Here is a 144,179-nt window from a genome sequence, read left to right as displayed (position 1 = left end):
CCAAGCATTTCTCAGAATCTACCTAGGAGCAGAATTACTAGGTATGCCCACTTAGGTAATGCCAACTTATTTTCTAAAGCAGTTGTACCAGTCTGTGCTCCCATCAATATATCAGAGTCCCCAGTGTGCCTCTATACTAAACATCGTGAGACTTTTAAATTTGTGCTGACTTGGTGGGTGTAAATACTATCTCACTGTGGTTGTAATTTTCATCTCACTGATTGTTAGGAAAGTTAAACATCTGTTTATACTTCTTCTGTAGAATTCCTGTTTGTTTCCTGTACCTATTTTTCTATTGGCAATTTGTGTTTTCCTTAGACAGCTGTATATTCTGGATGCTAACCTGTAATCAGTTATATGTGTGCAAATATCTTCTCCCAGTTTGTGACCCGCATTTTCAATCTCTTTATGGAATTTTTTGATAAACATAAGTTCTTAATTTCAGTGGAGTAAAGCATTTCCATCTTTTCCATTATAGCATGATTTTTTAGTAAAAACTCCTGTTGCATCTTTAATTAGAAAGCTATTTCTTTTCCTGCAGCCTGTGTACCATCAAGGCTAAGGCATGAGGCTTAGTGTCCCAGCGAAAAAAAGGGCAAGTCCCACTTAGAGTAGAGAAGGAAAGCAGAAGACATGACATAAGGGAGGGTTCCCCAGACAGAATGAGGAACCTGAAGTCCTTCCAGCAGTGATGATAATAGAGAGATTTGAAAAGAAGGAGGTAACGAGAAGACTATACCTGCATCTCTCAGAGACTCAGCGCTGCCTCCTCCCTGGACTCACACTGGCCATAGTATCATAGCACAGAGTAAGGGGGGAGCTGAAAGTCAATGGGACATGTGCCACTTCTTCCACAGGACTGTGGGAGAAAGCCGTTTCACAGGGTAGCCCATAGCCACGATGGGGCAGAAAGAGTCCTGACCTCTCCTTGCTCCCTTGTAGCATGAAAAGAATTCACATGATACAGTGGGCTCTCCAGTGGCTGACACAGAAGCTAATTGACCACTGAGAGCCAGCAGGACTGCCATAGTATTGGCATGGCTGGTGTCAAAGTGGTCCATAGCAGAGACCACAGAATAGACACTCCAGGCCAGTATGGGATGGAGAACATGGAAGAGAATCAGAGTATCTGCAGAGCCAGCTGGGGCCAATGTGAAGCTCAGTCGGCAAAAAGAAATCTACCAGTTTCTGATAAAGCTGAGATTAACCGTAAGTTATGGCAGCTGCAGACTTCAGCATCCTGCAGATGCCAGCAGGATGCCTGGTGACAAGGTGGAATGATGCGCAATTCTGAGGAGGCCAGTGCAGATGCAGACAACAGCGCGGGACCATCGCGTGAAATACTTGTTTTCCCCAATGGCCATGGAAACATGTATTCCCTTCACCTGACACAGTTTTGGAAAGGGAAGAGAGGAAAGCTGTGAAAGAAGAGAAACAGCTCTGATAAGGGAATTGATTCCTGAATTTGACTGACTAAAGACCAAACCAGCCAGGCACAGGTTGAAGAGTTACGTTTCATTAGCAAGTTTAAAGAACGCCCCCCCCCCCCCCCCCCGCCACCATGCACACAGCCATCAGCAGGATAGGGCCTTGAGACTGAGATGGGGGCAGTTAGGGAAAACAGTAGAAAGCTACTTTTCTTTTCTACACATTTGAAAGCTACAATGTACAATTCTACTCTGCTTCAGTGATGATGATGACGATGATGATGATGATGGTCCTTATTGTATATGGGGAAGCCAGATATGCAAAAAAAGATTACAGTACAATCTGAACACAGTAATAGAGCTATGTACCATATACAGAGTCCATGAGAGAAGGGGGAAATAAGCTACATATATCAGTTTTCTATTATTATGCAATAATATTACCACAAACTAAGCAGGTTAAAACACATGTTTATTATCTCACAGGTTCTGTAGGTCAGGAGTCAGGGCATGGCTTAATGGGTCCTCTGTAAGGCTTCAATCAAGGTATCAGCCAGGGATATATCCTCATCCTGTGGCTCAGCTGGGGAAGGATCTGTGTCTAAGCTTAATGTGGTTGTTGGCAGCATGCTACTCCTTGTTGGATATTGGACTGAGGGCCTCGGTTTCTCATTGACTGTCAGCCAGAGGCAATCCTCAGTTCCTCACCACACACATCTACCCAGCATGGCCACTTAACTTCCTCAAAGCCAGCAAGGGAGAGACTCTCCCAGCAAGACAGACGTCACAGTCTGAGGTAACGTGATCATGCAAGTGACTTCCCGTCACCTTTGCCGTATCCTACTTGGCTAATAAAGTCACAGGTGCTTCCTACACTCAAGGGGAAAGAATTTCAGAAGGGCATAACTACCAGGAGACAGGATCATGGGAACTACCTTAGAGTCTGTCTTCTGTCTGCTATAATACACGGCAGGTGGGTGGGAGAGATCATGCCAGACTTGTAACCTCTCAGAGGAGACACAGTCTGAGTTGGCTTTTGAAAAGGGTTAAGGGCCCAGAAATTGCTTGGCAGCCCCAGAACCCGGCAGTGTCTAGCACCAGAGGAGGCAACAGTAAATGTTTGTGAATGAATATTGACATCGGGAGAAAAGTCTAGTCACCCTGGTAAGAAAGAAAATAGTCTTCTACGTAGAACAAAAACAAGAAAAATAATTGTCAACTTTCATCTCAATAGCAGTAAATAACATGAAAGACTTTCCAAAGGTATTAAAACAGGAGAGGCCACTGCATTAATGTCTCAGCAAGCCTCACCAGGAAAGTGCAGTAAACACCAAGGGCACTAAAAGGACGGGAGATGATCTAATGCAGGAAGCTCCTCCAATACTATATTTATACAAATGATAAATAGATTTCAAGAAAGGAGAAACCAACTAACGTTGATGACTAGGGAAATAAATAATATTGGAACTTCCCACTGCAGTAGCATCTTTCATCTGGGATCCTAAAAAGCTTTAAGAGTAATTAAATTTGGGTGCTACATAAAAGTAGCTCCATTTTTTAAAACAAAAATACGGATTTTTATGCCCTTAATCAGAAGTAGCACATAACACTCTCACAGATAACAATGCAACCTGGTTGTTAATTTATTTTGAAGAATGTTTTATAATTGTTTCTAAATTCTAAATCCATAATTAGCTGAGTCTAAAGAAATGCTGGGTGTAGCCACATTTTTTTTTCTGTATGTCCAAAAATAGGTGTCAGTTTTAGCCCAGGTGGAGTGTGGAGGAATTGATGGTTAAAAATAATACAGATGGAAAACTGCCGTGGATGACAGGAAGCAACCAAGCTGGTCAAGAGGAGACAGAGAAAGGACTTGAGCAAAGCTATGTAGAAGGAGTAGAGGTTTGCCAAGGGGTGAACCCAAGTCGGTCTGTGACTCTACGTGTAGGACACAGATTTTGGAAGAATTTCAGGCATGACAGTGGCTCATGGCAGCAGGGCTGATGGATAAGAAAAAAGGGAGGCCCCTAGCCTTACACATAGTAGCTGCTCAGTAAATATATTGGAATGAATGAACTTCCATTTAATACTGATTAAAATACACTGACCTCTCACCCTAACCACCTCCAGATCTAACTTGTGAGGTGATGCCTTTGTGCTCAGAAGAGCTGCCACACTGCTAAATACTTTTGGATATATTGTGCTGTTCTTTCTGGAGACCAGATATACCCAAACTTCAGCACAATTTCAGTTGTTAAAATGGGATCAAGACCATACTTTACGGAAATAGCTGAGTCTGGGTCACAGCCATTAGTATCCTGCTTTGAAATGATCTCAAGCCTCTTTCAGGTGTGCCTTTTCTGTATGCACAGTTTTATAAGCTCTCCAAGTGCAGAAATTGTGTCTGTCGGTGTAATCGTTGCTCACACACACTACCTGCCTGGTAAGGATCTCTGCCCACACTGGGCAAACACTGTCAATTAACAGAGCGTCTCATTTCAACACAGTTAGGTACAAAGCACTCCATTCCAAGAAACCCCTTTAAACAATAGCTGCTAGGTTAGGTCATCAGACTCAAGGCATACCTTTACCTGCTTCCTCAGTCCATGTGAGTCACAGGGTTCATTTCCCCATGCCTAGAATCAACAGATTCAATCACTTTTTTCCAGAAAGAATATATTTATATTTATATATATATTTATACACTAAAATTGGTTAGCAATTTGGAAGCTGAAGCTAAAGATTGCAAGGAGGGGATTTTCTTTGTTAAAAATAACCCTATAGGCAGCTTTCTCTATCGAGGTAAGCTGTCCATTCCTATGAGTTCTTTGCTCCTTCCTCTACAAGAATCCATTTACCCTGGTTCCATTACAGAAGGTTACTGTGGTTTTTCCAGGAAACTGCTGCCTGACGAGAGAGGTGAATGTGTACAAAATTAAGGACCATTTGTACAGAAACAGACATGAGTAAGAGTCTATTAGCCATATTACTATCTTTATGATACCTGGGCTTTCCCAATAACAGTTAAGTCTTGCCAGACTAGCTTTACTTTGTGTTGGCAGAGCATACACCATAATATATAGTTCTTCTTGTCTTGGCAGTGAGGCTGGCACTCTCCTGGCAGAATCAACTCTAAAGGAAATGGGCAAGAGACAATCAGCCCATTCAAGTGCATTAGCAGTGTCGTCCAGTGGGGATTTTTCAATTTTTAAATTGATACAAACTTTAAAACCACCCTGTTTTAAGTAGGGGAAGATTTATTTTCCAAAAGAAGATGTTATATTTACCAATGTATTTCTGACATGTTTTCAAACAAGATGTATTGCCAGGTCGTTGGGGAGAAGATGGTCAGAAAAAAACAGGGAGAGAGGCATCTCCCTTTCAAAAGGATATAAATGCACATTATAATTGATTGGCTTCGTTCAGTCAGCAGTTTAATTTGTGGGGCTTAAGCACTTACATAAACTTACATTATTGCTGTGCTGTTGTCCCCCTGGCTCCACACATTTTGTTTATGACAACAGTGTGTCTTTGTGAGTGAATTAAAATAGTGGAATTTCTAGCAGCAAACCTTATACCCTTCAAAATCCAAAACCAGAAAATCCTTGAAGAACCACCTATAAAAAGCAAAAAGCCTCTTTGCTAACACAAAGTTCAATATTTGCCTGGGTTGGAAAAATCCTACTTGGAGAGAAAAAAAAAGGAGGAGGTGGGTATTTCTGGTTCCATGAGGCTGTAGAATTTCAGGTAAACTTAGAAGGTACTTGTAGACTATTCTGAATTCTAGAGAGAGTAGAAGAGCCCCCTGCTGGCTGAAGAAGGAAGAGCAGTGAAGCAGTGAATGGGCCAATGGCAGTCATTTTGAGACACCCCAGCTTCCCCTATTTCATTCATGTAGCAAGTATATTTTGAGCCTTGCTATGTGCCAGGCACTGTTCTAGATTCTGGGCATAATACGTTAAACAAGACAGACAAAGTCTTTGCCTTCTTAGAGCCCTTACAATGTAAAAGAAGAGACAAAATAAATAAATATGCAATACAATGTCAAGTAGGAATCAATACTATCAGAAGAGCTGTGAATTACAACAGAGCAGGGGAAGGATGTAGAGAGTGATGGGAGGAGGATGCTATTTCAGACAGAAGACCGAACATCTGAACTGAATGAAGTGAGGCAAGCAGTGGGAGGAAAATCTATGGGAGAAGCGTTCCAGGCAAGGTGCAGAGCAAGCATGTGGGCTCCAAGGAGGGCTGCAGTGGGCATGCTAGCGGCACAGCCAGACGGCCACGTGGCTAGAGCGAGGGAGGCGGAGCGGGTTAGGCGATGAGGCCAAGAGTTGACAGCCGAATGATACTGAACCTTGCATGGTAGGAATTTTGGATTTCAAAGGAATCCACTGCAGAATTCTGAACAGAGACTTAAGTAATCCACTTCCCACTTTAAATAGGTCATATTGTGTGCAACACGCAGAATTAACTGCACGTGTGAGGTCTGAGCAGTCTATTACAAGGCTATTGATGCCTGGTGTTTCAAACAGTTCAGTCAGTGAGTTTTACCAGATTCCTGCTATTTACAGTGAGGTTCAAGGAATAAGATATGATCTCTGCCCTCAGAGAGCTTTCAACCAACTTGGGAAGTAAGAGAGACACACCCTAAATTTACAAGAGTTAGGAGGCAGTGAGTGATTGCTAAGCGGCATAGACAAGAATGATGATGATGATGATACCCCAGCAGCCAAGCCCTAGCTTGAGGCAGTTTAACCTAATGGTTAAGAGCACATGCTCTAGAGCCAGGCTGCTGGGGCTCTTAGCTCTGGTGCTACTTACTAGCTGTGTGACCTCTGGGCATGTTACTAACCTCTGTGTTCTTCAGTTTTCTCCTCTGTAGAATGGATCTAATAATAGTACCTATTCAGTAGGATTCTTATGAGAAGTAAATCGTTTAATGTTACATACAAAATACTTAGATCACTGCCAGGCACTTTATAAATACTATATAAGTGGAAGAAATGTTTCCAAAGTTACACTTTTATTATCTGTCTTTATTGCTGCAGTAGTCCAGCTGTTATGTGATAATGACTTGAACAAATATCAATTGTGTCCATGGAATTAAAAGAGCAGCTATTTCCGACCAATGAACTTACAAGGATTGGTGATAATAAGATTGTAAATGAGCTATATGAGGGGGTCCAATCTGAATGTGAGATCTCAAGTATAATGATTAGGCAAACAGTAAAATGGAGAGAAAACGAGGACCCAGGAAGGGGTCTTGGCCTGAGAGCCAGGCACGTTTGATTGGAGGCATGCTGACTTGAACCGGACAGGCAGTGAGGGCTGTCAGGCTGGAGTTCAGAGAAGCAAGAAGGGCATCCAGGTGGATTTGGAGGCCCTTCCTGATGACTAACCTTGAAGCCATGAAGATGACTGACGTAACCAAGAGAAGGGGCTGGAAGAAGAGCTCTGAAAAGGACTCTCAGGAGAGTTGAGCATAGTTATGAATTAGGAAAGAGGCTGGTGGAGGAGAGGGAAGAACTGGAAGGTTAGGAAAGGAAGCAAATTATCGAGAAAGACGGTCAAATGCAAGATAAAGGATGACCAAAGAGGCCTTTGGATGAGGTGACGATGAAGGCATTGGTGGAGTCATGGAAGTTTCCAAAGTGCAGAGTCATCCTGAAGGCCTCTGCTGAGTGTCAGTCAGGGATGCTGCACCGCCCGGACTTCCCCGTCAGGACCCAAAGTATTATTCCCCAGGAAAAGATGCCAGCTGCCAGCTGCATCACTGAGGAAAGCCATCTTGTCCAAGATTGTGCCCCTTCCTGGGGCAGCTGGCATCGATGACTGGTTGACCTGGGGGTGTGAAGACCCACTCCCTTCACACAAATAGGGACAACTCAGAAGAGTCACCCCAGCTTCAGAGCTCGCTGTGGAATCAGCTGCAGCCGCCGCTGTGACTGCATCTCCTCCGGCCTCTCCCGCTTGCCGTCCCACTGCCCTCCCTTCCGCACACGGTCTCGTTGCTAGAGCTCCCCAGTGACCCCCCCCCCCCAGGCTCATCTCCGTCTCACAGTCTGCGTCCCTGGGAACCAGCTGCTGTGCTCTGTCATGAAAGTCAGCAAAAATAAAAGTAACATCAGGGAAGAGCTGAAGCCACGGAGACTAATGTATCAGTAATATTTAACAGGAATGAAAATAGTTTCTTCTAAATAGAAATTCTGAAATTTAAAGGAGTTACATCTGAGGAAAGTTAGTAAAGATGGGCTTTTCTTCAGAACCCCAAACCCATCAGACTTGCAAAAATGAGATGGTACCGTTTGCCTTTGGTGAGAATAGAGTGTTGGATTTTGTAACCCGATTGATGGCGCCATCACCCGTACAACTTTACAATCTCTTTTTATCTCCGCACTCTTGTCACTTTGCTGCCATCTGGAGAGAGGATTAATTTCATTTGTCCCCCAAGGAGATTAATGTATCCCATTGGATTCCAGCACACAGAAGGATACCACTCTTTAGCCCATCAGCACTAATCTGGCTTCAGCAGCTGCTAAAAAACTTCCCTGCCCTTCATCCACCATCAGGAACTCAGTGATCTTTGAAAGTCACCCTCATTTTCCTCACAGCTGGGGGACACGGGTGGGGTGCAAAAGCCCTTCCTGCTGCTCCCAAGAAGAAAGAACCTGTGAGGATCCTGAGACATGGTCAGTGTGACGCCTTGCCAAGTTCCCTCTCATACCAGGCTGTCTTGCTAGGTTTCCCGGGGCTGAGATCTCTCCACAGGCTCAGTGTGTCTTCCCATAAGCAATTGTGGGGAGGCCTGGGGCATTACTCTTCTTATGTAAGAGAATGTTCCTTCACACAACGGTTACACTATCCAACCTCTCAGAGGCTGGGATGGAGCCCGTTTGCTCAGCACTGTACCCCTGAGAACCCAGTGAGATGCCTAAACACACAGTAGGTATCGACTATTGAATGAATGACTGAAAAACTTGTGCAAGGTGGATTCCTAATAAAGTAGACAAAATAACTGGCAAATATGGATTCTAAAGACAGCTTGATTGCATGTACATCCTGACTAAATTGGACCCCCTTCCTATCTCCTCCTTATTTTATATCAGTCCCAACAGCTCCCTCAGCGACCGAGTGGCCCTTGGTAAATGCTTAATAAAGGCGTTTTGGACTGAGGTGAATGACAGTGAAACCTTATTAGTGGGGTCCTAAATGCCTAGGCTCTTACAGAAAGGCATATTTACTGGTGCCAGTACCTCAGAAGAAGGGGAATTATTCAGCACGGAGAATATGACGGTTACAGGAAGAGAAAGACAGGGACATTTTCTAATAATGAGAAGAAAGGAATTAAAGGGTAAGATTTTAAGAAACACAAGCAGTGTTCCACTTTAATGGAATAGTCTTTCTAAAGCTTCAAGACTTGGCCTGAGGAACCTCCATGAATTTGCTATCCCAATTAATTTCACAAAGTGAAAATAATACATGTTAGCGTTTCTCACCATTCTGAGGACTTTGCATGTGTTCTCATTTAATCTTCTCCATAACCCCATGCATTAGGTTTACTAGTATTAACATGTCCATTTTTCAGATGAGGAACTAGGTCTGGAGAAGTTAGGTAACTTGCCCAAGGTGACACAGCTGTCACCTTGTAGCTGTAAGCTCAGATACTTGAACTTAGACTGTTTAGCTCTGCGGTCCATGCTCTTGACCTCTGCACTATACCGTCTCTTGGAAGGACAAAAGTTCCACCTTCTTTTTCATATTCAACCCACAGATATGTCCAGTATTATCTGGTTTTTACACTCTTTAGAGAGGATGCTCTTGGACAAAACCATATGACATGTTTTTAAGTGCGATTGGTGTCTAAGACTGCACCTCAGCATTGAGGTTCTAAGGAACAGTATTGTTAACATGGTGGGTGTTTAAAACAAAACAAAGCAAAAAGAAGACAAAACAAAGTGGACCATATTTGAGGGCAAATTTTTCGTCTGTTTTGTTCATAGATGAACCCCACAAGCCTAGAATAGTGCCTGGCACATGGCAGACACTCAGAAATATTTGTTGAACTTATGTTTGAACCAAGATGAGATATACAGCATCTCCTATACAGGGACCGTATAAACTTTGTGACATGATTAAGATCCAGCCTTCAGGCCATGGTTTCTTAGAAGAATCCAAATTGCTAACTCTCACTTCCTATTTGCCTTTTTATAATTATTCTGTGAGATGATCAAGGCACTTTTATGATGGTTAAGGAATGTCTCCAAAGTCACACAAGTTGCTAAAGGAAGAAATAAGTAGATTAGAACAGAGATCTCAATTGGCCTGGCAGTGATTTACTTGTAATTGATGTTTTCTTAGCCTCCTGAGCCCCAGTTTGAGTTGTTTTGTTAATCACCTGATGAGTTTTCATTTGTACATTGAGGCAGGACTGTCTCATGGTTAAGAGGCATGGGCTGAGTGATACAACTTAGGTATGTTTCTTCATGCCTCTGAGCCTTAGTTTCTTCATGTGGAGAAAGTAGGTACTGTGGCACTTGCCTCTGTCAGTCAGGTTCCGGTCAGGAGGGGAACCTCTTCAGACACTTCAGTGAGAGGGCACATAAAAGGAGAACTGATTACCTGGGTGATGGAAGGGCTGGGAAGTCAAATAAGAGGGAGAGGTAACCCAGAGATCAGCTACATCAGGAAGCCACTACCACCCCAGGCTGGTGTCAGAGCAGAAGCCAGGGCTAGTGGGAGCTGGATCCATGCAGGAGACGCAGCCGCTCCCAGAGCCAGCACCTGCGCCAGAGCCGACAAAGGAGAAATTCCCTCGTGGCTTCCCCTTTCCTGCTCATCGGCCTTTACGGTTGCCTCTTGTTGGCTGAACCCAGCTGGAAGCCAGGGAGCCTGAGAAATGTGACACAGAGAAAAGCAGGAAAAGGGCAGATAGGCTGGCAACCAGCTCAGGGCCTCATGGAGCTGCTGTGAGATCTAAGTGAGATAAATGTGAGGTGTGTAGCACTGTGCCTGGTGGTAGTGCTTACTGCAAGTTATCATTGTTATTATATATTATGAGCCCTGGACCAGACATGGGTAATAAAAAAGCACAGAGTCTGCTGCCAACAGCAAGCAGTCTAGCAAGTAGCCCAGTTTTACACCATGACGCTTTCTGTGGATCCCGGAGTGAAATCTTCAAGTGGGCGTTATCCCACCATATTGGTTCGAGTGACCCACATCTGGGCATGAATTAGCCCCTCAGGCATCAATGATTACACAGAAAAGCAAGCCCATATTGGCCTATAAATGTTTCACTTTCCTAGAATAAACAATCATTAAAAAATACAAAATATTCTTATGTGAGACACAAAATGATCTGTCAATAAAAATAGGCATCAGCTCAATCATCTTCCCTGAAGAAAGAATAAGTCACTGAGTGTATTGTGCTGGAACTTGGAAAACATTAGCTTGTTTCACAAAGGTGTAGAAACCACTCTGAAAACACCAATGCCAAGTACTGTTAATATTCACTGTTAGTAGAAAGATAAGGCTGAGATTGAGACAGTGACCTGACCATGGCAGTGGGGCCCAACTCCTCCCAGGAAGCATCCGATAATCTCCGCCTTCTCGTCCTGTCTCCATCTACTCGGGGACATGTAGAAAATAGGCTGTGGGATGAACTGATCTACAAAACAGAAGCAGACTCACAGACATAGAAAACAAACTTTTGGTTACCAGTGGGGGAAAGGTGGGAAGGGATAAATTGGGAGTTTGAGATTAGCAGATACTAGCTACTATATATAAAATAGATAAACAACAAGTTTCTACTGGACAGCACAGGGAACTCCATTCAATATCTTGTAGTAACCTGTAATGAAAAAGAATATGAAAGCGAGTGTATGTATGTACATGTATGACTGAAGTACTATGCTGTACACCAGAAATTGACACAAGAGTGTGAACTGACTATACTTCAATTTAAAAAAGAAAAGAAAAGAAAAGAAAATAGGCCATGGGAGAGAGTCATACCCTCTGTGTCTAATGTATTGATGCCATCTTAAATGCCAGGCAACCTGGAGCATTTTAATTAGGTGGGAAGGCACCAGAAGACATAATCTGTATCTTTCATACAATGACTAAAAGTAATAACTGAGAGCTCTAAACTCATCTTTAAAAGAACATGAATGAAAATAATATTTTATACAGAGAAATAAAGGGAAAGATGGAGTGAGGGTCCCAAAGTTACAGGTAAAATTGAGCTGGATTAATAACCTCTTTCCTGTACGAAGTGAGCTGGCTTGACAACTCAATGACACAGAAGTCACCGTGGGTTTAAGACAATGGAATGGCTTTGCCATTCTCAATACTAATCAAAAACCTTTCAAAAAGGAGAGTTCCTGAGCACAACAAATTTCGTTCTGATATTACTTCCTGGTTCTGTTTTTTTTTGTTGTTGTTTTTTGGGGTTTTTTTGGTCCCAGTATAAATGGTATCACCATTCCCATTAGTTAGGCATGAGGTACTGCCAACGCATAATTACAGTTGCCCCCCACCCCCGAGCAGCATTCTGTTACATTGAGCTGTAATCTTCAAATTGTAATGGCATTATTTGCTTTATTTAGGCTTGGGTGATACAGGATGGATGCCCTTCTAGAAAAGCATGTGCATTTAAGATGGCAGAGCAAGAGTGATTTATATGGGGAAAAACTCCTTAGTCTGTCAAAGACCTGGCAGAATCTTTCTGGGAAAACTAACTGCAGCCATTTCCTTCCAGTGCTTGTAGTTGAACTATCAGCATCTCTGCCAGCTATCATAAGATACAATCTGCCAACCGTGAGAGGGGAGGAAACCAGATTCCAAATTCTCAACATTTGTACATGCCTGATAATGCTAAGTTTCTTGTGAGCCAATTATTCAGATTTGAACGTCCCCTTGACAAACATTCACCATTTTCCCCTGATCGCTACAATATCACACAACCTTTCTGAACCATTTAAGATGCATGCAAAAATAATTTTTATCTCACAGCCATGCTGATATAGCTGCTGTGAGTGTCATATTGTGATGCCCTTGAGTTCTCATAAAGAGTAGAGATACAGGCTGCTAATCCGATGGGGAAAGGTGAAAGGGTCTGCCCGCAACATGGGAGATGTTTTGCCCGAGTTCAGAAAGTTGTCACTGAATGTTCTCCCTACTCTCCTTGCTGTGGTTCTTTCTCCCCTAAGCTCACACCCTCGTCCCCCTTCCATTAGTCTGAGAACCACATTGGACTCACTGTTCATCCACCAGAGTTGGCAGCACCAATGTTAAGGAAAGGGGTGCAGCGTGGAGCATGTCTCCCTAGGAGACCCAGGGCCATCAGAACATCCCCGGGTTCTTCCTGGGTGGGGCCCAAGTCAATCCTTTTGGGTCACTGAGACCAGTAGTTATTGATAGGGATGATTTTTTCCCCCAGGGGACATTTGACAATGTCTGGAGACATTTTTGATCATCACAACTGGGGGTAATGCATGCTGCTGGCGTCTAGTGAGGAGAGACCAGGGATGCTGTTAAACATCCTACTGTGCACAGAACAGACCCCCACGACAAAGACTTGCCTGACCCAAAATGTCAATGGTGCCAAGGCTGAGAAACCCTGACCTAGATCTTAAGGTATGCAAATAGAGTTCAGGCAAGTATCTCTCCCTTCCCATTGGCACAAGCCCCTCACAGAAGCTGCACCCCACGCAGGAGCTCTGTTTAGGCCCAGCATTTGCCTGATTCAGCAGATCACACTTTAATAATGTAATTCAATTCTTTCTCATTTTTTTAATGTTATTTGGGCCCTTTAATATAATTTGGCAAGCTATTATAGTTGTTACAGCTGCTAGTTTTGCCCTCAATACTGATTTCACTTATGACCTCAGCCAGAATAAGATTTAAAGTTTGAGATGATGTAAGTGAATAAGGATTATTAGATTTATTCGTATAGCAATTTAAATAAGAAACTGCCTGGCTTAGAATAAGTGGTAAATGAAAAATGCTAGTGATTTATAGACCTGTCCATTTTAAAGATTTATATGATGTGTGGGATGATTAAGTAAGAGACAGGCCTGATTATATGAAATATGTAATTTTTGTAAATGCAATATTGGAAGCAAGCTGCTAAACAGTGCTGCATAGCAACTCTCGGCTAAGCAATTTTTATTACACGATTATCGTAAACTGGGATGCAGAGTCATGTGCGATTTACACATGAAGTCTTTGCTCTAATTCTTTATAGCTGGATAGGAGCTTGTTCATAGGAAATGCATCTAACTTCAGCCCCAAAACATCAGCCACATCAGGACCCCAAAAGGCAAGGCAGGCTGGTGATTTCAGGCCTGACTCAGTGACTGCCGGGCCGGAGCAATTCTCTTTTGTAAGGGACTCGGCCACTCTGTTCAGGTAGCAGCAGCCCAGCTTATGACATGGGTATTATCCATTTGTCATATTTTAGTGACACTCTGGTGAAAATACTCTTGACTCTGAAGGACTGCAGTTAGAAAGAGAAATGCAAGAGACTGTCATGTACTTTCCTTTCTCCATTATGACTCCCTATTCTTACCACTGTAGCACCCGGAGCTTGAAAACTCAGGGGGCTCGGAGGTGATTCACCCACATCTCAGGTTACTTCCCTTTCCAGGAGCCCCAGGAGCCCATGGAGAGAGTTGAGGCCCTGTGCTTCCTGAGGGTTTGTACACAGCTCCAAATTCAGTCAGGGGGTTGCTGTGAAGGAATAAACAGTGGTTCGAGTCTTATGTCTCTGGTGTGGGGAATATGTAAGAAATATTATTAGTATTTAAATTATTTTGACAGTTGCTTGGTACAAACAGAAAACAAAATAACCAAATACCTAGAAAGACCTGGGTAGCAGGCATATTTCTTCCATAAATTGATGTTGGACCTTGAGTAAACTGTCCACCTCTGTACACGCAGGGCTACAGCTTCTTTATCCACTTCTCAGGTTGGTATGAGGTGCAAAATGGGTAACTATAAGGAAAGCCCTGTGTAAAGCAAAGGACAACCTACAAATGCACATAGAGAAAGAGGCTCAGAAGATAAAATGGAGGCCAAAGCAAAACAGGAAACACCTTCGTTCAATAAAAATCCGCGGAGGCCCTTCGAGGAACCAAGAGAAGCTACCCATGAGACGTCGGGGGAGCTCAGGCCTGAGTTAGGGTGTTATCCAAACTCTGCAGTGTTTGCACAACAGATTAAGTGCTGAGGAGGTGTATAATCCACTGGGGGAGGAGGGCGATGTGTGGTAGCAAAGTAGAAAACTTCACAGAAGAAATAACATTGAAACCAGCTCTTGCAGGATGTGGAGGAATTAGACAAACAGAAAAAGGAGACTCCTAGTCCCCCCAGATGGATGACCACATTGTAAGGAGGTGAAGAAAATGACCAACATGCCATTGATTTGCTGTCATGGACCAGGAACACATATATAGTCAAGCTTTTGGAGAAGAGTGGCACAGTGTTCTGCAGATCTAGAAATTTCCAAAGCTAGCAAAGATCAGAAACTCTTATTTAAATTCCAACCTCATATTGAAATTTAATATCCCTCATTAAATATGTGGAATTTTTAATAAGTTAGAACAACTATACTCACACCATTCTTTAATATAATGTTTGTATCATTTATTGATCAAATGTAATCCTTTTCAGCTTTTAATGTGGCCATAGATTTTTGATAACTACTAATCAGAATTCCCCAATATAGTGATTTTAGTAAGTATTTTTCTTTCATTTAAACAGTAAATGTTTTGGTCCAGAATCCTGATAAGCTGATTATTATTTCTGAAAGACTCACGTTGCCCATCTTGATTAAATGTGATGGCATAAAGAAAGACAGGATCTTATTTATGCCAAATGAATTGATTCTGCAGAATTCAAAAAATGTATCTAATCTTTTAGCTTTGGATTACTTTTAATAACCTTGGAATCTTATGCCAAGTTTCTACATGAGGAAAATAACAAAAGGAACCCAGGCTGTCAAGTGATAGCTATCCTCACTCAGAAAAGAGAAATATTTTTAGTTGCTAACTGGAGACATGGCCATGGAGCAAAAAGTATAGGTCAAGAGAGAGAAGAGCAAATTAAATAGTAAGATGCATTTGTTTGTTGGAACTTTGTCACCACTCCTTTTTCAAATCCTACTTACCCAACAAAGGTAGATTTTAGATTTATTTCCTAATTAATACATTAACAGATTCCCCAACATTCTCCTGATCAGTTTTATGAATTGATTAACAAGGCAATCATGGTTTGGGAAAGCTTTTCTAGATCATTTGATATAGATGTCATCTATAAAAAGACAGCCAACTGAGCACCTGATAGCCAGTAAAGGAAGATTCAGAAATTGCAGTCTTAGAAAGATAATGGAATGACCATGACCTCAAGTACTTTGAGCCAAATAGCAACTGTCAACTCCTGATAGCAGTATTTGACCTCAGAGGCAGGTGACAGAAACCAACCTGAAACAGCCATTTTCTCAAATCCTGTTAAGGATAGTAAACCATGTAGGGGGCAAATCACCCACCTGAGTAAGGAAGTCCCTTGTAATCAATGACCTAGAAAGAAGCACCATAATCTGGGTGGAAAGTGTCAGGTGCTAAGGGATTCTTAGAGTTCGTTGCTTTAGATCGAGTGCTTACTAGGTTTTGGCAGAGTTTTTGCTTTGGGTGGTTGAGATTATTTTGCTTTCTTTTGACTTTTCATTCTTCTCAAGGAAAATGTCAACATACATAAAGAAGATAGTATTAAATATCCCTGTCTGCTCATCATGGAGCTTCAGTGATTATCAACTCAGGGCTACTCTTGTTTCATTTATAGTCAGACATCATATCATTTCATCCATAAATTTTAAATAAATACTTAAGTGCATATTTCTAACATATTTCAGTAAACATTTCTACAAAATAAACTTAAAAAAAAAACCCATGGATCTAAAACCATTATCACCACTAAAACATTAACAATAATTCTTTAATTTCATTAAATGTCCACTCAGTGTTCATTTTTCCTAATTGTCTCCTAAATACTTTTAACAGTTTGTTCGAATTGTCCAAATAAGGTCCACATGTTGCAGGTGGTTGCCATGGCTCTTGTGTCTTTATTCTGTAGGTCCCCCCACACACTTTAATTTTCTTGGCCATTCACTTATTGAAGACATGGAGTCATTTGTCCTAGAGTTTCCCACATGCTGGGTTTTGCCCTCTGTGCCCTATTTTTTTCTGAGAAGTGGTGGTTAGATCGAGTCTGATTAGATTCAGTTTTGATTTTTTTGACAAGACCACTTTATTAGAGGTATCATGTACTTCCATCAGAATCGTCATGGTATCTGGTTGTCTTTTTCTGTGATGTTAGTGGCCACTGATGATCGATGGTCTCTGTTAATATAGGGTGTTTAGAGAAAAGCACTGAACCAAAACATTCAGAAGGTTTTGTTTAAAAAAAAAAACAACTAATAAAAATAATTTTATTCTGTGCCAGGCACTGTTTTGCAGCACGCAGGGCCTCATTAAATCACTAAGACACCCCTGTGAAGTGGTGCTGGGGAAGGATATGAACCCAGTAAGTCTTCCTCCAAAGCCCACTCTCTTGGCTACCATGGAAGCAGATCCCCTTGAGAGTCCCATGGGTTACAAAAGGAGAAAGAAGCCCTTGCACCTTAGGTAGTATAAATAACTAACAGAGGTGGAGGTGAAACCGCAGCCAAAAAATGGTTGAATCTTTAAAAATACAGTATACATTTATTCTTTTAAAGATAGATCAGAGTACCAAGTAACTATTAGCTGGCAAACACAATCATTGAAGGAGCATGTCATCTGAGAGTGAATGAGAGAGTTCAGCTGTAGTCGCAGTGTCATCTCGGCACAGGCAGAGAAAGAAGTGGAGGAGTTCTGGACAGCCTGCATTGAACAGGGCTGAAACAGCACTATGAATGTCACCAAAGTGACTAGATGCTCAGATGCGCCGTTTAAAGTCGGCTCTGCCGTTTGCACCAATCAACTTAGAGTTATGTTACCCACTCTCAGTGTGAAGGGTTGCCAAAATTAGAGTCATTTCATTAATCTCCCATGCCGGGGAGAGGTGGCTATATATCACTCCACATTACATTGACAGGAAGACAATAACATTACATTTCCACGGTGCATCAAGCAGCATTTCTCTCAATTCATTTGCGATGAGTCTCTATAAAAATGCCTTATAACTAAAATATGTCTGTCTTTTAGACTTCAACAGGACTGGCTTCAAGATAAACATTTCATTTTTTAATATATAGGAGGAAAAAATTTGGAAGCTTCACTTCAAATGACATCTCTAAACAAATAAAAAGATTAATATATATTTTTAAAGGTTTGTCTCATTCCCACGGGGGATTGGTGCCTTGTGATTAGAGGGAGGAAGAGAGGGAGAAGAGAAGGAAGGGGGTTGAGGAGGAAGGAAGGGAGGGAGGAAGAGGGAGGTAAGGGGGAAGAGAGGGAGGGCTTAACATTACAGTATTTAGGATGCTAGCTTTTATTACAGTATTTAGGAGATGTAAATTTAAGTGTCAAAAACAAAACTAGGTAACAGGATAGAAAGTGATGTTTTATCATTTCAATGTATTTTTGAAAGTAAAATGACTATGCAAATTCAAAATTCCTCCTTCCTGTATCTTCGTTTCTCACAGCTCACTTTAAATCAGCAGTGCACTTGGGAAGGATTCTAATTCGAGACCTGGATAATTTACAAGCTCTAATGGAATCCCCCAACTTCCGCAATAGCGTTTATTAACAAGAAACCGTGTCATGGTTGAGATTTCTGTAAACTATTCCTTGACACAGTATTCCTTCCGAGTTACTTTTAAAAGCAATGTAAAATCAATCATGTTTGGTAGATAAAGAAGGATCGTTTTTTAATAGAGTAAGGCATTATTAAAAAATAAGAATGGGACCTCAAAGAATGCATGTGAAATAAAATTTTCAGAGGCAAGAGAGGAGGCTTGTGTTATCACCATTTAACTGTTGTTGCTATAGCCCAGAAGTCTTTACAGCTGCTTAGATCCACAAAATTGTTTCTTGCATCTCACATAACTCATTATGTTACCAGGTGTTTCTGTAACAATTTATTAAATGTTACTGCTTGCCAAAAGTTCTGCTGCTCTCTCAGCCCCAAGAACCATTTCATGTCATAAGATTGTGAACACACAGTTCGGTAACATTAAATATCTCTTATCTGTGCGCTGAAGAAACCAGTCAGGGAGTAAAGGTCTCGCAAACAATACAAAGGACAAGAAAACAAAGCCCGCCTGGTTCAGACCCGGGCGCGAAGACCAGTCGCCGCAGACAAAGAAGGACCGCCGATCCCCAGGCGCCCGGCAGGCCCGGCGCATGCGCTGTGCTAGCGGGATCAGGTGGCGCCGGGCAGTTGAAACAGCACCGCCAGGCAGCAGCCAGCCTGTCCTGGGTACAAATGCTGATGTGCTACTCACTAGATGTGTGGTTTAGGGCAAGTGGCGTAATCTCTCTTAGCCTCAGCTGCCACCTTGTAGAGTTACTGTGAGGACTAAAGAAAGACACATGTATAGCTTCTTGGTATGTGATAGATACTCAATAAAAGGTATTCGTTATTACCACACACCTTCATAGCTCTAATCATCATCCCAGATATATAAGAGGCATCACCATACAATATTCACTATGCTTAGACCGATCGTTAGAAAAATTAATTGAAACGCAAATTTAAATAATATATATTGCTCTTGCAGACATTCTTTTAGAATTTAGGCCATCTGAAAGTGGAGTCAGTGTAAGTGGGTTGCCCGCTCTTGTGCTTTGTCTTGCCTGTGTATTCACCGCTCCCTTCCTCTGTTCGAACAAGAACAAATTAAAATCTGTGGGTGTAGTAAAAGAGCACAGGTCTTAAAAAAGCAGCATGGAGTGAATGGAGCCACCAAAATGTTTAGCAGCAAAAAAGACTATATATAGAGCTCGAAACTCAGAGCCACTCAAAGTTTCATTCTAGGCTTAACATTCTGAATTAATCAATCCATACTAAATCCATGTTTCTGAGGCAGACACAGAAGCCAAATATAATAACTTCCCACACACCATCCACTTTGAAATGTTGTTCAAATATTTATCAGTTTCAAACTCAGTGTGTCAATATAAAGACGTTATAGGTCACATCTGAAAGCCAGACTTGACCCTGGAGGGGAAAAAAGGGTCAAAAACAGATACATTCTATACATGTTTCCTTTCCAAAGCTATATGAAAATGTCAAATAATATCGCTGATCAACTATTCATTTCACCTTTTTCCTCTCCAGAAAAGGGAATTTCTGGGATTATAAAAGTCTATCTACAAACTAACCTAACCTGAAGGCAGGGGAAAAAAATCTAAAAAAATTAAAATACAAGAGTGCATTCCATTGTTTCTCCAGGTCCAAAAATACACACACACACACACACACACACACACACACACACACTCACTCTCTCTCATCTCTCTCTCTCTCTCTCTCTTTCTTAGCTAGCCCCAAAAAAAATTTTCCTGAGAAAATCCTACCTCTGTGAGGATAATGATCAGGCATTTTCCCCTATCTTGTTATTCCTTAAACATGGGCCTGCCAAATATTGTCCTTCCCCAGTTGCAGTTTCTATAAGAATACCACAGAAAAAGCTCTGGATAGCCATGGTGTCTTAGCTAGATCCAAAATAAAAAGAGTCAAATATGTGTAAGCACATCTGGCCTTCATGACTGGATTAGTGCATTCTGTTGATTCTTTCTTTCTGGTTGGCTTTATTCCTTTGATAACTATGTAAGTTTGAAAAGCCAAAGCTCTCAACTGTTCTTAGAAACGAATAGTACATATATGTAAATTTTAAAATGAAAAAAAAAAAAAAAAACCTTAACCATGGCTTTTGCTGGATCCAACAAGTTTTTATATGTCATCATTTCATTATCTTTCATTTCAAAATATTTTTCAATTTCTATTACGATTTTATTTTTGATCAAAGTGTCATTTAAATGTGTTTTCTCAATTCCCAAATATAGGGAAATTTTCTCGTTACCTTTTTGTTAATGATTACTGGCATAACTGTATTGACATGAGAAAACATATTTTGTATGATTTAAATCCTTTAAAATCTGATACAGTTTGCTCTGTGGCCCAGCATATGTTGATTTTGGTTAATGTTTCATAAGTGTTTGAAAAGACTGTATACTTTGCAACTCTGAGGTTCCATGTTCTGTGAATGGAATTAGGTCAAGTTTATTTTTAAAATAAATAATAAAAAATTTAAAAGTTTTTAATTAAATAAAAATAAAGGAGGTCAGGTATCCTGCCACCTTTGCAGGAAGGCTAACAACAAGGACCTGTATTTATGTTTGGAGAGGTTTGCATGGGGTAAAACAGAAAACATCTATGCACTGATGAATCTGGTAGGTTCTAAAACATACCTCTAATTAACACGATTAAGTGTCAGTATATATATTTGGGGAGGAGGTGGGGTCGGGGGAGGAAACAATCACAAGATGTAGGAAAGCCCAGGAAACATAAAACAGCCTGGGAAGCATGTGTCATTTTCAGAAGACTGGCATTCTGCTCCTCTGTTGTGTCCAGGGGTTCAGACAGCCTCCACTGGTACTTAAGAACCAACGGATGCAACTGAAAGAATCACAGAGCTGATGGAGCTGATGCAGCGTCTTCCCAGGGTCTGTAAAACCACAGAGGTAAGTGCCTGGAGTGGCTGTTACCTTGGGGAAATCTGACTAAGTGGGCCCAGGAAGTGAGTCACCACCTCCTGTATCAACCCTCAGTTCATCAATCACTAACTGTTAGCTCTGAATCAAGTTGGGCTCTTCAGCCTGTCTGGTAAAGAGCCCCTGATGGTTCTAACTGCACATCCCCGATAGCCCATCACTTACCCACATCCAAGCTTAGTCCGGGGGCCTTGGGAAGCCCTATGTTCTCTGGTCAAGACCAGCCTCCCCTATGGGTCTGTCCAAGTATGATTTTAAGGGTAAAATGAATCTCTCTCTTGAAAAGTTTTCTCCTCCCACCTTCAGTGCACCTCACCCATCTTCCCAGGCTAAATGCTTCAGGAAGTCTTTGAAATGTCCTGTCCAGAAGCTTCCTTTAAAATGCAAATACATTAATGCAGATTTTCAAAAAGCACTTTAGCTGTGTCAGTCTTTAAGGAGATGGAAAGCTAGGGGAGAGGGAGGAAGGAAAACCTGTCTAGGAAAAGGTGGTCTACATGGGGCACCCAAGAAAGGCTGTGGGCAACCCAGTAGAGCAGGGAACTCTGGGAGCTGAAAGAGTGGATTCCGGTGAGAAGCGTCGAAAAGGAACTGCAAGTGTGAGAATTAGAGCAGATAGGGGAGGCCATGTTTCCCCCCATCTCTATGTTTCAGACCCTGGCTAAAGTCCAGAAGGTGCTGGGATAGGTTGGGCAAGCCTCTTATAGAGATTTTCCATCCTTCCACAACTGGTCTCATTTTTAATGATCTAAACAGGGATTGATAAACTATGGCCCACAGGCCAAATCGGGCCCGATGGCTATTTTGTATCTATGAGCTAAGAATGTTTGGAGGGTTGGGTTTTTTTGTTTGTTTGTTTGTTTGTTTTTTTCATTTTTTAATGGTAGGGGATAAAATCAAAAGAAGAATAATGCTTCGGGACACATGACAATTATATGAAATTCAGATTTCACTACTCACACAAAGATTTATTGGAATACAGTCACTCTCATTTGTTTCCATATTGTCTGTGACTTTTCCATTTTCAAAGCCTAAAATATTTGCTATCTAGCCCTAAGAAAAGGTTTTTGGGTCCCTGATCTAGATTGTGGTTAAGAGCATGGATGCACTGACATTTGTTAACTTCTCAGGCAAGTCACTCAATGTCCCTATCTGAAAAATGAGGACCAATTCTTGTAGAGTGAGGGTAAGAACTAAACTAAGTGCTTAGCACAGAGTCTGGTTCATAGTAAGAGTTCAGTAAGTGTTTGCTGTTTTTGTGTGTATTAATGTGATTAGACACTGGCACACAATAGAATTCTATGCCTCCCTGTCCTCCATTCCAGGTTAGAATACCTCTCATGATTGAACAAGACTCTGGAAAGATTCAATTTGATACAGCCACCACTACCAAAAGATTTCAAGAAAGACAATTGCATAACAGGAGTTGACAATCATTTTGCACTAACCACTAACCCCTGGAAATTCAACCTTCCATTTATTTCCCACGACTTAAGTAAAAGCAAGTAAATCATCATGTAACCACTTAAACAGAAAAAAGTTAATTAAGGCCAAGAAGTGATATGACTTAAAGATAATTTGAGTACAGTTACACCAGCTCGGGCAACCTGAGCTGAAGTGACTCACTGCTTAAAGAGCTTTCTCATTATGGCAAAAGCAACCAGCTGGAAGTTAGGTACCTTGGGGTAGAAGCTTGTTGCTTCAATTCAAGAATTTCCAGTTTTTTAAGATGCTCATTAGTGTCAGCTGAGGCGTATATGAGGGATTAAGTTAGAGAACAAACATTGGAAGGAGTACTGGAGGGTAAAAAGGGAACAGAAGAATTATTGAGGGGGTGAAGTGAAGTTCAGCCCCTGATGCAGGCGGCTCGGTTACACTGCCCTTGGCCAGACACCGACCCTGTAGGAGCCACTGTGATGGAGGTGTGATGGCCTTTACTTCCCATGCTTCTAGCCTTTGGGTTAAAATAGGAGAGCATGGGACAGAATTCTGAGGAGCTGGGTCCGTTAACCATTTCATGAATTCTTACAAGAATTGTGCCAAGCCATCTGCTGAATGTTTGATGTGCATTACCATTTTTAACCCATCCAATCCATTCAGGTAGGCTTTCTTGGCTCCATTTTACAGAAGAGGAAACTGAGGATTAGGAAAATCAACCGCTTTTTAAAAGTCACACTGCTGGTAAGCAGCAGAACTGGAATTTTTTAAATTTAAACTTAATGACTTAGCAATACATGCATGTGTAACTGTAAGGTGTATAGTGAAGAAAAAGCAAGTAAGTCCTTTCTTGCCTCTGCCCATGGGGGAAGTTGCTACTGCTTAGTTTCTTTTGGATTCATCCAAAGAAATACCGTGCGCTAACAAACGTGTGCACACGCTCTTTCCCTCACAAGGGGTAGCAGAGTAAACACACTGCCCTATGGCTTGCTTCTCCTCCTTAACCCTTAATAGTATTTTTAAGAGAACTTTCTGTGACTGTATATGTAAAGCTGAGGCTTGACCCAGACTCCCTAGCACCCAAATCTGCACTGATGAGCATCTTGCCACATCGCCTTGGCACCAGTGAGGATGTAGGTAAGCAGAAGGTAAGGGTGCCAACCTCAGTGTCTGGGCTTGTAGGAGGAAATTCTCACTGAGCTTTTGCTGTTTCTAGGGCAGTGTGATGAATCCCCAAAAAAGAGCAAAACCTAGTCCTTTTGTCCGTTCATTTGGAATTAAGATGCATTTACCTGCTATCAGTCACACAAGCAGGGAGTCACCCAGCACAGACAGAAAGTATCAGTGAGGTTCAAGGGGAAAAATCTGGGGAGGTGAGAACCATTCAGAAAGAAAGGGAGGAATCCTAGGTGGGAAACGGAATGGCAGGTGGAAAGGAGTGGCTGGGGGGCAGGTTTGGAAGGCCTCAGGGAAAGTATAGCCAGGTCAAGGAGAATCAGCTTTTCAGCTGTGGTGGGACCACATGCTGTTGGTTGTGAGATGTATTGCAAGTTCTTTGTTATTAAAAGTGGAAAGATTCTCGGCTTTGTGTCTATGTGGAAAATACTAAGGTGGTTTGCAACTGCAGTGATTTTCAGAGGGTTTAAGCCATGCCCTCAGGGCAAGTGGGGAGGGTAGAAACCATTTGAGAAGCTTTTCAACTGCTCTTCCCAAGACTGAGCACCCCCACCCTGCCCCAGATATCCTGAAAATGCATCAGGGGAGAGCAGCATACTTGAAAAATAATTCCTCATCTCACTGTGAGAAGATTGTCCCCATGTCACCCTGCTTCACTAGCAGCATGGTGCGCTTCCCTGAGTGCAAGAAACTGCAGATGATTTAGGGAGATTGTGGACCCCAAAGTCATTTGTAAATAACGAAGAGGAGAATTGCAGCTGGCATCAGAGACTCTAGACCTGTCTGGATTTTGCACCTAAAGACTACCTTTTTGATGAAATAGAATAGAAACCATCAAAGGGCAGAGATGATAGATGTGTTTGTTTGCACACTGGGCATATTTATATAAGTGTAAGTATGACCCCTGAATCTCAGCATAAAATGGATTTCTTACACTGAGTTGTGGTCCAAGAAGTTTGAAATCTAGAATCTGCTACTTCCCAGAATACAGCAACCTATTACTGAGAAATCCAAGCAACTGGACCATGCCCACGGGTGCAGATCTCACATCTAAAGGAAGTTCAACCTCACTAAGAAAGCCACACATCATGAAGGCCAAGAATAGAAGAAAAAAGATGCCATGGGTGACTGAGACCACGGAGGAAGTGTGTGGGGACCCGGTGCTTCAGCACTGGTTGATGGGGAGTTGGCATCCAACAAGGCAGCATTGGTAAGTCAGGCCATCCAACAAGCCAGAGCTGAAAGCATCTGTTGCCCCTTTCAGTGACGCTGTGGTTCTCAACCAACAGGGAATGGAGCTCCCCATCCACATCTAGCTGATGTGCAGCTGTAGTTGATTTGAATTTGACACAGGTGGGCCAGCCTCCGTGGGCCTCCAGCTGTAGAGTACAGTGGAATCAGCTGGATACTTATCAAACATCCGGGTTCCTGAGTCCTACCTCCAGAAATTCTGACTCAATCAGGGAAGGGAGAGAGGGGGGTGGTAGAGTTCAAAGCCCACCCATACCTGGAAACCACTGGAAAAACAAAACCTTCCGCTTCCATGGTGGCAGCAGGGCAACTTCCATCTGTTGGCAAGCATGTGTTAAGCAAAAGTAAGGAACTAGGAGGGTGCTGGGCGCTGAGAATTTTTTAAAGGGTCTTGCATTAAGGAGCATAGAAATGAACTGTGTGTAGCATGTATGTGCATGTGTGTAATTTAATTAAGGAAAGGCAGGAAAATTGGGTAATAGGGAGAGGGAGATGACACATGGATAAAGACACACATGTCCCTTCCTCTCCCATAACATTTCTGGAGCAAGATCAGATTCCTCTATTCATCTACAATTTTTTTAAAAAGGGTAGTGATGTGAATGAAGTCAGGGAGTTCCTAGGAAGTCCTTTCTTAAGTAATAGCAGGTGGAATAACTGACAGTCACAGAACAAGCTAGTAGGTGTCAGATCAGGACAAGGAGATCACATATCCATGGCTGACATGGACAAGATCAGAGAGACGGCCACTAGCTGCCTGACTACCATGTGACTTAAACCATAGTTGCTTCTTTTGACAAATAATAAAGTAGAGAAACTGACTTACAGTAAAGGGACTAAAGGTCAGATACGGTAAATTATTTGCTCAAGGCCATATGGATGGAACCAGGTCTTGAACTCAAATCCTCTTTGATGAATATATTTGACCTACACTATTAATTCTGGGTGTGAATGGCTGGCCGGCCACACATGTAAAAATAAACAAACCTGAGACCAGCACTGACAGTACAGTGTGTACCTGGAGCATGGCAGACACTCAATAAATACTTGTCAAATAAATGACTGTCTTCTTTAAAAGATACATGATGTTAGGTCAAATGGCTGTGGAGGGCCTAAGTCTAGCACATGATGGCTTCTCGGTGAAACGTGGCTGATAATCAAACAAGCCATATTGATCCTTGTTTATGTGCCCAGAACAATAATAATAGCTGACACTTATTGAACACTTTCTAAGAGCCAGGCCCTTGCTTTACAGACATTGACTTAATCATCACAACCCTATCAAGCAGGAACTGTCATTATCACCATTTTACAGAGGAGGACAGCAGAGGCAGAGTGGTGAATTAACACAGGCCCTTACTCCACAGAACTTGTAACAAAATTTTGAGACCAGGTAAATTCCAACATATGGCTACTGGATGGGATTTCTTTATTTTTTTTTAATTTTATTTTTTTTATTAAAGTGTAGTTGATTTATAATGTTAGTTTCAGGTGTACAGCAAAGCAATTCAGTTATACAGATATATACATATATATTTTTTTCCAATTCTTTACCATTATATGTTATTACAAGAAACTGAATATAGTTCCCTGTGCTATACAACGGGTCCTTGTTGTTTATCTGTTTTATATATGGTAATGTTATCATTAATAGGATGAGGTTTGTTAATGCAAATGGAATTTAGGATTATTAGGGCAATAGGAGTTAGCTCTATAGGAAAAATCATTATAGACTGCAGACCGGGGAAGAAAAGCTCATGGTGGAGGTAGGATTTGAGCTGCATCTTAAAATACAGGCAAAATTAAGAAATGGGAGAGGGAGACATAAGGAAAAAGGGAAACAGTGTAAATGAAGGCACAGGGGTCAGGATGAAGAGGGGATGCTCAGGGGCCTTCCTGCCTGGGATGGAGACCATGAGTCCTAGGTTAGTGAGAAGTTAAGTTCAAAGAATAGCAGGTAGACTCAGGTTATAAAGGTCTTACATCCAGGCGAAGGAGCTTGACTGATTACTTAGAAGCCCATCTAGTTTCTTGAGTAGGAAATAGCCCAACAAGAACTGAACATAAAGGACATTAGCTTGGCGATAGCCTGTAAGAATGGAAGAGGGCAGCAGCTTGAATGCCCGGAGACCAGTTTGGCGGTGGCTGCATGAATCCAGGCCTGGAGGCAGTAGAAATGGAGAAACGGAGCTACATCTGTGAGACTGTCAGAAACAGTGAGTAACAGTGCTGAGCCCTCCTGTAGGCCAGGCTGTGTGCCAAGAACCTGTGAGCACGTCGTGTTGCCTTGTCATAGCAACACAGGCCGGGGGTGTCATCGACCCCCTTCTAAAGAAGAGGAAACCAAGGCTCTGACTCCCGAGCTTGTGCTCACAGCGATAGGAACAGGCTCCGGCAACAAGTGATGCCTCAGCTTCCTATCGGGAGTGGCTGCTTTGAATGGCTTCAAAGGGGTTTGAGAGCAGGGAGGCAGTTGGAGGTGATGGATCCTGTTTGGGGTTAGCTGGGTCTGAGCTGACAGTGCATTTGTGCAGGGAGTTAAAAATACTAGATGAAGTACAGAGCTCATCTCTGAGCTTGGAGGCCAGCTTAAAGATGGTGAGTGTGGCTAACTGGTAGAAAAGCCAGGTTAGACCCCAGTAAAACAGTTCCTATTCTAGAAGCTGCATGCATCAGGAGGTCTGTTGGCTGGACCAGAAATGAGCGACCCCTTCTCATAGAACTGCTACCTTCAGGGCCTTTCACTGTAGACTGCAGATTAAAAAGAGTCAGAAAACAGAGCAGACAAAAACATACCTTTTCTCAAAGAATTTTGGCTTGCTGATCCAGGTGTAGCCAAGAGAAAGTCTTACCAAATCAACGTAGCTCAGTTAACTGCATGTGTACATTTTCTTCCTTTTTATTGAACATTCTTATTCCATGATTACACAACACAGCTCTTTAAAAATGGAGACAGCATAAACTGACAGATTTGTCCCCGTGTTACAAATATTACCCCTTCAGGGGCCTTTGGAGCATCTGGAAAAGTCAGTCTGCCAACCCACCAGCAGATGTCTCTGTTTTTCCTAAATGAATAGTGCTCCCTCTGCTCTCAGCCACTACATTTCAGATCCAATTAAAGAAAACCCTTTCTCACCTTGTCCCCAGAGATCCCAACAAGCTTTCGTCTAAAAGCAAAGAATTTCTTTCCTCCTTAATTTTTAAATAAGAAATACAATGAGTTAGTGTCTATATCTCCTTAAAAAAATCAGCACCCAAGTCTCACACACCCATTTCTAGTAAACCTCTAAAACCAACCTTATGCTAAAGAACATACTATCCTCAACTTTAGTCTTTACTGTAAATCCTACTCACTGGCAAATTTTGCTACAATTGGTAAGAGTAGCTTAAGGAATGTAGACTCATCCCAAGGATGAAAATTTAAATTCTGGGCGGTCAAAGCAAAAGTTTCTGAATGGACCACTTTTTGTTAATGATTAAATAAGCCCAGCTTGAGTAAAGGTGGGACACCCTCTTTTGGAAGTCCCTATACTAAAAGAGATGCCGAAAAAGAATTCAACCTTATGATGGAAGTAATTTTTCATTTAAAATATTCCCAAAGTGTAATTCAGAGATTCTGTTACATTCTTCCTGCTGTGCCTTTTCCCCTCAAGAAATCTGAATTTTAAAATTAAATAGAATGTAATGATCAATATTTGAGATTTTTCTCCCTTAACCAATTAGGAGATTTATCCATGTGGGTCTTGGGAAATGCCTTCCCCTGTGTCAAAGCAGGCCAGTCCCGCTGGAAGTCTTTTCAGTAAGTGTGACCCTCCTGAGACAGGGAAGCCTTCTCATCTAGAACCTCTGATTGTCAAGTGCCAAATACTCAAAACCTGCCCCCTGGCAAACTGTTCCCGGCAAGATTCAGGTTTCTATGGTGACACCTTCTTACATCCTTGACCACTAAGCCAAACTCATCCATGGATTCCTACAACATCACTTAAAAACACACATCTACATAAAAAGGAGCACGTTAGGAATAGACTAACCCTAATGGAAATAAAGCCTCAAGAATCTCCAATAATTATTCAGAAGATCTCGAAATTCCACTTAAAATTCTAGTTCTGTTCAACGAGTTAACTTAAATTGAAAAGCATATTAAAATGAAAGGCGCATTAGGAATCTCAGCCCAAACATAGCTCTGTCTTTTTCCAGCAGAATCTTGGCCTGAGCCTTTCATTACTTACCTCTCCAGGATGTAGGAAAGTCATCCTTGGATGCGGCATTGATCCAATTATCCTGTGCTAAGCATGTATAAATTTCACTTTTCACAATATATCATTCTCCATTGTATTCAAAGGAGACGCGGCATCTCGCCAACCCCTCCCCGTTCTGGCTCACACTGTAGTAATGAGTGACCAGAATTTACTGCCATGTTGAATGACGGGGCCAGCTGTGCTTTAGATATTTCCTTTCACTGGAAATAACAATGAGGATGTGTCAATCAGCTGGTATGATGCCACCAATGGCATCTCACTATCACCTCCCCTTTTTTATTTTTAGCTGTTACGTGACAGGTGAATACCAACCATCCATTTCAAATGCTGTTCCCCTCATTGAAGCTTTTAGGGGAATTTATGCTGGTAAAAGGTGCTAGCAGTAGAGAAGGCAACTGTGCACACGGGAGAGTGGGTCACAGTGCCAGGACAGTCCTAAGAAGACCTGGCACCACAGAGCCTTTGATGACTCTTGGCGGGAGAGGAATGGAAGTCCTTCTAGCTCTGCAGCTGTTGCATAAAAGGATCGAGTTTCTGCAGAGGAAACTCCACTCATGGCCAAAGGGGCAAGGATGTAAAGTTGTGGTCCCGGTGGCCAGGCAGGCCCCTTAGAGCCTGACTCTGTTACCTGGAGCAGTGTGGCCCTCAACAAGGCACTTAAACACTCCGACCTCAGTTTCTCCATTTGTAAAATGGGAATAACAAAATCCATCTTGTAGATACAATGGGCATACTTTTCTGCTCACAATAAGCGGATACACTTTTTAGTAAATGTTTTAATGAAGTGTTACATATACATAGAAAAGTTGTACAAATTGTAAACTCTGAATTTTCTCAAAGCAAACACTCAGATTAAAAAAAAAAAAAAGCACCTCACTCCCTCCCAAGAATAATCAGTATCTTTTTTCCTTTTTTATTTAATTTTTTTTAATTTTTTATGCAATTTTAAAGGTTATTTTCCATTTACAGTTATTATAAAATATTGGCTGTATTTCCCATGTTGTACAGCACATCCTTGAACCTATCTTACAGCCGGTAGTCTGTACCTCCCACTCTTCCACCTTTATATTGCCCCTCCTCCACTGGGAACCATCAATTTGTTCTCTGTATCTGTGAATCTGCTGTTTTGTTTGTTTGCTTTATTCACTAGTTTATTGCTTTTTTTTAGGTTCCACATATAAGTGATATCATACAGTATTTATATTTCTTCATCTGGCTTATTTCACTTAGCATAATGCTGTCCCAAGTCCATCCATGTTGCTGCAAATGGCAAGATTTCATTCTTTTTATGGCTGAGTAGTATTCCACTGTGTGTGTGTGTGTATATATATATATATATATACACACCACATCTTTATCTATTCATTTGTTGACGGACACTTAAGTTGCCTCCATACTTTGGCAATTAAAAATAATGCTGCTGTGAACACTGGGAGTGCTTGTATCTTTTCAAGTTAGTGTTTTGGGGAGTTTTTTTGCATATATACCCAGAAATGGAATTGCTGGATCATATGGTAGTTTTAGTTTTAGCTTTTTGAGAAACGTCCATAGTGCTTTCCCCAGTGGCTGCCCCGATTTACATTCCCACCAACAGTGTACAAGGGGAATAGCCATCATCTTGCCAAAAACACCATAGACTAGTTTTGCCTGATTTTGAGCTTTTTGTAAATGGAATCATACAGGATGTATTCCTTGTATCTGGCTTTTTTCACTCAGTGTGGTGTTGCTCTGAGAACTGGCTGTGTTGCTGTGACAAGCAGCAGACTACGGCAGACTGTCCTCCCCGCTGTTGTATAATTCTCCATTGTATGCTAGACCAGTTTTTAAAATCATATTCCCTTGCAGTCTGCTTCTCCAGGCCAAGCCACATGGCTTTTTTTTTTTAAATAACAGCTTTATGAAGATATAATTCACATACCATATGATTCATCTATCTAGTGTCTACAGTTCAATGGCTTTGAGTGTATTCACAGAGTTGTGTATTTTAGAAGATTTTCATCACCTTAAAAAGAAACTCGTACCCTTTAGTGGTCTCTACCCACCTCCACCCTGGCCCTCAGCAACCACTAATTTACTTCCTGTGTGTATAGATTTGCCTTTTCTGGGCATTTCACCGAGGCTTCATACTACAGAAAACATGGCAGGAACCGCCTGGAACACAGAAGCCAGTAAGCAGCTTTGAATTTTATATGTGTCTTATTTTTATGTTCATGAAATAAAACAGTGTTCATGAAGGCCAGATACAGTTGAGAGATGAAAATTTCTATACTTTCTAAGCTCTTATTTAATGTACCAAGGATTAAAGGGGTGACAGAGGAAGGGATACAGGCAACCAATTATGTGTTCCAACCTCCCCCTTCTCTGGGCTCAACTTCCACCGGGGAGAGGAGACCCTGTAGAAGGCATTGAAGGGAAGGTGAGGCTGGCTTGGCGTCCTCCCATCTCCCTGCTAATGGACAGTCTCCCCAGGCCGCCTTCCCCATGCCTGTGTGCGTCAGAATCAATTTCCGCTACAGCAGGGTTAGCCTGGCACTTGCTTGCTCAGCTGCCCTGTTATCCTGTAGTTTAGACAGCACCCAGAGGTTCTCAGATGTCCCCAAGGTGGGGGTGGGGGATGCAGGAGGGAGCTGAGGTTCTGGCTAAGGAGCTTGGCTTTTGTGCACCATGATAGGAGTAAGGAGTCTCTGTAGTTGTGGGTCAGAGGGCAAACTCTAGAGCTGTTCCAAATGGGAGTCATAGCCAAAGTTTTAGGGGGGATCCATAATGTTCCCCAAAAGAGGCAGCGTCTACTCAGCAGAGACAGCCACCATGCCCTGAATGAGGTCAGATTTAAGCAGAATGGGGAATGGGACCATCCAAACATCACTGCACACCAGGCCATAGCCCCTTTCCCCTTCCCATGCCGTGAGGTTTCATAAGCCATGTGTCCTCCACAGAGATGGCATTTTGGAGAGTTGTTCAGGTGATGCAGAACTCCATTTTAGCCAACAGATAATATGATTTATATTTAAAAAACAAAGTTGGTTCACTTACTGAATTGGGCTAAGGCTGGACTTAAATGTAGGAGTTTTCGTACACTTGATGGAATGAGGATAATAAGATAAATCAGTCATAAAGAAATACAAATACTATGCTTTCTTAGATATATGAGTGTATCAGCATGAAATTTGCCACCTGATATCAAAGATGTTTTAGGAATTAAAGTGTTGAACATGCCTAACGCATAGGTGCTCAAGAAGAAGTAGAGATCGCTATAAGTATTATTATTTCACCATCCTCATCATTGTCACCCCTGCAATAACTCACATAACCCAAGGCAATTCTGTTCTCTTGGGCATAATTTAAAAAGCACCTCCCAGTGTAGTTTTTGAGAGTTTGTGTTTGCTCCCCTTCGAGGAGCGACTAATTTCGGCTGTGCTCATCCTACAGCCTTCCCAAAGCCCCATCCTCACCTATGACCCCTTCTTCTTCCGCCTTCCCACACCCTTTCTCTCACTTCTCAGCCCACAGCATCTTGGCTTCTCTTCACTCAGTTAAAGAAAGAAACTAGAGGGCTCCGAGAAGGGGGAGCTCTTAGAGAGAGATGTTCTTTTCGTATGCGTGCGTGCACGCATTTGTGTGTGTGTGTGTGTGATTACCAAGGCTTCCAAAACATCCGCAAGTGAAGGAAAAATGATGTTAATTTACTTTTGAGCACTGATGACAGCTGAAACCCAGAAAATCTTTACTCATCTGCAGCTAAATTGAGCTCAGTATATATATTTGCTTAAATGAGTCACTGCGCACTGGATTATCACGGCCTCTTTCCCAGTCCATCACTGAGCATCATAAATTTGTAATCATACTCCTTTTTTGCCTGAATGTTGAAGGTCACCAAATTTCTATTCCCCACCCCTCCTTCCTGCCAAATTTGCTGGGAAGCAACATTATTCACCTCGGCAGATTCAAAATCTTATCTGTTCCTTCTAACCCTCTTAAGGACACTTCCACTTCCTGTGCCCAGGGTTGCTGTTTGATTTTCCAGTCCTACCCCAATGTTGATTCTCTTTTCTACCAGTCCTATAAATTCACTCCTATTTTCCACACTACCCCAATTTGGGGTTCTGAAAATATGGTCCGTCCTTCCTTCTATTCCCATTCCAAAAGAAGCCAGAGCAATTTTCCCATCTGCCACATAGGAAAAAAAGGGCAGTGTCTGGGGCTGGATTTCCAGAACCTCATCACAGACCCCTAGTGTTCCCCAGGATGGATGTTGAAAAGCCCACTTTGTGAACCCAGCTGGTCAGAAAATCAAACCAAGAAACTAGAGTATTTAATTTACTGAACTGTAAACTGAAGCAGAATGAGTGACTTGGTCCTTTTCAGTGACCGGCGGACAGAGCCGGACTCAGCAGACAAGGCGTCATCCCTCGCTGGTGGCTCCTCTGTAAGCAGCAGAATCTGGCACCACCTCACTTTTCTTCTCTATCAAATGGAGCCAACAAGGGTGTTATGAGACATAATTGCTGTTTATAGAGAACCTCAGTATCTTAGATGAAAGGTCCTGGAGCTGGGGAAAGCTTGGCCAAGACGAGCTAACACTTTCATTAGCGGAGCCCAAGGAAGAAAAATACACCCGATGTCATGTGAGAATTACCCTGCCTGCCCGGGAAGCAAGGTTTCGCTTTTCAGATCACTTGTGTGGACTTTTTGTCCTCATTTGAATAGTGTTTACAATCATTGAATGCCTCTCCAGGTCTGAGGTTAGAGGAAGTCCTCAAACACAAAGGGAAATTCAGCTCATTAGAACCATAAGGCATTCAAATCATCCCTTCCACACAGCTGAGCCCAGAGTAAGTGCTCAGTAAATATTTACTACATGGCCCAATAAATTACTTTATTTACTCAAATCTGTCCTAACATCCATGAAACAGGCCCCGAGAACTAGGCTGACCTAACAATTTCAAATCACAGAAAGATGAAGAATCCCACGAAATTCTGAGTTATAGAAACTGTTCATGCTCCATGAAAAAAAAAGTCATACATGTAATCCTTCATGTTGAAGACTCAGCATGCAAACAGCAGGTACACGGTTCAGATTATTTGTATCATTTGAGTCTAGAGAGAGAGAAGAAGACTTGAAATAATGTGACAGATGTTTAAACAAGTGCATCAAAGGAAGACATCCTCATGAGTGCAAACCTGAGGAGTCTACCCTCTTATTCCAGTGATGACACCCATGCTCAAAGCATTTAAAAATTCCTGTTTAGAAACCAGAAATAGACTCACAGATACAGAAAACAAACTGTGGTTACCAGAGGGGCAGGAGGGTAGGGATAGATCAGGAGTTTGGGATTAACAGATACACATTACTGTATATATGAAATAGATAAACAGCAGGGACCTACTGTAAAGTGTGAAGCACAGGGAACTATACTGAGTTCCTTGTAATGAGCCGTAATGAAAAAGAACCTGAATACATATATATATATGTAGTTATGTACTGAGTAATGAAAATATATCAATAGTCCTCAATTTCAAGTCTCTCTAGTAGCTAAGTGAGTCTCTCCAAATCCACAAAGGCCTCAAGGTAAAGGATGCGGTTTAGAGGTAAAGGTGCAAGTCAGTATCAGGAGCAGGGATGTGATCTTTCAACCGTGTGACATTGGCATGAATGAAACGTTCTCATACTATAGGAAGGCTAAGCCAGCAGAGCAGAAGGGGAGAAGAGGTAGTTAAAAGACCACAAGAAATGAAAAGTCCTGGTTCCAAATTAAGTATCTGTGTTATTATTCTTAGAGTCATCATCTCTTAACATCCTTAACTCCAGTCCCTTTCACCCAGACATAATTTTTGCATCAGAATATCTACAACCTACAAGTGCCTATAAGCAACCAGGAGAAGCCAATTTTGGAAACTATGAGAGCTGAGGATTTAAATGGTGTTTTCTGGTGGTATCAGGTGGAGTGGTGCACGTAGGAAAGTCTATGATGCTGGGTTAGTATTGCCTTGTAGAGATAGGCCATTCCCCAGTGGTTGTCAAAATACATACCAAAGCTCTCTTTTTGTCTATGGCTGGTTGCACATGGAAGTTAAATGGTGCCCATTCCTCTTCCACAAGTGATAGGACCTAAATATCTCCCAGTGTGACTATCTGTCCCAGTTTGCCTGGAACTGCCCTGGTTTTAGCCCTGGAAGTCTCGCATCCCAAGAAATCCCTCAATTCCAGGCAACCTAGAGCAAGTCTTGATCATAGAATTAGGTACTCATCTGAGGCCAAAGATATATGACAGCTGCCCATGGGGAATGGAAGACGGCTCTGCTGGTATCATCCGTTAGGTCATATTGTCTGTTTGGCTGGTGCTCACCTCCAAGAACTAATCCTCCCAAGCTTTTGACCAAGAAGGTTAAGAGAAAGAAATGAAGGCAAACTCTTACCCCAACTTCAGTGTGATGCCTGGGCCATACCACACGGCCTCCCTGGGCCTCAGAGCTGTCATGTATAACTAAGGAGCTCAGTGTTCTCAAACTCCAGACGATAGTTTGATTTTCACGGGTCATGAATCCATTTGCCAGATTACAAACAGCACTTGAATTGTAAAATAGAAGGAAACAAGTAGAAAATATTAGAGGGCATTGCACGTGGTAAGGAAGTGCTGTTTGTAAATCATGTTACAATTACTTCTCTAGGTCCATGTGTTCCAGCGGCTCGATGTCAAATTTCTTGCTTGGTGTGGGTTGCAGCAAACATTTAAAGCCAACAGATTAGGTAATCTCCAGGTTTCCTGCTGGCTCTAGAATTTTGCAGTCCTTCACAAGTCATTTTTATAAATGGTTTTTCTCTCTTATTATTATAAGAGATCCTAGAATAAAAGTTACTATTGCCCTATTTACAGCACGCAGCACAGGGCCTTACAGTTAGTTCACCCTCAATAAATGTTTCTTAAATTCCAACACACCCACAAGAATACACTCCAACATGTTCGTTGGTGCCATCTTTTGGCTTCAAAAAAGCAGACGTCCCAGGGCTAGGTGATTGTTCCAGCCAGCGGGAAAACAGCCTCTTGCCTCTTGACTATCGCTGCCTTTCAGCTTGAGAGAATTCAGAGAGCTCAGTGGTTGCCACAACCATGTCGGCAGCAGCCTCTGCAAATGCAAACTTTGACACTGAGATCCGGTCCTGGTTTGAGGAATAATTTGGTTCAGTTTCTGGAGAAATGAGCACTCTAGCAAGGGAAAAGAGGAGGAGGGAAAAAAGGGAACAGAGACATTTAGAATTAAAAACAGGTACACACTAACTAGACATCAGCAATGACTCCTAGGAGCATGAAACATGGTGGGTACTGCCAGCAAACTGCTAAGGAAGAGAACAGGTGTAATTTTACGGATTGTCGCTTTGCAATAGCAGGACATAGAAAGCATGAATGTCAGCAATTTTTACGTCAGACATCACAGTTAGGGAACCCTTTTGTTTTCTATACCTCCACCCCCCCCCCAAAAAAGCTGTGCTGGAATTTTTATTTAATCAGGGCTTCAAGCAAAAATTTCAGCATCCTGAAAGAAACATGTCATTTCCTTTAAAATCACATTTCCTTCCTCAGATAATTCTGATGTTAGTTTAAAAGATGAAGATGGAGAAAGGCCCAGTCTTTAAAAAGTTAGGAAGTGATATTTCTTTCCCAAATTATAAGAATGGATCACTAATTAAAATTTAACATTTTACACTGAAGTCTAAACATAGGCTACGTCAGAAGCACGGCTGCTCCTGCGATAGGTTCATCCCCACATGAGGCGCCTGAGACCAGGGCGCCGCATCCCACACAGATGAGGGCAGTCTGTCCAGTAAGAGCAATAAAGTAATATGGAGTGCGCTGACCAGGGTTAGGGGCTGTCCAGGCAGGTGGGGAGGGACGAGGAGTGTAGACACAGTTGAGATGCACGGGCTTGGGGAGGAGGCAGATGGGCTGCGCTAGTCAGGACTCGTGGTCCTGCCCACCGCAAGGTGTGCGCACGCCCAGAATCCCAGGCCGGGTCAGGCAGCTAGATCTCAGCCGCAGCTGAGAGCTGGCCACTCCTTTTTTTCTAATGTCTGTCGTTTTTATTGAGTTCCTCAAATCTACGGATAAATTAAACAACTTCAAAATTAATCCAGCACATCTACAAAACTGGCACCTGAGTTCCTCATGGTCTGTGATGACCACATTCCCAAGAAAAGAGCCAGCTCGGCTCTCCCAGCAACACACACCTACCTCCTGCCGGACCAGGATGGTTGTCACTGAGTCATTTATCCAATCGGCTGTGGCTGCCGAAGGGACAGAGCCCTTTGGGACTGGCGTGGCTCCTTGGCCAGCAGGAGCTCAGGGCAGGCAAGTTCCCCAAACCTGAGTGAGCCCTACAGCTTCAGGAAGTTCCATCCCAGAGGAACAAAGAGACAAATACCAGCACGGGTTCTAGCGCCGGGGGCAATACAGGTAGCCAGTGAGCAAAACTGGGGCACGAGAGGGAGGCTTAATTACGGGAAAAAGGTAGCAGTGTGGGGCGCACAGTGAGGGGAGGACTGGAGACGTGGGAGAATAGTCACCTCTTGCAGAGACCCAACCCCAGAGCAAGGGGTAAGAAATCAATAAAGATCATCTGGCTGTTTAATTAACTCAGCAGTGTGTTTAACTAAACCAGGTCTGCCAAGCCTTCAAGGAAACCGTAGATCAGCCTATAAGTCAGGGTGGCAGCCCTCCCACATCCAGTTGTATAGAGAGGGTGTTTAAAATGCAGGTACCAGGCTTCAAAAGAGCCAGAAGGAGTCCTGAGCTCCGGGGTTGGGCCCCTGACTCTGTACCACCCTGTGGGCTGCACTGCTGTCGACGTGGGCCATCTTGAGCTACACAAGAAACTGTTGCGCCCTCGATTCTGATCACCAGGAACTTCAGGTTAAAGTGAATTCTTCTCCCGCTGAATAACATGAAGGCACTGACGGTCTTCATACAGAGGTATCTGGTGCGACTGGCCCACCATTCAGTGAGATGTGGTCCTCGGGTGGAGGTTATCTTGCTCCCTTGCCTGCACCCTGGACCAGTTTTCCCAGACTCAGTCTCACACACCTGCCCCAGCTGCAGGGCCGGCAGTCCCAGTTTCTGCCGTAATCCCAACGGCAGGAGCTCAGCCCCACCCTCCACCCTCTGTGGCTGATAATTAGGTCATCCTTTCCAGACCTGACATCCGGGGCCCAACCAGTCCTGCTCCGGATAGTTCCCTGAAGGTGCCCCGAGCAAGTGCCTGAAGTGAGCCCTGTGAGTCCACAGATCTCTAAGTCCCAGCATCCTACCTGCCCTCACCGTGTGGACCCAGACCACAGGAACGGCTGTTGCCTCATTTCCCTTCCAGTCTCTTTTTCTTCATTCAGACACAAATATGTATTAGGCACCCACTGTATACCAGGCACTGAGTAACCAAAATGAGAGTCCTTGGAATCTCAGGGGTCTTCAGTTCTCCAAAAGAGTATTGTTTGTGGTTGTTTTTTTCAGTTTTCTGTTTTCATTTTGATGATCATCTTTTTCTAAAGAATATTCTGCTGTATAATTTAGAGTTTGTATTTATATGTGTATACATTCTCATCAAGTGAAAGCCAAACGATACCATGTTATGATGAACAGTGAAGGAGCTAAAATAATTTGAATAATCTAAGAGGTTAGAATGCCAAGTGCTTTGGTATCCAAACCAAAAGAAACCTTGTAGTAGTCAGAACCATGTTCCCATTCCGTTCATAGATTCTATTTTGCACCTACCAGCTTGTAAAAGTTCATTTAACGTGAATGTAGAAGTAAATGACAATGAAGAACTTGACTGTTTCTTATCACAGCAATAATGCAATTAGACACTCACCTGATGCAGATTTCCAGGATATGGCAGTGCGAACCTTACTTATGAACGGACAAGATAGTTCCACAGAGTTATGAAGTGGCAGTTCATTAGAACTGGCATTTCAGGAACACTCAAGGGTAGAATTTTAATTAACTATGAGGTCTAATTATTCTGCACTAGCAAATAAGGTCAGGCTAACAGGCATTTTTTGCCTTAGCATTGGACCCAAGGGCCAAAGTAAATACAGAACTGGATCTGAGACCACATCTTCCTACTGTTAAACCCAACACAACCGATGAGTTTCAGAACAGCAGCATCATCTGTTACATTAAATGACTGTGGCTTATTTGAGCACTGTTGGTTTTGCAGATGGGTTTGTGCTGCATTCATGCATGGGCTCTCTTTTTATGATAACATAATGACTAGGACTTAAGGAGAGCTTCCTGCAGGCCAAGCATTGTGCTGAAGACTTTACATGGATTAGTGTATTTTATCCTCACAACAACTCTGAGATACGTACTGTTACCTGCAATTTAATAGTAAGTTAACTGAGGCACAGAGAGATTAACTTGCCTAAGTTTACACACCAAGTCAGTGATGGCTCTAGCATTTCAGCTCAAGTGAGTCTGTCTCCAGAAGCCTGTGTTCTTAACCATAGCACTGTACTACTCTATAATTATATCATTTTGTGCGTGTGTTTGTGTGTGTATGAGTGGGACTGGCGTGGCATGGAATATACAGTTGACTCTTGAACAATGCAGGAGTTAAAGGCGCCAACCCCCTGCAGAGTCAAAAATCTACTTATAATTTTACAGTCAGCCCTCTGCAGAGTCAACCCACCTCTGATCATGTACTGAACAGTAATAAATACTGAAGTAGGTATTTCTTGAAAAAATCCACTTAGTGGACCCATGTAGTTCAAACCTATGTTGTTCAAGGATCACCCATATATATTCCATATGTAAACAGAAATGTGGAATTATGTAAACACTGTGTGCAATAGCTCTATGTTTTTACATACTTAAGTAGTTACAATAAAACTACTATGAGTTAATCCAGTGCTCAACTTGTGAGAATTTCTTTTTTAATTGAGGTATAATTGACATATAACATATTTTTTAATTGAAGTTTAGTTGATTTACAATGCTGTGTTAGTTTCTGGTATACAGCATAGTGATTCAGGTATACATATATATATTCTTTTTCATTATACGTTATCAGAAGATATTGAATGTAGTTCCCTGTGCTATATAGTAGGACCTTGCTGTTTATCTGTTTTATATATAGTAGTCTGTATCTGCTAATCATACAATGAAATACAACTCAGCCATAGAAAAAGAATAAAATAACGCCATTTGCAGCAACATGGATGGACCCAGAGATTATCATACTAAGTGAAGTGAGTCAGAGAAAGACAAATATCATATGACATATAACATGATATTGCTTTCAGGTATACAACAGAATGATACATTATTTGTATATATTGCAAAATGATCAACGCAATGTCTAGTTAACACAGAATTTCTTTCCTGATTTAAAAAAAAAAATGGTCTGTAGTCTATTCAGGTGAAATTTCAGTTTAGTGGTTTCTGCTCATGGTAACCAGCACCCAGCCTAAATCCCAGTGGTGACTTTACAAGAGGAACGGGCTCTGTGACCCTGCTCAGCTCTGCAAGCCCTCCCGTTCTTCATTCTCCCTCTCCTCACACCGCAGCCCACACTCCTCCTGGGGAGGTTCTGCTGTGCGCAGGGCCCTGAACTCATCTCCTTCGCCCAGCTCCCAGATATTCCCAGTGCCTATCCTCCTGGGAAGGATTCTGCCATTAGGTCTGTTTTCTGCCAAAGGTTGATTATGTGACTAAGAGTTGGTTGCAAAAATATGTCCTAGAATATCACATTTTCTCAAAGCTCTGCCCTTTTCCCAGTTCAAATTTCATGCTTATAATTTTCCCTACAATATAAGGAATATCCCAGCTGCAAATTCATAAATCCTCAGTGGTGGACACTTTTTTTTCCAGCTCTGGCCATTCACTGCACTGGCCAAAGTAGGAAAGTCTCATGTATCATTTTATGCAGATCACCTTTCCCAGTGATCCAGACCAGAGGACACAGTTGGGAAGGGGAAGAGGACTGATCCCAGCTGAAGCCAGTCTCCTGCAGCAGTCAACAAAGCGGCAGCTTATCATGAGCCGAAAGGATGCTAGTGCTTTATCTACTTGTGTAGATAAAATTATACCCAAGAAAGAAGCAGAAATATGTGAACCGGGGGGGAGGGTATAGATCAAGCAGTAGAGCGCATGCTTAGTTTGCACGAGGTCCTGGGTTCAATCCCCAGTTCCTCCTCCAAATATAAATAAATAAACCCAATTATCTCCCCTTCATAAAAAAAGGAAAAAAATTTAAAACATATTAAAAAATAAAGAAATATATGACCCTTTGGGCGTTTCCTCCTTTTAGAATGTGAAGAAAGAATTTCAGGAAGGTTGGGTCTTACCTGATACACCTAGTAATTAATGAGCAGAAATCAGTGCTGTTTACCATATTAACTGAGAGAGCAAATGTGTAGGGTAATGAAAGGAGGCAAATGCGGTCTCTGACAGTGGTGACCAATTAGATTTCGAAGGGTCAAAGCTCTCTGGACATTCGGGGGAATTTTCTAAAGCTTTCCCTAAGTTGCTAAACAATCATCACCCCACAGCAAATAATTTTCCATCTGCCAAGAGAACAGAATGGAGGTGGGAATTCTGTTTGCAGAATATTTACAATAAAAGCTCTACATGACTCCTCGAGATGTAAGAGTGAGGCCTACTGAGCCGGAATAAGCACCCACCGTGGAGGGCTTAGGGGTCTGTGGAAAATTCCAGAAGCTGGAGCCCCATCATAGAACTGGGACTAGAGTGAGAGGGGAGAGGTGCCCACCTCACACGCAAAAACAAAACAAAACAACAAAAAAACACAAAAATGAAAACATCTACATGACGAACTTGACCCACAATGAGTTATGTTTAACATTGCTTATCTTTCACCTCTTAGTGACTAGCATTTAACAGGAACAAAAATTTTTTTCTTTTAAAATAACTTTAATCATTACTTTTTGTTACTCTTTTTTTTATTGAAAAAGGAGTAAATGCATGTATTTTTTAATTCTTTTGAATGTTTTTTTAATTAAAACACAAAGCAGATTATCTCCAGACATGTATTCTTTGTCAAGAAGTAGACATTTCTACTAGTTCCTTCCATGTCTTTCCAGAATTTTCCTTTGTATATACATGCATATTTATATGTGCATGTCCCTTTTTCTTGTTTACACAAATGAGGACACACACTATATTGTGCTTGCTGTTTTTACTTGACTTCAGATCACAGATTTATCCATCTTGGCATATATAATCTACTTCATTATTTTTTAAAGAGCTGCATCGTCTTGTACTATATGAAAGTGTTATAATTTATTTAACCATTTCCCTATTGAGAGACATTTTCATAGTTTCTAGATTTTTGGTTTTGTTTTGGATTATGAGTCATGTTGTCACCGTAACAGTTTTTGATAGATTTAGGGCACTCAGAAGTCTTCGATTTCCTGAGCAATCTGAATTTAACATAAAAATTGTTTTTAATAAAATAATTTATACAGATTCCAGAAAGGCATTTGATAAAAACCTAACATTTCATTTCTGAATTTTTTTAATTCTCAGTAAAGAAAAAAAGTTTTTCAGTTTTCCTATTTAATAAGGAAATATTGGAATCATTCCCATTAGAGTCGGGAAGAAGACGAAGATGCTGACTCTCCCCACTATGGTTTAGCACTGGGCTAGAATTACCAGTCACTGTAAAGCAAGGAAGTAGGGATGTTAAAACTGGAAATAAGGAGGTAGAATTATCCTTATCTGTGATGATGTATTATACAACTGGAAAAAAACAGAAGCAAAAAATCAACAGAAAAGCTATTAGAGACAAGAGCATTCAGTAAGATGACTCTCATATGCTCTCGGTGACTGGTAAACTGGCACAACCCCTCGGGACCATTTCTAATAGATACATTTATTTTCATGAAATCTTTGATCAAATAGATGGATGGCCTTTGTACAGTAAAGAAAACCTGTTGAATAGTTTTTGCTGTCATTGTTGTTGTTGCTCTTGTTGTGTTTTAATTATTTGTTTAATTGAGATATAATTGAGTATTTTCGTCTCCAGAGTTTAGAAACCATCTGACCGTGTCTCTACTCACAAGTGACTATACAGGTCAGTATCCTTCAAGTCCTGTGTCCAGGTACCAATTCACGTCACTGAACATGGTGACTCCCCCTGGCATAAAAGCCAGGACTTACCTAGCTTTCCCGAGGGTCTTCAGAGATCCAGTCAAATGGAGAAATGCTGACCAGAAAGAGCTTAGTCCAGCAGGAGGGAGGGAGAGAGCCCATCAGGTTCTGCTTGTTCAGGTTGCCTGTTCCACCCACAGTACTACCGCCAGCAACAGCACGGTTCCACTCTAAACCTCCTTCACCTCTGAGGTTCACTTCTAATATAGTGAGGGGTGCTTGGGTTATTCTAGTGGGTGGATCAATGCAAAGAAATTAGGACCTGTGGTGTTACCAACAGAAAATTCTACATTAATGTCAGTAACATTTTAACCTTAAAATGACCCAAGACTAAACTATATTGCTCAGTTCCCAAATCCTAATCCATCAAGAGGGGCTGCTGCACCTGAATCACTGGGGAGCATTTTTAAATGAAAGACTGCCCTAGCCACACCCCTAGAGATTCTGCTCCACTGGGTCTGGGGTGATACCTGGGATTCTGTATTTTTAAGATATCCCCCAAGGTAATTCTGATGAGCAGCCTTGGCAAACACAGGCATAAATTATTCAGTTACCCAAATTATTGTGAACCATATAACAGTCTAATAAATTTGGATGTGACTCTTTGGAGGAAAAAAAAGTCCCAGGAAAAATTGCTATCATAGAAGAATTAAATTAATCCTCAGGAGTGAGTTAATTAATCCCAGTAAACACATCATAGTCACTGCATTAAGTAAAAGTTTTGTCTGCCTAATCAATAATGAAATAAGCAAAGAGAGGACATGTTAAAGCCTGCAAGAGATACTATAATTCAAACACTAGCCTAGAGCTGATAAATATTTTATAGACTATCAATTTTATTTCATCCTGCTTGAGAAGTGAGTAAGGGCCCATGTTCCTATTTGGCAACATCAGGTTTTTTTAATTGAATTGGAAGCATGCAGGGTTGGTTAAACTAATGTGAGCTTCCTCCTCAATGTGTGTATTAGCAGCCTCTTAACTACAAACACCAGGTCACTTCTCTCCCCAGGGAAGGCCCTATCACGTGATCTTCCGGCTCTGGCTCTGAAGTCAGTACTTTGAGTCTCTTTTGCAGAGTAAGGGTCCTGTGAAACGTCCCTGCCCTCCAGGAAAGGCCCCGTCTGTGGAACTCTGGTGCAGGTAGGACGCGGTCCTGGTCCTTCTCAATTTCCTCCTGCAGAGAACCTTGCAAAACCTAGGGTTCTTCTCATTCATCAGCTTAACAAGAGCACAACAAAAACTGTGTACCGAAGTAGGTGACTTTAAGAGGACACATCCAATGCAGGGTGGCTGTTTTTCATGGGTTTTTTTTCCCCATCCTAAATTGAATAAGGTGTTTAGTAAAGGATAAAATCAAGCCAGCTTAGAAAGCCTGGGTTTAACAAACTTTTGGAGAGATTCTCTCATACAAACAAGGAATCTAGACTGAAAATTAGGTGTTTTCAGATCTCAAAAATTTGAGGACAGGTCGGTTCAACCTTACGTGAAAATGTACCAAAGAAACTGGAGTTGTCTAGAGAAACTGGAGAGTAAAGCCGAGATTTTTCTTCTAAGAGAAACGGCATCTTTAAAGCGTTTCCCCCGTTTCCCTGACCCACTTCACTGGGGGCTGCTTACACTGGGCATCTCATTTCGTGTCAAGATGTAGTGAGGTCCGCAGGATTTAGCTGGCATGCCACAGCCGGCCTCTAGAGGTCGCACTGCAGGAAGGACCTTGGGCTTCCTGGGAGGAAACGGGAAGGGAGTTGGGGTTCCAAGATCAAGCCCCAGGACCTCGAGGTTAAGCCGCTGAAAGCCGCTCTTTTGGAGCGACTGTCCCCAGAAAGGAGAAGACTAAGGTACAGGATATTTAAAAGCTGTGTGCTTTGAAATCTGTGTGCTTTATTTCAAGACAAAAGAGAAAGATAAGGCAGTCGTGCGGGGTATGTCCTGCCACTGCCCCCAGCCCCGCCCCTCGGAAAAGGTGATCACATTCGGTGCAGACCGTCCACTAATGGCTGAGAGCCCTGTTGCTTAAAAAAAAGAGTGTCCTTCCATTTTGGAGTGGGAAGAGAAAGGTCTCTAAGCAGCCTCTGTCTCGGAGTGGAGCCACAGGGGGGCAGTGGCACCGATAGCCACAAGCAGCCCGGGGATCCACCCATCCACCAACAACCAGGAAGTGGTTGGAACTGAGGGTTGCAACTCCTAGTCAGCACGTTTGCACATAAGAGGAGAGAGGAAACCAGCCACCAGTGGGAACTACTGAGAAGAGAGTTTCTCTACCAATCTTTATTACTATAATCTTGGCCCCAAATTGCCCCTCCTTCCGGGTGTGTGTGTGTGTGTGTGTGTGTGTGTTGAGAAAGGGATAGATATAGGTTGAATTTCTCATATTTCTGTGCTTATAATACACAGGAATACATGATTGAATAAATTGGACATAATATATGATTCTCTGAGAATTACAAGAGAACTCATATGTGAGAATTATATTAAAATTGTGTGAGAGTTCACAGTCTTGGCTCTTTATTATGCAAGAAAAATTACTTCAAGTTGATCAAGGCAAACTTTTAACTCCCTTTCGTATATGTAGGTTTTCCTGCAGTTGTTGGAAGCAAAATATTTACCCTGACCTCCAAGAGTTTAATTTTAGATGAGATGACAAAACACACCCGTGTAATAATGAAAGAGTAATGCTGTGTAAGGCAGAATGTAATCAGAGCATCGGTGATGCAGATGTGGGTGAAAGTCACAACAGTAGTCTGGAGAAAGAAAACTCCAGGGGGAGCTGAAGTTCTGCTACAGTGAAAGGTCTCGTGGAAGAAGCGGGACTTCAGTTGAGCTCTGAAAATAATGTGGTTAATGTATGTGGGAGTGGAGCCCTGGAAGTTTATCTGAGAAGTCACTGCAAAAGTACAGAGGGCAGAACAAAAGGAGGTAAGTGCAGGTCAACAAAATAAATGTCTGCCTGTCACTCTGCACAGCTGGTGACAATGCATAAGAATAGCTCCCAAGTTACCAGCTCTCTCTACTTCACCATTTAACTTCACCGCACTCACTAATCTTAATCCTCCAAATTGCCAGCCCCGGTATGAGGCACTTTCTTGTACTACCCTTTTAGATCCTCCCAAAAGCCAAAGGAGTCAAGGCCAGTTTTACAAACAGAAGAGAAGAGCTTGGAGAGGTTCCATCCACGGTTACGTGTTAGTAAGTGGCTGAGCTGGGACTCCAACTAAGTCCGGTGGCCAGCCTACGGGACCAAGCTGTATAAAGCCCTCAGATATGTGTTCTTGGCCTGCACAATGTTTAGAAAAACAGAGTGACTAGAAAGACAAGCTGGCTGCCCAACCAGCAGAATTCCTTTTCTCCTACCCTCCCTGTCTCACACATTCGTGCCACCTGACCTGCCCAGGGAATTGTGCTTGGGACCCACAGCTGACACTGAGAAGGGGAAGCAGGTGGAAAAGAAAGAGCAGTTCCTGAGACTCTTGTAAAAGAAGAATTTGCAAACAAAGACAAAGAAAGGGAAGAATTAAAGATGCTAAATATACAAGATTTTTTAAAGGGTGTCTTCCAGTGTCAGAGTCTTCTCCAGAGCTTGTTAAAAATATAGAGCCGTGGGTGCGGGGAACATCTACGGAGTCTTGGGGATGGCCAGGGAGTCTAAATTTTTTTTTTTACAGCCTGAGAAGTTTATTAGAAGTATTTTTTATTCCATTATTTAGTGTTTATAGATTGTGTCACAGATAGAGCTACCACCTGCTGATTCTATTCCCTCTTTTTTTAAATTGAAGTATAGTTTATTTACAATATTGGGGCAGTTTCAGGTGTACAGCATAGCGATTCAGGTTTTTTTCTGATTATATTCCATTATAGGTTATTACAGGTAATTGAATATGGTTTCCTGTGCTATACAGTAAACTTTATTGCTTATCTATTTTATGTATAGTAGTTTGTATCTGGTAACCCCTTACCAGATTTGTCCCTCCCACCGACCCCATTGGTGACCATAAATTTGTTTTTTATGTCTGAGTCTGTTTCTGTTTTGTATATAGATTGATTCATTTGTATTTTTTTTTAGATTCCACATATAAGTGATATCATATAGTATTTGTCTTTCTCTGTCTGACTTACTTGCATAATAATATAATATAATATTACTAAGCATAATATTCTCTAGGTCCATCCATATTACTGCAAGTCGCCATATTTCATTCTTTTTTATAGCTGAGTAATATTCCATTGTGTGTGTGTGTGTGTGTGTGTGTGTGTGTGTGTGTGTATCTTTTATTGAAGTATAGTTGATTTACAATATTGGGGTAGTTTCAGGTATACAGCAAAGTGATTTATATATATTTTTTCAGATTTTTTTCCATTATAGGTTATTATAAGATACTGGGTATAGTTCCATGTGTTACACAGTAAATCCTTTACATATAATAGTGTGTATCTGTTAATCCCATACTCCTAATTATTGCTTCCCCCAGCCTTTCCCCTTTGGTGACCATAAGTTTATTTTCTATGTCTGTAAGTCTGTTTTTGTTTTGTATATAGATTCAATTGTATTATTTTTTAGATTCCACATATAAGTGATAACAGATAATGTCTGTCTTTCTCTGACTCACTTCACTTAGTATAATATTCTCTAGGTCCATCCATGTTGTTGCAAATGCCAATATTTCATTCTTTTTTATGACTGAGTGATATTCCATTATATATATATATATATATATATATATATATATATATATATATATATATATAATGGAATATACATATATATATATATGCCATATTCTTCTTAAGCCAATTGTCTGTTGATGGGCATTTGGGTCATTTCTATGTCTTGGCTATTGTAAATAGTGCTGCTATGACCATTGGGGTGCATGTATGCTCTTTTCAAATTAGAGTTTTCATCTTCTTTGGTTATACGCCCTGGAGTGAGATTGCTGGTTCATATGGTAGCTCAACTTTTAGTTTTTCAAGAAACCTCCAAACTGTTTTCCATAGTGGCTGTACCAATTTACATTCCCACCAACAGCGTAGGAGGGTTTTCTTTTGTCTACACTCTCTCTAACATTTACTGTTTGCAGACTTTTTGATGGTAGCCATTCTGACTGGTGTGAGGTGATATCACTGTGTGGTAGCAGAGGAATTGCTGAAGTGATATGAGCAAAAAGCAATGAAGGAAATAACCAGTTCTGCTGTAATTCCCCCTTGCAGCATTCATCAAAGTCTGTGATGATATACTTGTGCGAATATTTTATAAGCATCTGTATGTGCCACTTGACCAAAAGCTACATGAAGGCAAAGACCATTTGCTTTGCTCACACTTGTATTTATAGCCTCTTACCATGTCTGGCACACAGTAGGCACTCAATTAATGTTATTGGATGAATGAAATAATAGGTTTACATTCTTTGAGTACTTTTGCTGGGTCAGGCTAAGGCTCCTGATTCACGGTTTGTTTTAATCTTCCGGACAACCTTCTGAGGTAGGTGTTCTTGTTAGCCCTGTTAAATAGACAGGGAAGTTGAGGCTCAACTGTGTCTTGAGAATTTATCAGGGTCACACAGCTAGTAAGGGGGGACACTGGGATTCAAATTTAAGTTTGTCCACCTCTAGACCTCAGCTCTCAACCATGATACCATACACCTCACTGTATGAAATTGTCAACCCCCTGTTACCCTCTTGGACACCTTCGTAGTAGAATCAGTCATTTCCTTCATTGCTTTTTTCTCATATCACTTCAGTTATTCCTCTGTGACCACATGTGTCACATTGCATCATCAGGATTTAAATATGTGTCTGTGAGCTCCATGAGTGCATGGTCTTTATTCAACCAGCCAGCCAATTCTAACCCAAGTGCAGTTATAATACTGGACAATAAGTGCCCAGTTAACACAGCCTCAGTCTCTCTCAATGCGTCATTGCCACCTCCTGGTAAAGAAAACAGATACTATTAACGTAGGTGGACAAATTAACCAAGTAAACAAATAGAGCCCAGAAGCAGACCGACCATATGTGGAAACTTGACATATGAGATAGTGGGAGAAGGATGGAGCCAGGACACCTGATTATCCACATGAAAATGAAGGAAATTAGATCCCTATCATACACCATACACAAAAATTCATTCTTTTTTATTGAAGTATAGTTAATTTACAATGTTGTGTTAATTGCTGGTGTACAGCATAGTGATTCACTTATATATATATATTATATATGTAATATATATATAACTTTTCCATTATAGGCCATTACAAGGTAATGAATATAGTTCCCTGTGCTACACAGTAGGACTTTATTGTTTTATCTATCTTATATATAGTAGTTAGTATCTGAAAATCCCAAACTCTCAATTTATCCCTCCCCACCCTCTCTTCCCCCTGGTAACCGTAAGTTTGTTTTCTATGTCTGTAAGTCTGTCTCTGTTTTATAAACAAGTTCATTTGTGTCTTTTTTTTAGATTCCACATATAATACCATATGGTATTTTTCTTTCTCTTTCTGGCTGGCTTCACTTAGTATGACAATCTCTAGTCCCATCCATGTGGCTGCAAATGGCATTATTTTATTCCTTTTCATGAGTGAGTAGTATTCTGTTGTATAAATACACCACAACTTCTTTTCCACTCATCTATCGATGAACATTTAGGTTGCTTTCGTGTCTTGGCTTTTGTAAATAGTGCTGCTGTGAATATTGGGGTGAATGTATCTTTTCGAATTAGAGCTTCCTCTGGATATATGCCCAGGAGAGGGATTGCTGGATCATAGGGTAAGTCTATTTTCAGTTCAAAACTAATTCTTAATGGAACGTTCTGAGAGTAGGCCCGGTGGTGAGAGGCCACAGGGAAACTATATACGTTTAGATCTGGGCAAACACCCACAACGTAGGCTGCCTGTGAGGTCCTGGCTAGGTTCAACCATCTAGATTGTCCCAGATTCCAGGAATGGAGGCTGGGGAAGCTAGAGAAAATGACGGCTAAGGTCCTGTCCCACTCTGTGATGATAATTGAAATGCACTCAAATGGTAGACACCCACCTACCAGTAACAGCACTCAGTTCTAGAACCACTCAGTCCACATTAATTTTGAGTTGGGTTTTCTCTCTAATTATTCCATAACCCATTCTGATCTTACAATGAACCACATTAGCCTTTTGAACGTAAGCTGTGTTCCCTGGAGAATTAAAACTGCTGCCAAGGCTTAGGTTTTACTATTTATAAAGTAAGCCATGCATTCCACTAATAAAAAGCAGCTTAAGGTGGGTCCATATATTTTTTTTTCTATGTTCCAGAAAGGTCACAGTTTGCTACCTCTCCTATAAAGGAGTCTGTGATCTTTTCAAGATTTTCTCCCATACACGTTTTAAAGCACTTCTATATTCTGCAAACAAAAGTTCTTCAATCACTGTTTCTGAAAGCCCACAAGATACTGAACTTAAAGATTTATAGAAACAGTTGCAGGCAGATCTCTTTTGATTCTGTCCAAGGTGCAGTCATGAAGAAGGGACCACAAATAAGCCAGCTAATTACACGCCACTTAGAAACCACTGGATGTAGACTAAAGGCCACTGAAAGATTTTGATCATTGCTGACTCCAACTTGAACACCAGGAGAAATGTGAGGCATGACACTGATGTCTTTTCCATCTGGCAACTTCTTTTCTAAGTGGTAATTAAATCTGTGAAAACTGAATATAGTCTTGCAAGGTGCTTGCATTTTTTTGTCAGCAGCAATCGTGAAACCAAGACGCCTTGATATACTATAAAAATCTACAATTGGCATATTTTTAAAGGTCAGGCCCACGCTAATTTATTTTGCAAGCTAGTCCAGGGAAGCCAGGCATCAGCCCAAGTCTTCCCTGCAGGCAGGAGGAAGGCTTCCCCTCCACAGCTGCAGGCAGAGCCCACTCAGCTCTGTGTCCCTCCTCTGGCATCACCTGGGTAGTGTCACTGTGAAATTTTCTGCTTCTGCTGCCAGCACTGGCATCACGTTAAATCCTGGTTCAACACTTCAAGTGTGTGCTGAGTCAGAACAGGTGTGGGGATTAAGTAATCGGTTTGTACTCATTTAAATATTTCAGCTCGTGAGCAGGTTGGCTCAGGTGTGCTTCCTCCTTTCTTTGGCCACTGGTTTCCCCAGCCCGGGCGGGTCAGCTGCCCGGCCACGACTTGAACGGTTGTTTCATCTCTGTCATTTGATGAGTTACTGACAGTGTGTTTGAAGCTGCCCCTTTCAGTTCTTGTAACACAACTTTCTGTTGTGGAATCACTTCTCCCTCAGAACATGCCAACGATTTGGGGCACCACCTACACGAGCCCATGTCTGGAGACCCTCAGGAAAGGGGGGCAGTCCTGAGTCTGGCTTTAGGAGCATCTCACTGCCTTTCCCCTCACCCAGAGAGTGAAGCCTGGAGAAGAAGCACAGGCCACCTTTAGAGACAGAGCAGGGAAAACCAGACGCTGACTCAGACTCACAAAGAACTTAGCAGTGAATAGTGAGGACCTTAGCATCCCACGCTCTCTGAGTGGGCAGTACCAAATACGGAACTGCTTTTTAAGGTTAATAGTGATTCTGAGTTAGGGGCCAGCTTGCGGTCTGACACAGGGACTGAGGCTGCCGCCGATGAGGGAACATCAAAGCTGTGTGTCAGAAACAATCAAGGCTTATCTGGATGCCAGTGAGGTTTGCCTTTAACACACGAAGATGCTGTGTGACCTCACAACAGAAAGGACCCCAAGGGCTGGGGTCCGCTGAACTGGTCCGGAGGTGGCACTGAGGGAAGACAGAGGGATGCAATCAGAGGTGAGAGGCGGGAAGAACTAGACGCCCAGTATCCAGGATGCTTTCATACACAAGCACAGGGCTGAGGACACCGCCTAGAGAGGACAGTGGCACAGCTGAGAAAGAAGAGGCCAGACGGCACTGGCAGGGTTAGAGAGGAAGGCAGTTGCATTGACATTCTCAGAAAACAATTTTTTAGCAAAGACCAAATATATATTTCTGGAGCCCAAAGTGGAAAGGACTAGATTCTTCCAAAACAAAAATGGGAGTGGCTACCCATCAGGAGGCAAAAGGGCTGTTAAAAGCAGTGGCTTGGTCTAGTTTTGGCTAATCAGATACTGAGATGAAATGGATCCCATGTCGCCATGGGGGTGGAGCTGGGGCACCCCGTCGGGCTGGCACATGAGGGGCCCATTCTGAAGAGCCAGCTTCCTCCCAGGGAAGCTGGGCCAGTGAACACGCAGAGCCCCCGGTGCTGGTGCCGACAGGCCAGGCAGCCGGGGACACGGAAGCCTCTGGACACTGTGATGTGCAGACACTCAGCTCTACTCACCTGGCAGTTTCCGGGCACTCCCTCCGCCCTACCTTCCCCAGGCTACTCTGTTATCAAGAGGAAGGAAAGCTGGGATTAATGATTCTAGGGAAGGTTCTCCCTCTTCTCATGCAGAAAATAAAGAGGAAAAACAAGCTGAGTCATCAGGGAAAACATTATAACCCGATACCAAGTTTAGCTGAAACTGTTGTGACTGTTCTAAAGAGAACAGGATGAGAGACACATGGGAACCCCTGGAGGAGGGGGCTTCGAGGGGAACACAGGTAACCTAGGAACACGGATGCCATGACTCCCTTTTCCCAGGGGGACAGGTGCAAACTGTGATCTGGGTCTATTGGCATGGAAGTGGGGCCTGCAACCCCCCAATTCCAAAATGATGGGGTGTCTGGTGAGTTCAAGATCCAGCTCTCCCTTCACCATCTCGCCCACATGCAAAGTCCCTGCCCAGTCATGAAGCCCCTTCCCCCACCATCCTCGCAGCTCTCAGAGGCCCCCAGCCTGATATCACTGATCTGTCCTCTCAGCCCACAATGTAATCAAAACAGGTAACTCTCAGCACTATCCTATATACCAGGCCCTTGTTCTAAGTGCTTTTGCATAGCTTAGCTCCTTTGATCCTCACAACAACCCTGTGAGGTAGGTATGACTTTTAGCCCCTCCGTGGGGAGACTGGGGCACAGAGAGGTGGAGCGATTTGCCCGAAGTCACACCTACTGAGCAGTAGAGCTAGGATTTGAACCCTGGAATTCTGGCACCAACATCCGTGCTGTCAACCACTCCGTTATCCTGCCTCTCAACGCCAGCCTGTCCTAGGATCCTGGGTATTAGGTTGTGTAAGTTCATTTTTAGGCCCTACTGGTTTAGCCAATAAGGGCTCTCATAAGCATACTTGGCCCTGCCTAACTCCTGAGCCCATCAGAACCAAGGCAGATGACAGCTGGGGTCCTGGCACCCTGACCAGCTCTGGCCAGGCCCCTTCCCCGGTTTCCCCAGCTACTGGCTGGGGCCCTGCTTAAAGCAAACGTCTGACCTGGAACCACTGCTTATACCCTGGCTAACCTTGATCACCGCCTCTACCTGGAAACCCCAGATATAGCACACCCATCCCAGGGCAGGGCCCTCTTCACAGTGAGATGGCCCAGGGTCTCCACTCTTCCCTGCACTAGATTGCTCACTACCCTTCCTTCCACCAGCTTCCTCCCACCCCCACAAGCCCCGCTTCCATGCTGAGCCCACCTAAATGATGGGGACAGGCACCATCTTCTGCTTCTGCCCTCACAGGTGCAGATCACACTTTGGTCAGCGCTCTGCACAGCTGGTTGACTGGTAAAAACTTTTTAAAAGCAAACTAGAAAGTGAAGTGCATTAAAGTGGACACGTCTTCCCAAAGGCCACGTGGAAGGAGCACTGTCAAATCCCTGACCTCAGAAAGTCAGTCAAGGAATCCACTAGACGCTCTCTCCACGTGCCCCCCATGCTCAGCATCATCCAACTACTCTGACATGTGGCTGGTGAGACAGGGCCCGCAGCAGTGTGACCCGGAGAGGCATAAAGGGGGACCTAGACGTGTTCTGGGGGCTGTGTGGAGCAGAGGGATGAAGAGCAGAGAGGGGAACTATAAGCAGCGCTGGCTTACATATCAATACAGTGTTTCTCTAAGGTTAATCACAGGCGCCCATCAAACACCCTTAAGATGGAATGGGTGAAATTGACATTTGCTCCTTTGGCTCAAGTGTTCACTCCCAGGGACCTAATCTCAATTCTGAGTTTCCAGGGGAAGCTTTGCCAGAAATATTGCCAATTCTGCTGTCTAGGGATTTTGCAAGAATATGGTCAATTTACAGCTACTAAGTTATAACATGAGCTTCAGGAGACTGTCAGGTTGGTTGTGAACAGCTAAGAAACACATACATATACTAAATTGATTAATCATATTTTAAGTAACATAGACACTAGAACAGTATTCTCCAAAGCGTGTTCCAATGGATAGTAAGAACAATTATAAAGAAAAGAAAATGTTTGCAGTCAAATCAACCTGGGAAATGCTGAGTTAAACAAGGCTAAACAGGCTTTTTTACTTCAGAATGTCCCAGGAGCCTCAGTGTGTGACTGGGCACTGAAATCTGCAGCAAGGCATCCATCATATGCAGCTTCTCCCACACTTTTTGGTCACTAGCCTGCCCCCCAATCTTTTCTTTCCCTCAGAAAAATACACCAACTGGGTTGCCCAGAAGAGTGCAACTTTAACTGCAAGTAAAATTGTCAGCCACCTCGACCTCTATGGAAAGTGTGCTGTTGGAACCCACGGGACTAGGCAGTGGTGGTCAGTCATGGCTAAAATCAATAGATGAAAGGCTCACAGGGAACGTTATCACATATGGATCAGACTGAGACCGACTAAACTCACCAGTGAGTCCCAACACTACAAAAAGACAAGCGCTCAGGTATAAACCTGGAAGAATTAAAAACAGATTTTCCGGCAAAATCTTTTCATGAATGTTCATAGCATCACTATTTCCAAAAGTCAATAGATGGAAATTATCCAAATGTCTCTCAACTGATAAGTAAAATGTGGCCTATCCACACAATGGAATGTTATTCGGCCATCAAAAGGAAGGAAATACTGACACATGCTACAACATGGATGAACCCTGAAAACATTGTACTAAGTGAAAGAAGCGAGACACAAAAGGCCAGATATTCTATGATTCCCTTTGTATGAAAAAATCCAGACAGACAACAAGATTCATGGTTGCCAGGGGCTGGGGGAAGGGAGATGGGGAGTGACTACTTAATGGGTACAGAGTTTCTTTTTGACGTGACAGAAAACTTCTGGAATTAGTGGTGATGGTTAGTTGCACAACATTATGACTGTATGAAATACCACTGAACTGTACACTTCAGTATGGCTAAAATGGTACAGCTGATGTGATGCATATTTTACCAAATAAGAGAGAAAGAGACAGCAAGGTAGGATGTACCCCCTGATGGTATGCAGCGGGAGGTTCACAGCTCCTCCTGTGAGGTAGCCTTGCCAAAAACCCCAACCTGGTTCTGCCTTTAGAGTGAACTACCAGTTTATAGGAAAAACAAGGGGAAAGATGAACACAGTCACAACTCCATGGAGGCAGTCAGCAAAATCCAAAATGAGGGACATCTGAAGAACGGATGGCCAGGTTTCTTCAACAAATAAATGACAGGGGGAAAAAAAGAGGGAGAGTGAATAGTCAGATTTTAAAAGACTTGCAAGACCTAACAACTAAATGCAACGTGTCAACTATGTTTGGATCCCTATTTAAATCAATCAACTGTTTTTTAAAAGCATTAATGAGACAACCTGGGAAGTTTGATTACTGACTGGATTTTTTTTATGATCTTAAGGAATTACTGTTAGATTTGTAGGTGTGAATGGTATTCCGGTAAAGGGAAAAAAGAAAGATTTTTCGAGGTATATACTGAAGATAAAAAGATATGTCTGGGATTTGCTGTAAAGTAATTCAGTATGAGCAGGGGGAGGAAAATGGATGGTAATATGGAAGAAATAAGATTCGCCATGAATTGATAATTGCTTGAAGCTGGGTGAAATTCTATCTAATTTTGTGTTAAGTTTGCAAATGTCCATAATAAGAAGTTTTAAAAAAAAATTAACTGCCAAGCAGCAAATGAAAAGAACCTAGTCTTGGATATGGGGTAATTTTCTATCATGAATCCTCTTTGTAGGTGTAGGATGTTAACACTGGCCCTAAGGCGTGTAAGATCAGGATTTTTTCTAATATTAATTAATTTTTTTCTAGTTTTATTAAGAGAAAATTGACAGCCCTTATACAGATAAGTTTAAGTTACATAGCATAATGATCTACATACATCGTGAAGTGATTATCACAACAGGTTTGGTATCCTTCTGTCATCTCATGTAGGTACAAAATTAAAGAAATAGAAAAAATATTTTTCTTGTGATAAGAACTCCTAAAATTTACTCTCTTAACTTTCATACATAACACACAGCAGTGTTCATTATAGCTCGCATGTTGTACATCACATCTCTAGTATTTATTCATCTTGTAACTGAAGTTTGTACCTTTTGACCACCTTCTCCAATCCCCTCTCCTCCACCCCCACCAGCCCCTGGTAACCACAAATCTGATCTGTAATATCAGGGCTTTTATATTTGCTTTTCATACTTTCTGCCATATTTTAGAAAAAAAACACTCTCACTCTTACAAAGCAGAAGGAGATTAACTTTAGAGCCAAGGAAAGTAAAAGTGAAAGCTAGCATTTTGAGTACTTACTGTGCACAGTGTTCTATCTTTATGAATTTCGTGTTCATGGTCGTCTGCTGGCTTCCTATCCCACTCAGAGTAAAACAGAAAATCCTCACCATGGTGCGACGTCCAGTGTGACCTGGTGCCTGATACAGTTTTCCTTTCTTACTGCATGGCCTCCCCGCTATTCCTTGACACAGTTGGTACTCTCCTGCCTCAGGGCCTTTGAATTTGCTATTCTCACTACCTGGAATCCTCTTTCTCCCAGCGAACTGCATGGTGCTGTCTCTTACCTCCTGCAGGTCAGACTTTCCCCATCTACCTCCTTAGGTAACACAGGTGTGTGCACCTGTACACACACCATCACCCTCCTCCCCTTCCAGCCTTTTCTCCTGTTTTATTAATTTTTTTAGCATTTTTCACCCCCTGACAAATTATTTTATTGTCTGTCTGCCCCAAGTGGATTACAAACTCCATTAGACTCGGGGCTTTGTTTTATTCACAGAAACATATTCTCAGAACAAGGCCTGACACACATACTAGATGTTCGTTAAGTATTTATTGAAGGAATGCATGAATTTAGTTCATATAAAAACTGTTTGAGGAATGTATCCATGTATCTTCGGGGGCCGAAACATGTGTTTCCATAGTGGCCCAGACCCTCCTGGATTAGCTGGATCTAGTTAACCTCGGCCCGGATGCCCAACATGCCCAAGCTGCAGAGCAGTGTGGGAAGGTCTGCCCTCCTGGTCCGCTCCGGCCCACAGCAGGGATGGCTAGAGGAGGTGGCCTACAGCCTGCTTGAGACTGCGGGTGACTGCTCGTTTCCCAAGAAGAGCGAGTAGGTGAAAGTCCAGCTGAGGGGTGGCAGCATCTGCTGGAAGTAAACTTAAGGGAAATGACGTATCTGGATGGAGTGTTTGGGATCATAAGAATGTTGTGGACTTAGATTCTGCAGATGGTTCCAGCTTCCCAAGTGAACGTGTTCTCAGGGGAGAGAGCTGGACACCACGCGGATGGACTGAAGTTCTGAGTGGCACACATCCCACCGAGCAACGCTCTGGAGGAGGAGGGCTGGGCCCTCATCATTGTTGAATGTATTTTGAGGAATTTCGCTCCCACTCAGGATGACCCCTCAAGTGACTCTTTGGGTTGCTCGTCAAAGGAATCCGGGTTTTCTCCAAAGGAAGCCAGGTAGCTAAGACTTTCCTTTGGAACCCAAGTCATCATATTTCCAAAGCTGGGCTCTGTGTCTCACACCTCTTCCTAAAACTGCAACAAAACTGACTCTCTACATGTCACAGGAGAAAGGAAGGCGTTTATTTGCTCAAGAAACAGCGTGGTCAAAATAATGGAACTATGAGAAGGGAACTGAGTCTCATCTTACCAGCTGCTCACTTCCTAAAAAGCTGTACCAGAACATAAAATGTTCACCATCTGAATGTTTAAATCAGCTAGGGGATCCTTTCGATTAAAAGACCCCTATGGGAAATATTTGGGTAACATGAACAATCCTTAGCTTATAGTTTCAAAACCGAAACAGATTTCTATACTTCCAGTTTTCACTTCACAAAATCCTTCATTATATCAGCCAATTTCAGCTCTGTAAGCCACCTTGCTGAATTTCAGCGTCAGTTATGCCAAGTAACCATCTCTTGGCTGTGAAATGATTTTCCTGCAGGCTCTCAAAGACAAGGACAGATGGCGTTCCACTGGGGGTACTCCCAGCTCTTTGTTTTAGCAAATATTGACACTTTTGTGGGAAACAGATCCAGATACTGTTTCTTCCTGATTCATCTTGGCAGTCCTGAAGATTTGGAGAGATACAGTTCAACAGACTTGGGAAAGTGCAGTTGCCACTGAACTTAAAAAGACATACATCAAGGAGAGTAATGTTCATGACTAACTGATGCTTGTAAAAGTCACAAAGTGGTAAATAAGACACTGTGATCACAACACATTTTCAAACAGAAATAAGACAGAGAAAGAGGAGATGACTGAAAGAAAATGCTCTCCAAAAAAATTCACGTTACTATATGAAGCTTTTTAAAAGATCCTTTCTAATCAAGATGTTAGTGACAGCAAGGTTATAATAGTTTCACTCAGAAAATCAGGGAATATTTACTGTAACTCAAAATTAGGATGTACTGATAAAAAGCACTAAAAGTCGTCATACACAGTCCTTTGTGGAGAGCAACTGGCAGACTAACTCCTCCAAAGTTTATATTCTTTCACTCAGAAACCGGGGAGAATTTATACTATGTAAATAATCAGAATATTTACTGTAATTCAAAATTAGGAAGATGCAAGCAATATTAGTGGTTTTCAGAAGGCAGTTACCAAAAACAACTTGTTACAAAACACATTATTTTTATAAAAATTGTTATATACCTTACATTTGGTATTATGTAAGTTACAAAAATTATTTTAATAAAAAATATATAAACAAATGAGCATATTACATTAAAAAAGTAGTAGTTACCTTGAGTGGTGAAACTCTAGGTGTTTTAAGTTCCCGTTTCATTTCTGTGGTGTCTGCTGGTGTTTTACAAGGAGCACATATTACTTGTATCATCAGGAGAACTAAAAACTGTATCAAGTTTGTAGAAACTTGATAACATTTCACAGATAACTTTTCATCAACTTCTCTTACAAAAGCCGGACAGTGTTTTGCCGGGGCCTCGCTGTGGGTGAGAGGAGGGTACAGGACAGGGGTCCATGCAGATGGAGCCTTGAAGGTAAGACAAGGGACGAGGTGAAGGGTTCGGGTGGCTTCCAGGATTGGATGGAGGGCCCAGCCTAAGCCAGTGTGATCTCATCTCATCCTTACCTTACCTTAGTTACATCTGCAAAAGACTCTACTTCCAAAACAGGTCAGTCTGAGGTTTGGTGTGGTGACATGAATTTTGAGGGTCTATTCCACCCACTACAATAGCATAGACAACAATTGTTCAACAAGTGAAGACTATGACTAGTATTTACCTTTTCTAAAAGATGGTTGCAGGCAGGGGTTGGCCGGGGGCTCGGAAGCTGATCTAGAGGGAGGAGGCCCTGTCTTCTGTGCTTGTAGTTTGCCAGTCAGAGAGCTGCTGCTGAGTTAAGATCAGAGATTCTAGAATTCAGGATGCTAAAACTAGGAGCTGGAGAAAACCAGCAGGGACAAAGAAACAGGCAGGAATTGATTAATGATGTGAATTAGTGAGGAATGTGATAGCCGCTATCAAAAATACAAATAGCTGGAGGGAGATGATTAACCAAATGAGAGAATCCAGGTGCTAAACTAAACCTCAGTGAGACCATCTTTAAAAAAAAAAAAAACCGTCAGCCTTATTAAATACCGATCAGGGTCGTTGGCCTCAAAAAGAATTTCTTATGGCAAAGGAGCAGTAACCTGGCCCTCTGCAAACTGCACTTGTGTTAGTTCTCAAATGCAGGGCTGGGTTTTCTACTTTGTGGACTATCAGTGACTTTCCCCACAACCCAGCACATGTGCTGCTTCCCTATTGTCAAAGAGTGTAGGAAGGTTGGAGAGTGGAGATCAATGAGAGCGTCAGACTTGCAAAATGTCATCTGGCAGGTGCATGTACTAACCACAAAGGTGAGGAAGAGGCATCACAAAGATGCAACGTTGTCAGAGAGAGAGGCCTTTCACGTTCTTCTTCCCGTTGGAGACGATTAAGAGTAGAGTGCACTGTCTTTCGCTTTCTTTTCTACGGCTGTGTGGTGGTGCTTTTAGGACTGAAAGCCTCATGGTTAAGTGAGGACACGAGTTTGGGATTCCTAATACAGCTCCTCATTGGTCACCAGGACTTTCAGAGACACTCAGGGTGAGAAGGGAACTTAGAACCTGTCCAGTTCAAGTTCTGACTGTGCAGGTGAGAGGCCCGAGGCCCAGCGATGTAAGTACCCTTTCTAAAATGACTTGCTTGGGCCAAGTTAGGATCCGACCCAGGAACCCAAGCTCTCTCCGTGGATACACCACTGGCTCTGACCACTCTCACCAGGCAGCATTTCTTAAAATACCTAGACTGTCAGGGTGAAGTGCTGCTCTACCTCAAACAAGCTGCTCTATGTGTGCATTTGTGTGTTAAGTTACTGCAAGTGGTTAAAAGGACATTTTTAGGCAAAAAAGAGCTAAGGCAAAATTTTAGGCAAAATAAGACCAAGAGACAGTGGCTTATCAGATGTGCCAAAGACAGATGTCTACCCTCTCTCCTTAGTCTCAGGAAGAACAACTTCCAGCCTTCCTTGAACTTCGGTGTGGCCATGTGGCTGACTTCTGGCCAATGGCATGTGAGTGGAAGTCATGGGGGCCACTTTCCGGCTTGGCCCGCAAAATCCCCCCATGCTGGATCGTCCCTCATTTTCTCCATATACCAAAGTGGAGAGGATGCTAAGGACCTAGAAGAGGACAGAGCCACCATAAGAAAAGGACCTGTGTCCTTGAATGACCCCAAAGAGCACAGACTCCCCTTGTCCCATACCCTTTTCTGGACTGTGAAATAAGAAAGTAAACTCTCATTGGGTTAAGCCACTGAGATCTGGGAGCTGTTTATTATAGTGGTTAGCCACCATTATAGGTGTGTGTGGGTGGTTAAACAGAACAGGCCCAGAATCGTTTAGGGGTCCAGCACTCTGGATATACTAGAACGAAGGTTGGCAATGGCGGTTCCCCAAATGTCTGTACTGCAAACTTGTAGGTTTCTCATTCCCTGCTCGCTGGTCTCACTCCAATGTCCCTTAGACCTCTCTTCCTAATTCCCATTCTGTCCCTGCAGTCCCCCTACACACACACACACACACACACACACACACACACACACACACACACGCAGCAATTGCAAACTCTGGAACCTTGACCTGAACGTAAGAATTTCAATTCACACTACAGAGACTAGGTGGCAGGGGGCGGGCAACAAAGCTACTTGGCTTGTGAGTTCCCTGGCACAGGCCTGGCCTTAAATATACTTCTCACATGAGAAGTCTGAGGCCCCCAGATCCATGGCATGCATTTCACCCCATGCACTTCCTGCTAATAAGACTCTAAGTTCTTGTCTTGCACGACTTTGTATCCCAGTGAATGTCACAGGATGGGTTGCCTACTATTTCACTGATGGTAATTGAGTCTGACATGGATCAACAGGTGTCAGATCTGTGAAGGAATCACCAAAGAGCCAAACAACACAGGGTACTCAAAATGCAGGGCTGGTTATTTTTGTGTAAAAGGTCAGGAAGGAGGAGCATTGTACAGGAGGGACAAAACCAATACTTCATTTCCCCTGAAACTTTGCAAAGAAGATAAGATGTGAGCAGATCTTACACTTTCAAAAGCCATGGGAAGAATGCACTGATTGAAGAAGGGCATTCCCTCCTGCAGGAGGAGGAGGATTAACGAACAAACAAGCAAAACAGTGCAGAAGAGGTGTGACCTGCCAAGGAGAGTGGGGAGATTGTGGGTTTGAATTCTGACTCTATTTGCCAAGAGCATGTCTGTGGATACAGGGTATCATGACCCTGAACCTCAGTGTCCTTATCTAGACAATATAAAATGGAGGTAATGCCTACTTCATAGAGTTGTTGTGAGAAGTAAGATTATGCAGAACAGGGTTTAGTACATCACAGCTTCTGTAATGATTGCTACACAGATGGTGATCATCAGCACCACAATGTCCAAAGCAACTTTCAGAAGATTATAGACTACCGAGAGAAATGGAGAAACTCTTCCTCTTCATGAAGTAGCAGTTGATTCATCATCATCAAGACCGGTAGGTACTAGACGGTTAAGTCAGGCCAGTCATAAACGTATTTTGCAGAAGTCTTTGGCAAAAAGTCTCAACAATTACGCTGTCATTTAAATTCTAGTGACTATGCCTGTTTTGAAACTAGCTGTGCTTAATTCTTCCTCCTAGATAATATGACTTATATCTTAATTTACATCTTGGATTTTTAACAGGCTATTAATCCTGGATTTTTTTTTTCTTTTTGCTTAACCCTCGAACTTCTCACTGAAATTTAAATTTCCTGTGGCTAACATTAGCAGAAACTTTCTAAAGGAAGGATGCCAAGGTTCTGACCTGTTTTCTTTCTTGCTAATTTTGTATAGATACAAGAAATTGCCATGGGAGAAAATAGTTGCGCTCACCTGGCACCAGCTGACAGTGGCTATGTTTTAGTGAAAGCTTTCATGCCAAGTTACAATCTTATATGTGTTTAGTGGAGGTATCAGGGATTGAACCTAGCACCTTGTGCATTCTAAGCAGGCACTCTATCACTGAACTATACCCTATACAATCTTATTTATAAGGGTAAGACAGATGACTACATGTAGGGACCAGAATGTACTACTGTAATGTTGTTATAAATTATTCATCAAATATATCACTAACCATACTGCACAACTGCAGTTGCATTTTTACTTTTTCCTTCCACTTGTCCTTTGTCCACTTCTGACACAGGGTTTGTTAGTTAACAAGGCTGCATAATAAATTAACCCAAAACTTAGTGGCTTGAAACAACATTTATTACCTTAGAGTCATTTCTGGGTCAGGAATCCATGCCCAGCATAGATACATCCTGTGGCTTGGGAGTCCTTCACAAGGCTGTGATCAAGGAGTTGGCTAGGGCTACTGTCATCTCAAACCTCAACCAAGGAAGGATCTGCTTTACGCTCACTCAAGTGGCTATCACAGGCCTCAGGTTCTCACTGGCTGTTGGCTGAAGATACCAGTGCCTCACCACATGAGCTTCTAGGTAGGAATACTCACAGCATGGCAGCTCTCTCCAGAGGCAGAGAGCAAGAGATGGTGAGAGAAGGTAAGTGCTATGGTCTGAACGCTTGTGTCCCCCAAAATTCATGTGTTGACACTTAACCCCCAAGGTGATGGTATTAGAAGGTGGGGCCTTTGGAAGGTGATTAGGTGATTAGTGCAGAGCCACAATGAATGGGATAAGGGCCCTTAAGAAAGCCACTGGGAGAGCTCCCTTGCCTCTTCCACTATGTGAGGATACAAGAAGTCAGCAGTCTGCAACCTGGAAGAGGGCTCTCACCAGAACCTGACCGTGCTGGCACCCTGACCTTGGACTTCCAGTCTCCAGAACTGTAAGCAATACATTTCTGCTGTTCTATGGCATTTTGTTGTAGCAGCCCGAACAGACCAAGATAGTAAGCAAGACAGAAGACAGTCAGATGCTTCTCAGTGCTTCTCAAACTAACCCTGGCGAAAGACCAGCTGGTTTTTTTTTCAATCTATTCTAGATCATTACTTTAGTACAATAAAAACAAATTCACTTCTAGAAAAATTAAGTATCAAAAAGCATACAAAAGCAAACCCACTGATCCCAGGTTGGATGTTGTAACAATGCCAAGTTACTATAAAAATTTCTAAATACTTTGCATCCTATTACTTACCTCATCTGGACCAGAAACAGTTTGTGGACTGACACCAGTTTTGGACCATCTTTGAGTAGCACTGGATTTAAGGATTTTAATAAACACAGGTGACTTTTCAAGGTTTTTACAAGACAATGGTTTGCACTCTTCACTTGACTATTCCTGGGTGAAGGGATTCTAGAAAAAAGCAAAAAAAAAAAAAAAAAATCCCAAAACCTGATTCTTTCTACTCTCACTCAACTCTCTCTGCATTCCTGAAAATGGGACCTTTTGTTATGATGAAGGTCAAAGGTATACAGTATTGATTATGGGTCTCCTGTTTAATATTTGACCTCAGGGTCCTTTATGTGCCCTCCTTCTCACCAGTCTGTAAGCCGCACATTTGAACTGAGCAGTCTGACAGATACTACCATTATCAGTTCACATTTAAAAAATTCATTTACTTATTTGGGTAATCATTGTCTTTAAAGAAATTTTTTAAACAATTTTATTGTGGTATAATTTCTGTACAGGAAACTACACTTATTTCAGATGTACAATTTGATGAATTCTGACAGATATATACACCTAGGAAACCACCACCACAGTCAAGATACCTAACGTTTTTGAATCACTCCCCAAGAGGTGCAAATTTCGAACTCCCAGTTTCTCCCTTCCCACCTCCTTTCCCGTCTGGTAACCATAAGTTTGTTCTCTATGTCTGTGAGTCTGTTTCTGTTTTGTAAATAAGTTCATTTGTGTCTTTTTTTTTTTTTCAGATTCCACATATAGGCAATATCATATGGCAAGTTCACATTTTAAAAGGTGAGAACTCAGCCACCTCTCCAACTATGTTAGAAAGGAAGCCTGAAGGTCCTTCCTGCTCCTAGTCTGTTCAGATCCCTCAAAATGCATCTCAAGTGTAAATGCCTCAATTCAACTGAAAAAAATACGTTTTGAGCTGCAAATGTATGCAAGATTCTGGAAGACACCACCTTGAAGAAGGTAACAGCTCTGTTCTCACCTGGTTTACAGTACTTTCTTTATAGTCATTTACATCTTTATAATATTTTGGCATCTGAAAGCATTCTTCCCCTCCCTAATGAAACCGTGAACTTACTGAACAATAGTATTTCATTTCATAGCCTTTACAGCCTCCAGCATAGCATCAGGCAGTTTACTAGGTCCTCAGTAAAAACAGAGGTAAATGCTTGAATTCAGCAGACATTAATCGAGCCCAGACAGCAAATCCCTGACCAGGGGCTAACTGCTGTGAACAGGGCTACTGTCCCCAATGTCACTAACCTAGTGAGCATCACTCTTCCAGCCACTTCAACTCCCATAACCCACCCTCCAAGACTTAAAGCAGAGAAGTCTGCTTCTACTCCCCGGGCTCTCACTGGGGAAACTGACATCTAGTGTGAAGTTCTTATTACACCAGCCTCAAAAGAAAGGAGAAAACCAGGTTGAAGAAGGGGGGTCTTCAACTTCTTACACAGTTGGGCATCCCCTTCCTCCCTTTCACTGCTCCCCCTCAAGGAAGGGAGTGACAGTTCGCAAAACCTACAATGGCACGGCCCTGCTGGGTACCACACTGGCACAAAGGTGAACCAAACAGGTTTTTTTGGCCCTCAAGAATTTATAATGGACGGATCTGATCAATCTCAACTACAATGCAAAGTGAAATGCGCCAAGTTTTGCAATACTAGCATATGGAGAAATCACTGTGGAAGAACAGATGGGGAAGAGAATTCCAAATGGTGAAAATTCAGATGATATGTCTTTGGGTTAAGCCTTGGAGGATGGGTAATACACATAATGGATAACACTCAGCACTTCCTACCTACCAAGTGCAGTGGTTGGTGGTATACATGTATCTCATTTGTGGCTCACAAGAGGTCTGCTGAAGAAGTGCTCTTGTTAGTCCCATTTTACAGAGAGGAAACTGAGGCACGGAGAGTGACCAATTTGTCCAAGGTCCAGGCTAGTAAGCAGTGGAGGGAGGATTTGAACTCATACAGGGCAAGTCTAAAGCTGGTGATCCTAACCCTCACTTAAGGAGCAAAGGAGACCATGTGGGAAGGCCTAGTCACATGGCACGCTGAGGACACAGGGGGAGTTTGTGAGGCTGGAGGGAACTGGGAGGAGTGCTGTTTGATCCTTATAGCAGCTGTGGAATCTACACGTCAAACCCTGGGCTTTACATGTATTTCCCCCATCACCACATCCCTATCTAATGGACAAGTACTGTTATCTCCATTTTACAGATAAGAGAACTGAGGCACAGATAAATAACTTATCCAAGGTCACACAACTGGTAGTGGCGCTGGGATCTGTACCCAGAAGAATGACATCTGAACCCACTGTGCCAGCCTTGTGTTCCCACGTGGGTAGTAGCCCTTTGCCTGCTGCGCAGTGCCTCGACTTTTCCCCCAGTCTACACATCCTGTCCCTTCCCACCCATTTTCACCGCTGACCCCGTACTCCTACCCCGCGCGTTCAGCCACGACCGTCCAGCCCACGGACACAGGGTTGGGGGCTACTCCGAGCCCAGAACAACTTGTGCTCCCAGAAAGCTTTGCGTTCCCCTGAATAAAGAGCCTTTGAGCCGGAGAGCCCCGCCCCGCGCGCGCCCCTCCCACGGGCGCGGGCCCGGGGCGTCCGTGGGCGTGTCCCCGGCGGCGGCGCCCGCGGCCCGGGGCGGGGCCTGGCTGCAGCTTGCGTGTCCGCCAGGCTTCTGGGCGGGCGGGCTCTGCAGGCAGGTGGCTGGCTCCTCCTCCTCCTCTGCCAAGCTACAGGCACCGCGCCGGCTGCGGTGGGAGCGCCTTTGTGCCCAGCTCCGGGGGTTCGCGACGGCGGCTCCACGCCCGGCCCCATTGTTTTGCTGCTCTTCCTCTTCCGCGCAGGTGCCGGCGGCGCGCGGGTCCCGCACGTGCCAAAGCGGCAGCCGGAGCGAAGGGACCCACGGGCGCCGGCAGGGGCGACCCGGGGCGCTCGGCGGGGGATGAAGTACCTGAAGCCCTGGTGGTCGGACGGCGGCGGCCTCCTGCACCTCACCATCTTGCTGAGCTTGGCGGAGCTCCGCGTGGACCTGGACCTGGACCTCTACCTACTGCTCCCGCCGCGCACCCTGCCGGGAGATGAGCTGCTGCTCCCAGGCGGCCCGACGAGCCCCGCCTACGCGCTCAGCCCCTTCCCGGCCTCGGGAGGGTGGGGTAGAGCCGACCAGCTGCACCCCAAGGGTCGGGAGCTGGACCCCGCTGCACCGCCCGAGGGCCAGCTGCTCCGAGAGGTGCGTGCGCTGGGGGTCCCCTTCATCCCCTGCACCCGAGTGGATGCGTGGCTGGTGCACAGCGTGGCGGCCGGGGACGCCGACGGGGCCCACGCGCTGCTCGGCGCCGCCGCCGCCTCGTCGTCGGGAGGAGTCGGCGCCGGCGTGGACGGGGGTAGCCAGGCTGCGCCGGGGGGCAGCGGGGACCCCCGAGCAGATCCGAGTAGCCCCTTGGCCGCCGGGGAGGAGGAGAAGGCACCAGCGGAACCTACGGCTCAAGTGTCGGACGCCGGCAGACACGCGACCGAGGTAACAGGAGAGCGGGACGCGAGCCGGGTGCTGAGGGAGCTGGCCGGGAGCCCTGGAGGGTGGTGAGGGACCGGGGGAGGGGCACACCCTTAGCCCCCGAGGCGGGTTGTGGGTTCGAGGACAACTCTGCGCCTCTCCGTTTTGTGAATCCAAACGAAGGCTATTAGTGCTATCACTGTGGCTTTTAGGCTTTTGAGAACGAAGTGGGTGAAATCCGTTTGGTTGTAGAGAACATCCTTTTCCGCGTTTGACGGTGATCACGGGTGGGGAAGGGAGACAGGATGCTGGAAATTTTCTTGCTCACTGTTTTCGTTCAGTACCTAGCGTGCACTGAGATGTCTTTTTCTGGAACTGGAAGAGGACTTGGTCTCCGGGAGGATGCACGTTTCTCTTCAGAATCATGCTCCCGTCCTCAGGTGGAGGCCCCCGTCTGGATTTTAACCCATTACAGTTCGCTTTTGATGCTTCCCTGGATTAAGGGGCCGTGGTCAGTGCCTACTCTGAGGCCAGCAGACAGACGGTGCCGCTGTTAGCTAACAGGTCCCCCCCCCCCCCGAACTTGTGTGACCCCTTATTAGCGTAAAGAAAACTGGTACCTTGGCAGTCACCTAGTGACTGACAAGTTCCCTTTGGTTTGTAGGTTCAGCGTAACTTCCTTTTAAAACAAAGTTCATCAAGATCTGTTGACTTAAGTACCTGGTGCTTCCAGTAGTGGGTTGGAGTCTGAAGAAATGGCAGAGCAGTTTCCACAAAATCACCTTATCCAAAGTTCCTTCAAAGGGACTTTTAAAATTCTCTCTTGGCCCAAACCCTAGTGTTCACAATCGGTATCGATCAACACGAGTTCCTTGGACGTTGTTTTTGTGGAGTGCAATCTTATGCAAAATGGAAACTGGGGCCAGACAGGTTTGTTTGCTGCTCTTCAGAATCGCCCTGTTTGTGTAGGCAGTTGCCAGACGAGCTTCTCCACCCTCTCCTGGAGGGGTCATTGTGCCGAGGTGCTGGGTGATTCAGTGTTATGCAGATCTGATCCCTTCCTCTTCCTGGGGCTGGAACTAATGGTGTGGGGGTTGATGAGAGTCTTGGTGGGCTCTTGGCTGTTCAGACGGTGGAACGTTCTTCCCAGTCACTTGTTGGGTCTCCACCTGTGGGGTGGTCTCACCTGAATCCCCTGCCCCAGCAGGAGTGGTGCGTGCTGCCCTGCCTTTCCTGATCTGTGACATAGGGGCGTGAAACCCAATGCTGGATGCTCTCCCAGATGGCACCCTGCCCCCCTCACAGCTGAACGCCAGCCGGCTTGCAAAGTATTCGGGGACCTGGAGGGAGGCGAGGCTGCTCGCTTTTCAAGGACTTCCCTCCCCCCTCCTAGCATCACCTGATTGATACCTATTTAGACAGGCAAGCCTACCTTGAGGGAAACTCTTGAGGACCTAGGCCCAGCCAGATCTTGGATGCCCTGAACCCAGATTTCCTAGGGGGAGAGGGTGAAGTTCACCCAGGCCATTCTTCTGGCATAGCCTTCCCTGGCTGGCATGTGTGGACCTGCCTTACCGTGGTGGCTGTTAGGATCACCTGGTTTTGTTCGCTCTGGTGGTGATCAGTTGTTGAGCACTTTTAACAGTTTTCACAGCTAGTTCATTGTTACTGGTAACATCTTTTACATCAACCTTTGGAGGTGCACAGGCCAGGCATCCTTATACCCCATTTGTACTTAAGGATACTAGAGCGAGGTTAGGGGGCTTGGCTAAAGCAACACAGTTAATTAGTTCCAGGAGTGGGCTAGAACACGAGCTTCATGACTCCCAGGCTGGCATGTTAAGCACCTACACCGTCCTCAGGTTTTCTCTGCAAGCAGGCAGCTGGAATGGGGCAATGCCTTACCCCCGACTTCTGACCCCAGGACAACTGCTGTGCAATGCTGGATTGATTTTTAAAAGTGGATTGTACCATCAATAATGCCAAAGTTACAATGTGAAACGTGACTCTGGAGAAAATGGGCTGAAAGAAAGAACACTGATTTTTGCAATCAGCAAACCCAGGTTTGCGCCCTTGTATAGACAACTTTAATCACTCCAAGTCTCGGTGTCTCTCATCTGTCAAGTGGGAGAGGAATGCTTACCTCAGGGGTGTTGTGCCATTTAAGTGGGAAGAAGCACGCGTGAACTACTAGCCCAGTGCCTGGGATGTAATTGTTGTCCTCTTCTTCCTCCATCCTCAACCCAGCCTCCTTAACCTGTCTGCACACACTGTATTCTCTTTTGTCTTGTTTGTCTATGTCTGGCTTGGTTGGTTGGTTGTTATGGGGTGGGGGGTGCTGGAGCCAGACTGCCTGGTTTGGGACCCGTGGCTCTACCCTCATAGTAGCTCTGTGACCTTGGGCCATTTCTTAACCTATCTGGGCTTCATTCTCACCTGCACAAAAGGGGATAATAAAGGTGCCTACCACGCGCGGGGGGGGGGTTGTTATGAGAATTAAACAGTTCATTCCCCAGAATAGGCGCAGCACTGTGCCTGTACTGTCTGAAATGCTTGACAACAGTTAGCTACTGTTAACTTCGAGGAGAGGGCTGTGCCCCGTAGGAGCATCACAGGTTTGTTTTGGTTTGTTTTGAAATAGATAATTCTGGTGGCTTACAATTGAGTTGCAGGAGATTCTGGTTTTATAGTATAACTTTCCACAACTTGTGTACATGTGCCAAAATATTTTGGAGTAGGGGATTTTCCAAGTAGTCAAAAGTACTGCTTTGGTTTCACTTCTTAGTGGAGCTAATCATTAGCTGAAAACGGTATGTGGAATTCCCCAGGGCAGACACACTTCCCTTCATAACCACCGCCATTCACTCACACCCCGTGAAGCACATGGTCTTCAGAGTCACGCATGGGTTAAACAAAGAGATGGATGGTCTTTTGCAGAATTGAATGTGTGAGCATATTTGAAGATGGGGCGTCTGCTTACAGCCAGCATCAGTATTTCAGAGAGCTTTTGCCACTTAAAAACTGAGAGGGCTGGTGGTCATCTTGATGTGGTTTTATGCCCTGGGATGGGTGAGGGGTCCAGCAGGACCTCTGATTTACTGCCCATTGGGTTGGGTTTCTCTAAGCCACAAGAGGAATCCGATACATTTGCTTCTAAGAGTAAAGGGAAAAAAAAAAGGTCCTTGATTGTTAAAGTGAAAGTTGGTTTTTGTTTCAAAAGCAGAGATGGCCCCTGGTGCCTGGGCAGGTGGGGAGAGGTGAAATTTCAAACACTTGCCTGTTTTCAGCTCATAGCTCTGACGCAGCAGTAGCCTTACACGTCATTACGTAGGTTGCAGCACAACAGGGTTTCACAGTAGGCTCTTCCTTCTGCTCACTAAGGATGCAGTGAAGATGCGCCTACGGTCTTCTTAGGGGAAAGGATGGCACAGGTCACCGTGTTAGTGTCCTAGCGCTGCCACAGCAAAATATCACAAAGTGGGTGACTAAAATCACAGAAATTTCTGGTTTCACAGTTCTGGAGGCAAAAAGTTGGAGACAAGGTCTCAGCAGGGATCCTTCTGAGGGCTGTGAGGGAGAATCTGATCCAGGCCTTGCTCTTAGCTTCTAACAGTTGGCTGGCAATCTTTACGGCACCACCCCAACCTCTGCCCCCTTCTTCACGTGGCATTGTCCCCGCGCGCATGTCTGTATCCAAATTCCCCTCTTTGTAAGGACATCAGGGATTAGGGACCCACCCTACTCAACTAATTATCTCCACAATGACCCAATTTCCAAATAAGGTCACATTCTGGGGTACTGGGGTTATGACTTCAACATAAGAATTTCGACGGGCTGGGTTCAATCCGTTATACAGTCACTATCTCTCTTTACCTGGCAACTCTCAGGGTGTCCAGCCTGCTTACCCGTAGGTGCCGATTATTGAAAACGAAGTCAGCGGTTCCTAGCAGCAGTGGGTTTGTGGGGAGGGTCACCTGCAGCAGGACTGGGTGTAAGTTCATAAGCACATCTGGGGTTTTTGCTGGCTTGGTATGCCATAGCCCTAAGGAACCTTATTGTAAACTCCTTCCAGTTGGCCCTTCTCACGTGGTAAGTTAGAGGTACCACCTCTGCGGTGTACGAGTCTCCTCTTCGCTCCCCCTACTTCTCAGCTCAGCCCAGTCCCGCACTGGCAGGGAGACTCGGGCAGGCTGGTCTAGCGGTCGGGACGCAGCCCTGGAGTCCGACAGCTGGGGTAGCTGGAGGCCTTGGCTCAGCGCTGACGGGGTTGTGTGACCTCTCTGTGTCTTGGCTCCCTTAGCTGTAAAATGGGATGGTAAGAGCACCTTAGGGGGAGTTGTTGGGATTGAAAGAGACCATGCAAGTTCAGCAGCTTGTACTTGGTGAGCCCTCAGTAATGTTAGCTGCTGCTGTGCGTTCCGCTGGGGCTCTAATGCCCCTTCCCAGGTACACCTGTGCATTCTGTTGCCGGGTGCAGGTTTCCAGAGCACACCTTGGTTCTTTCCATTTTCATTTGGGGAGCCTCCAGGAGCTCCTCATTACCCACCAATTGGATATTTTATTATTCAAGGCTCCCCATTTGGCCAAGTGACCCAGCTCCCCAACTGCCCGGGCTGAGCTCATCTCACTCCTCCACCTGTAGCCTACTTTCCTGCTCTCCCTCCCTTCCTTTCCCTGGATGGCCCCATGCTTTCCTGCCTTTCCCTTTGTTACCTTTGCCCAGAATGCTTCCTTTCATTCCTCCTTAGTCTTTTGCTGTTAAATTCTCAGACTCATCTCACCTGTCACTGCATCTACAAGCATTTCCTGTTCTTTCCTTAGAGTCCAGTTGCACTTTGTAACACTTCTTCTGTGGGACTTGGCATCCTCTACCTCGAACCACAGTGTCTTGAGTGTGAAAACTGGGTCTTTGCTTTAACCTGCAAGTGGCACTCCGGGACGGGATCAGGAGCAGAGGCCAGTTCAGCCAGCGACTATTGAGTGCTCTGCGTCCATCCTCCACGTTGGCTCTGCAGAACTTCCAGGATGCTTTGAGCTTGAATGTGTCTTGGGTCTTTCAAGGCCAGAGTCCCAGTTAGAAAGTAGGTCAGGTCTGAAATCCTGTTGGGTCAGCTGACCACTTAATGCCAATTTGAGTGGATCGGGGCAGTGGAAAGCAGACTTTCAGGTTGGCATTATAATTAATCATGTGGTGAAACTTAGGATTGCCTAAAGTTATATAGCAAGTTAGCGACCTTGCCCAGAATAGAACGGGTCACTGTTCTTAAGTGCCAAGTAAACCATACCTACTCCCCACTACAAAACTTCAGACATCACAACAAGCTTCTCCCATTTGCGGTAGCCTTTCTTTATGAATAGTTTATTCTCAAAATCTAGTTGTTAAGGATCCACGTCAATGTTCAGACACACTTCTGGATAGTGGATGCAGGTTGAGGCTCAGGTACACACCTGGGTTGTTTTGGTTAAGTTGCAGGTGGTGGCTGGCGGAATACGGGCAGTGACATAGAGGCATGGCCTTGTGAGATTGGGTGGCCCTGGGTTCCCCAGAGAGCAGAGCCAGGGTGACATACATATACTTAAGAGATTTACTTCACGGAATTGGCTGGCATGATCGCGGAGGCTGGCACGTCCGAACTCTGGGGTAGCTGGAAACCACCAGCAGGAGCCTGTGCTGCAGGCTTCGGGCAGAGCTTCTTCCTCAGGGAGATCTGTTTTACTCTTAAAGGTTTTCAACTGGTTGGATAAGGCCCACCCAGATCATCAAAGATAGTCTCTTTTATTCCAAGTTACCTGGCTGGTTGTGGCTGTTAGCCATATCTACAAAATGCCTTCACAGCAACACCTAGGTGAGTGTCTGATTGGACTCTGGGTGCTGCAGAATAAAACAGCACCGCACCGTCCCCGCTTTCACTCCATCTCTTCCTAGGCAACCTCACTGAGCTGCAGGACCCAAATTGTACAAGGAGGATATTAACCTGGGGGACGCATCTCCCGGAAACCCCTGTGCTCTCCAGGAAGTAACCAAAGACTGCTAGGTCATGAAGAGCTGTTAGGTGAAGGAGGCCGAACCCTGAAGGCTCATCTGAAGGAAGGGCTTCTTCACCTTTCTAGAGAGCTGAGTTTCTCCAAAGGTGATCTAGTGACTGCGTCAGTTACCCCGTTAAATGCAGATTTCAGGGCCCGCCCCAGCCTGGCTGGATCAGAGCCTCTCAGGTGGGGCCTGGGGATCTGCAGGTTCCTGGGCCTCCTCCCCCAGGGCCTCTGGGTACCCAGCAGATGCCCAGCAGCGTCTGAGTGGAGTGGGTCTGGCTGAAAGCCTGCCCTTCCATGAATGTGAGGCCCAGACTAGCTCCTGCACTGGGCCCCAGTTACCTGCTGGGACAGGAGGGCCTGGGCTCGTGCCCTTGCCCCGGTTTCCCAGATGTTTTAAGGTTAAAGTCAGATCTCTCTAGCTCCTTGCTGGGGCTATGGGGAACTAGCTTGCCAAGAAAACTAATAATGAATGCAGAACTAACTTGCAAATAAGTGCAGTTTAAAACTTCTGCTTAAGTTCTAGAGCAGGCAAAGCTAAGGTAAAAATATGAGAACAGGAGAGAACTTTCTGGGAAGGCAGAAATGCTTGGTATCACAGTTGAGGTGCGAGTTAAACGGGTGCCTTCCTCTGTCAGAACTGTCCAGGGGAGGTTTGTGCATCTTTGGCCGGTGTAAATCCTACCTAAAAACCGAAAGAACTGAGTAGTGGGGGCGGTGGTGTTAGTGATAGAAGAATGTTGTTAACTGTTCAAACTGGGGGATGGGTACATGGAGGGTTTACTATATTCTGTTTTCTGTTTATTTTATGTGTTTGAAATTTTCCATTATAAAGAAAATACAAAAACACCATGCATTTTTAGGGCCAGAGGGCCTATCCTGCCTGCTGGATAATCTAGCATTAAGTAAATGAATCATAAATGAATCTCCACTGCCCCCACCCCTCCCTAGTCCTTAGCCTGCAGCAAGGAGTGACTTGCCTGAGAAGTAGCTCCTTTTCAAATCAGAGGTTGCGGGTTGGAGTTCATGGCCTTGTGTCCTAGGTGTTGAGGCTCCTGTTGGGTAACCCTGGTTGTTTCTATCCCCAACTTCTCCTGGTGGGCAGTCACATGAAACAGTAACTTAGTTTCAGCCACTTGGAGAATGCCTGACAACATTTTTAACTGCCTCCCTGCCTCCTCCAGGAGCCTTCAGAAGTGAGTTTAGTCTGTATCGCATGTTATTGTGGAAGATTTCCAGCACACATTACAGGTGGAGAGAATGGAGACTGGGTGGCGGAGCCCCGTCCCTGTCACCAGTGCGGGGCCAGTCTTGTCTCACCTGCCCCTGCCCTTCCCCTTCCCCCTGTTGTTTGGAAACACATCTCAGACATCATTTCTTGCGATTCTTGTGCCAGCTCTTTGCAGGGACTCATAGCAAAGAGAGAAGCCTGGCTTTGTTCGTCTCTTACTCTTTCCCACTCTCTCATCAACTCAGAAAACCTCCTGTAAATATTTTGGTGTATATCCTTAAAATATAAGGACTCTTCTAAACATTACCACCACCATTAGCACACCTACAAAAAACCAACAAAAATTCTAAAAATTCCCCCAACCATCCCATGGCTAGTTTTTCTGCGGTTGGTTTGTCGGACTCACAATCCAAATAAGATCCATGCCGTGGGTTGTAGCTAGCTGTTCTGTGTGACAATGCGGTGATGTTCAGACAGTCAGGAACCTGCTTTACTCCTCTGGGGTGAGCACGTTCCGCCCGTGCACTTCTCACCTGGGTGAAGCAAGCAGGAGCTAGCGTGGGTGGTGATGGCGCACTCGCCTGCCTGCAGGAAGCAGGACTCACCCTAGTGGCTTCACTGAATGACGTCTCACAGGACCAGACAGAGGTGTTGGGGCACCCAGCGACCACCAGAACTGGTTGGAAGGTGGAGCCCAGGGTAGGAGGAGAAATGCATTGGTCTCTTCTTTACCCACCCCCCAGGCCCACCTCCAGTCTCCTGCTCCAGCCTTCCCACTGGTGAACCCCAGTGGGAGCCCCAGAGTTTACAGAGGTCAGCTTCTGGGGAACACACAGGGGCCTGGAGGGGCAAACAAGAACCAGTACAATGTCCAAAAGCTGCCTCTGAAGTAAAAACGCCTACAACCAAATCCTGGTTCTGTCACTTACTAGCTGTGTGACTTAAAGCAAGTTGCTTGACCTCTCTGTGCCTCAGTTTCCTAGTTTCCTCCTTCACAAGAAGCAATAACAAGAGTACCTACCTTATAGGGATGCTGAGCAACTTAAGTGAGATTGTGTATGTGCCTGGTCCACAGCAAGTGCTCAATAAAGGAGAGCTATAATTACTATAAACTGATGCTAAAAACCACCCAGGCCAAACAGGACACAGTCTCTCTTTATCTGGCTCCTTGTTTCTCTCTAGCCCTGATGACTCCAGTTTGCCTCCAGCCTAGAGACAGGCCTCAGAATTCTTTGGCCTTCACTCCTCTCCCTCTGATGTCATCCTTCTCGTAGGTTGTTCTTTGTCTTTGAAGGTTCATCCAACGCGAAAGGTCAAAGCAGATCTCAGTCCTTCCTCCCTCAGGTGACTAAATGAAAGGCCCAGCTAAGCCCTCTGGGACGGTTCACAAAGGGTTTCTTCAGGGTCAGAGTCTCCATCGTACTTTTCAGGTCCTAATACAGGATAGGAAGTACAGACTCAGAGATCATGTTGCCAGTTACCAGGAACTTCAGAGACTTAGCAAGGAGAAGAGAAAAGCCTAGCTTTGCCTCTTTCTTCCCCTTCCCTTCACTGTCTCAGAAAACCTTCCTGCAAGGCAAGGCCTGTTCCTCACATTGGTAGCAGAGGTGAGTTAACAGCTGGAGGACAGGTGTCAGAAGTTTACAGCCCCCAGTAGGAATGAAAAGACCCAAATAATTGTAATTTGACATAGAATAGAATAAATACCATAGAAGAAAACCTAGAAGCCTTGGAATTTCAGAGACAGAAGAACCAAGTTTTAGCCAAGGGGCCCAAACTGAGAAGGTTCTGGACCTATGCAGAGGATGAGGGGGGTCGGCCCCCAGCAGACAGGGCTGTGGTGGGAAGGGCCTGCTTTTCTAGTAGGTGCCGGCTCCGTACAAGTCACAGGGTGTGAAGATGTGATTAAATGCCCCTGCTCACAAGTTTACGATGGCTTCCTATGGTGAATGTGGAAACTTTCTTCTTCTTCTTTTTTTTTTTTTTTTTGAGTCCTAGACCTATTAGAATGAAAATAGCCTACCTACACACAAATAAAAAGTAACTTAATGATAGGTTTAACTTACCCATTCTTTAAGAGCATGGACCATAAATCAACAGTACATGCACAACAGGACTTGTAAAACACGTGTACTGTTTCAGCTCCATGTCACTGGGCTGAGGAAAACAGGAAAGAAGAGAGCAAAGAGATCATAATTACTGGTTACTGGGGCTGGGGTCGCTGTCTCTTGACATTCTGATTAATGGGTTGTCAGCAGTTTGTCATTCATTGCGACTCTTCAGAACCAAAAGCAGTAGAAAGGAGTAGTGATTAATGTCCGCATAACATCTTAAAATGTATAAAGTACTTTTTCTCAACTAATTCCTTAAAATGCGAATTCAAAGTATTATCCTTTCATTTCACAGATGAGGAAACTGAGGGTCATAGTGGTCCAGGGTCACATAGCCCATAGGAGTAGAATGGGCCTTCCTTACTCTGCTGTTTGGACCTGAGCCCCTCCAGACAGAAGCCTTTTTTTAGGGCCCTGCAGACTGTGCAAATGTGGTACAAGTGCAATCGGCCTTTTTCACTTTCTAAGTAGAAATAAGATAATAAGACCCTCCACCCCGCCCTGCCTTGAGATCCTGGTGTCTCCCCGGCTCCACCAAGATAGAACGGCTGACTGTTACAGGTTGGGTCCTCTGGGAAGGGGACTCTGAGCCTGAGTTCGGCAGGCAGGATGTTTATAAGGGAGTACCTTTGGGATCTATAGCTGTGGAAGAGAGGACAAGAAAGCAGGGCTGGACAAGCAGAGGTGAGGCTGAGAAGCAGGCTGACGAAACCAGGAGCTCTGGGGCTGCAGCGGTGCGTCACTGCTGGCCCACAGTGGGCCGCGGGGGCCAAGCCTTGATGCCCGCCCTGCTCAGTCCCGGGATGTGGGTGCCCTGGAGAGGGTGTGACCCTAGTCAAGGCAGCTCTCAGTAGAGGAGGCCTTCTGAAAAAGCCCGGCGGGAGACTGTCTGCCGGCAGGTCCCTAGCAGCCACTACAGTCCCTCCTCGAGGTGTGTCTGGATTGCACAGCTCCGTGTGCCTTACACTCACCTGGGGAGTTCTCGTTCATCACTTACTATGACGTGCTTCTGCTAGTTTTATAGTGAGCTGTCAATAAATTTTGTTAGAATGAATTTTTTTAAAAAGGACTAAATAAAAAAAACCTCACTGAATACCTAAGGCTGGATGAATTCAAGTCTCTCTCTCCCCAGGGCAGTGGCACTTGGTCAGCACTTTTCATCCTGCCACCAAGAGTCTATAGAGAGTCACGTGGTCTCCTTCCCCTGTGGCCTCGTGGATAGGGTGACCATTTGGGACAGTCTTGGTTTATGCCTGTTGTCCAGTTTAATTGTTCATCACACTCTCTTACTGTCTCAGAAATGGACTGGTTTGGGTAGTAAATTATACAGTCACTTATTCACAGACCCTCGGAGTGTCGGGACTGGAAAGGGGCCTCTCCAGGAACCAGGCATTCAACACCAAGGTGACTTGCCCCAGGTCTCACGTCTGCCTCCTCTGCCCCCAACCCCTCTCTTTCTTTCTCTCTCTTGCTGAAGAGAAAGAAGAAGTACCTGTAGGCAGCAAAGAAAGCTCAAATTCCTATTCTGACCATGACTTTCCATCTTTGGGGGTACTCAGGCATTCTCTCACTGTCTAGATCCTGTCCCCCACCCCAGTCTAAAGCTCTGCCACTACTATCTTCATTGTCACCATGAGTTTCACAGGTACATTGGATTTCAGCTGCTAATAAGCTGCATCTTTAGCCTTTTAGTTAGAAAAATATTTTTTAAAGAAACAGAATAGGTGGGATGTGAGGAAATGAATATGCTGAAATACCACTGGTGACAATGTATATTAGATCAGCCTTTTTGGAGGGCTGTTTGGCATACCTCATGAAAGAAGGTGAAAACATTGTCAGAATGATTTCTTTATAAAAAAAAGTCGAACTCCTGGTTACAGGCAGAATTCAAGGGGAATTCTTTCCAACTTTCCAATAAGTAATTCTGATGTTATCTAAAGCTTCTCAATTCTTTTTTTCAAAACCAGCATGACAATTATACTAAGACCTAAAAAAAAAAAAATCAAACCCAGGAATCACTCTTATGTATATTCCTGCCGAGTATTAAATAAAATGTTAGTGAGGCATACAAAAATACAAAAATATAGATGTCTGAAGCATTTTTTAAATGGTTGTATTAGTTATCCATTGCTGCATAATAAATTGCCCCCAAAATTCAGTGATTTAATACCACATTTATCATCCCACAGTATCTGTGGGTCAGAAATTCTGGAGTGGCTTAGCTAGGGGGTTCTTGTTCTCAATTTCAAGAGGTTGTAATCAAGATGGCAGTTGGGTTGCATTCATCCAAAGGCTTGACTGGGGCTGGAGGATTCACTTCCAATGTGGATCACTCACATGGCCGTTGGCAGGAGGCCTCAGTTCTTTGCCAAAGTAGGCCTCCCCACGGAAAGCTTGAATGTTCTTGCAACATGAGTGCTGCTTTCAGCAAAACAAGTGATGAGAGAGAGAGAGAGAGAGAGAGAGAGAGAGAGAGAGAGAGCAAGGAGGAAGCCACAATGCTGAGCCATGGCTTCCACCTTATTCCTTTTGTTAAAAGCAATTCACTAAGTCCAGCCCCGACTCAAGGGGAGAGGAATTAAGCTTTACTTCTTGAAGAAAAGAGTGTGAAATAGTTTGTGGATATTTTTTAATCATCTTAATGCTCAATATCCATTTCTACTTTTAAAAATAGCCTTCACAAAATAAGGATGGATCTTCCCACAACCAAATCCTCAGATATATTCTTGCATCCACTTTCTACTCCTTATCTCGAAATAAAGGCTTTATTTTCCTTCTTTCAAACTCAGAGGCAGGAGGGTATAGCTCAAGTGGTAAAGCACATGCTTCACATCACAAGGCCCAGGGTTCAATCCCCCAGTGCCACTGTTATAAAAATAAATAAATCTAATTACTTCCAACTCCCTTTCCTCCCAAAACCCACTAAAAACTAAAAACAGAAACAAAAAAAATCCAAAAAATCTTAGAAACTCAGTCCTGGCACCTGTACTTTGGAGTCTATCTGTAGCCTCTGAATGTTATCCTTTCTCCTTACCTTACAATCATTCCTTACTATACAAATCATTACCTTACAAACATACTCTAGTGTCCCATCTTCAAGACAAAGTACTGCTCTAACCCATTTCTCAACTCATTTCAAAGCCACAGTTCTTGAAATGATTGTACACTGTTTCCAATTTGTCATCTCCCATTTACTCTTCAACACAGTATCATTTGGCTTTTACCCTAAGTTGATTTTTCCAAGGCCACCAACAGCTTTCTTTCTGCCAAATCCAGTGGATACTTTTCTGTCCTTATCTTTTGCAACCTCCAAGCAGCATTCAACACAGTCAACCACTCCATTCTTGAAATAGTGTTGGGTTCCAAGACATTCATTGCTAACCACACCTGATTGATGTTAATGAGGTGACTTTTGGAAAGCCCCCTAAGGATAGGGACTGGTTGCCAGGGGAACCAACCACTTGATGAGAGAGGGTTGAACTTTAAACCCCACCTCCAAGACCTCTGGGGAAGCTAGAGCAACTGGAGATTGAGCTCAGTAACTAATGGCCATGATTTAATCAATCATGCCTATGTAGTGAAGCTTCCATGCAAAACCAGAAGGACAGGCTTGGAGATCTTCCAGGTTGAGGAACACGTGGAGGTGCTGGAAGAGTGGTGCACCCACCCAGAGTGGGTGTGGAGTCTTCGTGCCCCTTCCCAGGTACCTTGCTCTTAGGTGTCCGGTTGTTTCTGAGTTGTACCCTTTTGTAATAAAATGATAATCTAGTAAGTAAAATGTTTTCCTGAGATCTGTGAGCCACTCTTGCAAATTAATCAAACCCAGGGAGGAGGGGTCACAGGGACCTTCAATTTATAGGCACTTGGGAAGCACAGTGACAGCCTGGACTTGCACTTGGCCTCTGAAGGGTCGGGGCAGTCTTTGAGACTGGGCCTTGAACCTGTGTGGGATCTGACGCTGTCTCTGGTAGTGTCAGAATTGAGTTAGACTGTAGGACACCCAGCTAGTGTCATGGAATTGCTTGGTGTGTGGAAAACCCACACGTCTTGTGTCAGAAATGAAGTAGTGTTGTAGTAGACTATTGAGAATAGAGGAGACACAGAGTGTTTTCCTTTACATCAGGTATCACCATTATTAGTGAATAGTATTCTGGAAGCGTGATCAAAGCAATTAGACAGGACAGTGAAATAAGAAATGTACATGTTGGGAAGGAAGAGGTGAAAATAATTAGTAAAGCAATTGGTATGTCTGTACACTTTGGGGAGGAAATACAGATAAACAGAAAATGGAAGAATCATTTTTCTGGGTTAACCTTTTGCTGTTGCCTTGGCCAAAGTAATTTTGCTATGTAGGGATTTTTAGGGTAACTTGTTAGTTAGATATAATTTCAAACTTAAAAAAAATTGCAAGAATAGTATATATGCTTTACTCAGATGTACCTGTTCTTCACATGTTGCCCATTTGAGTCAACCTATTTATATCTCTATATACATACAATTTTTGTTCTGAAACATTTAAGAATGAATTGAAGTCGTTGTGTCCCTTGATACCCAAATACTTTAGTTTATGGTATTTCCTAAGAATTTTTTTTCTATAACCAAAATCAATATCAGGAAATTTAACTTAAGTCTGACTATGACTGTCCATATTCAGATTTTTATCTATTGCCCAAGTAATGTCCTATATAACTACCTTTCCTCCTGGGTCCACATCTAACCCAGAGAGAGTGCTTGGCATGCCTGAGGCTGAGTGTTGGGGCATTGCCATGTTTTTCTATAGTGAAGATGAAGAATCAGCAAAGAATAAAAAGAAAAGGCACTTAGATGCCAGGTGAAAAACCTGTTTCCAGGAGGAGGGAGTAACAAAGTGAAATGTCGCTGATGGGTCAAGAAATTTGAGGATGGAGAACGGTAGTCTTGGGAGACTATGATGAGCTGTTTCAGTTGAGTGGTGGAGACATGTCCTCACTGGAATAGGTTCAAGAGAGAATGCACTGAGTCCGAATGACTATTTAGAGGATTTTGCTCTAAAAGGAAGCAGAAAAATAGTATGGGATCTAAAGAGTAATGTGGGACAAAGGGAAGGATTTTTAAAGATGGAAGTGTTACTGTATGTTAGTAGGCTGATTGTAGTCAACCAACAGACGGGAAGCAATTGTTGATGCAGAAAAGAGGGAAGGGTAGCAGGAGCAATGTCCTTGAGCACACAAATGGAGAAGTTGAGGGAAGACCACCGACATCCACAGTGTCAAGAGGGAGGCTGAGTTTGTCATTGTTTGGTACAGCGAACAGAGAAGCAGGTAAAACCAAGTTGGCCACCAGCACATCAGCTTCCTTTTTCTGCTCTTGCTTTGCCTCCTTACTTCTGGCATCTGTGGATTTCCGTTTCTTTCACCTTCACTTTAAAAAGGTTAACATTTCTGTGGTTTAGAGTGGGGGACAGTGGTGCTGTCCTTAAGTTAGTCCAGTGTGTTTTGTTGTTAGATGGGAGAATTTAAAAATAAATCCTTTGAAAGAATGAGAGGCCTTGATGTTGTGTTAGAGGGGAAAAAAATTATACAGAAGGCTTTTAATATTATAATTCAAAGTATCAGAATATATAGTATATGCTAAATAGTAACTATTTGAATGTTTAGAATTCTCTAGCCTTTTAATTATTTAAGTCGCCTCAAAGTAAAGGTGGAAGGAGGACTCATCTGGGTAAATAAGCATAGTTGAGAATATCAATGGAGATGTTATTTTAAGCCTTATTGTTAACTTAATTTTTTCAAAATAAAAATGTATTTACCTTTTTTTCTGATTGTAAAAGAAATGCGTATTTGTTGTAAAATATTCAAAGAGTACAGAAATGTATAAGTGACGTCAACTCTTTTTACCCACTCTGCCCCAACCCATCCCACCTTTCAGGAAGAACCACAATTAATACTTTGTAATAATACTTTCCAGATTTTTCTATGTATGTTTGATCAGCGTTTACTTCTAACGTAGCTATTTGATCTATTTTCCGACAGAAAACTAAATAAAAACTGCCTGCTGGCAACATTGATTTTCAAATCTAACCAAATTTGCAAATATTTTAAATTTAGGGGCTTTAAATGCTATATAAATATAAATTATCCAGATTAGAACAGCTTGTCTATTAGGACACAAGAATGACCTTTGCTTCAGAATTAAATATTTCTTTGATACTGAAATAATGAACTGCCAGTCTTAGCTTTTGACTGGTGGGTTTTAATGATCACTGAACAGTAAGTACAAAGCAGTTTTAAAGATTTGACTTACTTGATGAAATATGGATTTCTACTTAGCACATTTTGGTACTTTTACAGGAGAATGAGGTCCTAAGGGCTGTGGATCACAGTTTCCAGCATGAGGAAAATGAGCAAAGAGCATCAACCCAGAAGGAGAGACAACTACAGCAGATTAATCAAGGTGAAAATAAAATAGCAGATAAACCTGCCTGGGAGTTAGAAAAGACCACTGAATCTAGCCAGGAGGTAAGCATGTTGGAATATTCTAGCAGTACCATTTTGGCTGTAAAGTAGATTTTTTATGGCTTTTGACAATCTGTGTTGAGAATGAATTTTGTATTTAAATGTGTCTGACTGTAAGTAAATCTGACATATGAAAATACATGTATTTTTTAAATTGTGGATGTGATTGTTTGGTTTAAAAAGGAATCAGCTCATAGTTAGTTCTCTCTGGTTAAACTCACACCCATCCAGGAACTTGGTAGCAGGTTTTATTGGTTGCAAGGGATAGAGATGGATGGCTGGCATCCTGAACCCAGTAATCCTCAACCAGTCACTTGCTGAAGCAGCCAAGTTGGATAGGCCTGGGAAAGTAAGCCAGAGGACCCTGCAGGCGAATCACCCTCAGTACCAGCGGGGGCTCGGGCTCCAGTTGGCCATGCTGAGTGAGCATCCAGGAGCCCACTTTGTACCTCTGGCCAGGCCCAGTGGGACAGCCTCATTGGCTCCTCTGTCTAATCACACTCATCAGCAGTCAAAGGCGTATAGAAAGACGAACTCCAGGAACCAGGCTGAAGGGAGGGATTCTCCCTGCAGCTTGTGCTTCCTCCCTTTCAGCTGGGATACAATCTGCAGTTCTGCTGAGGTTGTAGCCCACAACCCTGGCAAACAAATGCTCTAGATGTTCCAGACTGTTAACCAGTTGGCCCTTCCCCTGGAAGGTGTCACTTGCAAGTCTTGCCCCAGTGGTTCTCCCAGCCTTGACTTGCCCCAAGTAGTGTTTGGGGGCTGTGCCTTGAACACCTGTGGATGGAGAGTACCATGCCTCGGTCCTTCTCAGCCCATCATCACTGTAGCCTTGACTATGTAGCATCACACTGAATATTAATTGACAGAGTGAAGTCAGAACAACTTTGCTCCTTTTGCCCACCCACCACTCTCCCGCCCCCTCCAGCTTGTTCTGACCTTCCTATCAGTTTGACTTCGGCATAAACATCAGTTTGGACAAAACCTTCCAGAGACATATTAATCACTCAAAGCCTGGCGCTGGTACCTTGGTTCGTAATTATCGGGTTCAGCTCATTTTGTAGCTCCATTTTTATGGCTTGTCTTTATCAGTCTTTAGTTAGCATTTACACTACATCTTTATGTATTGCAAATTACTCATTCCTTATAGGAGCTTCTATCAATACACGTAACATGAGATGTTACTTAGTAGGTGCTCTTACAGCTTGATGAAATAAAGCACAGGTGACCATAGTGAACCACTGGCATATTTCTATTCTTTTGGGTGACAACTTGAATACCTAGGATGACTGAAATAATTTGATTAACAGTGACTTCTTTCTAGCCCCACTGCAAGCCTGGACTTAGACTGCAGGCTGTTAATGATTAAATGCACAGTATGGTTAACTTTAAGGCCTGAAGATATTTCCTTCTCACTCAAGAAAGTTGAGTTTATACATTGTTTCATCTTCTTAAAAGGTGTGATAAAATTAAATGTATCCACCATATTCTTTGAATACTCCTGGTGATCTCTGTTCAAAATGCAATGAATTCTTGACCCAAAATAGAACTGTATTTGTATTTTATGTGAAGATTTAGGAAGGAGGATGACTGTAAACAGAATGCTGTCCACAGATAAGGCACAGGGCCATGAGATTCTGAAAGAGAAGTGAATGAGTGGATTTTCTTTGTAACACAGGTGAAGGCAGGTTTAAGGGATAGGGAGGGCCTCCAGGGACTAGCAGCTACATAAAGCCAACATCACCATCAGGGCAGAGGAACCTGTGGAGAAATACTGTTCAGTGAAAGCTGGAATAGATGAGAGGTCTCTAAGGGACTCTGTCACACCTTCCACTCTCCCATCTCTTGCCTCTGTCTCCTGTGGAACCAGCCAGAGGGCAACATTGGTAGGGGTTGGCCTATCAGCCCTCCATTTCCAGGGGAACTGAATAAGCGGGAGCAGGTAAGATGGTTTAATGAAACATCTTTGACTGCTGAAGGATCAGTCCATAATTCATTTTCAGTAGAATGATCTTCATACCCATACTTCTATGTTCTAAATATTAAGGCTTTCTTTTCTGCAAATGTTATCTACCTACCATTAAGGATTGTTTTTGCAGGAATGCAGATTTATGTTGTTATCCATTCTCAGACGCTTGTGACCATCAGGCAACTTTTTTGGTCAGTGGTTGGCCAGGACTAATGAATCAAGTTTCTGAAATTTCTTAACAAACTAGGAATCATCTAAAATAATCCAAATGGTAAAGAAGTTCGCTACCACTAAAAATGCATCATATACCACTTAAAGAAAAACAAACCAATTCACCCATCAGGTAAAGAAAAATAAGAAATCTTATACACCAGTTTACCTTAAATAAGTCCTATAGTATCCATAAAAATAGACACAGAAAGCCTTGTGTACTATGGGCCTTGAAAACATAGTTTCATAGAACCCAGGGTATTTTGCTGAAAAAGAAACCAAGTATTTGTACCCACATACACAAAAATCAGTCCAACTTGTCTGGATTTTCTTCAAAAGAGGAAACCCTAAAGTAAAGTAAAAGTTGGGATGGGAGTTTTATACACAGCAGATGAGTCAGTAATGTGAACTTGCTAACATGCAAAAACACCCCTTTGCCACATCAGGTATAGACATCCTGGATAAGATGTAATGGGTATTATCTTCAAATGCATAACAGAACTCAAAAGCAAGAAACAGAACTCCTACAGATACAAAAAACAAAGAGGGAACTCAAATCCAGAATTTTAAGATGACCAGGCATCAAAGCTAAAGAGCCTTCAAGAAGAACTACAGATGTCATGACAGAGATTGGGGTTGAGTAGATGAGAAATGAGGTTTCAAGCCATGCCCACAGATACCTGAATTCCCTGCGTAAAGCTCAGAATGTTTAAGGGCTCTTTTAACTAATAACTAACTAATAGGAGACAGAGCAAGGAAGCTGTCATCCACCTTTTAGAAATCGAAATGCCAGATTGTGTGAATTCAGACTACCGTCACCATCAGGAATCCTGAGTCAAGAAAGGAAGTTCTAGAAAATGATATAAAAACTGGTCCTTGGCACTATGGGAAACAGTACAGAGGAGGTTCCTTAAAAAACTAAAAATAGAGTTACCATATGATCCAGCAGTCCCACTCCTGGATGATTTATCCAGAGAAAACTAATTCAAAAAGATACATGCACCCCGGTGTTCACAGCAGCACTATTTACAATAGTCAAGACATGGAAGCAACCTAAATGTCCATTGACTGATGAATGGATAAAGTCGTGGTATAGATACACAACAGAATACTACTCAGCCATTAAAAATAATGAAATGAAATGCCATTTGTAGCAACATGGATGGGCCTGGAGATTTGAAGTAAGCCAGAGAAAGAAAAATACCATAGGATATCATATGTGAAATCTTAAAAAATGGTACAAATGAACTTATAAACAACAAGGTCCTACTGTATAGCATAGGGAGCTATATTCATTATCTTATAATAACCTATAATGGAAAAGAATCTTAAGAAATACATATATAAAAAACTGAATCACTTTGCTGTACATCAGAAACTAAAACATTGGAAATCAACCATACTTCAATATAAAAAATATATATTAAAAAAAAAAACTGGTCCTTGAAGAGAAAAATACATTAACGGTCTTAGTTGGTAACCTTTGGTATAAGTCCTTGGCATTACTATAGAAACAAATCCCAATAGAGATAAGCTCACCTTTAAATATGAAAAGAAAGAAGTAATAGAATAAGAAAAGTGATTTCTAATAGGAGTTCCAGGAGAGACTGGGAAATATAAAGAAGCAGTATTCAAAGAGTTTATGGCAAGTATTTCCAAAATTAAAATGATCTTATGGTTCAGATTAAAGGAATACAGAGTCTCAAACAGTAAATAAAAAATTAAGTCCCAGACATATCAAAGTGAAATGGCAGGGCAACAAAAACTAGGAAAAAATTGAGGAAACAACAGGTTTATACTGTATGGCACAGGAAGGGAACTAAGGTCAGTATCTTGTAAGTTGTGAAAGAATATGAAAATGAATATATGTTCCTGTGACTGAAGTATTGTGCTGTATACCAGAAACTGACATTGTAAACTGACTATACTTCAATTTAAAAAAAACAAAACTACCTGAGGAAAAAGATTAGCTATAAAGTGACAGAGCAGTAGCAAGCATCAATAGTTAATAAATGCCATAAGCCAAAGTGCTGAGGGAAAATATTAAGCCTGACAATCACGAGAAAAACTATCACTTAAGCATGAAGGCAAAATTAATTCCAGGCTACAAAAACAAGAGCTACCAAAGGAAATATTTCAACAAGAAACTAAATCCTGAAGGCAGGAGATGAAGTAATGAGTAAATAAGTGGGTAAAACTTTGGTAATTATAAATATGTATTGGACTGTAGAATTACAACATCCTGTTAATAATTTGGAAGGTCGGGTGGGGAGGGGAAAAATAAGGTGGACTAAGAATACTAGTGAAACAATATATGGAAGATGGTTAGGGCAGGAATGGAGGAGCCTGGAGTTGAAGGTTCTAAAAAAAAGGATATTAAAATACTAAAAAAAAGAATAGAATGTAAAAATTCCAAAATAGAGATAAAAATCCGGCATGGAAATAAGACCTAGTTATCCTCTCAAAATTAAGCCTAAAAGTCCCAGGCAACTACTTCAGTCTTTTAAATGAATGGTGTACTTTGTGTTTTTCTACAGAGACATCAAAATGGAACAGACACATCTTTATCTCTGGAAGACTTATTTCAGTTGCTCTCATCACAGCCTGAAAATCCACTGGAGGTAACTGGAACCTTGGCTTTTATCCTTCCAGGAAAATATCTGCACTGGCTCCTTTGTGAACAAATACAACCCATTTACCTGGAATACATAGCAGCTTAAATACTTAGGTGATAGTATCTAGTGCATTATTTAAGCAGACTTAGGATTACTTTTTATAGAACTCTTCAACTTTGGAGAAATAGCCAAGTATGTACACTGTTCCTCCTTCTGAATTATCACAAAGGTAGAATCAATTTCATAAAATCCATATTGAATCCAAATGGCAGTAAATATTTGACAAAGAAAGGCACACCTTTGTTTTTCTGGCAGCACTTGGGTCTTGATTATATATTATGCTGGTCCAATTTGCTTTAAAAAGCTCCTCTCCCCACCCCCCAAAACTGTTTCACTATAGCCGTTGTTGTATCTGATAATCCACCAGGTGGATTTAGATTGCCAATAGCTAGGATTAAGAGTTGCCTCTTATAAGTTACAGTAAGATTATATGAGAATTATTTGAGACCGGCTTTTATACTAACCTCATCAATTTTTCTAATTTTCCATTATGTTCAAAAAACAAATCTTTCCCCCAATACAACATATTTCTCATTTGGGTTCACATCATGTATTTACCCACATTACTTAACCAGGGAATGTTATTCATAGCCAACAGCATACCCTTATTTGTATAGAGGAATTGACAAAAGAGGAACAAAAAAGTATTGTATTAGGTACTAGAACTGCTATTGAAATAGTTATATGTATTTACAGCACTTTTTTCCTTTCCTTTTTCAGGGCATCTCACTAGGAGATACTCCTCCTCTTGCAGCAAGTATCAATGATGGCATGAATTCTTCCACACATTACAATGTAAATTGTAGCCAGGCTATAAGTCAGGATGTGAATCTCCATGAGGCCATGTTGCTGGGTCCTGACAATACATTTAGAAGAGACCCAATAGCAAGGACTTCACAGCCACAAGAACCATTTCTGCAGTTAAATTCTATTACCAATCCTGAACAGACCCTTCCTGGAACAAATCTAACAGGATTTCTTCCACTTTTTGACAACCAGATGAGGAATCTAACGAGCCAAGACCTTCTATATGACCTTGATATAAACATATTTGATGAGATAAATTTAACGTCTTTGGCCACAGAAGGAGGTTTTGATCCAATGTTAGTTTCTCAGCTTTTTGAAGAACCAGATTCTGATTCTGGGCTTTCCTTAAACTCAAGCTACAATAGCACCTCTGTCGCCAAGTCTAATTCGTCTCTCTCTCTGTGTGAGGGTGCAATAGGTTATAGCACTAACCCTGAAGACCTGGAATCTCTTCCCCGCCACGACTTGGAAGGAGCTGTAGGCGGCTACTACCCAGAGTCCAGTAAGCTTTGTCACGTGGGTCATAGGAGCAATACTAATTTTCACGCGGACCTTGCATTTCAACACGTACTGCATAACCACACTTACCACTCAAGTGCACTAGAATCCACTTCTGAACCCCTTTCGTGGCCTGGGGAGTCACAGAAAATGAGTAGGTACCTCAATGACACAGGCAGAAACTTAAGCCGTGATGAACGGCATGCTAAAGCTCTGCGTATCCCTTTTACTGTAGATGAAATTGTCCGCATGCCTGTAGATTCTTTCAACAGCATGCTAAGCAGGCACTATCTGACAGATATGCAAGTGTCTCTCATCCGTGATATTAGACGAAGAGGGAAAAATAAAGTTGCTGCTCAAAACTGCCGTAAGCGCAAACTGGACGTAATTTTGAATCTGGAAGATGATGTATGTAACTTGCAAGCAAAGAAGGAAACCCTTAATAGAGAGCGGGTCCAGTGTCACAAAGCTATAAACATGATGAAACAGAAACTGCACGAACTTTATCATGATGTTTTTAGCAGGTTAAGAGATGATGAAGGTAGGCCAGTCAATCCAAATCAGTATGCTCTTCAGTGCAGCCATGATGGAAGTGTTTTGATTGTACCCAAAGAATTGGTGACCTCAGGCCACAAAAAGGAAAACCAAAAGGGAAAAAGAAAAAGTGAGCGAAGAAATTGAAGACGGATCCTCTGATATGCAGCAGCGACGTTCAGAAACTGATAATGGATCCAAACCACTTAAATCTGCTTCAAAGTTTAGCTCAAGTGTTCCAAGTATCCTTCAAATACTGCTACTTGAACCATGGTTTCAATCAAGGCTATTATTTTGAAACTTACATGGACAAGTTTAGGACTTAAATATCAAACTTGGGGGAAGCCGTAACTTTTCATGAAGTCCTCTTAATACTATGTACAAAAAGGGTGACACGAGAACTTGTCACTTTGGTATCCATTGTTTTAGTAAGATAGTCATTGCAAAGAGCAAATACTGGGTGTAATTATTTCAAAACATTTTTTTTCAGTTCTTATGACTTAAAATCCAAAGTAGCCCCTAACATTTTCATTTAGTTAGCACTGAAGTACAGTGACTTTTGAAAAGCTTATTTTAATTTTTATGAATACTTAACTTATATAACTTTGTGGAAATAAATTTTATATTTCAATTTATAAAGCACTAACTTTTTCCTTTCATACACAAATCCTAAGCAAATTTACTTTGGATATTTATCCTTCAAAATAACCACAATTCAGGAATACAAGTGAATACCTAGCAAATAGGGCAGCATAGGGTTTAATTTTTTTAATTACACAAATTGATCAGCCAAACAAGTCAATATAGTAATACCAACACAGAATAACATGAAAACCCTAAGTGGTGAAACTCTACACCAAGGTGCCAAAAACAGCTTTAAACTATTCGTGCATTAGACATTAATGCCTGGGGACAAAAAGCCTCCCTCCTGTAACTAGAGCTACCTGCACATAGGGAAACTGAGTTCCCTGGCAGTAAAGCCAGCCTGGAGGGATGGCCCCACATCTGGAAGATCGACAGCTCACACACACAAAACGCAAACTTGCTCAAACGTGGAAACACACAAAAGCCCAAGCTAACATTAAGAAAAGTCTGCCCATCAATAATCTAACCAAAATAAATAAATAAATAAATAAATAAACCAAAATACGGATTAATAGGCAAAGATAGCCTTTTGATAAAAAGATCAGAGTTTGAAAATGAACTAGTCCTAGAAATGGCATTTGAAATGAAAACTCAAGGATATTAACAGTAAACAGGAAAGTTAATTTTCTGAAGATAACTTTTTAGTCTAATTTTAGAACTAAAAGAATCAAGGTTGTCAGATGTAGTACCACAAATCGAAATATTCTTTTGCTCCAGAAACACAGCATATGTATCTTTATCATTTTAAATTGGGCCTAAGAGTTTCAAACCCTAGATTTTGCTAGTAAAATGCTGACCAGTTTTGTACAATGGCCCCTTTTTAAATGTTGATAGGCTTTTTACAAGCACACCTCAGATGTCATGTTCTAAATAGAGCTCCAAGGCACATGAGAAATATAAAATGCTACAGAACCAATTTAGTTGTAGGTTTTTGAAACTCCCAATTATCACTGGCTCACTTTTGAGTACCTGCTCTTAGACTCTGCATTCTTCCTCAAACCCTGAAAACACAATAAAATAGGATCAACTGGGCAAGAAAAGAGGCACAGTGCAGAGCTGGGACTCATCACAGTAACTGAAATTTAAACACTTTTAAGTATAGAAGGTAATTTGCTGCATTGTAACCAAAGGTCAATGAACGCAGCTTTCATCAGCCAGTTTTATCTCATTTCCATTGGCTAGTTTCTTGACAATTATCACTTCACACAAAACTCAATGGGCTTGCATACAAACTGAAGCTGTGGAAATCTCACACCATGATTTTAGTTTAAGCTCCCTATTCACAAATTAAGATAAACCGAGATTGACTAAACCAGTTTTTGCGGGTTCAGTGGTCTTGACAAAATATGCCATGTTTTACCATGAGTTGAAAGGAATAGGTGGAGTGTTGAGAAAACTTTGGTTTTAGAAACTATACATTTTATTGTGGGGAACAAAGCTGTTAGGTGTCTGACCCATTACTGAAACATCAGTCTTCAGTTTATGTGAACAAGATATGGATCTAAATTGAGAACCAACTTCATCAAAGGGGCAGGGGAAGACAAATTGTCTCCAAGTATTTGTTGTGGGGTTTAAAGTCACAAACCTCGAGACCAATAGAACTGGACACTTAGGAACGATCAGTAATGTTTTACTCACTTATCTGACAGTTTGTATGTTTAAGTCTTTAACCTCTTGAAAGTACTTTCTTCTAGGCATCACTTACCCTCCTGAGTTCACCGTGAATTGGCCCAAATTAACATTCCATTTTGAATTGCTTAAAATAGTCTTACCTTCCTCAGCTACAGAAAATACTTACTCTTGGAATTGTTCATAAAATAACATCAGCTGAAAAATCAAAATCTGGTTCAACAACCAGATGGAGCTTATCCTTTCCCCATTAAAACCTTATTCCTTTTGGTAGCCATCAACAGGACATGTTGGAATATCCTCACAGGTGAAATAAAATCTATTATATGTGATCTCCAAGCAATGTAGACTGAACAAAAACATCTGGGTGTTTGGGTTCCATTTCAAGGCTAGCTCCAGACCAGCACTGACCTTTAGAATACAGGAAGTCAGACCAACTTCTAAAATTTCCAACTCACAACAGTCACCCTATGGAGTAATATTTTTAACAATTATTTTTCATTTACTTTTACTTTAAATAGCTGGAATCATTTCCCCCCTTCCCCATCATCTTCAAAGATCTGAATATATTCCTTTATTTGCAGTAACAGCAGTGTTGCATTAAGATCATATTCTGTGTATCACCCGAGAACATCATTTCCATACTTTAAAGACTGATTGTAATAAAAATAAGCCAAAATGCACATGTACTTTAGGTATAGTGTTTTCTACCTTCTGCAAAGGCGCACGCCCACACAGAATTAACAAGCTTTCATTCCTAGGGAACTGAAACATGATTCTTTCAAAAGCTTCCCTCAATTGGCTCTCAGTGCTTTTCAATATTTGACCCAAACAGGAGTTATAATCAAAGTTTAGACCAACTGACGTATTCATCCACCTAACTGGGCTACTGAAAACCACATAGAACCCGTTTCAAAACCTTTCACAAGAACAAATTCCAGGTACGGGAACCAGCCCCCATGATGACACGCAATGCTTGTCTTTTGGATCATATAAAAACCTCCCCTTCCCCACACCATGACAAGACAGCAACTTTCACACCCTGGTTATATTTTGAAGATTCTTTTGTCGCTTCAACTATGGGTGAAGGAAATAGCACCAACCTGCCAGTCCTGTCAGTAGGCCACTTCAGATGCAATTTTTTCCCAGCCCCAGTCAAGTTTTGTGATTCTTCAACCCTGAGCTTCAGCTATAATCACACAGCTAAGTTGCAGTTGTTGACCTATGAGTAACAAGTTTACCATGCTCTACGCTGCTCTAAATATTGGGGTAAATGTGTTAATGCAGCAGTAAAGGGTTAAGTCCAAGATAAAAACCGTTAAAATTCTTTAAAGTATTTCCTTTTAGAACAAAAATTTCCTTAAACCTCAATTTCTAAAATTAGCAGCTCAACACACAACATACACAAAATTATTCAACATCACCTACTATGTGTTTCAATAAACCATTTCAGCCGATCATGTATTAACAGATGTTTCCCCTCATTCGTGCTGGTGTTAAAGGCTATTTTGGCTTGTAATATACCAATTTGATTTGACTTCTTCCAAGTTCAACTTCTTGGTAGAGCTGGACATTTTTAAAACCTTAATTTTTTCCTAGTAAACCCACATCCAAGTTCATAGTTGATAATGGACAGTTACAATTTTAAAACAAAAAAGCTCATCTTCTGTTAGTCATTAGTCTGACTTACCTGTGATAGCCTTTGTTATCAAAACCAAAAGTTAGAACAAGTATGTTTACTATTATTTTTCTGGTTTCTTTCATTGTTTCAGGTTAACAATCCAAGTCAGAAAGTTGCTGCTTGCTATTTAATTGTATCCACCATGTCTAACCCTTTAATGACAACCACTTCATACTAAGTGTAAAACAAAAGAGCTAATTTACATTTGTGAAACTAATGACAGATTTTGTTTCAGTGCTCTGCATAGCCACTTAATTTAGACCACTCTAGCTGGTTAAAATCCATGATTTTAAAAACACCACCAGCAATGTTAAACATACAAAGCAAAGCCAGAAATCTGTAGCATTATTCAAACGCTGAATATACAATGTATAAAGAATGGCATTTTATTAGGGACAGCCAATAATGCCCACAATGCTTTTCTCATTTGTCTACCAATATTGAAAGGAAAATGGCAAGATGCATTGCTTTGTGAAACTGCTTTAAAATTCTAGGGGATGGCAATCCTTTAGACAGCTTAATGTTCATAGAACAAGATTCACACATTTTATGTGTAAACATTACACCAAGTATTTGAATACAAAAGTATTTATTTTATAAACTTTATATTTAAAATAGAATTTTAATCTGTCTACTCACAAAACCTAATTTAAAACATGATACATTTTCTCTCTAGCTGATTTGATGTTACTCTTTTACAAACAATGCTCAATTTGTAATTGTTTTATATTAAGAACCTGTACTAAATGAAGTCTGTTATTTTATCAGAAAACATTTCCCTTTAATCTTAAAAGAGTGCTTTTTTAAATGAAGGCACCAACAAGAACTACTTTCAGATGGTACAGAATTTCTTATTTCTTGAAGACTCTGTGGTTGACCACTTCTTCATTAGTTACCTGCAGCAAGACACCTTCCTGCCAAAGGAAAAAAAAAGTATCTGAAGAAGTTTATCATGTTTGTCCAAAGAACCTAAATAACTTCAGTGGTGGTCTTAGGATCAAAGAAGACTCACAGGTGCATACAGTAGAATATGCCCTGGTTATCACATTCCTGAAAAGGCAATAAAGCCAGGCAATCAATTAGACATCTAAGAAAGGAAATTTCAGCAGCCAACCTATATCTCTCCTATAGGGTAGGGGATTGGGAAAGAATTACATTTAAACCCATGTGTTTAGTACTGGATACATACAGGATTTATAATGTAGACACTTTATTCATAAATATAAGTTATCTGAAAATAGATTCAACCATCTTGCCCTACCTTCTCCTTAGCCTGATCCTGGATAAGAATGTAAAGCTAGAACCTTATCAAATAACAGAAGAACAAAATGTTTTTATTTTTAATAAAAACCCCCAGTTCACTCAAAATTCTTGATCCAAGAAATGTGAATACACAAGGGTGTAACGACTGGAAATTGCATGATTTATTGAACTTGCAGCCTAACTTTTACCTACCATTTTACTACCAACACCACTGAAGGAACCAAGAAAAGCTTTATTAATGATCACTTGGCTTGCCTCAGCTGTTGAAATGAAGCACTTTACAGTCTTTGTGGCAGCAGAATATACTTGTCCATGGTTCATATCAATGCTAAAATTCCAGCAGGGAAAAAAATGATATGTTAAGAACCTGAATCTTCATAGAAGGGGAGGGGGATGGGAAAGAAGGAAAAAAAGGGGGGAAAAAACAACCAAAATAATTTAAGTAAACGACAGATTGGAAAACAGGGTTTATAAAATTATTCTCTTGAGTTTATAAATTGTTAAACTCAATTTATAGCTATGTTAAACTACATGAGACCCACTATACTGAAAGACCATTGAAGAGTATTAGTTAATCTTTTGGGGAGGAAAATTAAGAAAGGAAAAGTAAATAAGATCTTACCTAAAGAAGTTTAACTGAAGCTTAGAACTATTTTGCTCTACACCCTCAGCTTTCGTTGGCATCCTTATAAACTACTGTAGTTAAAGCTTTGTAGAAACAGCACAGTTTCTTAAGACTGGCTGAACTTAGTAGTCGCCAAGAGTTCTCTTGTACTAGACCTGTATCCCTGAAGAGTACCTCGCTGGGGTTATTTCCTTTCCTTGCATTGAAGCAGCAGCATCTAAAAGATCTAAAAAGGTGTTTCTCCTTGCAGAGATATCCCTTAAGTTATCTAGGTAATTTAATCCTGATGAATTGCAGACAACACACTTATATCTGACCAGCATTTATCTTATACAAATATAACAACAGCTTTGCAATGGACCTTAATTATACTACCCACTCCTTAACTTATTTAAAATAAAAAGTCTATAATTACACAATTTCCTTTAGAATTATTTTATTAAATCATAAATGTACAACAGCTTCTTAACTCTACACACGCACTTAAATTTTTTTAAAGGAAAAACGTTATGTCTTATTACACCATGATCCTGGCTAATAGCTTTTCAAAACTTTGAGAAAAATCTTAAAAAAGGTTTCACATGTCACCTGAAACTTACAAATTTAACATTATCAAAGAAGGAATGCTTCTACACTCTTACAAAGACCACTAGAAAGAAACAACAATTAAAAAGCTAAGAAACTGTCTCAAAGGCATTTTTTTTTTACAATCCTTCCTCCACAGTAAGGTAATGTTATTAAATAATCCAATCCATTCACAAAATGGCTCTCTGCATCTGCTCTGGTGTCTTCTGCCATATCACTGCATATTTATGCATGACTGAGATAAGAGTTTCCTTAACATTGTTATTTCGATAACCTGAAGCTGTTCTGTTACCTCTGGGCTCTCATCCTCTCCTATTTATACAGTGAAGCCTGTTTCAACAGAAGTAAAGAGTAAAAAAAAAATAGGTTATGAAATTATCCATCTAACCAGATTTTAAGGAAAGATAACATGATCCTAAAAAGCTTTTAACTCCTGGCAGCTAGGTCTCCCAAGACAATAATAATGTGAAACTTAAAAGCTACTTACCCATGGCAAATAGGAAGAAGCTCAGTATCGGCTTCTCCCTCCATAACCCCCACTTCCTCCACTGCCTCCTGGACCATAATTTCCTAGAATGTTGAAACAAGAGAGAGCAAACTTACTTTAATTTCCCACAATAAGCCTAATTCTATAGCTGATTTTATTTTTATAGCCATACACTACAACAAGCAGATTATTTGACTAGTTAACCTAAGTATTCAGGAGATAAATTATCCAGATTCAGAGATACTACACTTTTGTCCTTTAAACTTGAAAACATTATACTGCTGCTTTTTTAAGGAATCTCTTCCATAATTACCTGAACTTAGATTGGTATTTTGTTTTTAAAAAGTGTACCAAGCATAAGCATAACTGGTCCTCTTAAAAATAACAATGGTTTGAACGAAAGCTCAGATTTACTAAATCTGCTTTCAAAGACAACTCATAAGACTCAAAAATGTGTATCACTTGCAATCCGCTCAGCAATTTAATTTGGCTCTCCCTTAATCAGCCAAAGGGGGAAAACACCCACTGAAAGTAGCTAATCCATTTTGCCACTGAAAATTCCACCTCCACCACAATCCCCCAATATATTTGTTTGCTGAAATATTTTACCCAAATTTATTCTTAGTAACACTGTGTATTTCATGGGAAGTGTTACACAAGCATAAATTAACAATGTTATCTTCCTTCAAGTCATGGAATACTAATTTTCAAATCATACAAATTTGAAGAATCTAATAAATTACCTCCACCATATGGTCCCCCCATGTTTCTGCTACCACCAAAGTTTCCACTCTTCATTGGACCGTAGTTAGAAGGTTGCTGGTTATAATTTCCAAAATCATTATAATTTCCACTTCCATAATTTCCTATAAAAAATTGGTCATTTTTGCACAATGAACCTCAACACAATCAAATATTAAACCAGTGATACACGTTAAGTATTTAGGACAAATCTCCCATAAAAATAAATCAGAACAAATGGAAAACACCTATCTACAGTTCTACAGTTTTTAAAGGCAACTATTGACAACAATGAAATGAAAAAAACCTCATGTGTTAAAAGTCATTAATTCCAATCCAAATTCCCACATAAAGGTTGCAGGTGAATTACCTCCTCCATAGTTGTCATAACCACCTCCGTAGCCCCCACCCTGGTTGCCATATCCAGGTCCTCCACCACCATATCCTCCTCTTCCTCCTCCATAACCAGGGCTACCTCCAAAATTGCCACCTATTATAAAATAAGCCTTTAAGTAATTACTTAGTATTTTCAATGCCATTTGAACTGTCTTATCAAACTCATTTCCAGCTTTCTGAAACACACATATTTATAAGTAAAATACTTGTTCTATAAAATCTCTAGAATAGCCTCAAGGGCAGATTCTGAATATCTCTCATTGATAAACAGTTGGGGGTGGGGATTACCTACCCATATCCAACTGGATAAAACCTTTAGAAACAAATACCTGTAACGCCACAGACCTCCCCTAATACTAAAGATATTAACGATTCTCTTGAAGATATCTTGAAATATTATTTATATTTTGTGTAAGGTTGCGGGGGGTGGGCAGATAAGGTGTATAGGCTAATGGGACAAAGTAGAAGTGCCACATCTTACTACTGGTCCAAAAGATTATTCCCAACTCATGTTTCCCTGTGAATTACAATTCTCTCAAATAAAATGCCCACCACCCTTCTCCTGAGTAGAAATGGGGGGGAGGACCAGAAATTAGCAAACTTGCATGTAATTCACAATCTTAAATTGGTAGTCTCAGATTACTTGCAACAAGCACAAAAACTAATCTTTATCATAAAACCAAATCAGTATTTGGATTTCAAAGCAAAGTTGGAAATAGTGAGATGTAGGAGTAACTTAGTCATGCCCAATGAGTGCAAAACCAGAAGTCAAGTCTATTATTTGGTCAGTTTTTAATGTCCCATTTCCTTCTTAGGACATTGGTCAGCAAGTATCAATCTTTTCTGTACTCCAACAGAACGTACACCTGATACATCACTTGATATTTAACAGTGGCTCACAACCTTAGCTAGACACAGGAGCACGCTTTTTAAAAAGTTCCCTTCAAGACTTATGGGACATTATCCTGGGGGACTTGTAAGAGCTAAGACAATGCAATGCTTACATGTTGATCTTGGTCATATCCACTGTTGTCTACTTTTTCAGAAAAAACACAGGATACAAAATATCACATGTCCAATTGTTTTGCTTGAGAAACAACCAGATATGACGGCATCTTAAAATTTCTCATTTAAAATCTACCCAATTGATTTTGCAAAGTATACTAACACCTACAAGTATACTTTTCTCGAGCTATACAACAGCTAAGATGAAAACTATGAAAAAAAAAACAAATAATTCAACCACCATCAGGTGATCACTTTATAAAAGGTTTTTTTTAAAATAAAGTAGAACATTAAGAAAAATCTCATGTACACTCAAAATGGACAACATGCACCAGTATGATTAAATCTAAAGACACATAAACCAAAATGTAGAAGAAACTGACCTCCAGGTCCTCCTCCATACCCATTATAGCCATCCCCAAATCCACGACCACTTCCATATCCATCTGTTAGGGACAGGAAAAGAAGATAATGATTATTTTACCGTGATTCAGGCTACTCATTTTTTACCCTCCTTTCGCCACCACCTTATGCTGTAGCACGTGTTACTCGCTTATTCTTAAAAAACAAACATTACTAACGGGTAGTTAAACCTCATCAGGGTAACTGCCTGATTTGGGGGCTTTGAACTTGCAAGCCTCATCTTAAAATATTCCATTTATTAATACATAGGAATGACACTGGAAAGGGGCAGTGATTTTCCTGTTGGCACTTCACTACAGTAATTAACATACATAAACTGTAAACCACAAAACTTAAAAAATATAAACCTTTTTTTCAAGTCTACAGGTGAAGGCTCTACAGGATTTCCGCCCACTACTCAGGAACATCTCATAAATGAGATGGTTGCAATGTCTTTTTAACTTTTAGACCACAAAAGCATCTCTACATTTGACCTTGATTAGTTACAAAACTAGGTAAGTAATCTCTTGCGCCTAACTGAATCAGAATATCCCACCAGAAGAGAGCCTACTGTAAAAAGTTTTAAGGATAACTTTTAAAAATTAGATTGGATTTCTCCAATAAAAACTTACTTACTGCTTTCAAGCACATTCACCCTTCTAAACTTAGAAAGAAGGTGGACTGACTTACCAGATCCTCCTCTAAAGTTACTTCCTGGTCCTGGTCCAAAATTTCCACCACCACCACGAGAATCTCCAAAACCAAAGTTGCCTACAATAAATACTCTGGTTAGTAACCAACACTGACACAGATGAATCTTAAGAATAAATGAAACTGAAGTTACCTCCTCTTCCACTTCTAGAACTTTGGACTTCCTGCATTTCTTGTCTAGACAAAGCCTTTCGCACTTCTGCATTATGACCATTGATGGTATGGTATTTCTGCACTGGAATGAAAAGTTCAGATTCCATGAATTCCCCATTCTATGCCGGCCAACTTAAAAGTTTACTTTTTACTTAAAACTTACTTGTGAGAGACCCACAACACTTAACATTTATAAGACACTTACACACAATCTTATCCACAGGATCATGGTCATCAAAAGTAACAAATCCAAAGCCTCTTTTCTTCCCAGACTGCCTGTCAGTAATTATCTCAATGGTATCAATTTTCCCATATTCTTCAAAGTAATCTCTAAGATGATGTTCCTCAGTATCTTCTTTAATTCCACCAACAAACAGCTTCTTCACAGTTACATGAGCCCCAGGCTTTCCAGATTCCTGAAAGAGAAAAAAAGTCACCCTGATAGAAGAACCCACAAACACAGATGGCTTCTACCTATGATCAAATACTAAGTAAGGCAACAGCTTATAAGAGCCTAGTCTTTGAAATAAGCTAGTCTTGAAAACTAAAAATACACAAACCCAACAAAGCTTTTGTAACTGAAAAACTCAGAGCTGAATACAAATAACTTTCAAAATTAACTTTCTAAACAGAATTTTCCTCAAATTACTTACTGTACAGTATGTATTTGCTCACCTCTCTTGCAACAGCACGTTTTGGCTCAACCACTCTCCCATCAATTGAATGAGGTCTTGCAGCCATGGCAGCATCAACCTCAGCCATGGATGAAAAAGTTACAAAACCAAATCCTCTTGATCTTTTGCTTGCAGGATCCCTCATTACCTTTAAATCCAAAGGGGTATGGTTACCATTTAATCTCAATACTTCACAGCATTTTAATATAATGAACATATTTAAAAGTGATTTTCTCCACCATTCACTTAACATCTTAAAACAGAGAAGCCCAACAGTTGAAGGACCACCCGTAAACACGTTCACATTTAACGTACCACACAGTCTGTAAGTTTTCCCCATTGCTCGTAGTAGTTCCTCAAACTTTCTTCTGTAGTTTCAAAGCTCAAGCCACCAATAAAGAGTTTACGGAATTGTTCCTTTTCTCTCTGCAAAGGAAAACATCATTTCAATTTTTATTTACATTTTCTCTTTGTATGCAGGAAATTAAATTCTTAAATATGAGGTGACCTGCTGGCAGAGTACCTTTTTCCTCTCCAAAGGAACAGTTTCTAAAGTTTTCTGGGGGGGAAAAAAAAAACTTACATCAAATTTAAACCATATGTTAAACTGCATATTAGTTGTGTTACACCAAAAAAATTGCCTCAGCTGAATTACACAAGTTTCAAAGTCATTAATGCTTGATCTAAATTTCCTTGACATTAAATTATTTTAAACAAATCTAATATCATTTAGTTAAAAACACTTTCTGAAGAAAAAGGAGCAAATTCATTCCCTGGTAACTGAAAAGTTAATGGACTCTTACAAAATCTGCATTCAATCCTACATTGTAGAACAGAGAAGTTAACTTTTGAATATTCATTTTAAATATACTTTTAAAACATAAAAACTGTTAGCTTCTTACTTATGCCCAATACTTGCCATTTTTTTCAGGATTCAGTATTTGAAAAGTGACATTTTCTCTTCAATGCTCCCTCTGGTGGTGATTGTAATGTAACTCAATGTTTTAAAAAATGTTAAGAACCTAGTTATGTTTGCCTACATTACATAGCCACATTGTCCATTAGAGAAAAACTTTAAATGTTCACTATATGTACTAAAATATCCTTAAAGTTTACTTCTGACCAAGGCAGAATGATTTTTGTGACCGTCTAAAGCTTAAAAAGTTTTAATGCAGCCGGGTTTTGGCATTTGGATGACAACACTGATATAATCTTAATTGTTACTGAGCTAAAAAAGCAGTAAAAGACACTATAATCATCTCACTTTTCAAAAACCATAGAAACATTTCAATGATCACTGTGACTACCCAATAGCTACATAGTATTACCACTTACACTTCATGTTGAACTTAGTGGCCTTCTGGCAAATTACACTGTATAAACATTTTTACAAGTGAAAAGAAAAACTCTGGGCTGAAATCTCAATCCTTATAAACCAGCGAGTAACTAAACTGCATTCCAGCTCTGCATTTTGCACTCAGTTAAAGGCTGAGTTTCAAGTTACTAGGTTTTCAGTTGACTAAGTTAAAAAGCCAAAAATAATCAAAAACGAAAATTATTCTTAATTTCCTCGACCAAATGCTATAAACATAATATAAAAGGAATGATCACATGTAATTTTTGAGACAGCAGGTATTTTATCCCCTGCAAATAACATTGCAACTCTCAACCCACAATTATACTGAAGGTTCTCCCTCCATGCATCTATCTTCTCCCAACAAGTCAAAAAATAGATGAGCAATTCAGAGACTGTTTTGCAGTTAACTTTTCAAGATTCTCAATATTTAAAATAACATGCCCGAACTAGTTCCTGAGACATTTTTACTCCTCTGACAAATTTTTATAACAATCTGTTAAAACGGTTACATTTAAGTTTTTAAGCAAATTTTACTTACTCCAAATAGTCAATAAAAAGGCCTTTTAAAACCCAAATAAAGAGATTTCAAAGACATCTACAACAAATTTTACAAATCACTAACAAAAGGCAAAAACTCGTTACTTACCTCAGTTTTTTTCCAAACTTACCCGCTGTCCACTATCGATTACAAAGTTATTTAATAAGCGTGCTTAGGGTCAAAGAAAATACCCAGGTAGACCCCCTTCGCTTGACACTTTATGCTTATCAATGTAATCATCAACCATGATTGCAAACATAAATGAGAAAAGCAAGTGACAAAGTTCAAACACATAGTGGCCCAGCCTAAAACAGTTTCGTATACAGTAATACACGCATTTAAGGACTGAGCCACGTTTTAACCAGAGTACAATTAAAGTCATCTTTATTTCACTTTCATCATAATTTCTAGCTTATCACTTACAAAGATCCGTGGCCTTGTAGAATAAAGATTAAATTTCCCAGTAAAAACAGTATTTTAAAAAACGAATGCATTTTACGATTCGAAAGGAATCCACGAAAATAAAGGATTCGAACCGGAATACCGGCCCCGTAAAGACCTCTTTACCCATGGCCTCCCACATAGTTGGTAGTAGTCTGATCGCTCCAAATTTTGCTTTTTCATTTCTAAAGTTTCCTACGTTCCAACTGCCTTTTTAATCACCCCAGACCCAGAAAAAATCGTTACTCAGAAAGGGGGGGGGGGCAGAAAACAAAATGTTTCCTTTATACTATGGCTCGCCTTAAAACCCGGCCCGACTCCCTAAAGCATTTGTTTTACCTCTTCTTAAGCCGTGAGAACCAGTCCCGGAGCCCCCCGCCCCCCCCGCCCTTCGGTGTGGCTCCTGAACGCAATGGCGCCATTTCATCGAGGGGACGGGAGCGAGCCTCTAATGAGGTGCGCAGGACTTTAAAGATCCAAGCTCACAAAATACTCGGAATCCACCTCGAAACGGCATGAAAACAGCCCGAAAAGGAAAAAACATAGTTAACCACTTCTACTTTATCTCAAACGGGTCAAACTAGTTGAATTTAGAGAGTTAAAAGGAAAACGCTGCGAGGAAGGAGAGAAATGAAAATGGCGGCCGCCAAATCCGGTTCCCGGGAGGGGGGGGAGGGGAAGCTCCGCAGCCTCGCTCGCGAGGACCCGAAGCCCGCCGAAACGCTCAAACGCCGGGACGCCGGGGCCCCCAAACCGGCGTGCTGTGAAAGGGGAGTAAAAATTCCCGCCTCCGCGCCCCACTTTCACTAAAGCAGGGCTGCGTCCTGCCATGTGGAAGTCCCCCATCCCCCACCCCCAGCAAAGGGAAATGGCGCCGGGAGGCTGAGGGTGGGGATGGCGCTATACAACCAGGCCTCCGCTAACAACCCCTCCTCAAAAACATCCCGAGACCAACCGCTTCTGAAGTGGCCCCATTTCGCTGCCTCTCTCCCAGAGGCAGGCGGCCGACTTCCAATAAGGCGCCAACGGCCTCGCCATGCCCTTTCCAACAACTCATTGATTTCAAACCCGTTACCTCCATCGCGGACTCAGTCGCTTCAGCCCGATTTCCCGCAGCCGAGCGAGATGAGAGAGATCTCCGCGGACGAACACGAACCGGACTCGTCCTGGCGCTGTAGTGAGAACTGCCGCTGCTCGAGAAACAACACCGCTAGGAGCACCTCCACTCCGGACCCCGCGCTGCTGCTACTGCCGCTAGAGCCGCTGCCGCCGCTTTTCTAGAACCTTCCCCCCGACTAACGCGTCTTCCCCTACGTCAGGCCGTTACGTAAACGCCCTAACCGCCGCCAATGGCGGGAACGCTCTACGCCCTCCTTACGCCAAGTGCGTGCCCCTCCCCGCCTTGAGGCCAACAGTGGTATTAGACGCCACTTGCGTATAAGGGCTCTGTGAATTGCGGAAGGCTCGAGTCCTGCATATCTGTGTGTCTCGGAATTGGGTCCAGCCCCCGCCTTAGCGCAGGGCAGGTGAGAAACGGTCGCGCAGTTTGAAATTAACGCTGTCGGGAGGAGCTTAATCCTCAACCCTAAGGCCCAGCCCCTCAACCCGGGAGGTGGTCCTTACGGCAACACTGTGATAATCTCCCCTTGGCCCAGGTTCTCCAGGTATAAAAAAAAGTCTGTTGTCTCCTCCTGCGTTTTCCCTCCCCCACCGTCTCCCTCTTGCGCTGAGGACTGACTCGGCCCCTTCCAGAAACACCCGAAGCGACCTGTAGTCCACAAATAATTAACTTAACACTCCACCAACCTAACAGTGGCCAGCGCCTTAAGGGTCGACCTATAGGGTTCAGGAGAGGTCTGAAGAAGGTAGCCGAAAGGGCACTCGTTCTTGGTTCCCGATTTCTCCAGCTCCCCGCCCAAACGTTAGGAGGCACGCAACCCAGGGGCGAGGAAGTGGGCGGAGTCTGGTTTTGGCGCCAGCCGCTACTGCTGCAAAGCAGAAACGCCTCCGCTAAGGAGACTCTTGTCACGGTCCTCGCCCCTCCTCTCTCCCCCCCCTCGTGGGACCACCAGGCGCCACGGCGCGGACGGTAAGTGCCGTTGTCGCCGCCGCCTCCTCCCTCCGCCCTTCTCCACCCGCCCCCCGGACCCGGGCTCCCGGCGGGCACAGCGCGGCCCGCGGTCCCTCCCCCCGCGGGGCGCGCGCCCGTCCCGCCCCTTGCAGCCGCCCGTCGTGGGCGGTGCCACCTGCCCCCCTCCCCCCGGCGGCGGCCCCGCGCGCAGCTCCCCAGCCCCCTCCCCCTCGGATGTGGCTCGAGCTTGAGGCGCGCAGGGCCGGAGACGCCGCAGACTCGGGACGTGGAGCAGCTCGGAGGCGGTGAAGTCTGTGTCTTTCTTTCTCTCTAGCTTTCACTCGGTGGTGTTGCTTAAGATGCCACATGCGCCCCAGAGAAACCCCAGTTCCCCGCTTCCCATCCTTTCCCGCCCGACCCCGAGTCGGGAGCTGGTGGGAAGGAAAGGAGAGGCGAAAGGAGACCCCGCGACAGGCCTGGCCCTGGGCCGGTGCCTGTAGTTGGTTAAGGGGTCGAGACTGTTCTCGACAAGGTTGAGAGCTATGGCGACAGCCGCCTTAATTTAGACAAAGCGTATTTCTTTTCTCCCTTCCCCCATCCCAGACCTAGATGAGGGGCCCACCTCCCCCTCCCGGCCTTGGTGGGCGACTCGGGCCTCCAGGGAGGGCGGTGCATTCTCCCGCATCCGCGAGACCCGATTTCGGGAGACTGCGGCGGGCGCTCCGTTACGTGGCCGCCCCAGGGTTGGGGGAGGCCCGGGCCCCGTGGCGCAGTGCCCTTGAGCCCCCGCGCAGCGGCCTTTGTTTCTCCCCGCGGATGCGCTGACCACGAGGCCCGCGCTCCCGTGTGGGGGGCGGGGGCCGGGCGCTAAGGCCTCGTTAAGCCGGGTAGAGCCTGAGGTTTAAGGGGAGCGGAAGAACGTGCAGAAACAGGTGATTTGTTTTCAGAAGTGGCACAAAATGGGACTGGAGCATCTCGGTGTGTTTTGCCTTTAGTTTTCTAACTAGTGATTGGAAAGAGGGAGGTTTCTAAGACGAAACCGAGTTGTGATTACATAGGCGCTTCTTGGGACTGTTAAAAGATACAGAGGAAAAATTCAAAATAATTTTTTGTTGTGATCCTTTAGGCAATTGTTTGATTTGGAACCAAAATATTTGGCCATTTCTTAAAAATGCTAAATACAGTATAAATGGGATTTGGATTGTAAAAACACTTGTCTACTGTTTATTACCCTATAAAGCTTTCTCGGGTACCAGTTTCCCCAGTAAGGTTTTCTAGATACACGTGGTTACAACACATATATTCTCAGACGTGTATCACTAATTTACGCAGAAATTCAAATCTGCTTCTCTTTGGATTGGTATACATGTTTGATAACGAGCTCCTAGGTGGGGGTTGGAATGCAAACTAAACTTGTTTGCTACCTTTTTTGTGTCTTGCAAACTTCTTTTTTAACTGTCATGCGTTTTTCTAGTAATAGCTCTTCAAGTCTGCAATAAAAAATGGCCTCCAATAAAACTACATTGGTAAGTTAATGAAAACCTAAAAATATGTAAGGATCTAACTCAAACTTTTTTTCCAAAAATTATAACTTTGCATCTCTGTGGTTGAAAAATATACATCCCTACAGTTATTATGGAAAGAGTTAGGGGCAGAGGCAAAACTATTACTTTGAGATACTTACTGATTTGGCTTGTGTCTTAATTCATTTAAGAAACCTATTCTTGGGAGGATATCACAATATGAATTTTACTAAGTGTTTTTATCTTGAAATAAAGATACACCAATGTTAGGTGACATAGAGGAATGTTAACAAGCATAGACATACAGAACAATAAAGCTCTTGTTGATTGGTATACTATTCCTAAATCACTTTACTGAATTCTAAAGAAAGCAAGTATTTTCACTATTGCCCAGGTTAAAGAATGGGTACCTTGCACACTTAGATTGAGACAAGTCATTGAATCTTTCAAATTACTTTGGTCACTATCATATTTCAAGCTTGCTTATTCTAAAATACAGAAGGGCCTTTAAATCATTGCAGTGTGTTGTTGTTGTTGTTTTAATATAATACACAAACTGAAAAAAAAAAATCACACATGTCCACAAAAGAAGACTGGATCTTTTGAGGAATTAAATTTTTTCTCTCCAGAAGTTTCTTAAACCCACAGTTTGCATTCTTAGGCTTCTTTAAAAGTTCTACAAATACGCATTCGCACAAAATACAAGTGTGTATTCAGCCGTGTTAAGTTATAAGTTTCAGCATAACCACTGGAATAATCACATAAAAATTGTGAAATTCAAAGTTATGGTTCTCACAGTATTTAATTCTAACACATTCTGTTAATTGCAAGTATATAAAGGTGTTAACGTCTAAGTAAAGTAGAACGTTTGGTTTTGGTTTGTATATTCTCTTCTTGGGTTTCAACACTAAAAAGGGCAAATTGGTGATTTTTAATTTGTTCCATCATTAGGTTGCACTTTTTAAGTCAAATATACTGGGAAACATTGAAATAAGACATAAAAAGCCTGTCTGATGAGTCTCATAAATTATTCCCATCAAAGCCATCAATGGAAAAAGCACAAAGCATCTTCTGTGCTCCCTCAGGATTGAACTGTCCTTCAAATTCCATAATCAGTAAGCCAAAGTGTAGATAATTAAATTGGCTTTACAGTCCCAGTATCCTCAAAGTATTGAATGGGGAAGAACTTAGCTGTCCATGAGGATCCTGGATATAGATAAAGAAAGCAAACAGATTCTTCTAAAACAATTCTTTTGCATATAGTTTTCAGTAGCTAAGATTCCATTTTAAAGTAATTTTGCTAATGAGATAATGTGTACTGTAATTTAAATGGAAAAGTGGGTGGGTTTTCTTTTAAAAAGGAAAAGATGAGCATTTGAAACTAGCTTATGAATGGCATAGTAGTAAATACTGCATTTTTTTCTCTTTCATTTTCTGTTTATTTTTGTCATCTTCTTCTGTTAGCCTCATTCACGGATATAGTTATTTTGTTTTTCATTTGGGATTGGTATTTAATAAGCTTTTGTCTACAGCAATTTTGCTTTGCTCTTCCCACTACTATGCCTACCTCCTTGTACTGTACAGAGGCAGAAAGCTATTTAACTGAGTGCAGTACCCAAGTATCAACTAATGAAAGTTGTAAGGCCTGACTTGGAGATGATGGTATCCAACAAAATGAGATGTTTCATTTTAAAATGAACATAACGTGTTCCCCATTAGTCTCTTTTAATTAACCATTTCAGCTTTTTGAAAATTTATCCATTTTCAATCCTTATAACCAGTCTGTTTTGAGTTACCAGAAAATAGGTTGAGCTTGGTATCCTGCTCTCTCAAATAGTGTTCTACCAAAAAAAAAAAAAACACCTAGCCTAAAAACTTGTTTAAAGTGAGTTTCATTTGCTATCAGTTTAGATTCTTTCTCTTGAAAAACCAAGAAAGAAGGATTTTTTTCACACTGGAGAATTAAAATGATCCAGTATTTTGTCCTCTTGAAGTGACAACATTCTAGGTTTGTTCCAAGTGGTCAGAAATATTATCTACAAAGATTATGGGAATATGATCTTGTCCTTTTTAACCTATACATGGTCTCCTTGGTTGACCCTGCAATTAATATCAGGATTCTGAACCAGGTTTTCATTCTGTAGTTATCTTTTTTTCTGTATTGTTGAGGCTTTTTTTTTTTTTAACAGTGTTTGTTTGAATTGGGAAAGGGGGTCTTAGTGTTTGAGGGCTGTAGTTTTAATGGGTCTGTGATTCACTTAAAATCTGTCACTGCTAGTTACTCCCCTCTGTATCATTCTCTAACAACTCCTAGTTGTTTGTTGCTGTATTGTAGTTAAAATGAGTGAAAACGCTACTAAATTTGGTCTTGTAGACTATATAAAAATAAGACCAGGAAAAGATAAAAGAGTTCTCCAAATAATGTTTTTAATTTTATTATCTCACTGAAGGATGGTGGGTGATAGGTTTGATCTAAACCCACAGTATCAAGCATTTTTTAAAAAATTTTATTGGTTATCAACTTTTATCTTTTCAAAAGGTGTCTGCCTTAGGATACATAAGTGAAAATTCAGGTGGGGGAGAATATAGCTCAATGGTAGACTGCATGCTTAGCATGCACCAGGTCCTGGGTTCAAGCCCCAGTACCTCCATTAAATAAATAAGTAAATAAATAAGTCTAATTATCTCTCCCCAAAACAAAAAGAAACAAACAAAAATAAAAATTTTGGTGTTGAATGCAACAATAATATAAGGAATTTAGCCTTTAAACTGTACTTAAAAATTTTAAAAGTTTCTTAAATCTCTTTTTTGTTTTAGCAAAAAATGGGAAAGAAACAGAATGGAAAGAGTAAAAAAGTCGAAGAGGCAGAGCCTGAGGAATTTGTGGTGGAAAAAGTGTTGGACCGTCGTGTAGTGAATGGGAAGGTGGAGTATTTCCTGAAGTGGAAGGGATTTACAGAGTAAGAAATCTCAGTGCTTTTATCATACATTTAACTGCACTTAATACTTAAAATTTGTTTAGTCTGAGATGTTTTTATCAGTTTTCCCATAAGTTCTTTAAAGACACCTTTATTTAATCCAGGGTTATCTTGTTTGAGATCTACTTAAAAAGAGCCCAGTGTTTGGCCTACAGTTGTAACCTAGCATGTTTGAGACTGGTTGATTACCTTGGAGAGTCAAATTTATAGAATTATAGAGTGCAGTTTACTTTTTAATGTAGTTGGATACTGTACCAATGAGAATATACCTAATCTACATTATTTCCTTATGTAACAGAGGACATTAAAAAATATTGAAGCTTGCTAATGTATACTGGTTGGTTTTATGCAGAAGTGCTCATAATCCAGGTATCCAGGTCCTACACTTGGTTTACTGTATTGTAATCTCTAAGAAGTAGAGCCTGGGCATTTTTTAAGCTCCCTGGTTCCTCCTGTTCCTTGATAACTAATTGCTCTCATAATCACTTTTTAATGCTACTGTTCTGTGAATAACTTACATGCAGAAATTATACTCAAACATGTTTATTGTGTACAATCTACTTGGATTCTTCTGTCTTACACCACAAAAACAGCAAGGCTCCATGGACAGTGACTATTGAAAATGGATAGGTGGAGATGGACAACAATTTTCTGAGCATGGTGGAGATGGAGTATGATAGTCAAATAATTAGGCTTCAAGTATCTCTTACCTACTACTCTCACCATTCACATTTAAAGCTATCTTCATAGCAATTTGGGAATTATGAGTTGAATAGAAGATTCAGGTTTCTCTCTCCTTCTAGGACCCTTAGTTGACCTTAAGTATATAAGTTCATAATTTACCACGAGAAAAAAAAAATTCCTACGTTAAGGAGAATCAAGCAAGATAAATCAGTTATTTTAAATAAGATTTCACCAGTTTGCCAAAGAATTGATTACTTTCATATGGCAAGTTTTTTTCCTTCACATGAGATACTAAAAAATGTTTGTCTCTACATCCTACCCATCAGAACACTAGGAAACTCTTACCTCTTTCTCTGCACAGTTAAGGTCACTAGTATGATTGAGAACCTGCTATGTGAAGTATAATCTATTAGGTAATATATGATAAAAATAACACTGCAGAATGGAGGTTTCACTTCAGTTCTTTTGTCCTCCTCCACCTTCTTAATTTAGGTTTGCCAATTTTGGAGTCTCAGAGTATCAACAGACTAAGTTGTAAACAGAGGTTAACAGCTTCCCAGCCTCTCTAAAATGGTTAATTTCATTCTGTCTAGTTCTATAAAAGTTTTTTGGATCAGAGCACACAAAGTTAGCAAGCTTGTCGCTAGTGTGGGATGACCTTACTTTCACATTTTGTAATTGATATTCATTTTCTTTCCAGCCCTTCTGAAAAACACATGTAAGTGGTCATCTTGGTCTTGTATTATATCAAGGATTGGCAAAACTTTTTCCCCTAAAGAGTCATACAGTAAATACTTTGAGCTTGGTGGGCTGTAGGTTTCTGTCACAGTTGCTTAACTCTGCAAATGTAGTACACAAGCAGCAACAGACAGTACATTAAACAAATGAACATGGCTGTGTTCTAATAGGTAACACTTTGTTTATGGGTCCTAAAGTTCAATTTCATAATGATTTTTATTTTGAAATTTTTCCCAACCAATTAAAAATGTTAAAAACTTTTTTTTAAAATTTTTAAAAAATTTTTGTGGGGGACTAGTTAAGGGGGGTTGTTTTTTACAGAGGTACTGGGATTGAACCTAGGACCTTGTGCATGCTAAGCACATACTCTACCACTGAGCTATACCCTCTCCTCCTGTAAAAAAAAAAAAAATTCTTAGTTTGCCTGCCATACAGAAGGCTGGATGTGACTTGGGTTTCCAACCCATTTTAATGTAATTTTCCAATTTGAGCACCAGCAGAAATTGAAAATGCTGTCTCAACATTTGAGAATGCCTCTGAATTATTATGATTTAAAACATAGTATTGGTGGTCTCAACTCTGGACACAATCTGATAAAGTAAATTGAGGTGAGAACCAGGAATCCACATTTTTTAAAAAAGGCTCTTCCAGAGAAATTCTGAAGTGAGTTGTCTGCATAACTTGGAAAAATATCTCATTATCCTTCTGGAGTCAGGTTCATTAATTACTTGGAGATAATAAAGAAGATTGCCCACTTAGCAGGGACTGTGTAAATACAAAAAAGTGTAAGAGTCTCTCAAAAGAATGTGGGAGGTAGGGAGGAATGGTTAATATCTGCAGTGGAACTGGATGATAGTGATGACCATGTTTAATTGAATGAACTTTTTTTTTTTAACTGAACACAGTGCTGACAATACTTGGGAACCTGAAGAAAATTTAGATTGTCCAGAGTTAATTGAAGCATTTCTTAATTCTCAAAAAGCTGGTAAAGAAAAAGATGGAACAAAAAGAAAATCTTTATCTGACAGTGAATCTGATGATAGCAAATCAAAGAAGAAAAGAGATGCTGTAAGTATAAAATATTTTTCAGCAGACTCACTTTTTCTAAAAGGATGGCTTGATTTTTAAAATACTTTTTAAAACTCAGGTACTTTTAAAATATCATTTAAAAGCCTTTTAAAAATACTTAATATTTAGGACAGCAAGGATAGGCATGATTTAGCCTACACTGTAAATGTTCAGTAAGTGCTTATACCACTTAAAATTGTGCTAGTATTATTTTAGGTAGATTCATAGAATTGTTGTGCTAGTGTTATTTTGGGTAGGTTGATAGATTTGACTTCTGATCAATCTTCTCTGACCTAAGACCAGCCGTCTTGAATATTAACACCGTAAAATTAGATTATTGAAATCCCTTATAATACTATGAAAATTTTACATAGCACGTTTTGATTATAGATCGTTAGTGATACTAACCAAAATTTTGGCATGTGATCCTTAATATTGGCAAACAATATTTTGAAGTATATAATCTTTGATAATAATTTACTAATTTTTTATTGGCATGAATTGATATAGTTGGTTCATTCACTACGTGTGTATTCTGAACCAGTCTTTGCTTCACTGATTTCTCTGTGGCTTTGGGCAAATCACATAACTCCTTGCTTCTACCCTCAACTTCAAAACAGAGTATACTTGCCCTGCCTTCTGGCCTAGCATGGCAATTTGGGGAAAAGCCCTGGGTCAGAATTATATCTAGGCTTGGGGACTAAATATATACAATACATATTTATTGATAAGGACTTTGGATTTTAAATTTTATTGTTTAAAATAGATGCTAAGTACTTTACAGATAGTCCATTAAATCTTCATGACAACTCTATTAAGATTATAGGTATTATCCTCATTTTTACAGATGGGAAACAGAGAGGTTGGCTACAAATTTGGTTCTGGATGCTTTAGCAGCCAAAGCAAAAAGGTAATAATGTTAAAAATCAGTGTATGTAAATTGAAAGTCAACCACATGCTCAATATAAGCACTGTTTAATAACAATAGTTATCCTGTATTGAGCCCTTGTAATGTGCCAAGGAGTGTTTTAAATAACTTAATTAGCATTTCATGTGCTTTGAAATGTATGAAACAGTAATAATTATTCCTATTTTATAGATAATGAACCTGAACTATAAAGATATTAACTTGCCCAAAGCCACACAGCTAGTAAAGGTTAGAGCCATCGTTCTAACCTAGACAGTCTGACTCCGGAGCTTGAGATAATGATGTAAAAGTCTCATAGGGAGAAAGGATTTGTTTTTTGTGCGTATATGGTTTTTGGGGGGAGATGTGATAGTTAGATTTATTTGTTTATTAATGGAGAAACTGGGGATTGAACCCAGGACCTTGTGCATGCTTAGCATGCACTCTACCACTGAGCTATATCCTCCCCTAAGGATTTGTTATCTAAGCAGTTCTAAATTTTTTTTTTTTGGCTTCAGGTCCCCTTTACACTCTTAAGAAATAATTGATCACAGGAACTTTTATTTATATGGATTATAACTGTCAATACCAACTGCATTAGAAATTAAAATAGAAATTTATAAAATTTGTATATTCAGCTAAGAAGGACAGAAACCTGTTGCATGTTATTCATAACTTTCTATGAAAAATAACTGAGAAGAGTAGCATTTTACATTTTTGCAAATCTTGTCAATGTCTGACTTAAGACAGTTCTACTTAATATTTGATTTGCAGTGGTACGTTGTTTGGTGGAGGTATGTGAAGACAAAGTCACAGATACATGAAAAGAGATCTTCCAGATAAACAGACACACTGAAAGGTCTTGGGGACCTCCCAGGGGTCCTCAGACCACACTTTTAAGGTTTATACTAAGTATTTTATAAGGTCTCCTGTAATTAAGATTGATACAATTCTAATTAGTCTGAGTTTAAAAGTTTTTACTGTTTTGCTGTTTATACATTGTGTGTGCTTTAAAAAAATTATTTAGACTAATGCCTAGAAGTAATTTGAAATACTAACTTTGAAAAATTTATGATTATGAATTAAGAGTTACCAGGGGAAAAAAAGAGATTAGGTTTTTTCTGTAGTCCCTTAGTTCTGCCTTTTGATGTCTTTGAATGAAGAAAGTTTTGTCTGTTTTCTTATGATTCAGAATATTTTTAGACATCCAGATTTGTTTTTTCTACTTGTAAGGTTAATGGGAATTAGTACGTGTTTTAGTACTATATATGGGCTCTTGCTCTAGTCATTTCTGTTTCGCAATTGGAAGGTTTATTTAAAAGTTATGTATTATGAAAACAAATTGGAAGTTACTATTATTAGTATGCCCTATGGAAAAACATATGGAAACATTTATGTAAATGATCATTCAACTTCCTCTAAACAGGCTGATAAACCAAGAGGCTTTGCCAGAGGTCTTGATCCAGAACGAATAATTGGTGCCACAGATAGCAGTGGAGAATTAATGTTTCTCATGAAATGGTAAGTGTGAGGTGATTGCTGTTATATTTTAAACTAAGAATAAATATTTTTTTAATTTGAATTTTTAAAAAATGTATCTAAGTTTTATAGTTTCTATTGTTAGGTAGAGAGTAATAATCTGCTGATAGGATGATTCTAGTTACTTTTGCTAATGATGTTTTAAAGCAAAGCTTGGCAAACCGTGGCCTGTTTTAGGAAATGAAATTTTATTGGAACACAGCCACAAGTAACCACATAACCCTCTTGAAAGCACTTAAATATTTTCTTGACTGAATTATGATCTCTTAAATGAATGATTATCAGTTGACAAAAAAAGCAGTTTAGACTTTTTGACCGAATATTTTTTTCCTCACAACAGGAAGGATTCAGATGAGGCGGACTTGGTGCTGGCAAAAGAGGCAAATATGAAGTGTCCTCAAATTGTAATTGCTTTTTATGAAGAGAGACTAACTTGGCATTCTTGTCCAGAGGATGAAGCTCAATAATTGTTTGCGTTGCTTTTTATATATATTTATATATATATAAAATCTGGGTCTTGGTTTTTTTGATTTATTAGTGTGAAGAAATAACTATTCTAATGAAAATCAAGTTTGATATGTTCGTTTTGAAGTAGTATTGGGAAGTTGTTGGGGGGGTTTTTTTGCATTCTATAGCACTGGTTACTTTGAACAAATAAAAGCTTTCTGTAGTTGCTTCCTTTAGCAGAAAAAAAGATTTGATACCATGGTATATTACTTCCTCTGCATTAGGGAACAGCTTTTCTAAATGTTGGGGGAAATCCCCAGTCATTACTCAATCAATTTACATTTAACTCATATGCCTAAGGACCATTCTTGGTTTTTTGTGCATATATACATAAAATACATATGTAAATGGCTTTCTTTTCATTCTTTTTGTTTGTTTGGTTTTAATACATTTACCAAAACAAACAGTATTTCACAACTGTGGATAAGCCCATGTTTCTAGGAGTCCATCATTTTGAGCAATCTAATAAATCACTTCAAGTTAAGATGAAAATTTTTGGAAGTCTTAACTTTTCAAATTAGATAAATAATTTTCTAATTAATTGGACAGTTTAAATAGAATGTAAACGATTTAAATTGGACAGTTTTTTAAAGCAGCCATATCAGAATCTGTATCCATGTCTGTAGTCATATAAATGCAATTTTATATGCAAAACCCCTGAAAGAAAAGTTTTATCACTACTGACAACCTCCCCATCATCCAAATGAAAAAATTAGACAAATTCTGTTGTGTTTTAATTAGCCAAGCAAGACTTAGTTAAATGGACATTTAAGGGTTCCTTCTGGTGAACCGTTCCTTTACAGGAAATTGAAGTCCCTGTGCTATATTTACTGAAAGCTCGTGATTCATGGAATGTGTAAGACTTGTTCATGGAAACGTAATCAGATGGTTAGAGACGTTGGCAATTTAGGATCTGCAGGAATAAATGAGTGAACAGACTTCTGTAATCTAAACTCTTGACCTGCATGTTTTTTCTTTACTCTAACCCATTCCTTACATTGTAGGCTCAGTCTTCTCAGTATTTGGGCTACTGGTTCAGCAGAAGCCAGGAAAAACAGTAACTTTGTAGTAATCAGAATGTTATTCAACTGTATATTGTTTACTTTATTGTAAATACTGGTGAACAGTGGTCAATAAATAGTTTTATATTCCTCTATGTGATTAGACTTTTTTTCGTCTAATTGCCTTTGTAGTGAGTAAACACACACACATTGTGCATTGAATTGGCTTCTTCTTTATAAATAGTATGATACCACTAAGGCATTAGAGTACCTGTCTTAGATCTTTTGAGTTTAGGAGTTTCCAACTTAACTAGAATATATATTAACACAAAAAGGGTTTCTTGTGGGGAATTAAAATTAGTTTCAGGTAATACCTAAGATGAACTTGTTTCATTTGAATTTTGATACTTAGACTCTAGTTTGTTGAAGCTGCCATCTGAAAAAAAAAATCATAGGTATTCTGATAGGACTGATCCTATTGTGATACATACATTTCTACTAATTTACAAAATCTATATACAGAAAAAAAAGGAAATTATCTATACTAAAGTGTTTCTTAATATTTTTGTAGACCTAACACTGCTCTTAAAAAGGGAAATGATACAGAACCTTTGTGCAGATCAGAGATTGATGGCCCTACACTGAATTTTAGTTTAATTAAGGGCATTTCTGGAAACAATATGTTGTCCATATATTTTAATATCCCCTGTGTTATATCTGTTTCTTATTGGTGCTATAAAAAATTGTTACAAACTTAATGGCTTAAGATAAATTTATTACCTTAGTTCTGGTGGTCAGAAGTCCAAAATAAGTCTCACAAGACTAAACTCAAGGTATCAGCAGAGCTGGTTCTTTCTGGAGACTGATGGCAAAATCTGTTTTATCGTCTTTTTCTGTCTCTAGAGGCTGTCTATATCCCTTGGTTCCTGGCACCTTCCATCTTCAAAATGAGCAGTATAGCATAGTCTCTCAAATTCCTTCACTTCTCTGTGCCTCAGTTTCCTCATCTATAAAATAGAGATAAATCAAGGCTTCTAGAAAGATGAAATATATGCAGGTGAGACACTTAGAACAGTGCCTTGTGTGTAGTAATAAATATTTTTTATCTATTTTTAATAGGGACATTGTAGGCTGTTATATGTAGGTTCCCCAACTTAATCAATTGCTGGGTATGAGTACTTAGGTTGTAGTTTTGTGCTGTTCAATGTAGTAAACATTCTCTTATGTAATGTACAGTGACACTTCAGTAGATAAAGATGAGTTCCCAGAAATTAGTGAAATCAGGCTTGTACTGGTGTACTCTTCCATCAGTAGTCAATTACCCCATATCCTCAGTTGTGCTACAAATTAAAATACTAAATCTGACTTTTTTTGCCAGTGCCATCTTGTAATTTGCATGTCTGTGGTATTTTTGTTGAGTGTTCTTTTTATGCTTGACAACTGTTTGCATTTCCTCACCTATAAATTTATTGCCAACTTCACAAATTTTTTAATTTGTAGGATACCAAATTATTTTTGTGGTCAACTCTTGTCAGTCTTTACGTCTTGTTTAAAAATACCTCTCCCATCCTAAAGATGAAGTTAAATGGATATTCTTTTAAACTTTCTTCTATTTAATAATTTCATTTTTGTAGTCAGGTCTTAAATTTGAGATTTTGTTGAATATTGTGATGAAGGTTTCTGATTTTTGTTTCTCAAGATGGACATTCATATCTCTGTGAAGATATAGCAAAATTTCCCTAATCTTATGGATCAAAGGAAATAATCATTATGCCACTAAGAAAAAATTTGGCCAATAGATAATACTGAAGTTTTTCCTTTTCATAAAAGCCTGAAATCTTTTCAGATGCCTGGACAAAAGTGTTGGTTTGGCAAAGCAATCATGAGTTTAATACCACTGAGAACAGAATAAGACACATTGACTTGGAGTTTATTACCAATAAGCTACTTTTAAAACCTCTCAAGTTTTAGTACTGTGATCCCTCACTGCTTTTTTTCCCTCTCCATGTACTTTCCTTTTGTAATTGAGGTCAAATGAATATCCCTTCTTTATGAGCCAGAGATCTGTTCTTGGTAATTCTGACAGGACCTGATACAAGTTATCTCCCACATTTGGAAGTTTGCTTTATACCAGCCACTTTGCTTTTACGAAAGACCTACTTTAGTGCCTGTTTTCAAAGCTAACCGAAAGAAATCTGAAAAAGATTTTCACCTTGATGAGGACAGCACTGAGCATTTGTTTTGCACTGAGTGGCTGTAGAGGCAGCAGGCACCCTGAGCTGCGAGAGTGGCAGCACCACGCTCCTTCCCCTGGAACCACTCAGCATCTGGCCATAGCTTTGAACCATGTCTGTGCTTCACCTTGATTTATTTTGTGCACCTGTTAGCAAGACGTGTCCTAAGGTAATTGCTTCTTAGTTTTACACCATTTCAACTTAACAAAAGGTTTCATAGGAATGCTCTACTTCCAGATAGTGGGGAAACCTGTACTGCACAGAGTGCTTGTGTAGTAAATACCATGGATGGTAGTGGAGAGGTATGAAAATCAGTAATGGGAAGAAGTCCTTCTGGGTAACTTAAGACATTTTAAAATGTGGTCACCCTATCCTTTCAAGTTCTTAAACCTTAACTAGGCAATGAACATATGATGGAAAGGAAAATGTGAGGAAGTCATGAGTTTGAGCTTGATCATTATTATATTTTTCGTTTTCTGTGTCTGTCACACAAATAACAGCTCAGTTTTGTCTTAAACACCCACCCACAGGCTCCTAGCTGAGCTCATATTGGCTACATTCCCCTAGAAGGCTAATGAAGACAAGTGCTTAATTCTGCAATTTCTGAGTGTGCAGTCAGAATGGCCATCATCAAAAAGTCAATAATAAATGCTGGAGATGATGTAGAAAAAAGGGAACCCTCCTACACTATTGGTGGGAATGTAGACTGGTGCAGCCACTATGGAGAATAGTATGGAGGATCTTCAAAAAATTAGAAAGTTACCATATGATCCAGCAATCCTACTCCTGGGCATATATTCAGAAGAAATTAATTCAAAAAGATATACAAACCCCAATGTTCATAGCAGCACTGCTAACAATAACTAAGACATGGAAGCAACTTCAATGTCCATCCACAAATGACTGGATAAAGAAGTATTCCATTTAAACAGAATACTACTCTGCCATTAAAAGGAATGAAATGCCATTTGCAGCAATATGGTTGGGTCTAGAGATAATCATACTAAATGAAGTAAATCAGACAACGACAAATATCACGGTATCACTTAGATGTAGAATCTAAAAAAAACCAGTACAAATGAACTTCTCTATAAACAGAAATCAACTCAGACACAGAAAACAAACATGGTTACCAAAGAAGAAAATAGGGTGAGGGATAAATTTGGAGCTTGGGATTAACAGATGCATACTGCTATACATAAAATAGATAAACAGCAAGGTCCTACTATATAGCATAGGGAACTATATTCAATATCTTGTAATAACCTATAATGGAAAAGAATCTGAAAGATATATATATATATATATATATATAACTGAATCACTTTGCTGTACACCAGAAACTAACAACATTGTAAATCAACTTTATTTCAACTTTTTTTAAAAAGCCTGAGAGCAAGAGAATACAAGACTTTCAGAAAAATACACAATTCTTTTATACACCTGTGCTACTAACTATAAGCAGGAATTGAACCTGTATAGTCAGTTAGTGATGCCTACCTTACCTGCCTAATTCCCTTCCCTCCCAAATCTGTTTTAGGAATAAGTACATCTTACATCAGCAATAATAGAATTTATCTAGTTTAAAGTTTGTTGATTATAAAATAAATACTTTGATATCCTAAAGAAAACCATTTCTGACATGCAGTCATTGTATTAACTTTTATGGAAAGTTCGGGGATATAAACTGCTTCCACGGATCTTTTTTAACAGTGGATTGTGCAGCAGCAAGGTCAAAAGAAACAGGTCCCTGAGTAAAAAAAAATTTTTCTGAGTGTGTATTTTAATAGATAAAGCTGAATGGCTATCTTACATTATATATTACAATACACTTTGTTTTATTAAACTAATATGGAAATTGGGTATCAAGATAAAGATAATAATCTCTAATATAAAGTTGAATATGAATAGTATGTGTTCTTGTATGTAACCTATATGATACACAGACCCTATTAAATGAATTTGTACCTTTGAATATTCACAAAAGGAGGAGAGCAGTTTTAACAACTTAACGCTCCAGTAGTTGATTTGCTATAGTCAAGGAAGTAGTAGCAGGTGCTGATATCTCATTAATAATCCTTCACAGATTGATCCTTCTTCTGAATGTAGTATCTCCTGTGAATGTGCTGCACTTTTCAGATACATGACAATCATTAGCATATCTGCTAATAGAGAATAAGAAGGGGGGATTTAGAGTTATTGGGTTTTTGGTGGGATTTTATGTGTGTGTTCTAAGAATTTATATTACATTAAAAGACTTCTGCAAGCAATCATACATGTCCACCTGGAAAAGTACAAAAATATGAAGTCATATTCATTTGGAGTAGCTATTTTATATAAACAAAATAAATAAATAATGCAAAGAATTTCAGCCAATTTGAAAATACTTTAAAATACTCTTTGTCCTTGCCTTTTAGAAAACTTCAAATGTGAATATTTTCAGTGTCCTAGAACATCCTACTAACTCTACTTTTCAAGTGAAGGTTGAAATCTACCCTTTTCCTTAAATTTAAGTATTGTGGGGTGGGTGTTGACCTGAGAGCAGGACAAGAACAATTTTTATTTAAAACTGCTCTTGTAATTCTATGACTGCATACAGAATTTTCACTCTTTCTAGTTTTACTGAGAAGTACTTGACATACATTACTATTTAAGCTTAAGGCACACAGCATCATGATGGTTTGATTTATGTATATTGTGAAATGATTACCACCTTAGTGTCAGCTAAAATCCATCTCATATTGATACAATAAAAATAAAAAGAAAGAAGGAAAGAAAAATTTTTTTTCTCCTTGTGATGAGAAATTCTTAGGATTTACTCTCTTAGCAACTAACCTGTATACGCTCCAGCAGTGTTAGCTATGGCCATCATGTGGTAAATTACATTCCTAGTGCTTATTTACCTTTGGACTACCTTCCTCCAGTTCCCCCTCGCCCATCCTCCAGCTCTATAAACTACAAGTCTGATCTCTTTTTCTATGAGTTTTTTGTTTGTTTTTGTGTTTTAAGATTCTATATATAAGTGAACCACAATTTCTTTATCCAATAATCCATCAATGGACACAAGTTGTTTCCATGTCTTGGCTATTGTAAATAATGCTGCTATGAACATGGGGTGCAGATATCTTTTTGAGTCTGTTCTTTTTTCCTTTAGATGTATTCCCAGAAGTGGAATTGCTGGATCATACTTAGTTCTATTTTTATTATTTGAAGATCCTCCATACTGTTTTCCATAGAGGCTGCACCAATTTACAATCCCACCAACGGTGCACATGGGTTCTATTTTCTCCACATCCACATCAGCATTTTTTTAATCTCTTGTTTTTTTGATGACAGCCATTCTAACAGTTGCAAGGTGTTAGCTCATTGTGGTTTTAATTTGTATTTCCCTAATGACTATTTCATGTACCTGTTGGCCTTTTTGTACATCTTCTTTGGAAAAATTTCTATTTGGGTTCTTTGCCCATTTTTTAATTGGGTTATTTGTGGGTTTTTGCTATTGAGTTCTCTGAGTTCTTTATATATTTAGGGTATTGACCCCTTACCAGATATATGGTTTGCAAATATTCATTCCATAGGTTGTTTTTTCACTTTATTGATGGTTTCTTCTGCTGTGCAGGTTTTTAGTTTAATGTAATCTCACTTGTTTATTTTTTTGTTGCCTGTGCTTTAGACGTCAATCCAAAAAAATCCCTGCAAAGACCCATTTCAAGAAGCTTTATTCCTATGTTTTCTTCTAAGAGTTTCATGGTTTCAGGTCTTACATTTCAATTTAAGTCTTTCCTCCATTTTGAGTTAATCTTTGTAAGTGGTGTAAGATATGTGCCCAGTTTCATTCTTTTACATATGAATATCCAATTATCCCAGCACTATCTACTAAAGAGATTGTCTTTTCTTCATTGAGTATTATTGGCTCTTTTGTCAAATATTAGTTGACTACATGCTTGTATTTATTTCTGGGCTCTTGATTCTGTTCCTTTGGTCTATTTGTCTGTTTTTATGCCAGCACCATACTGTTTTGATGACTATAGCTTTATAGTATAGCTTAAAATCAAGAAATGTGTGCCTCCTGCTTTGTTCTTCTTTCTCACTTCTTTGACTATTCAGGGTCTTCTGTGGTTCCATATAAATTTTAGGAGTGTTTTTTTTTCTACTTCTATAAAAAAAAATGTCATTTGAATCTTGATAGGGATTGCATTGTATCCATAGATGGCTTTTGGTAATACTGACATTTTAATAATATTAATTCCTCTAACTCATGAACACAGGATACTTTTCCATTTATTTGTGTCTTCTTTGATTTCTTTCATCAGTTCTTATAGTTTTCAGAGTAGAGATCTTTTTACTTCCTTAGTTGAATATATTCCTAGTATTTTATTGTTTTGGGTGCTATTGTAAATGGGATCAATTTAATTCTTTTTCAGAAAATTCGTTGTTAGTGTATAGAAAGGATATTGATTTTTGTATGTTAATTTTGTATCCTGCAACTGTACTGAATTCATTGATTAGATTTAAGTTTTTTGGTTGCATCTTTAGGATTTTCTATATATGAAATCATGTCATCTGCAAATAGACAATTTTACTTCTTCCTAATTCTTTATTTGTGGGGCAGTTTTTTTTTAATTGAAGTATAGTTGACTTACATTCTAATTCTGATTGCTTTCATATCTTTTTTCTTGCCTGATTTCTCTAACTAGGACTTCCAGGACTATGCTGAATAGGAGTGGTGAGAGCGAGCACCCTTGTCCTGTTCCTGGTCATAGAGGAAAAGGAAAATCTTTCAACTTTGCACCATTGAGTATGATGTTAGCTGTAGGCTTGTCATATATGGCCTTTATTATGTTGAGGCATATTCCTTCTATGCCTAATTTGTTAAGATTTTTTTTATCATGAATGGATGTTGAAATTTTGTCAGATGTTTTTTCTGTGTCAGTTGAGATGATCATATCATTCTTTTCTTTCACTCTATTAATGCGATGGATCACATCAGTTGTCTTGCATATGTTGAATCATCCTTGCATCCCTGGGATAAATCCCACTTGATCATGGTGAATGATCTTTTTAATACGCTGCTGGATTTGGTTTGCTAGTATTTTATTGAGAGTTTTTGTATCAATATAATGCTGGCCCTAAACAATGAGTTTGGAAGTGTTCCCTCCTGTTAGATTTTTTGCAAGAGTTTGAGAAGGATTGGTGTAAATTCTTTAAATGTTTGGTAAAATTTACTAGTAAAGTCACCTGGTCTTTGCCTTTCCTTTGTTGGGAAATTTTTGATTACTGATTCAGTCTCCTTACTAGTAATTGGTCTTTTCAGATTTTCTATTTCTTCCTGATTCAGTCTTGGTAGGTTGTGTGTTTCTAAGAATTTTCCATTTCTTCTAGGCTGTCCATTTTGTTGGCATCTGGTTATTTATAGTAGCCTCTTAATGATCCTTTGCATTTTCATACTATCAGTTGTAATGTCTCCTTTTTCATTTATAATTTTGTTGATTTGGGTCTTTTCTCTTTCTCCCTTGGTTAGTGTAGCTAAAGGTTTGTCAATAATGTTTATCTTTTTAAAGAACCAACTCTTAGTTTAACTTTTTTTTTTTTTTTTTACTGTTGTTCTGTTCTCTATTTCATTTATTTCTGCTCTAATCTTTATTATTTCCTTTCCTCTGCTATCTTTGGACTCAGTTTGTTTTTCTTTTTCTAGTTCCTTAAGGTGTAGAGTTAGGTTGTTTATTTGGGATCTTCCTTGCTTCTTAATGTAGGCATTTATCCCCTCTTAGAACTGCTTTTGCTGCAGCCTATAAGTTCTAGTGTTTCCACTTTTGTTTGTCTCAGACTTTTTAATTTCCCCTTTAATTTCTTCTTTGATCTTTTGGATGTTCAGGAGAGTGTTTAATTTCCATGTATTCATGAGTTTTCTAGTTTTCTTTTTGTTGCTAATTTCTATTTTCATGCCATTCTGGTCAGAGAAGATATGTGATATGATTTCTGTCTTCTTGAATTTGCTAAGCCTTATTTTGTGGTCTAATATATGATCTATCCTAGAAAATGTTTCATGTGTGCTTGAGAAGTATGTGTAATCTACTGTTGTTGTATAAAAAATTCTGTATATGTCTGTTAGATCCATTTTATCTATTGTTTCTTTAAATCGTATATTTTCTTATTCTGAATGATCTATCCATTGTTGAGAGTGGGGTATTAAAGTCCAACTATTATTGTATCATTGTTTATTTCTCCTGTTAGCTCTGTTAGTTTTTATGTTGTATATTTAGGTGCTCTGATGTTGGGCACAGAAGTAGGTTCTAGGGCCAGGAAACTCCTCATTTGAGGACCCGAATCAGGCAGATCTGCACCCTGCCACATTCTCTAGTCAGAGTACACCGTAGACTTGGTTCTGCAGATAAGCAGAGCTGCTGGTTGGGATTATTACCTGGGCACTGCAGGGATAAACTTGGTCTACCAAGATCTGTGGCTTGTTGTTGCAAGTCCTTTCCTCTTCTCCATCACAGTCAGATTCCCAGTGGTTGAGCCCCACAAATTGTCCTGCAATCCCCATGGGGGCAAGATCAGAGTTGGGGGTCCCACAAAGCAGCCCCAGTGCTAGAGGGGCTGTTGTCATCACCCTGGATTTTTTCCCACTGCAGGAACTGGAAGTTCAAGAGAGACCTCTCTGCATGGCCCTGTGGTGCTTCAGCTTCATCCCCATGTTCTAGGATTCTCTCTCTGATGTCTCATTCTCAGATAGTTAGTCGTTCTTCTTGTAAGCAGGGGCAAGGTTAGGAATGACCTATTTTGCCATCTTGGTGACATCATTCCTTACTTTTAAAAAATAAAACCACACACTCAACCTTTTATCCTTATTCAGAAGTCCGACATTTTAGCTTCTTAAAGGAAAAAGTAATGTCACTGAAACTAATATTAAGTGACCTTTCATAGTAACCTTTTTCCTTATCATGATATTTCAATGTCTACTATAAGGATCAAGCTCATTGGTATCTGCCAGCTCCTACCTATCGCCTGATGCCCTTATTGGATACTGAATATAACACCCTAATATAATATTCTGAAGTGGTTGTTGTGGTATGTTAAGCTAATATTTTTAGAGCTCCAAGGCCACTTTTGATATCTCAAAGCTCTTAGCCATTTTGAGGAGCAGTAGGAAAGAATTAAGTGAGAAAAGAAATGAGGAGCAGATATCCAGGGGAAAAATCTAGGTGAGAATGGGCATTGAGAAATTTGAGAATGAGATTAGTAAGCCAAGGAAGATACATATTACATTCAGGATCCATGCCACCACTTAACAAGGCCTTTTTGGTATTTCAGTAACTGAATACCTTTGGATAGACCCCAAGATAGACTCACTTTAAAATGAATTCATCTTTCTAGCAAATAACGTAACAATGAAGTTCCCTTTATACCTTCTCACTCCTCTATTCTGTTTAGCTTACATGGATATCTGATTCCTCTGCACCAGGAAAACTTCCGGAGCAGTAGAAGCTTACCTCTGATGTGCTGAAAGGGATAAGAGTTTGTATCTTTTGCAGAGGGAATGCTGGAGCTCTCTTGCAGTTTGCTACAGAGTAGCCACACGATGAAAAATCCAGTTTTATTCTTAAATTCCAGTTGTTCTCCACAGAAAGCCATGCTCAGTAACTTTCTAGCACCAGAGCATTCCACCTAATAGGAGAGGGTTTTTAAGTTATACTTCTGTCTCTCTTATATTATTATAGGTAAATATGATATCCATCTATCTACAGGTTGTTATGTAACCGAGGGCAGAGGAAGACTCTAAACGTTTGCTTTCTCGTCTTCTAGAATGTAAGCATCATGGGAGCAAGCACACAACTTTCTCACTGCGTATCCCTAGCACCTAGAAGAGGGCCTGGTATCAATTTGAGGGAGGGAGTGATGGAGAGAGAGGGGGCCCTGGATTTAAATTTAGACTTGTAATATTGTGTTTCTACCACTCAAAAATTCAAAAAGGATCTAGCAGAAGAGTAAACCCCTAACACAAAACAAGCTCAGTATGTGGACCTCATATTAAGGCACGAGAGGGCCAAATTATATATTTTAAACTTTAAATACTGAAGTTTGGGTGAGTGAAGTGCCTGAATTAATAAAATAGATCTAGGAATGTTCATTTTTTTTTTCAAAATCATGAAGCCTACTATAAGTTACTTCCACATAATTTGCAATGGCCTCCCTTGTGCTTACTAATGTTTTCTAAACTGTTGATAATTTCTCCTTCTATTACTTATTAGTCTAACTAAAAGTATAAGTATTTGTCTTCAGTAGCAAATATGTACTCCCCATTCAGCATATGTATTCCAAGAAAAGTGGACTAGAATGGTCCTATTTTGCTATTTTGACCTGAAATAAGTGAGAGTAAGGAGGAGAAATGAGAAGAACTTAGACATTGTGAGTACATGTTCATTTTCACAGATGAATTAAATCTATGATGGAAATCACTATCATCCCTTCCAACAGTTTCTAATTTAAAATGGTATAATTATTATGAAGTAAGTGTTGACCATTTGCTCTGTTCTTGCTTGGTACTGTCCTAGGTGTTGGACCCAGGTCTATTTCAGACAGACATACTTCTCTTCCTGGTGGCATTTACATTTTTAGACAGACACTGGTGAGAACACTCAGTCAGGCTGACCTGAAAATAAAGGATTGAATAAAACAGACTTGCAGCCATGACACCTTGTTCAGCCAGCCAAAAGGAGGAATGTGCCACATTGAAGAGTCATGCCTCTGGTCGCACAAACCCGTGAATATATTCAAAGCCATTTAATTGTACACTCTATGTGGTTTAATTTTATGGTATATTAATTATATCTCAAAAGTTTTTTTTTTTTAAAGACAAAGCTGGGGTATGAAAAAGCTCTTAATTGAAAAAAATACTTTTTAAAAAAGTCATGCCTCTTGGGTTTTTTTTCCCCATAAATTATTCAATTTGATCATGCCATCATTTTCTGTCACCTCCTTGAAACTTTCTCTCTCATTCTTGCCTCCAAGTCTTCCTTTCCTCATACTTGTGTGGTGTCACATCTCTAAAATAGTCATGACATTATCCATCTCTCAGAGTTGACAAGATGATTATGAGAGTGTTTGGCACACAATGACCTGAACTGGGTAAATATCTTGGAATGCCCTCCACTCCACAAAGCTGGGCTGGGGTTAAGAGACGTTCTTATAGGCAGATTTCCCAGTCAACTATTGTGGAAAGGTCATCTGTTAACTTACAACACTGAGAACCTAGATGCTGTATATGGGTGCTGGCAAGAGGGCTCTGCATTTTGTTTCATATTCTCAGCCACATCTTTGGCTATTGACTCTGGGATTCCAGGTTAAGTCTTTTGGGGCCCTTGTTAGATTGTTTTGATTCTCCTGGGGTTGTAGTGATTTCCTACAGACTGAAAACCTGAAAGCCTTCACAAGAGATAAACCAGGATGAAATGGACCTTTTGAACAATTCCTGAACTTTAGCAGACTTTCCAGGTTTTGAACAGAAAGTCTGAAAATAACTCCCACCTTTTTTTTTTAAACAATTTGTTTACTGATTGATTTTTACTGGTTCCTCTTTGACTCCTGAAAAAAAATTCCAAAATCAAAATGCAAAGCAATCGCTAAAGTAACCCAAAGAAAAATCCTGCAATAAATTTCTTTTAAAAAGCTGGTGAATGTTTAGAATAATTTCTCCTAATGTGTCAAGTTAACTATTATTACCAACTTGTTCCTATGCAGCAACAAGCCAGCAGTTTAATTCTCAAACACAAGAAGCAAATATTTTTAGGATAAAGACTCTAGTTAGAAGATTGCAAATCATAGAAGAGTCCTTAGACCTTGACAGAAATTTTCCTGAGAGGCTTCACATTTCATGCTCATTGAAAGGACTCTTGTAATAAGTGGCCAACTAAATTATAGAAGAATTATTTTAAAAAGCAGTGTGACTGTTAGAGTGCTCTGATTTGTAGCATCAAAGATGCTAGTGATGCTAAAATAAATACAACTGTACTGAAGTCTGGCAGAATAGCTACACATACCAACCAGTGAACAGAAAATCCCAGTAAGGGGTGGAAGGTAGACTGACTTAACTATAAAATTATACCTTGACTTTAATATCCCTTGTTTTTCCCCTTTATTTTAAATAAGCAATCACCCTAGATTAATACTTCATATGTAGATTTATTGCATATTTTAAATCATCGTAGCCTTACTGACATGTTCCCTAAAGATGAATACAAAGGTGAGTACATGAGATCTTTGTAAAGAGCTATCTGTAGTTGAACTGGTGTATAAGAAATTAAATGACCAGTTTTTATGAGAATAATTATTTCATTGATATTAGCCGCAATTAATTCATATCACCACTTAGGTCTTCTGATGCCTCCTTGCTTTATTTGAAGCAGAGGATGGCAAACTTTGCCTGTAAAGGACCACATAGTGCATATTTTAGGCTTTTGTGGACCATATGATTTCTGTCTTAACTACCAGCTCTGCCACTGTAGCAGGAAAGCAGCCATAGATGAACGAGGGTGGCTGTGTTCCAATAAAATTCTTTACTGACACTGAAATTTGAATTTCATATGCTTTTCAAAAGTCATAAAATATTCTTTTGCAGATATTTTTTCAACCATTTTAAAATGTTTACATTTTTAACCTATTCTTTGCTTTTGAGTCACAGAAAACCAGGCAGCTGGTCATATAAAAACAGACAGATTTGGCCCAAAGGCTGTAGTTTGCCAATCCCTGTTCTACAGGATTAGGTGTGTGGATAAACCTTCCCTCCAAAAGAATAGTTTGGGATCTTTCCCTTACATTATCAATGTGGCACATCTTCTTGTACCACCGTACACTACTACCTTCCAGGGCCAATGTTTGGAAAATCATGAGATTTCTGCGTCCCTCCTTCTCACTTCCTAAGATTCCCCTTCCCCTTCCCCGGTTCCCCTACAACTGCCCAGGGTCTCCTCCATGGCCCTCCACTGGGGACTACACACATTTGTGCTTTAAACCCGTGTTCTTAACCTGATGCCACAGGCCCCATGAATTTAATGCAAAACTGTGTGTGTGTGTGTTTTAACCGTTTTGGGGGAAATGGTCCATAAGTGGAACATATTCTCAAATAATTTTATGACTAAAAGTTGGTTTAACACTACTGTTCGAATTCTTTTCTGCAGCATTTTTCAAAACCACAGGTCCTGTTTCCTATCTTTCAGAATCGTATCTAAGTAGTATTTGCAGGCATGTTAAATAAGATGTAGGGGGTAGGATATATATAGCTCAGTGGTAGAGTGTGTGCCTAGCTTGAACAACGTCCTGGGTTCAATCCCCAGTACTTCATTAAAAATAAATTAATAAATTTAGGGGAGGTGAGTATAGCTCAGTGCTAAGCATGCGCAAGGTCCTGGGTTCAATCCCCAGTGCCCCCGTTGAAAGGAAAAAACAACAACAATAAAAAAATTAATTACCTCCCCCCACCAAAAAATATCATCAGAGTAGTCACAGGGGGCTTCCATGACATCTGTGGATGGAAGAAAGGCAGTCTCCTTGCAGAAGAAAGTATTTTTACTCAATTGTATTTGTTAAATAGAAAGAAAAAAAAAAAAAAGCAAGAATCTCATGGTGTCTTCTGTGGTGGAATTTAATTATTGTGTTAAAAATAATGATATATTCCCAACTGCCCCCCCTTCCAAGGTGAGATAGGTAAACTAGGGAAAATACTTTGCCCTCCTTCCCCATCCTTTTAATACATGTGCACTGTAACAGTGTCATTAAAACGACGCCCACAGAGTTGGAATTACTGGTAGGCTGGAGGTCTCATGGTACCCCTTAGAATGTTCATGTAGAATCTTAGACGTGTCCTACCCTTCTGTGATCTCTCCCTTCTTTTACTTACCTCCTCTATTTCTTACCTACTTCTTTCTGCGTTCACTTATCATCTACCTACTAATTTACATTTTTCACCTAAAAAGAAATGTATGAGTTAGACTTCCTGCTGTAAGCCTCCTGTCTCTACCCCGTCACACCTCTTACCTCTCACAGTATTGTCATTGCTAGTTCATTTTCCTGTCTTCCTATGACAAGCTCCTAGGCTGCAGGGACTGTATCTTGTTCAGTTTGAGCCTCAGTGCCCAGCACACACACAACTGGTTCTGACTACCACTTGATACATATATGAATAAAATCTCAACCAGTTACCTATTCAAGCACCAGACACATCCACATGCTCCCAGAGCCTGAAGACCATTTCCATATAAACTTTTAGGTTTATTCTTTGTAATGCCCTTACCTGCCTTTGGCCAAAAAATTCAACTCACTTCACAAACCAGACACTTCCAAACCTAGACAGATGCAGTTCATGTAGGTATATGACATCTTGTAAAATTCCAAATACTATCTCTAATATATCATAACAGTGTATCTGTACCACACAGTGTTACTGTATCATAGCAACAAAGGAAGCACTAGTCTGATTATTTATTGACTCCATATCAATAATTCATAGCTCATTTGCTTCTACCTACAGAATCCATTGTTCATCATCTATAAACATGAGATAGACTCCCAAAAAGCTATAAAGAAATCCACTCTTCAGAAAACAAATTGGGAAGAAGGACAAATTGCTTGAATTTATAATATTTTTAACTAGAGGGCTAAAAGCTCTCTGATTTATTTTCACCTCCTGATGGCAATTCTAAAGCACCGAAACAATATTTTAAATGCTCTAATAAATAGTAAAGTTTAGGGATTACATTATCCAGTCTCTCACTCATTCTCAGCCCTCTTCTTTCTTTAATTTTTCCTGTATTTAAATTCTTTGAGTGAGGAGGCTGATAACTGCATGGATTCTGAAGGGAGATATGAACTGGAACCACTAGAAACCAGGGTATAGCCTGTGAATGGAATTGCTGACTGGAATGCTCAGGGAGGAAGTTCCCAGGAAGATATCAGCTCTGACAATGATTGCAGTGTCTACTAGGTGGGTCATTTCTATTTGTCTACGCATCTGACTGTTGCCTGCTTTCCCCCACCAGAATGTAAGCTCCATTAGAGCGTAACTGTTTTGTTCTCCACCGTAGCTTTATCAACTAGAACGGGCCCAGGTAGAGCAGATGCTTAGTAAATATTTGATGAATGAATGATTACTGGGGAGATAGTGTCTCCAGTACATAATTAACCCAATTTCACCTTTTCCTTCCTATTCTCCATGGATTGTATTAAATTGGCTTCAAGATCCTCAGGGATCATGGCTAAAGATTTCTTAATGGGTTATACTCACAACTTAGCAACTATACGGAGCAGTTTCTCAAACATTTTGATGGTGATTCTTAATAAGATAAAACTTTTACATTAGCATAAAGTATACACAGCCACCCACACACATAACTGAAATTAAAGTTTCACAAAATAATACTATGTGTTTTCTAATCCTTTTTCTTTTTTTATTATGACAATTATTATTGTTTTGCTGGTCCAAGACCACCACTACTTTCATGTACAACCCACTAATAGATGGGAACCTATAGTTTGAACAGCACAGGCATAGAGCATGCTCAGTCCTGCCCAGCTGTTCCTGATCAGCAGTCAGAAGAGCCCTGCTCGAGGCAGCAGGTAGTAGCAAAAAAGACCACCGTCTTTCTAAGCTGAAAGAAATGAGTTCCAATTCTCCTCCCACCACAAGGTGGAACTAGGGCAAATAACTTCTCAGCCTCGGTTTCCTGGATAAGGAAATTGAGGAAAGGAAAAGGTTCCTTATCTGGAAAAAGAAGATAATATCCTTGTGGGGCTTTTGTGAGGGCTACATAAGACAGGCTATAGCATGCTTTCTCAACCTTGCCATGACTGACATTTGGGGTCAGATAATTCTTTGTTGTGGGCCATTCTGTGCATCACAGGATCTTAAATAACATCCCTTGCCTCTACCCACTAGACACCAGTAACACCCCCTCCTGCAATGACAACCAAAAATATTTCCAGATACTGTCAATTCTTCCCTGGGGAGCAAACCACCCCTGGTGAGGATCACTGGTGTTATATTAAGTGTCTGCCACACTCCCTGGCCACCATTATTCCCTAATGCTTCTTGCGTTGAAGAGACTGGTTTAGTTTATGGGAGAGGACATACATGGAACACAACATGACGCTGTGTGTCCATCATTGTAAGTGAGGACATAGCACTGTGGTAGCAGGAAGACAGGCATGGACTTTTCCTTGGACACTGTGCAGTAATACATGACTTGTACAAAAATCCTAGTAAGCAAAAAGAAGAGAAAACTATGCCATACAGCAAATAAAATGTAGGTTTCTCTTTATAATTCCTTTTTTAATTGTAAAGAGCAGTAACCTAAGATGGTATCATTACCATCACAGTTAATATCTTTTATTGTGCATTTGTATCCTTTATTGAGAAACAGAACACCTAGGACTGTATGACACAAGGGGAAAGCAAAAGTGTTAGTATTTTTTCCATGATCTTTCATCCTTTTTTGTAGAATATTAGTTGCAAATACTTTTTATCGACAGACTTTTAAGTTAAACTGTAGGTTAAGTAATAGAAACTTTTATTTAGGCATAGGAAATTTAAGAGTAAATTATACAGCTGTATGCCCACAATGCCCACAATGGTATGTGTGTTTCTTTTATAATATATGCTGAAAATGTGAATTTGAGCTCACAATAAAACAAAGATTCTATGAAAAGATGTCATAATTATTAAAATAAAGTTGGAAACCTTCTGGGGAAAAAAAGCATTTAATGTAAAAAAAAAAAAACAACACACACACACACACACACACACACACACACACACACACACACACACACACACACAAAAACCACACCAGCAATCTTATAAGTAGAGAGCTGGTAGAATGTTATATGAAGTTAGTTACTTCAATAGGGAAATAGAGACCTACAATGAAGTAACAAATACCAACAGTACATTGTATACAACGTCCAGATCTCAGATAAGCACATGTGCAGATTAAATACCACCAAGAGAACTAGGAAATTTCCACTCCCTGCAACATATATCTCTACAAACCACATGGGGCTTGGTAAACCATGGGTAAGCTTACAATTCCCAGAGTGACTGAACAGGAAGTGCATTGTTTACAAGTGAATTGCTTTCCCCTGTTTCTACTGATCTTCGAGAGGCACAGGCGGGTCGCAGCGGCAGGAAGTGTTGGTTAGATGCTGTGGTAGCCAGCCTCCAAGATGGCCCCCAATGACCCTGCCTCCTGGCATTCACAACTTAGGGAGTTCTCTTCCAAACTGTACCAGCCTTGGTCTGTGTGACCAAAAGCATATAGTAGAAAAGATGGTATGTCTCCTCCAAGATTAGACTACAAAAGATTGCAGCCTCTGTCTGGTGTTCTCCAACCACCCTTCCACCCCCGCCCCAGATCACTTGCTCTCTGGTGAGCAGTCCTATGGAGAGGCCCTCCTGGCCAAGAACTGAAGCTTCTAGCCAACAGCCAGTGAGAAACTGAGGGCTGACAGCAACCTCCTGAGTGAGCTTAGAAGCAGATTCTCTGGACAGTGGAGCCTGGGGATGACTGCAGCTCCAGCTAACAGCCTTACAGCAACCTTCTAGAGAGACTCACCGAACCACTCTGCTAAGCCACTCCCAGATCCTGGACTCTCAGAAACTAGTGTGAGGTAATAAATGTTTGCTGTTTTAAGCTGCTAAATTTTGGAGTAATTTGTTATGCAGCAATAGATAACTAATACAAATGTCTTCCTTATCTTTCACAGAGAAAACTCTCAGAAAACTGGATGAAGCTGGTTTTGCTAATCTGACAGACCACCAGTATGGGAAAAAATAAACCCAGGAAAGAAAATCAAGCAAGATTAATTTTATAAATACGGATGGCACTGATATGCTGCTAACTAAAGAAGACGGCAGCTGTGCATATACCAATGGAGAAAAGTCTGAAAGGATGCATGCCAAAATATTAACAATGGTTATGTCTGAGCATTGCTGTTTCAGTAATTATTTGAATTTTTGGCTAATCTAGATTTCTGATCCTTCTACAATTAAAATGTACAGTTTCTGCAATTTTAAAAACAGGGAGAAACTTAGGCATGCAACTATGCTGCATATTCTTTTCTTATCTTCTCTCCTTGAAGAACAAGATGCCAGTTTGATGTCCAGGTGGCATATGGACAGTTGCATTGAGCCCCAGTATATACCCCTGTCAGATGCACAGATGGGAGCAGCTATGGAAACCTGTGGCCCAGAGGAATGAGCAGTGATCCCAGAGTTAGTCTTAGTTCTACCCCTACTTCCTCAGGGCTTTGGACAAGTCCCTTAACTGCCACCTCTTAATATTTTTGGAAGCAAATTGAAAATAAACCATCATAAGTAAGCAAAATCAGTTAACTTCCCTGAGTCTTATTTCCCTTTATTTACTAAATGAGAAAATAATACCTGTTCTTCCTATTTTGCAGGGTCGCTTTAGGAATCAAGTGAAAGAATAGGAAAATATTTCTAAACACATCAACATCATCACTTCAGAATAACAAATATGCACATTATAAAACAACATGGGAAAATGTTTCCAAAGTGAAAAAATAAAACATCACATCCTTGCACATACACACTGATGACAGTGATGTAAGACAGGTATTGGGGTTGAACAGTGATATTTTTGCAGTACTTTTTTGAGATATAATCTATACAATAAAATGCCTAAATCTTAAGTGTACAGTTCAATGGCTTTCTTCACAGGTATACAACTACAGGACCATCACCCAGATCAAGACACAGAACGTTTCCTTCTTCCCAACGAGTTCATTCATAGCTGTTTCCAGTCAATCCTCACCTCCCACACCCCAGAGGTAATCTGACCTTCATTTTCATAATAAAGTTAATGTTTAAAAGTTGTTCAAAAAATCCATTCAAGGATATTTGACATAGAACTCACAGTCCTGGGTTCATGCCTGTTATCTGCCGTTTCCTAACTGTGGCCTATTGCAAAGTCAAAAAGGCTTTTTGTGCCTCCCATTTATCATCTGTTTAATGGGAATAATTCTCCCTCAGCCTTCAAGGCTGTGGGAAAAATAAAAGCATCACAAGTGAGTGCCTGCTACAGTCCCTGCTCACAAAGGCACTTTACAAACATCTGTTGCTTGTGTATTTTTCCTGTAGTGATTAGTGCTCCAGGGGCTGGAAGTTCTGGGTTTGGATCTCTGCCATCTCCCAGACCAGCTGAGCCATCTTGATCAACTTTTTACTCTATATCTTCCTCAATTTCATCTTCTGTAGATTAAATACTTTATGGCTTTCAGAATATATACCATACAGAGAAAGACATAAGAACCCCCATGCAAAAAAGATTTTGAAAGCTGGGGCTAGGGCACTATTCCGGACACTGGGAGAGCTTCTCAGGTCACTGTTTTAAACTCTTTTGGAAACAGGCACAGAGGACCTGGGACACGGTGGATTAGTGATGGAAGTAAGATCAGCTTTGTGTCACATCCACCAGGTTTGACCTTCACACCAGCAGACATTTCTCCTTGTGGCCATATAATTTAAAAAGAACAATGAACTGACCATACTTCAATTTAAAATGTTTTTAAATTTTTAAAAAGAACAGTGAAAGCATAAAATATGGAAACCACTGTCAAATTTTTTTTCACTAACAATTTTTTTTTTTTAAGAAAGGACTATTTTGTCTTAGAGACTACATAATTACTTTTTGTTATCTTGTCATCACATACTTCTAAGCCAACTTAGTGTCATCTATATCCATGACAACAGCTTCCAGTGCCGACTTCTGCCTTCACCATGGGAACATGGAAGAACATAAGCATAACTGAGAGAAAAATCCCCAGAAACCCGGATTTAATTCAAAGTAAAAAAGATAAGCTTGGCAAAAGCAATAGCTATTATAGTAGAAACACCTTGACAGCAAAAGCAAAGTGGAAACTGAATAATAACAGTAGATTATTAAAGGCAAACAGTAGAAGTTGAGCTCAGAATCACTTCTAACAGCACTGTTTTATTTTTCAATTCCAAAGGTAATTCTTATTTATTCTAAAAAAAAAAAAAAATGAAAAGAAATGCCAAAGTTGCAAAAAAATTCACTATGTAAATATTTTGATATATATTCTTCAATCTTTTTCACACATACTTTTATAAAAATCTTAGAATCAGTCATTAGATACAAACTCAGCTGTGCAAGAATTATACCTTTTTAAACTCTTGTGTATAATTGACCTTAATATTTTTTTCAAGACCTCTTCCATCTAGGAGTAGAAATTAACTCTCAGTTGATTAAATGTCCCTCTTTTTTCTCTGCCCAGAGTTGAGGGAAAGGAAGAGAAGGTTGGCATCTGGTCTGAGCTCATTGTTCTCTGTCTCCACTGGCTACTTCATCTTTGAATCTTAAAAATATTTTTCTCTTCCCCTGAGATAATGGCTACCACATACTGAATGGGAGAGAGCAAACGGTTCTAGGAAATGTGGGGGACCATTTCTTAATATCTCAAAAACGTAACTGTATTTTCTTTAGCTGCATACTATTCCACCATGTAGATACTATAATTTACTTAACTACCTTCCATAATTAGGCATTTTAATGGGAATTTTTATTTGCTTCCTTAGTACAAATTCCTTCAACTTATTCTCAAATCGTTCAGAAAAATATATATGTAATATAAAGATAATAATAAGGCAAATATAATAAAATGTTAGCAATTGGGGGAACTGGGTAAAGGATATATGGGAATTCTTTGTAGTGTACTTGCAACTTCTCATCATGAACATGGGTGAGAAACCCTAAACAAAATGTTAGTAAGCTGAACCCAGCAATTTGTAGAAAAGATAACACACCTAAACTAAATTCAGTTTATCCAAGTTTCATTTAGCATCTAAAGTTTCATAAAGGTAATTCATTACATTAATAGATTAAAGAAGAAAAATCCTATATTCTCAATAATTGTAGAGAAAGCATTTGTGACAAAAAACTTGGCAAACCAGGAAACAGAGTGAAATTTCTTTAGCCAGATAAAGAATATCTACCAAAAAACCCTACAGTCAAAATAATTCTTATTAATAAAACATTAGAAACCTTCTCCTTAAAAATCAGGAACAAGAAAAAGATGCTCACTATTATCATTTCTGTCCTACAATGTAGTAGGGTTTTAGCCACTGCATCAAAGAAGGAAGGGAAAGAAGGAAGAGGGAGGGAGGAAAGGAGGAAGGACAGTAGGAAGGAGGGAGGGAAGAAAGGCAGAAAAACATTAGGGTTAGAAAGGAAGAAACAAAATTGGCTTTATTCACAAATGATAATGTCTACACAGAAAACCCAAGATTCTTCAGACAACTTTATAAGTTTAGTAATATGGTGAATATAAAGTCAATATACCAAAAAAAACCCAAAAAAACAAAAAACCAAACCCCGTTATACTTAGATACAACATTCACAAAGAAAATTTAATTTCCAAAATACCATTAACAATAGCAAAATATAAAGCCTAGTAATGAGACAGGCTGGGACCTGGGACCCTTTACCGCAGTGCTTGCACTTACTAAACATCTCCAGCAACAGAATACAAAGAAACCATAAGGGACTAAAAGTAACTGCATGCAGGGGAAGTTGGGGCAAATTATGAACAAGATACAAAAAGCCAAAACCCAACTGCCTCTTCTGAGGTTCGGGGAGCAAAAACAGGACCCTGTACATGGTCCCTGCACACAGCACCACCAAGCAGGTAGGCAGACCGTCTAAGCCACCCCTTCCCCTTCACTACCCAACAATCTGCCGCCACCCTCATCCCTTTTACGGGACCAGCTGGCCCTCCCTCCATGAGGGAGCAAGGGCGCCTGTTACTTGTTCTGGCTCCCTCCTGCTGCAGGAGTCCCAGTAAACCCTTGCCTGAATTCCTGGCCTGGCCTCTCATCAATTTCTATTGATTAAAGATCCAAGAACCCAGGTCGGTAATGGTAGTAAGTTTAATAAAAATGTCCAAGGAATTAAAGAACACTTCAATAAATGCACGTATATCCATGCTCCTGGGATAGGAAGATATCTTTAAAATTTGACTTCAGAGCATAAACTCTGGATCCAGATTAGATTTCCCCTGGCTCTGCCACTTTGCGGCCGGCAAATTACTTAACCTCTCCCTATCTCCGTTTCCCTCTCAGTAAAACAGAGGTAATAACAGCACTTACAGGGTTACATGAAATAATGCATGTGAGAAGTTTAGAACAGGGCCTGCCACGTAGGAAAACTTCTGGACCAAATGGTGAACTTGGGATGGAAGCCAGGCGCTGTAGAGCAACAAAATAAACAGAGTCCCCTAACCAACGTGTGGAGACCTCTCAACTCTTACCTGAGAAAGTGAAATACACTTCCATCTTGTTCAAGTCACTCTTGTTTGGAGTATTCTCTCCCTTATCGGTGAGCTTTATCCTAGCCAATACACACACTAACCCAAGCACCAGGGCCGGAGGCCCCACCTCTCCCCCGTCTTCCGCCGCGGTGCCTCTCCCGGCTTCTCAGCCGCGCAGGGAGCCCGCGTGAGCCTGTTTGACCAATAGGTTGTAAGGGGAGCCTGCAGAGGCTTCTGGGAAATTCCTCCCCCCAACACCTTTCCGAACCTTAGAGCCCCAGGGTAATAGGGCTTCTGGTGTTGCTGTCCCTCACCTTCTGACCTTCTGTCCTAGTGGGTTCTCCTAGGAGCAGACTTTGAAACAAGCATTTGAGCATCAGTGGTTTATTTGGGAGATGTTCCCAGGAAACGTTGGTAGGGAAGCGGGGAAGAGAGACCGAGAAGGACAAGAAGCCACTAAGAGACGAGTTATTGTTATAGAGTCCAAGCTCGGTCTGCTCGCTGCAAGACAGGCCAATAAATCAGGAGATGAGGTGTTGGGGCAAGGAATAACGACTTTATTAGGAAAGCCAGCAGACCCAGAAGATGGCAAACTAATGTCCTGAGGAACCATCTTCTCCAAGTCAGAATTCAGCTATAGGCAATATTCTTTTACAAAAGGTGCAGAACAAGGCCAGAAAACAGAGCACCCTCCTGCAAAGGTGCCCCAGCTTAAAATCTTTACATTTGGGTCCCAGACCCCCTTCCAGATTGCAGCCTGGGTAGTTTGTCCTGGCTACACACAACCCATCTTTCTGAGCCCTGTCTGAAAGGACTGGGTAGCTGTATTTCATTTTCTGGCAGGCCCAGGGCCCTGGGAGGCCTATGGGGTTGGTGGTTACTTTAGAAGTCAAATGACCTCTGGGCTTTACCAAAGATCCTTTCTTCCTATCAGACTTGAAAGAGGCAGAGCAGGGCTCTGAATCAATGGGTGATTAGGTAGTAACTAGGATAAATTGTTATCTGATGATCCAAGCAAGGCCTCCTTGGTACCTTGGCACTATGTAGGACCTTTGCCCAACCACAGCAGGCATAGTCCCAAGAATAACTAAGACTGAATTTCACATAAGTCAAGTGAAATGGAGAACCAGGGCCAGTTGGTTTAATAAACCAAGTCAAGATATTTCTTACACACCTGAATTTCTAAAGTGTCATTAATATGGGTTACTTATAAACAAGGAAGTTAAAGCTCAGGGAGTTTAAATAACAAGTCCAAGACTACACAACTAATAAGTAGCAGAGTTAAAAATTAAGTGTACTTTTCCTTCCACAGTCCAGGCTTTTCCCATTCTAACTTGCTACCTCTCTGGCATTACGAGAATGGTGTTCTTCTTTTCTGAAATTACTGCCAACCAAACCCTTAGAGTTAACCGAGACTGTCAATCTTGCTTTCTAAATACTTCTCAAAAATCGTCATGTTCTCCATATTCACTGCCAACACCCTAGGCCATCATCTCCTACCTACACTTTGTAATAGTGTCCTAACTAGTCTCCTTGGAGTCACTCTTTTCCTTCCCACTCCCATTCCCATTTCAAATACAATCTGGAGTGATCTCCTCATAACAGAAAGCTGATCATATTCCTGTCCTATCTGAAATGCTTCCCTGGCTTCATGATGCTTTAGAATTTAGCCCCAAATTCCCTAACGTGGCTATACACCTCTGCATTACCTATCCTATAACCACCTTTGCAGCTTCATCTCCTGCTGTCATCCCCAGCTCTGTGCTTCAACCACAGGACCTTTGTACATGCCATTCCAAATGCCTGAAACACTCTCCTGTGTTCTTTCCCTACCCTTTCAGATCTTGTGTCAAATCCCATTTTCTCACTGAAATCTCCCTTGATTCCCCCAGGTTGGGTCATTTGGTTTTTACTTTCATAACATTCAGTACTTTTTCTTCACAGCACTTAACACAGATGATACTTAATTACTAATTCTTGTGGTTATTAGGTTAACATCTGTCTCTCAGATTGTTAACTTGGTGAGGACAGGGACAATATCTAGTGAACAAAGTAGCTTATGGACTGACACATAGTAGATGCTCAATAAATACCTATTGGATGAATGAACAAACTTTGAGAAGATAAATATAAAACAAAGCAGGGGCAAAGGAAAGGGTTGTGATCATCTATGGTCTAGGTTTTCTTTGACGGCCTTTCAAACATAGAAGGAACTGTGGAAAATAAAGAAAGACATTTCAATATTTTTTTTAAAAATAAGTAAGTATGGAGGTGATGTTTTCTAACTGAAGTATTGATATACAGCTAAAGTCTATTAATTTCTATATAAGAAAAATACTCCAGGACAGCCTGTGACTGGCTTCATCTGGTCCACACTAATTTCCAGGAAAAGAGAATCACAGTGAGACTGAAGAAGGAAAAATATTCCAAATGAGGCACTGGAACGGGAGAGACTGTTATTAGCTTTGTCTCAATGCTGCCTCACACAATTCAGTGCCACTTGTATTGATTACAAAAGGAACTGAACGTTTCTATTGTTAATTTCATTTTCTCTCAACTGAAAATTGAAACAGGCTCTCTGGAGAGTAACACTTTGAAAAATTCCAGAACCAAGTTATAATTTCTTCAGGGCTTGACAAAGGTGTACCTGAGGAAGAAAAGAAGAGAGCCACTCTTTGAATGACTCTTATCTTTGATTGATGCAAAGATCTGAGCTGTTTGTTTTCTTCTCATAAAATTTGTGGGGTTTTTTTTCCCCCAGGTTCCCTTTAATTTATGTGATGAGTATCACAGGAAAAATCCACAAATGCTATCTCTCTTCTTTACATGATTCTATTATTCAGTTGGAAATTTATTTCTACAGGGGAAAAAAAAGATTACCCCTATGTGTTAAAAATACACCTAGAATTTGTTTTAATCAGGTGTAGTAAGGCAACAGACATGGACATGACTGTCATGAAGGCAGATGTTTATCCTCACTGATCCCTAGATGCAGGAGACATACCACGCCTACCACACAGGGCCAGGCGGCAAAGGACCAGAGATGGTCAGAAGGCACAAGAGTGAGAGGGCAGAGCATGGCCCAGAACCTTTATTCGGATTCTCTCAGGAAGGAATGGGCCCAGCAGAGTAGGTACACTGAATAGATTAAGGATGGGATGATTTAAATAAAATTGGGCAGGCTCTGGTCTATATGGGTGGTCCCTAGTTGCTAGCACCGGGCTCTGGGGTGACTTAGGGCAGGGGATGACTGGCTCCGTGTGTGAGAGTTTGATAAAGGGGAGGGTTGGGCGTGGGTTCTGGATTGGTTGGTTCGTTTGTACATCAAAGGCGCACTTGCAGAGGAGTCATTTGCTTTTACCAGGAATTAGCTGCACCATTAAAAAAGAGAGAGAGAAAAAATTAGTCAATACACCTTAGGATCTACCAACTGGGGCAGGGTTTCTTCAGAGCGTCCCTTTCAGTTTGCTTCCTTTCTTCTTTCCTCTCCTTCCCTCATCTCTTCTCTGCTTCCATCCTAATAACTGCTTATTGAAGACCTACTGCCTGTGTGTCAGGCACTGTGCCTGAAGCTACAGAGTTTATACAGCCAGAGTCCCTGCCCTCAAGATGCTCACAATCTGGTGCGGAGGGTGGGCATCAGCCTTGGGGGTGGGTGGTTGGAACTTCCGGGATTTTTTCAGACTTGCTTTCAAATTTCTCTCTCCTTGCTGATGTTGTCATATCTACCTCTAACATTTCCCATCCCCTTCTGCTTTCTGGGCTACCAGATAGTCAAGAATTGCAATAAATAGACAAATGCTGGAGAGGCTGTGGAGAAAAGGGAACCCTCCTACACTGCTGGTGGGAATGCAGTTTGGTGCAGCCACTGTGGAAAACAGTATGGAGATTCCTCAAAAGACTAGGAATAGACTTACTGTATGACACAGGAATCCCACTCTTGGGCATATATCCAGAAGGAACCCTACTTCAAAACAACACCTGCACCCCAGTGTTCATAGCAGCACTATTTACAATAGCCAAGACATAGAAACAGCCTAAATGTCCATCAACAGATGACTGGATAAAGAAGATGTGGTATATTTATACAATGAAATACTATTCAGCCATAAAAACCGACAATATAATGCCATTTGCAGCAACATGGATGCTCCTGGAGAATGTCATTCTAAGTGAAGTAAGCCAGAAAGAGAAAGAAAAATACCATATGAGATTGCTTATACGTGGAATCTAAAAACAAACAAACTAACATAAATACAAAACAGAAACAGTCTCATAGACATAGAATACAAACTTGTGGTTGCCAAGGGGGCGGGGGGTAGGAAGGGATAGACTGGGATTTCAAAATGTAAAATAGATAAACAAGATTATACTGTATAGCACAGGGAAATATATACAAGATCTTATGGTAGCTCACAGAGAAAAAAATGTGACAATGAATATATATATATGTTCATGTATAACTGAAAAATTGTGCTCTACACTGGAATTTGACACAACATTGTAAAATGATTATAAATCAATAAAAATGTTAAAGAAAAAGAATTGCAATAAATAAAAGGAAAAGAGGCCTGACTGAGTTTTAGGGGTGTCATACCTGTGAGCTGTTGGCTTTAGTAATGGGGTTTGTCCCTCCTTTGTAATAATTATGGAGCTTTGTTGCAGGCAATAGTGCTGGCCAGAATCCTCTAGGTGAGAGAGGGTATTATTCTTTTCTATTCTATC

At 41.1% G+C, this 144,179-nt stretch overlaps 3 protein-coding genes and 1 long non-coding RNA gene across 19 annotated transcripts; 2 read left to right on the top strand and 2 right to left on the bottom strand.

The window, feature by feature from the left end:
* Positions 1-67,056: 67,056 nt before the first annotated feature.
* On the top strand, positions 67,057-91,046 carry NFE2L3 (nuclear factor, erythroid 2 like 3). Its single transcript, XM_032483829.1, has 4 exons — positions 67,057-67,993; positions 83,671-83,838; positions 88,555-88,638; positions 89,413-91,046. Exons 1-4 carry the CDS (start codon positions 67,418-67,420, stop codon positions 90,676-90,678), a joined length of 2,094 nt encoding a protein of 697 aa, XP_032339720.1. The 5' UTR covers positions 67,057-67,417; the 3' UTR covers positions 90,679-91,046.
* A 3,810-nt stretch (positions 91,047-94,856) lies between these two features.
* On the bottom strand, positions 94,857-105,173 carry HNRNPA2B1 (heterogeneous nuclear ribonucleoprotein A2/B1). 11 transcript variants are annotated; one of them, XR_004321455.1, is made up of 14 exons: positions 104,940-105,171; positions 102,052-102,087; positions 101,844-101,954; positions 101,530-101,676; positions 101,060-101,270; positions 100,835-100,936; positions 100,681-100,761; positions 99,972-100,034; positions 98,558-98,677; positions 98,190-98,312; positions 97,447-97,529; positions 96,372-96,600; positions 95,942-96,077; positions 94,857-95,400 (listed from the first exon to the last, which is right to left on the bottom strand). XR_004321455.1 is itself a non-coding variant. In XM_014551495.2 (12 exons), the coding sequence occupies exons 1-11, from the start codon at positions 104,943-104,945 to the stop codon at positions 97,468-97,470; spliced, it is 1,062 nt and encodes a 353-aa protein (XP_014406981.1). In that variant the 5' UTR covers positions 104,946-105,171; the 3' UTR covers positions 95,059-95,400; positions 97,447-97,467. The 11 variants fall into 11 exon arrangements, 8 of the variants coding, with proteins under 8 accessions (XP_014406981.1, XP_032339722.1, XP_006175748.1 ...); XR_001364807.2 differs by lacking the exon at positions 96,372-96,600 and having other exon boundaries at positions 95,059-95,400; XR_004321456.1 differs by lacking the exon at positions 96,372-96,600 and having other exon boundaries at positions 95,059-95,400; positions 96,005-96,077.
* A 466-nt stretch (positions 105,174-105,639) lies between these two features.
* CBX3 (chromobox 3) lies at positions 105,640-117,035 on the top strand. Of its 6 annotated transcripts, none has more exons than XM_032483835.1 (8): positions 105,644-105,953; positions 107,410-107,461; positions 110,276-110,418; positions 111,821-111,838; positions 112,764-112,926; positions 113,774-113,836; positions 115,260-115,354; positions 115,713-117,035. In XM_032483835.1, the coding sequence occupies exons 2-8, from the start codon at positions 107,438-107,440 to the stop codon at positions 115,837-115,839; spliced, it is 633 nt and encodes a 210-aa protein (XP_032339726.1). In that variant the 5' UTR covers positions 105,644-105,953; positions 107,410-107,437; the 3' UTR covers positions 115,840-117,035. The 6 variants fall into 6 exon arrangements, with proteins under 6 accessions (XP_032339727.1, XP_032339726.1, XP_032339725.1 ...); XM_032483834.1 differs by lacking the exon at positions 105,644-105,953 and adding an exon at positions 106,089-106,245; XM_032483836.1 differs by lacking the exon at positions 107,410-107,461 and having other exon boundaries at positions 105,640-105,953.
* Positions 117,036-117,079: 44 nt separating this feature from the next.
* On the bottom strand, positions 117,080-139,575 carry LOC116664913. Its single transcript, XR_004321459.1, has 3 exons — positions 139,455-139,575; positions 126,608-126,782; positions 117,080-117,887 (listed from the first exon to the last, which is right to left on the bottom strand). It is a non-coding gene; the product is annotated as an uncharacterized LOC116664913 (long non-coding RNA).
* Positions 139,576-144,179: the final 4,604 nt, after the last annotated feature.

The sequence above is a fragment of the Camelus ferus genome, chromosome 7 (assembly GCF_009834535.1).
Source record: "Camelus ferus isolate YT-003-E chromosome 7, BCGSAC_Cfer_1.0, whole genome shotgun sequence".
In the NCBI taxonomy this organism is placed as follows: domain Eukaryota; kingdom Metazoa; phylum Chordata; class Mammalia; order Artiodactyla; family Camelidae; genus Camelus; species Camelus ferus.
Note: the sequence above shows the minus strand (reverse complement) of the source record. Positions and strands in the feature narration are given on the sequence as shown.

Coding starts and splice junctions, on each gene's coding strand:
- NFE2L3 (XM_032483829.1), top strand. CDS start 67,418: ATGAAGTACCTGAAGCCCTGGTGGTCGGACGGCGGCGGCCTCCTGCAC. Junction 67,994..83,670: donor CCGGCAGACACGCGACCGAG/GTAACAGGAGAG, acceptor GTACTTTTACAG/GAGAATGAGGTCCTAAGGGC. Junction 83,839..88,554: donor CCACTGAATCTAGCCAGGAG/GTAAGCATGTTG, acceptor GTTTTTCTACAG/AGACATCAAAATGGAACAGA.
- HNRNPA2B1 (XM_032483830.1), bottom strand. Junction 101,271..101,529: donor AACGTGCTGTTGCAAGAGAG/GTGAGCAAATAC, acceptor TTTCTCTTTCAG/GAATCTGGAAAGCCTGGGGC. Junction 98,313..98,557: donor TTATGACAACTATGGAGGAG/GTAATTCACCTG, acceptor AATTTTTTATAG/GAAATTATGGAAGTGGAAAT.
- CBX3 (XM_032483835.1), top strand. CDS start 107,438: ATGGCCTCCAATAAAACTACATTG. Junction 113,837..115,259: donor TTAGCAGCCAAAGCAAAAAG/GTAATAATGTTA, acceptor TCCTCTAAACAG/GCTGATAAACCAAGAGGCTT. Junction 115,355..115,712: donor TTAATGTTTCTCATGAAATG/GTAAGTGTGAGG, acceptor TCCTCACAACAG/GAAGGATTCAGATGAGGCGG.